Genomic DNA, 106,429 nt, shown 5'->3' with positions numbered 1-106,429 from the left:
ACACTGTCCTTGCTCTGTGGAGTTTACATGTTAATGGGAGAGGTTGGGTTTTAGTGAGCATCCATTGTATGCATGGCAAAGTCAAGAAGATGTTACTGCCTCTATCTGTGATTCCTCAATTGAAGGAAGTATTTCAGATCCTTGGCAATCTGCTTAATCTTACTGTATGATAGAGCAGGAACCTCTTTCCACAAAGGGTCACTAATCTGTAGAGAAAAGGGAATCTTGGGCTGCATACATCCAGCTATAATGCAGTAGGGGAAGTGGTATAGCAGTACAGGATGGAAAATGGTGGTAAATGGTCTCATGCTCCTGTTACTGCTGAGGTATAGTGACTGGACTTAATGCTCTCTTCCTTGGTTTAAGCTAAGCATTTTGTTTTTGTCTCTAATCCTATTTTTAATGTCTTTTTGCCAAAAAGAGTTCACTGATTGTATCTTCAGAGAACTCCTCGATCTCTTTCCTGATAGCCAGAATGCCAGGTATCTTCTATAACTAACCATTCGTATGTTCTTTAAAACCAGTCATAATTTATTTGTGTTAATTATACCACCATTGTTCAAGCCACCTCAAGTATCAGTAATAAGTGCTATTTACTATTAACATTTATAAACTAGTACTAACATTAGATAACCAGATAATAAGTGGTGTTAATTCAGAGTAGGATGAGATCACTGTGGCCTACATTGACCTCTAAAGAAGAAATAAAGCTTGAATTAGTCCTGAAAGATAAGTAGGATTTTGATTGATAATAAAGAGGGTGGATTAAGTAAGGAGGGTGGATTAATTTGGATTAATGGATTTGAGGAAGAAGAGATTAAGGACCAGCCCATACACCATTCATGGTATAACTCCCCTATCATCTAGCCATAGCAGATGTCATTAGTCCATCGTGGCACTCATTCTTACTGAGCCTGGACACAGCCCAGTAAGACTAGAAATAGATAATAGGAAAAAAAAATGTAGACATTAAATGGAGAGATATTTTGAAAGAGGTATCAGTGAAAATGTCTGACCCTGGAGGTTAAGATGTGGGGCATCTCCCATGTGCAACCGAGAAGTCCTCGGTACAGAGACTGTGAAGGGTTTCTGTTGCATCTGTGCTGAAAATACAAGCATCTGAGGGGTGTGATAAGCATCACAACCAGGCTCAGAAAGATAGTGCCAGGGGACTTCCCTGGTGGTCTGGTGGTTAAGAACCTGCCTTTCAATGCAGGGCACGTGGGTTCGATACCTGATCGGGGAACTAAAATTCCCACATGCCGTGGGGCAACTAAGCCCGTGCGCCGCAACTACTGAGCCTATGCGCTCTGGAGCTCGCGTGCCACAACTAGAGAGCTCACGCGCTGCAACTTCTGAGCCCACGCGCTCTGGAGCCCGAGCGCCACAAGTAGAGAGAAGCCCGCACGCTGCAATGAAAGATCCCACGTGCGGCAACTAAGACCCGACAGCCAAAAAATAAATAAATAAAATAAATAATAATCATAAGAAGAAAGATGGTGCCGGGGAAGACAGTGCAGTTTAGTTTGCTGGAGGGGGCCATTCAGGATGTTTCTAGGCTGGGAGAGACCCTAGAGTTATACCAGCCAGCAGAATAAGCAGCAAACAGGGGCAAAGGAACATTGCTCTGGAGATCTAGGAAGCCAGAGGACCACCAGTTCAAGGAGTTCAACTTTCTCCTGCTGCTACGAAGTCCCCTTCCCCTCGTACATCCAGATCCATCTCCAGCTAGAGAAGCAGGGGAGAGGTGGCTATGTGAGAGACTGAGCAATTTTTATTCAAGAGAGTCTAAGCAGTACCTTAAAGACTGTTTAAATGATCAGACCAGACTACATTAAACTGGTTCAGGGACTTCTGAAGGATGTGGTGTCAGCAACTGTGAAGATGTACAAAACCTTTATGTGAGTAGAAGGTGTCAGTCAGCTCATCTACCACCTTTGACGAGGTAAGGCAGGACTGAATGAGGAATGATGCAGGCCTGTGTACACGTTTCCAAGAGGGGCTAATTGGGCCCATCTGAGGTAGGTTAGGATGGATGCTTAGTGCACTCAGATTCAGGGGGACTGCTTACCCATGTGTACCGGCCTTAGCACCACCAATGTCCCAGCACTGGCTGGACCCATGGCCAAGGAAGAACCATGTGACTGGAACACATCCACTACACCTGGCCTGATCAAACCTGTGAGGACAGATTCCTGTGATCTGCTATTTCCATTGGCATCTACCTTTTATCTGACCTCACTCATCCTGAGGAGACCATTTTTTGGGGAGTCATCCAAATTTCTTGGATTTTGTCATTTACTCATTTTCTCATTTACTCTAATATCAGTTGAGTCTGTTATGCCATACACTGTGCTAGGCACTGAGGATACAGTATTTTGTAGTGGTAAGGAAATAAACACAAATAACTATAATGAAGTTTGAGCAATATTAAGTTTGAAAAATATTACTAAGAAAGTACAGAACATTATTGGAATACACATTTTGGGGAGACCTCGTCTACAAAGGAAGTAGTGATGTTTACGCTGTGACCTTTAGAATGATTTTGAGGTGATCAGGTGAAAGGTGGGAAGAATGTTTCAGGCAGAGGGAACAGTATGTGCAAAGGTGACAGATATGAAAGGAATGAAAGAAGTTCAGTGTATCTGGAGCCTAGAGGGGGAGGGGAGGGATGTGATGTGAGATGAGGCTGAAGAGATAGGCAGGGACCAAATCTTGGAGCACCGTGAAATCCATAATAAGGTGTTCATAGTTCATCCTACTATGGAGGCCATTCAAGTGTTTTTATGCAGAGGAATGACGTTGCCAGCACTGCATTATGGCTGTTCTATAGACAGAAGACTGGAGAGGATCAACACTAGATGCTGGGAGACCAGTTAAGGGGCTGTTACATTGGTCCAGGTGAAAGACGATGGTGGTTTGGACTCCATAGGGTAGAGGCAATGGAGAAGTGGATGGCCTTGAGGGCATATTTTGGAGGTATATCCAGCAAGACATGGATGTGGAGAGTAAGGGAGATGGAGAATTCAAGGATGACTCAGGTTTTGGCTTGAGCATGTGGGTGGATGGTGGGTCATTTACTGAGTAAGAGAACAATGGGGTGGGAAGATATTTGGGGGGAAAATCACGTGTCAGGTTTTGGATACAGGAGTTCGAAGTGCTTACAAGGCCATCAAGTGAAGAGATCCAGTAGGCAATTGGATAGATTAGTTTAGAGCTGACAGAAATGGACTGGTGATTCATTCTTGGCCTATAGAAATGGTCATTGGACTTATGGGTATAGATATAATTGTAGACAAGAGAGTTGGGTGGAGAAAATCTAGAGCCTCAAGGAACACCAGTCAACCCAAGGGACAGGTAGAGAAGGAAGAGTCGGTCAGAGACTGAGAGAGAACTGCCAGGTGGTTGGAAGGAACCGGCAGTGTGGTGTCACAGAAGGTGTGCCACTACAGTTTGCTCTAGAGATGTGTCAGAGCATTTGGGTGGACTCCTGATGGTGCTGAAGTTACCTGTAATGTTTGCTGGGGTGGGTGGGCTACAGAGGACCAGAGGAGCACACCTGGAGCTCCCCACCTACCTTAATAACCCGGCAGCCTTCTGCCTGTCGAATCTGAAGAAACCTGGACTCCAGGAGGTAGCAGGGGCTCAGAGGAAGGAAATGGTTCTCACACAGATGTATTACCATCAAGCCTCTGCCTTTAACCTGGTGAGGTTCGGAAGGATCAGAGTGAATCCCAGTCTATGGACCTGAGCCCTCCCACAGATTTTGTTGCATTCTTATCACTTCTTAGAAGTGTATCCTCATCTTTTTTTTTTTTTTTTCTGTCCTTGCCACTCTGATTCTGATGCCCAGTAGGTTCCCCTTGGTTCTTGATCTTTGATTTAGTTTGGCTTGCTCTCCCTTTCTGAGGAGTAGCTTTCATACATACATACTTCTTTTTTTTTAATTTTAATTTTATATTGGAGTATAGTTGATTAACAATGTGTTAGTTTCAGGTGTACAGCAAAGTGATTCAGTTATACATACACATGTATCTATTCCTTTTTTTAAAGTATTTAAAAAAATTTTTTTTTAAATTTATTTATTTTATTTTTGGCTGCACTGGGTCTTCGTTGCTGCGCACAGGCTTTCTCTAGTTGCGGGGTGAGCAGGGGCTACTCTTCGTTGTGGTGCGCAGGCTGCTCATTGCAGTAGCTTCTCTTGTTGCAGAGCACGGGCTCTAGGTGCACGGGCTTCAGTAGTTGTGGCACACGGGCTCAGTAGTTGTGGCTTGTGGGCTCAGTAGTTGTGGCTTGCAGGCTGTAGAGCACAGGCTTAGTAGCTGTGGCACATGGGCTTAGTTGCTCCACGGCATGTGGGATCTTCCCCAGACCAGGGCTCGAACCCGTGTCCCCTGCACTGGCAGGCGGACTCTTAACCACTGCGCCACCGGAGGCAGGGGAGCCCCCCATATATCTATTCTTTTTCAAGTTCTTTTCCCATTTAGGTTATTAAAGAATATTGAGCAGAGTTCCCTGGCTATACAGTATTGGTTATCTATTTTAAATGTAGCAGTGTGTACATATATACATACTTCTAATAACCCCTCTGCTTGACTGGCAAGCCCTGGAAGCTGCCTCCTTGTGCTTATCATAAGCAGTCACCACCGAGCACAGCCCAGTTTTATAGGCCTAAATAAGTGTAGATGCTTCCTTTACCCCCTCTAGAGGTGTCAGTTGCTCTGAGCCTTGGAAGTTCAGTTCTCAGTCATCTCCTTCTCTTCTGTTTTGCTTGGCTGAAGCATATTTATTAGCTAGATTTTAAGGTGGTTCTACCTTTCAGTGAAACTTGGCTTTTATCTCTATTATTCTGGGCTAGTATCTGGGCCCAGTCTTGTTCATGGCCTTAAGGCTTTTGATGGCTTTTCCTGTGGAGTAATATTCTGTGGAGCTTTCTACCATGGGCTTTCTTTCCTGCCAAGATTAGTAAAAAATTAGCCCCAAATTGCTACCCTCCTATTCCAAAAGTCTGTAACCTTTATGTTCCATGTATTGGGTCTGAGGGATGACTGTAGCCCTTAGCTTATTTCAGGACCCGTGATTAACATACCCTGGGTCTAAGTAATGAATTTGTAAGCCCAGTGGTGGCTTGTAATTTCTATGTAGAAGCTTAAGGGTAGAAATCTGATTGGAAGAGGAGGGAGGCGGTTAGAAGATTCATCTTGAAGCTGAGTCCATAAGAGTAATGTGATCAGCTGACTAGGACTGACCACCAGAAAAATAAAAAACAAAGATATGATTAATAAAAATATGTACTTTGTTCAATAAGTGAGTTTTATAAATATAAAATCTAGGGCCTTTAAAAAATATTTTGTAGGCCAATTATTTCATTTACTTAGTTTCTTCCTTCCCCAAACAAAGTATGATACCATTAACCTGAGAATTTTAAACACATGCTTTGCTGACTTTTTCTGTTTGTATTTTTAAAAAATATTTATTTATTTATTTATTTAGGCTGCACCAGGTCTTAGTTGCAGCATGCGGGCTTATAGTTGTGGCATGCATGAGGGATCTAGTTCCCCAACCAGGGCTTGAACCCGGGCTCCCTGCATTGGGAACGTGGAGTCTTACCCACTGAACCACCAGGGAAGTCCTTATTTGTGTATTTTTATTTGGTTTACTTTATGGGACGGGGGAAGGAGTTTACTGCCATTGATGCCAACAACTCTTCCTCAGTTCCTCCAAGCAGTCTTTTCCTTGGTAAGTTATACTGTAAAATTCTAATCATTACTGTTGTGCAATATCAAAATGCCTTATATATGTAGCAATGACAGCACACATGCCCACACCCAGGGAAACAAGGTCATGTTCCACCTGAAATTATCTCCATTGAGGTGATAGATCATGCCATGATCGTGGATGAACCCTCCGAGGAAATGACTATGGGAAGAAGAATGCCAAAAGCGGAGGACCAGAGCGTTGGTGGGGGATGGGGGTGGGGGTGGATGGCCACAGTTCAGAGGAGGAAGAGGATCTGCACCACAGTGAGCGATCAGTGGACACTGAAATGGAAGGATGACTAGGAGGATGAGCTGTGGTGGAAGCCATGGTAAGAGATTTAAGAGGAAGGTGCTGGCCGACAGTGTCAAATGTGTTCGAAGTACAGTGGAGGAACTTACTGTCCCCTGTAAAGTAGGAACTTCACTGGGTTCTTCCTCATCTCGATTATTTTATTGATTGATTGATTGATTGATTGATTGATTGGCTGTGTTGGGTCTTCGCCTCCGTGCGAGGGCCCTCTCCAGTTGCGGCAAGCGGGGGCCGCTCTTCCTCGCGGTGCGCGGGCCTCTCTTGTTGCGGAGCACAGGCTCCAGACGCGCAGGCTCAGTAATTGTGGCTCACGGGTCCAGTTGCTACGCGGCATGTGGGATCTTCCCAGACCAGGGCTCGAACCCGTGTCCCCTGCACTGGCAGGCAGATTCTCAACCACTGTGCCACCAGGGAAGCCCCTCATCTCGATTATTTATAAAAATTTTACACTAGACTATTCAATTCTCTTCAACAAGTATTTACTGAGCTGCATACTAACTGTGGTGGGGTTGTATAAAAGAGGTAGAAAGTGTTTTAAAGTAATATGTCTTTATAAATAAATATACTGGTTAATTGTACATAAAAGCTCCATCAGTTTGGAATGGTATATTTGTTAAATGGAAACTACAGACCTATTTCAGTGACATTTGAAAAAACATCTTTTGGTACCCTTTCATCCCTGGGATACCTTTTTTTTTTTTTTAATCCTCATCTAATTTTTTCTTATTATAAAAGTGATACATAATCATTGAAAATACAGTTATATATAAAATTCTGACTCATCCCCAAAAGATAGAGATTCTTAACATTTTGATTTATATCATCCCAGGTGTCTACTATGTATTTATATGTGTGTGTGTGTGTGTGTGTGTGTGTTTAATGAAACTGGGCTCATTCCATACATTTTTCAACTTTCTGTTTTCACTTAATGATATATCGTGAACAATCTTTGATATCACACATCTCTGAAACAATGTTTAGTGGGCTGCTTGGATTTTAATGTATGAGTGTAACAATTTAATTATACAATGTCCTATTATTAGAAACTTAAGATCTTTCCTAATTTTTCATTATTACAAACAGTGCTGTATTGAGTATCTTTGAAGCTAAATCTATGATTGTTTTCTTTAGCTAAAATTCTTGAAGTGGAATTGATGGGTTAATGGTAAAAATATTTTAAAGGCTTTTGATGGAAATCACCAAGTTGCTCTCTAAAGTTGATTGTACTCCCACTAGTAGTATGTGAGAGTACCATTTTCCTACACACTTGCTAGCGTCAGGTATTATTATTTCAAAAAACCTTCTTTATAGGTGAAAAAATAGTCCTTCATTGTTATTTCAGTTTTATAGCCATTTTATGTGTGTGTGTGTGTATGCACATATATATTTATTGGTGGCAAATACTTATTCTTCGAAGATAAATTTTATTAAAACAGAAGTGTTTTAACAAGGTGAATGATCCATCTTGGTAGTACAGTTTTTGACTGAATGTAGATGTGACCCTGAAGTGGCCATATCCCAGTTCTGTCACTTACTAACTGGATAGTCTTGGGCAATTGGTTAACGCCTCAGAGTCTTTACCAAATGAGCACTATAATAGTACCTGTCTTAGAGAGTTGTTAGGCAGATTAAATGAGACAACTAGATGCAAAACGCATGGCCCGGTAGTTGGCATACGGCACAGAATAAATATTAGCAGTAGTCATTGATGAGCCTGATTTTCTCGTGTGGTCTCAAACTGGCTGAAGGCAGCATCAAAAGTGAAGTTTCAGAAACAGTTTTTTAAAGGCATCATCTTGGGAGTGATCATCTAGACTCCGAAGGATACTGTTCTTTCCATCAACAAATACTGTAGGTGCTGAGAGGATCCAAAAACGAATAAAACACGTCTTCTGTTTTCAGGTAGCTTACTGCCTCACAGGAGGGATGAGATGCACCCTCATTACTCTAATATGAGGCAGAGAGCGAAAGCCTCGCAGAAGAGATCAGATAGAGCACCATGAGGATTCAGGTGAGAGACAGTTCTCTAAGAGATGGCAGCAATATTTGAACCAGACCTTGAAGAAGGGTTAGGATTTGAATTTGTGAAATATGGGATGGGAGTGGGGAGGGTTTTCTTGGCATAAGGAATCACCTGAGCATGAAGGCAAGTAAAGCTGGACATAGAAATCTAGGTGTTATCAACCTCTGGCACTAGCTAAAATCGTGGAAGTGGATAAATGTGTAATTGGTATAACTTGCACAAGTCACAGACTTGGAGGTGTAGGGATTTTAACTTTTGTTTTTAGAAATGGTATACCCCCTCTCCACTGAGAGAGGAAAGCTTACTCTTGTACATTTCAGGTATATGTCTCTGGGCATTCTACCAGTTTAGTTCTATCCTTCAGAATTTGAATTCAAGGATGCAAGCCAGGCACTTGCAGGGAGGCTTGTATCCTTGTTATGGGTCTCATCTTGGTCATTTCCTCCCTCTGCAACAGCTTGTCATGTTCTCCTCTCCCCATAGCTGGTCCTTTTTTAAATTTTTATTGGAGTCTAGTTGATTTACAATGTTGTATTAGTTTCAGGTGTACAGCAAAGTGGATCAGTTATACATATACATATATCCACTCTTTTTTAGATTCTTTTCCCATACAGGTCATTACAGAGTATTGAGAAGAGTTTCCTGTGCTATACAGTAGGTCCTTATTAGTTATCTATTTTGTATACAGTAGGGTGTGCATATGTCAATCCCAGTCTCCCAATTTATCCCCCTTCCCTTTTTCCCCCCGGTGACCATAAGTTTGTTTTCTACATCTGTGACTCTACTTCTGTTTTGTAAATAAGTTCATTTGTACCACTTTTTTAGAGTCCACATATAAGCGGTATCATATGGTATTTGTCTTGCTCTGTATGACTTCATTCACTCAGTATGAAAATCTCTAGGTCCATCCATGTTGCTGCAAAGGGCATTATTTCATTCTTTTTTATGGCTGAGTGCCCATAGCTGGTTCTAAGAAGATGATGGCCAGTGGTGGTTTTGATGGATGGTGCATAGATAACTCCTTGGAGACACATCCACTGTCTACCTCACCACCAGCAGGTGAACCCTGCACATCCTCTTGCTCTTTCAGAGACTCTTAGGGTTGGCACTCCAGCTCACTTTCCCTTCTAAAGCCTACAGTTCCCTCTGGGCCCATATGAATTTAAGAATCCTTTCTCTCCACTGCCAGGTCCTTAGGAGACTCAGCCTCCAGCATCCCGCACCCCCCCTAATAGTACATGCACCATCCCTGAGAGGCTGGCCACTGGAGCTCTGGACAAGGCAGGCTGCCCAGGTCCATCACTGGATGATCCAATGGGTAGACTAGATGTGTGCTTAGGGCACCAGCAAAGCAGGGCCACAAAATAGATTTGGAGGAAAAGATTTTGATATATTTTTTTAAATGTGAAAGTAGTTACTGTGGGAAAAAAATCAAATTTATTGTACTTCTTTATACTTACATTGTATTATATTGTAAGTGTAAAGGACTCATTTTATTTTTATTAATTTTTTTGGCAGGTGGAATACCGTAATCTTTCAGTGTTTTGGGTTTCTAAAGACCCTAATTTGGCCCTGTGCAGGTCTAGTCTCCTCTTTGACTCATCTGAATTTTAAGGGGGGGATTATCCTTGCCCTTGTCAGCGGCCCCTTCCCCAAATTATCCTGAGGACAGAGAAGTAGGAAGTCCATAATGCTCCTTTCTCTCTCTTTTCCCCAACTCTTTTTCTCTCCTGATTTCCTGTGTTCTTTTGGAAGAAGAGGAAAATCAATTCTTTCTCTTCATTCCTCTGTGTAACTCAGTCTGAACTCACACCAGTAGCAGTGAGCTTTGAGTTTAGCAATGTTGGAATCGGGGTCTTTGCTCTCAATAGCAGTCAGTTCATTTTTGGCTTAGCTACCACATTTCAAGTCCAGCCAGGAAAACAGAAATCACTCTAAGTATTTAAATCAGAGGGAATTTCATCCAGAACATTAGCTATAAAAGTGAAGAAAGAGCTGGGAAGTCATTCAAGGGAAGGCGAGGCAACCCAGAGATTAGCAACAGCAGGAATCGTCTATCATCCCTGGGCTGAAGGAACAAGGATGAGTTAGAAGCTGGAACTTGGGAGTGCCTGCCTGAGGGCGGCTGCAGCCACAGGGGACACACAGCTTCTGCGGGAGATGCTGGCCAAGGCAGAGGGAGAAGGGGAGGAAACACTGGCTCCGGCTTCCCTGTGACATTCTTCCGTCCGTGCCCCTCACTGACGGCATTCAGCAGGGATCCGGGAGCCAAGGGCTCAGTCTGTGAATGTCAGCCTCGCTGGAGAGGGAGTGGCGTCGATCTGATAAGAAACAGGCCAAGGACTGAATGGGTGGGTAGGGCCAGTGGGCGCAGGAAAGAGCACGTCACCACTTTGCCACATAAAATGGCTTTTGTCCCTTCCTAGTTAGTACACGTCTTCAGGGTGGGTGAGGCAGGGAACTATATTCTGACTTATTTTTGTGTCCTCTGAAGTCCTCTCAATAAATATTTGTTATATTGAACCGAATTTAACCGAATTTCTAAACTCTCTTTTGGTCATGTATCACTGACTGGCTCCTCTTCTTAGACTTTTCAGTGAGGAGATGAAAATTTTGAAGATCTTTGCATAGTTGCTGTGAAAACAAGCAGACTCATCTTCTTCAAACATTTCACCTTTCCAGACTGTGACCTCAAACTGCTGATGGTGGGGTCTAGTTCCTTTTTGGGTAGGAAATATCTGTAATAATTACCATAATAATTAACATTTATATAATGCCTTACAACTTACAAAGTACTTTTACATTTATTTTCATCATAAGTAGGTTTTAATCTGGGGATCCTGGAATCCGTTTATTTGTCCTCTGTCAGACTAGCATAAAGCTTAGATTTGAAAGAAAAACATCAGGGTTCTTTTCTTGTTCTCTTCTGAATCTCAGATAGTGGGCAACCTTCTTGGCCCTTTTTGTTAGACAGTTTAGTTACTTTCAGTAGCTGATGGACATGTTCTCAGCTGCCGTTTGTTGGGAGAGACTGGCATCACATTACTGCTCCGTTTTTCTCCCTCAGGGACCTAGCAGGTGTTTGAAGACAGTGACCATCTCATCTGCTCACACGGGGTCTTTGTAGTCATCTGTAGCACACCTGTTGTTTTTAGAGCCCTATTCTCATCCAAATATGTATATATGTACAGTTGACCCTTGAGTAATGTGGGGTTTAGGGGCACCAACCCTCCAGGCAGTCTAAACTTCATGTATAATTGTAGAGGTGGCCCTCCATACATGGTTCCTCATCTGCGGATTCAACCAACCATATAGTACTGTAGTACCTATTTAATTGAAAAAAAAAATCTGTGTATAAGTGGGTATCATGGCATGATATGGAAAAATAAGTTGAACAGTGTTAACCAATCAGAATAGTTTGGACTAAACATGTCATTTAGAAAACTGGCATCTGGTGTGGATTGCTTCTGGGTGTATGCACGTCCCTAAATGTCTGACCGTTCAGGATTTGCCTTATCCTCATAAATACCACTCCTTCCTCCTACATAGAGAACACTGGACTCTCACCTCCTGCTTGCTTTCTCTTAGCCTAAGAATTGTTAATCTGGGGTCCTTTGGCCTTCAAGGGTCTCAGAAGATCCTGGGTTCACGTGTCCCCAAAATGATATGCAAACTTTTGTGTGTAATATATATATGCGCCTTTTGGGGGTGGGGGGTAGGGAGAGAACGTGTCCATGGCTTTCATTCAGTGTTCTACCCCCAGCCTGTCTCTGTCTTCTTTCTTTATTCTGCCTGAACCTTCAACTCCTAGTTCTTTCCCTCACTCAGAAGATGCTTTTGCATCTTCATTTAGGCATGCAGTGGAGCCCCTTATTTCATAGAATTTTTCCTTCACTTCAGCATATTGTAGAAGATATTGAGTCGAATTTTTCCTGTTGCCCTGGAATTGGTGACTAGGATCTAAAAATGGGGACAAAGAAACACTAAGCACCACACATTCTGGAGAGAGCTGCTAATGGCTGGGGTCAGTCACCCTCTCGAGGGCTTACGAAGAGATAGCAGAACTGGCCCTGGTACCTCTAACCACTAACCCTACCCATCCCTCATCACCTCACCTTGTTCCCAGTCTGTGTGAGATGTAAGAGGACTCAAGGGAGGGAGTCATGAGCCTACCAGGGAGTACCTCCCCCTCCTTTTGCCCCCCAAACCAAGCAGGAGGGTATCAAAGAGAGTCTACATGAAAGAGAGACTGATTTCTCATTCCCTGGCTAGACTCTGTGTTTGGACAGTGGACTTGTTTAGCTCTGCATTTATCTGAGAAGAAGAAAGGCAATTAGGTGTGAAAGACAGGGGCTTAGCGGTAGAATAGCCTGTATTCCTTCTGTTTGGCTTAGCAAGGACATGTGAGTTTCTCGTGGTTCCGGGGATACTGAGGAAGATAGCTGGGTTTGAGCCATCTTGTTGGTAGTCCATGCAAGAGGCTGCCTGCTGGACAGAAGCTAGGAGGGTTAAAGGAGGTGACCTGGAGTGGGATTGTTTCCATTAGGGCACAGCTCAGTGGAGAGGCCTCACAGTGCCCTATAAGAGAGCTGGCATTTTGACATCTGTCAAACAACAGGCTCGGGTGGCCTGTCATCCACAGCCACCAGTGGTTTGTGATGACAACTACCTTATTAAGTGAGGAGACAGTTATCTCTTCCCTCTCTGCTCTCCTCCTGGTTCCCAACCCCTGTAGAGCTAGACCCCTTGTAGAGAACCTTCTAGAGAAGTAGAAGAGGAGGAGAAGCCACAGGAGGGAGCATGCTCTCCTCCCCACTTCAGGTTCCTTCAGCCATGGCTCAGGCTTGGGCTGGAAGAGGGGAGCAGATGAGTTCTGTGTTGGACCTGAGATTGGAGTTTAAACCAATTGGATTGGACTGAATTGTCACATAACTAAAAAGGAGCGGAGAGCTGTGGAATCTGTCTGTGCTATTGTGAGGAGTGGGAAGGAGACATGTCAAGGCACAGATGAAGACTGTGATGGGGTGGGTGGCAATGTTTATACCTAGCTGAGTTCAATGCTCAACCAATAGTTACATTTATCTATCACTAAATCCATCCCTGAATTCATTGTTCCATCTTCCCCTGCAGTCTAAGAGGCTATATTTCTTTTTCTGTAAAGTGAATCCCTTCATCTGTACTCTTGTTTATTCATTGAGAAAACATTTATTTGACATCTTAAATGTATTGCCCCTGTTGAGGTACAAAGATTAAACATGAAAGAATTTTTTCGCTTGTAGAATACACAAACTAGCCGGGTAGGGTAGAAAGTAACTACCTGCCTTAAAAACAACATCTTAAGGGTAATAAAAAGTGGCCTGGAGGGCTTCAAAGAAGAGTAGTAGTTGGAAGGCAAAAGAAGAGAAGACATTTCAGGTTGATGGAAAAGCAGTGGGCATGGACTAATGTGGCCCACTTAGGGTACTACAGATAGTTCTGTATGTTCGGAAGGCAGATGTGGCAGCCGAGGAAGCTGGAGAGAAAGGTAGGAGCCAGATCCTGATGGGCTAATGTGCTTGTTCTCTATTCTGTAGGCGAGTGGTTGTTCACAGCAGTGGTACTGCCCCTGGAGGGGCATTTTGGACATTTGTGGGGCATTTTTCATTGTGATAGTGATTGAAGGTGGGTGCTACTGGCATTTTAGTAGTTAGGGGCCACAGGTGCTAGACTCTGCAATGTGAGAACAGTTCCACATAATTAAGAATATATTGTTTTAGGGCTTCCCTGGTGGCACAGTGGTTAAGAATCCGCCTGCCGGGCTTCCCTGGTCACGCAGCGGTTGAGAATCTGCCTGCCAATGCAGGGGACACGGGTTCGAGCCCTGGTCTGGGAAGATCCCACGTGCCGTGGAGCAACTGGGCCCGTGAGCCACAATTACTGAGCCTGCGCGGCTGGAGCCTGTTCTCCGCAACAAGAGAGGCCGCGATAGTGAGAGGCCCGTGCACCGCGATGAAGAGTGACCCCTGCTTGCCGTAACTGGAGAAAGCCCTCGCACAGAAACGAAGACCCAACACAGCCAAAAATAAATAAATAAAAGTTAGCTTAAACTTATAAAAAAAAAAAAGAATCCGCCTGCCAATGCAGGGGACACAGGTTCGAGCCCTGGTCTGGGAAGATCCCACATGCCGCGGAGCAACTAAGCTCTAGAGCCCGCGAGCCACAACTACTGAGCCCATGCACCACAACTACGGAAGCCCACGCGCATAGAGCCCTGCTCTGCAACAAGAGAAGCCACCGCAATGAGACGCCCATGCACCGCAATGAAGAGTAGTCCCCGCTCGCTGCAACTAGAGAAAGCCCGTGCAGAAACGAAGACCCAACACAGCCAAAGATAAATAAGTAAAATAAATTAAAAAAAAAAAAGAATATACTGTCTTTAAGTAGATACCTGCCTACCCCACTAGGTCATGTATTTTATGAGAGAAGGACCTTTTTTTTTTTTTTTTGGCTGCACTGCACAACACGTGGGATCTTAGTTCCCTGACCAGAGATTGAACCCGTGCCCCCTGCAGTGGAAGTGCAGAGTCTTAACCCCTGGACCACGAAGGGAAGTCTGAGAAGGACTTTTTATCTTGTTAATCTTTGTACTTCAACACTGGCAATACATTTTGGATGTCAAATGACTTGAGTTCTGCATGATTTTTGAATGTTCCACCAAACATTTGTGTAGGGTGTCATATATAAATAAATCTGGTCTGTTGTTACTTATCCTAACACTGGTGTTTAATCTGGTTGTTTTTTTTTTTAATGGAACTGCTTCTGATGTTACGTCTCTTAAATCCTAACTTACTCATTCCTTACAATTAGGTGCAAGAATCTGAGTGCTTCAGTAAGTCTTCTATGATGGTCATGTCCAATCATTTATGTATTGAAATACCTATTATTTTATTATAAGTTATTGTTTTTTATTTCTCTTTTATATTAGATTTAGGACATTTTATTGGTGTTTTGAAATTATGTGTATAGATAGCTTGTATTATCTATGAATTTCGTTTTAGGTTAGTAAAGGTGCTGTTATTTAAAATATTTATTAGAAGAAGGAAGACTTAGGCCTGATAGGATCGAGAGCCACTATGTAGCCATTGGTTTCCAAAGTGTTGTTTAGAGCCACAGAGCTCAGATGTTTTGCTCATGAGCTCCCTAAAATAACAATAACCCCCTCACACAGTTTTAAGTTGAAACCTAACATTTATTATCCAAGTTTACATTTATATGTTGTTAACAGGAGATACAAAATATTAATCATTTTATAAGTTGAAATAAGCTGAGGATTGACTGTAATCATAAAAAATATTTCATGATGATTTGACAAATTAGACTTTGAACTATCTTACTGAATAGAGCACGCCAAATACAAAATAAGTTACTGAATTTTTTATCCATGGGTTTTTTCAGTGTATCTGAATTTTTTCATGGCCTGTAAGACTTTCCAATTACATTTTTTTTTAAGTCAGGTTATTGAGGTATAATTTATATATGGTAAAACTCAAATGTTTACCCCAGTTACTTTTAAAAGAAAGTATGTCACTAATGTATTTTCCTTTGGCTGTGCCAGTTGTAGAGAATTCCAGCATGGGCTAAACACCCCATTTCCAATGCCAAGTTTTACCCTTAACAGAAGTATGTATATGGTAAGGAAGGCAGGAAGCCCCATTAGTTTAAGGCCCCTTGATTAATCTTTAAACATTTCCCTAGACCAATATCTTCATTTATATATCCCTTTGTTGGGTGCCCCAGTATTTACACTCTAGAACAATTCATCATAGTAAGGTTTGGCGGCAAGGGACACGCTTTTCTTTTGTAAAGTGGGGGAAGGACTGTGTGAGCCCAAGTCCATTCTCCAGAAGATGAATTTTAGGAAAGAGTACACATGGAAGACTAGGGTCCGGAAATGGATTCCTTTGAAATGATCTGTATATACATAGCCCTTGGAAAATCTTTCTCTCCTCCCCTTGCTTGAAGGCTACTGCCCAGAAGTTCAGGGCTCAGAAGCTCTCTCTGAGAGGGCACGAAGGGCAGGGGATGTGGATTTCTGGGCTCACTTCTACTACTTCTCCTGGAGCACCTGGGCTTCTTTTCTGTTTCACATTTAAACTTTTGTTTGAAGGAAGGGTTTTGCTGCTAAAAATATCACTTTGAAAAGCACAGCTTCCATGGGGGACCATTGAAGAAGTTCAAGCAGAGAAGTGACATAATTAAGTTTTTGTTTCAAAAGGGTCATTCTGGCATCTGAACATGTCATCGCAGAGGATGAATTGGAGAGAGGTGAGACTGGAGGTCCAGAGACCTGTCACAGAGGCATTGAAACAGTCCAAAGGAAAAACTGTAAGAACTGGCGACTCTGGGCTCCATCCTAGAGTGGCAGCATCCACTTTAGAAGGAGCAGGGCCTTCATGGTTTGTAAATCCCCATCCAGCTGCCTCTCACATTTACACTTCCTGCGTGGCCCTGGAGGGCCTGTGCCTTTGTGACCCCAGCCTTAGAGGAATCTTTGACTCTTTCCTCTTCACCTGTGGATCCAGTCTGCCACCAAGTCCTGTTGTTTTTTCCTTCAAATCATCTTGTATTTGTTTCTCTCTCTCCATTACTATTCCATCATCTTAGACCAGGTGCTTAGCATTTCATGCTTAGATTTCTCCAGGAGCCTCTTAACTTACCTTCTTGCTTTCAGTCTGTCTGCCAACCAATCCTACATTGCCACTGTAGCTACTCTTTTTGTTTTCTATGACATAATTCAGCCACGTAAAAAGAATATAGTTTTGTCAAATCTTGCTTCAGGTTTCTCCTCCTGTCCCAGTCTTTGGCTTCTCTAGAAAATTCTAAGCAGAGCAGAAGATTAAAATAGGGATTAATACATTTCCATTCTCTAGAAGCTGTTGTTTAGATCGAGAAGATTATGTTTCCTTTGCTTCTTTTTATGAGATATTTGTAAATTGAGCAGGACTTAAAAGGTGAGGGAACACATGCCACTTTTTCTCAGTGAAAGATTTTGCAAAGAAAGTATAATTTTAAGTAGAGTAGAGAAGGAAATATAACCGAGAATATTATATTTAAGACTTTATGGCATCAGATGCTCCCAAGGGGTGGTAAGTCATTACTGGGTATGTTAACAATGGTGAAGGGTGGGAACAGGAACATAGGGAAGCAGTATATAAACCTGGGAGAACAGGTCAAGTGTGGAAGAGCAATGGGAACCACTGGGACCTTCTTGGACACTCACAGAGGTGCTGGTCCAGGCTTGGAGGGAGCAGATGGGTGAAAAAATGGGTTCACCTGGAGCTTGAATCATCATGGAGATAAATGTATATGGTGGCTTCTCTTGACAATTCTTAAATTGCTTCTTAGGAATCGTTGGCTCTCCATGAAGCATTTTCCATGGAAAAAAACGCTCTTCTGGACCTTCTTTTCACAAAACTGATATTTGTGGCCCTCACAGTATGTATCATTTCAACTTTTAGAATACATATCCAGACAGGTAAGTTAGAAGCTGGGATTTGATTTGAAAATATTTTAAATTTTAAAACTTTTTTAACTTATACAAGAAAACTGTGTGTGAATTCAAAGTAAAAACCCTTGACCCTGTAAACAATAATAGCAGCTCTTTGGGGATATTGAATATGATGAGAAGGTGAACCCAAGGTCTAGAACCATGCTGTGTGCTGCTGTGTGGAAGGTGAGGGGAGTCGGGAGGGGGAGGGGAGGGGGCCACATGAGCAATACTGGGGGTTTGACCTGTTTTCAGGAGTCTCTCTTTCCCTCACTAGGGCTAAAAGAAATCATGCAGAATTTTAGTAAGGTCTTTTTTTGCCTTTAATATGCTTCAGTATGTTTTGTTTTTAAAAATTTTTTGGCTGCAGCCGTGTGGCTTGTAGGATCTTAGTTTCCTCACCAGGGATTGAACCTGCGCCCTCCGCAGTGAAAGTGAGGAGTCCTAACCACTGGACTGCCAAGGAATTCCCACTGTGTTTCTTTTTTTATACTGCCTCCCCCTCTCCCTTACTGAAATGCTGCATTTGAAAATGTATCTTTTCTGCCTTATTTTATCTTCCTTTCAGCCCTCTGTTGGCAAGTTCTCTTGGACCTGTCTTGTGTGCAGGAGACAATCACATATAAGTCAAAGCCTTTTTCTGCAAGTCAGGTTGGTTAAGCAGAGAGAAGACTGGAAGGTGTTTTGTTTCTCTGGAATCCTATAGGCTTGGAGGCACAGTCTTGGTGTAGAGCAAACCAGAGGGTCCAGAGTTAGCTGTGAAATCAGGGAGGTTACAAGTTCAGTACTGAACTGGGAGTTTGTTTGGGGCATCAAGGCTTGACATGGAGATTGGCATGAGCCTGAATCCCATGTCAATCTCAGAACTCAGCAAGGGTCTTGAGGCTCCTTTGGCCTGAGTGTGACAGGCCTCAGGACTTCTTTGCACTAAGGAAGAGGGCAACTTGGAAACTACCATAGCTTCTAGCAGCTAGCTAATTGATGCTCCACAGTTTAGTTCTGGATCAGATATGAGGTGTTTGGGCTGGCCCTGTCCCAGAAGAAATTATAGATGGTGTCTGCGAAGTAGTGGGAGGCATTACCAACTCTACAGAGATAAAGTTGGCTCCTAGCTGGGTGCTGCTCAGGCCAGCAGGACCTTTAGGTTTCCCAGGCTTTGTATGGGTAGCAGTAGGGCCACCAAATACAGACAAAATCTTATTGTCCATATCAGTGAGGACATAATTAGATAGTTGGAATATATAGATAATCAATCTCATTTATCTAATATTTTCAGCCTCTCCCTACAAATAAAACAACAAAACAAAAAACTTTCATTGGATGTTAGTAAGAAACAGCACTGATTAACTTTTATTTCCCTGGCCTTTCCCACTTTCTAGTCAGTGGCCAGCTGGAATATTTTCAGCCTCTCCCTACAAATAAAACAAAAAAACAAAAAACTTTCATTGGATGTTAATAAGAAACAGTATTAAGTGATTAATTTTATTTCCCTGACCTTTCCCACTTTCTAGTCTTAGTGGCCAGTTGGAAGGAAGAGGGAAGGGGCAAGATGCTTGAAATGACATGTCATGCATTTAAACTTGTCTGGGGAGTCTGGGCAACAGTGGTGTCTGGTCCTCACTTGGGTCTGCAGGTGTTCCAGAGAGACTCTTCTGGGTCTTTAGTGGCCATTACCCTCTAAGCACAGCCTCACATGGTAAATTCGTTGAGTCAGAAGAATATCTGTACAGAGCCCCACCTTAGAGACCAGGAAACCTGGATTCTAGTCTCTGCTCTCCTATTAAAAAGCCATGTAGGATTGGGGGAGAGGGGCTGGGCAGGGAGCTATGGGACTTCCCTCTCTGGGACTCAGTTTTCAATTATCTTTAAATGAGGGGAGTGAACAATATTATTTATAAGATTCCTCCTAGCCCTGAAATTCTGTGATTCTGGCAGAGACTGTGTCGTTTGGATTTGCTTCTCTCTTTAAACTGTGTGTAGTTGCTTGAAAAGTATTATTTGGTGGATTGGGTCTGAAGTTAGAGCCATGTCTTTTTCAGGTTGTCCCATCACCCTTTTGACTGGTCTATATCCTTCTTTTCCTTGCTCAGATAGGACGAAATTTCTTTACACTAACAGTGTCAGGAGCTGGAACTGGAGTTAATCCATCTGTGTTAAAGAAAGAGCTGCCCTAAGATTTCCATTTCTACCAGGCTGAGGGAAAGAGACGTTGTTGGGGGGCTTGCCTTTGGCCTCTGTGCCCCAGGGATTCCAATTGTATGCTCCTCAAAGGTAAGTCTGTATCATTCAGCTTTTTGTATTCATCCCCATAGCTTGTGCAAGGCAGCCAGTGTTCAATAAAGAAATACCGTACCTAAGAATAAAATGGCATTGTCCTTAATTTCCCCCCAAACCACTAGGTGTCGCCTTCATCTCAGAGAAACTACGCCCCTCCACTCCCTCCCCGCCCACCCTCCTCCCTCTACTCCAGCTTTCTCAGCTTCTTGGCACTGATTTCTGGAGAAGTGGCTTGAAGCAGGAGACAAACTGTGGCTCTTGGCAGGGGGAGGAGAATGGGTTTATGTGCATCTCCTTTATGACAATTTGAGGAAAACTCCCTAAGGTCCCATTGCAGCCCCTCCCAGCAACCATGATATCATCCCTCACAAGCTGTTCCTCGGGATCAGATCAGCACTCCAAATATGGGGTGTCTGGGGTGAGCCTTCTAGGATGGAAGCTTGGGAGTGGGGTGGAACCCAAGGGGGGCACAATGGGCTTCCACTGCTGGGGAAGCGTTTTGCTTAGTCAGTCTCTGAGCCTTTATCAGGTGCAAGCCCAGGCTGTGCAGGAAGACAAAAGAGAGAAGAGGTTGCTCTGGGCTCCCACCCTGGAGCAGATGGGGTGGTGGGAGCCCAGTGGGCTATGGTGGCCTCTGAGGACACGGGAGGGCACAGAGGGGGCATGGGGACAGAAAGAGGGAGATTGGAGGGTTGAGTCCTAAGGAAGAAGGAGACTCATGGACTTCGTAAGGACTCAGGAAAAATCACTCACCGGAGCGCCTTGGTCCCGGAGGGGCTTATCTTCCAGGGAGCAGGCATGTCTTACTGGTGAAGGAGGGAGAGGTTCCCGTCAATGAGAGGGGTGCTATCGTTTACTAGGTGGAGGACAAGTGAGGATACCAAATTTGTGGGGATCCCTGACTGTTTCCTGGAGGCTGGAGTGTTTGAGGGACTCAGGGGAGTTAAGAAAGGAGACCCTTAGAAGAGCGGGATACGCGAGGGGTGGGTAGGGAGGCCCTGGGCTCGTGGGAGTGTGTGAGATGGAGAGCGCGCGGCGGGGTGGCCCAGGGGCCTGGGGGAGACGGGGTAGGCCTTAAAGTGAGGGGACGCCCGGAACCTCGCCGGCCTGAGAGGCCCTTGCGCGGAGCCCCCGGGCTATCGCCGGGTGGGTTGGAGACCTGGGACGTCCCCGGGCGCCCGGGTGGGAGTGGGGAGTCGGGGGCGGGGGAGACAGCAGGCGCCGGAGGGTGGGGCCGGGCGGGGGAGGAGGAGGAGGGGCCGCGGGGAGGGGGCGGGGAAGGGGCGGGGGCGGGGGCGGGGAAGGGGCGGGGGCGGGGGCGGGCGGCCTGCCCAGGGAGTCACACTCTGCAGCCGCCGGCGCAGCGAGCGGAGGCGGCCGGGCCGCGGCAACCTGACCTGGACGAGCGGCGCGCCCGGGGGCCCAGGCGGGGGGCGGGAGGAAGCGCAGGGCAGCGCCGGCCGCCCGGGCCCAGGAGAAGCGGAGCAGAGAGGAGCGGGGACACGGGCGGGGCCGCCGCAGCTCCGGATGGGACCAGCGCCCTGGGCCCGTTAGTCCAAGCAGGAGCTTCGGGAGAAGCCTTCACAGGGAGATTTACCTCTGCCTTTCCTTCTCCTCCGGCCCAGGCCTCGCTTCGCTGCCCGCCTGCCCATGGTCCCAGTCCTTCCGCCGCGCCGGCCCCCTCCCACCTTATCCCCTTGGTCCTTCTTTTCGCAGCTCTCTGCCCTCCTAGCCCTTTCAGCGGTGAGGTACCCCCAGGCCTTCTCTTTGTACCAGCCTCCCCCCCCGCTCCACCCCATCCCAGTCTCGGATCCCCTTTTCCTTCTCAGCTTTAGATTCATCAGACGGCTTCACCTCTCACTCTCCCCATCCCAGTCACAGGCCCCCTTGGTCCCTCCCTCCTCCTGCCACCCTACTCTTAGCCCTCCTCCGTCCCTGCCCTAGGCTGGTGGACCCACTCCTTACCCACTCCCTGGGGCTTGCTCCCACCTCCTCCTCCCCGATTCCTGCCACTTTCTGTATCCCAGCCTACCTAGCTTATCCTCACTTCTCTCCCTGGCGGCCTTCCCCAGGTTCCACGCTGGGCGGTGCTTGTGGCTCCCCCGTAGGCCAGAGTGGCCCCAGGTTCTGGGGGGGGTGGGGCCGCTGCTATCTCCCCATGGCACTGCCATCACTCCTGCTGTTGGTGGCGGCCCTGGCAGGTGGGGTGCGTCCTCCAGGGGCGCGGAACCTGACGCTGGCGGTGGTGCTGCCAGAACGCAACCTGAGCTATGCCTGGGCCTGGCCACGGGTGGGTCCCGCTGTGGCACTCGCTGTGGAGGCGCTGGGCCGGGCGCTGCCCGTGGACCTACGGTTCGTCAGCTCTGAACTAGATGGTGCCTGCTCTGAGTACCTGGCCCCGCTGCGCGCTGTGGACCTCAAGCTGTACCACGATCCCGACCTTCTGTTGGGCCCCGGTTGTGTGTACCCCGCTGCCTCTGTGGCCCGCTTTGCCTCACATTGGCGCCTTCCCCTGCTGACTGCGGGTGCTGTGGCCTCTGGTTTTGCGGCTAAGAATGAGCATTATCGTACCCTGGTGCGCACTGGTCCCTCTGCTCCCAAGCTGGGTGAGTTTGTAGTGACGCTACATGGGCACTTCAATTGGACTGCCCGTGCTGCCTTGCTGTATCTGGATGCTCGCACAGATGACCGGCCTCACTACTTCACCATCGAGGGCGTCTTTGAGGCCCTGCAGGGCAGCAACCTCAGTGTGCAGCACCAGGTGTATGCCCGTGAGCCGGGGGGCCCTGAGCAGGCCACCCACTTCATCCGGGCCAACGGGCGCAGTGAGTGTGGCCCGGGCTACTTAGGGTCAGGGGAGGAGGGTCACTGTGTCCCTGGAGCTGAGCACTGGGAAGCTGTAGATGGAGATAGCCGTGGAGGAGCCGAATGTGGTGGTTGGGATCAAGAAACACGTGTGGATGGAGCCCCTGGGAGGGGCTAAGGCATTATATTGGGGGGCTTGTGGATGTCACAGACAGATGTGAACAAGGAGTAAGATGGCCTGAGGGGAGAAGCTTGTGTCGGGGAGAGTGTGGGATTGGGGGAAGTTGAATTTGGGGGGCAGTGTGAGTTCCCTGGAGTAGTGAATGTGGTTGATGGTCACTCCAAAATGTGTGCCTGTCTGTGAGCAGAGACTTCTCAGACTGGGCCGCCAATACCCCTTGGTGGCATAAAAAGCGTGAAGACTCCATAAATGGGCTTTGGGGTGCAGCTGATTAGGTTGGGAAAGACAGGTAAAGCTCACACTGAGAGAAATTCTGAGCAGTCAGTGCCTTTGAGCCTAGGGAAAGACAGGGCAGAGTGGGGGAGTGAGGAGGGCTGGAGGGGAGCAGCAGGCAGGGCTCTGGGAAGAGGGGGGGCTTGAAGGATAGCTCCCTTCCTCTGGGGCCTGGAGTCAGGCTCTGACTTCTGCCAGATGGTCCATACGGTCCCAGGGTACTTATGACATAGACTCCAAGGGGGGAGGGATGGGGAACATCTGCTGGGTGGTTGATAGATTAGGGCCTCTCTTTCTTGCTAAAGATGGAAATGCAGATGGTCAGAGAGGGGGCTGTTTAGGGTCCTGGATGCTTTCTCAGAGTGCCCCTCTGTCATGTACCTGCTCCCAGTTGTGTATATCTGCGGCCCTCTGGAGATGCTGCATGAGATCCTGCTTCAGGCCCAGAGGGAGAACCTGACCAACGGAGATTATGTCTTCTTTTACCTGGATGTCTTTGGGGAGAGTCTCCGTGCAGGCCCCACGCGCTCCACAGGCCGGCCCTGGCAGGACAATCGCACCTGGGAACAGGCCCAGGCCCTCAGAGAAGCTTTTCAGGTATCATTTGAGCCAAACTTGAAGGGAGTGGGGAGAGGAGCTTTTTTTGGGATTCTCTGTCTCTCACAAGACCCCACAGAAACCCCAGCAAGAGGGCGAGAATTGTGAACCACAGGGGTGAAATGGACGGAGGCTTTCCAAGTCTAGTCTCACCTTTGTGGCTCTTTCTCAGTGTGTCTTCCAAGGCTACCTCCCAAGATCCTGGAACACTGACTTTCCTAAGTAGCAATGGTGGATATACCGTGGGGTTGGGGGGAAGTTCAGGGAAAGATCTAGGTCCCGCCCCTGGGAGGGCTTCCACCGTTTCTGGAGAGGCGAGGCATGATTGTGGTGCAGTTAGATGCAAGTACAAGAAAGGATGTGATGATGTGTCCTGGAACAGACACTAAGAACTTGAGTGGTTCAGAGGAGAGAGTCACTGTGGGCTGGGTTTAGGGAAGGCTTTTATAAAGGAAGCAAGACTCTATGGTGACTTTAAATATAGATGTCATATTCCTAGTCAGAGTGGGAGAGAGGATGCAGGCAGCCGGAGCAAGGAAAAAGAGATGGGAATGGACATGTTTGGGGATCCAAGAAGATGCTGACCTGACAAGAAAGAACGGTTCACTTGGAGCAGATTATAGGAAATAATGCTGCAGAGGTAGATTCAGATTAAGGAGAGCTCTGAACCTAAGACTGAGGCGCTTGGACTTGAATGGTAGGGTCTTTGAGGTTTTTTTGTGATGAGAAATATACTGACAGAATTCAGGTTGGATTAGAAGAGGAGGAGACAGTGAGGCCACCTGCAGTAGGTTGGAATGCAGTATGGAGGTGTGGGCTTGAACTATGGTGATGATAGCAGGAATGAAAAGAGATGGGTATGAGAAACAGTTTGTAGGGAAAATTGACATGACTGTCTTCACTTCACTTCTCTGCTCAAAACTTTCAATGACTTATTTCCTACAGAATAAAGTCCTGACTCCTTATCATGAAATTTAAGATTTTCTACAGTCCTCAACCCACTTTTAAAATCTCACCTCCCAGTACTGCTGAGTACTCCAGCCGGCTAGACCTCACTCAGACCTGCTACCTCGGGCCTCCCTGCCCCCCTGCCTTTGGGCTCTTTGCTGCTTTTGTCCACAGTGGTCTTCCTCCCCTTACCGCAAATCTCTCCCTCTCAAAATCATACCCATGAATTGCTCCCCAATTCTCCCACCAATTTTACACTTACTTATGTACATAAGTACTTTTTAAAACTTATTTATGCATACCCCCTTCTTAACCCAAAAAGGATTTGAGGTGGCGTATAGGATAACCTTAAGGTCCTTTCAACCCTGAGATTCTTTGACTCTAAGCAGATGTGTATAAGGGCTGGACTTGGGTGGCCACCTTCTCCAATGAGTAAGGTTTTATGTGGCTGTGATTATATATTTGGTAGTGTCTGACTGTGAATGACATATCTGTTTGCATGCCTGAGTATGAGTCTGTGACCGTCACACTTGAACACGGGCAGTGGCAGGACAGGTTTTGTTGCTGCTGAACTTTTGCCTAAAATGACCTTCTCACCTTTGTGTGTCTGGATAATGCTTGTGTATTCTATAATACTCAGATCAGTTATTTTCCCTTCTAGGAAACAATCCCTGAATCCTCAGGTTGGACTGAATTTCCCACTCTTGTGCCTAACTCTATCTCCTCTAGAACTTACAACATTATTCAGTCAATGTTTGATTCATCTGAAGACTGCCTCATTCTGTTAGTGTTTACTGAGCACCTGTTATGTCCTAGTCACTGTGCGAGGTGCTAGTATACAGCAGAGAACATAACAGATGTCCCTGCCTTTTGGAGCCTACATTCAGTAGAACAGACAGACATAAACAAGCAATAGATACAAACAGAGAACAAACTGTGATGTGTTACTTAAAAAAAAAAAAAAAAGGCATAGCGTGGTATGAGAAGAGAATATCAGGGGTACTGTGCTTTAGCTAGTGTGGTCAAGGAAGGTCTCTCTAACCCTCCCAGATGGGAAGACTCCACAGCCTTCTGGGCCATATTCTCTTTGTGGAGGGAACACCTCTCTTCTTGTGGGAGAATTCCTACCAGCCAAGGGGCCCCAGCACTTAGGGTAGTAGGAGGAGGAGGGATCTAGTCTGCTAAAAATTAGCTACATACAGTTGACTCTTGAACATTGTGAGGGTTAGGGACATCCACCCTCCGTGCAATCGAAAATCTGAGTATAACTTTACAGTCAGGCTTCCCTCTTGGAGGTTCCATCCACATATGTGGATTCAAGCAACCGTAGATCATGTAGTACCGTGGTCTGCGTTTATTGAAAAAAATCTGCGTATCAGTGGACCCGTGCAGTTCAAACCCAGGTTTTTCAAGGGCGAACTGTAAATTAATTCTCAGCTCTCCCACTCACTGTAGGCATTATTCAGACAGAAAAACAAAGAGGGAGATTTTGCTACAATACAAGAGAAGGGGCAGTCAAGAATATGCTGAGGGGAAAATCAAAGTGGTGGGGTGGGGTGAGGGGTGATGAGGTATCCTCTGACAAAGCTACTCTTATCCTTTTCCAATCTGGGAAGGATAAGAGTAGCTTATCCTTACCCCGGGCAGGGAGTGAGGGAAGTTGTGTGGTCAGCTCCAGACAAGGATAAAAGAGCAGAGAGCCCACACCCCAGAGATACCTGGCCCACTGGGGTCCCAGACCAGGCCAGCCTGGAAAAGGTGGTGGCAGAGGTGAGGAGTCCCTGATATAGATGCCCACAGCCTTTCCAGGAGGGTGTCATGCCCAAGGAAGGGGTCCCAGCTCATGCTGGATACTAGCTATTGGGGGAGAGGACTCTAAAATTAAGTATGTTGCTATGATTTTTCTCCCTCATTAAACCAGAGCCGCTTGAGGGCAGGGATCATGCTTGTCTTTGTATTCTGTGTGCCTAGCACGTTTGCTGAATGGAATCAAGGTGTGTTTTGGGAAGAGGGGGGACAGGGTTAGGAATTCATTTAGACAGGAGTAGAGCTGGCAGGTACTGTAAACCAAGATGATCAACCAGGAAACGGAAGAATAAGTAGATACGGTGGAACTAACCAAATGGGTAGGCTCTAAGGATCCAGAGGCTCTGTCTGGACATTTGTGGACCTTCTACAGGGTCAGAAACCCAGGCAGAAGCCACAACCTAGGTGACCAGCATGAGACTGGGTTACAGATGGGGGACACCAGCGGCTAGAATGGAAGTAAGCAGTAAACCAAGGGCCGTGTAAGGCAGCATCTCTTGTGGAGACCATTCTGTTAATTTAGGCCACTGTTGACAGCGCCTCCTGCGGCAGCCAGAGTGGGTCTGGGTATGGGTGGGCCCACAGGCGGAGCCAGGCATCTGCTGCCCTTGCACATTTCCCAGGTGCCCTCCTGGCTTCCACCCACCGCTGTACCCATTTTGGCAGCCTTTGCTTTTTTTTTTTTTTTTTTTCCGCCTGGGGTCCCCTGTGGAATGGGACACAGTTACCTACCTTTACCTTCTCTCTAGCCCCTGAGCAAGAACAGAAATTCTTTGGAAGTTCTTCTGCTTCTCTCTCTTTTTTTTAGTAGCTAGTAACCACAGCAAAACAGAGTCGAGCATAGCGGTTCTCAAAGTGTGGTCTTGGGATCCTGGGGGCCCCTGGAATCCTTGTAGGGGGACCATGAGGGCAAAACTATTTTAAAAATAATACTAAGGTGTTATTTGCCTCTGTCACTCTTCATTCTTCCATGATTGTACAGTGGAGTTTTCCAGAGGTTATGTGACGTGTGATGATGTCATCATTCTGGCAGCTATAGGAGGTGTGCTTGTGTATTCTTGTGTTTTAAAACTTTGTCAGTTTTAATTTCTAATATGGTAAATATTGATAGATGTAATCCAAACAAACAAAAGCTCCTTGGGGTCCTCAATAATTTCTAGTAGCGTGAAGGGGTCATGAGACCAAAAAGATTGAGAAATGCTAGTCTAGCAAAGAAACAAACCTAGGGAATTACTTTTTAAAAAGCATTGAAAACCTATTATCAACCTTTATAATGAAATAGAAATTGTGTGAAGCCTGATCTTTTCAAGTTTTTTAACTAACTTTTTACATTTTTTGTCAACCATATCCTACCCTTCTATTTTTCTTTTATTCTTTGAATAGGTGTTACTGAACGAACCCTTCCAGCCCCACCCTCAGTCTCCCTCTCCTTTTTAATTCTGCCTGACAGTAGGGGAGTATTAGCAGTGTGTGATCAAGCATCCGAACGCTCCAGTAAGAATAATTACATCATGAAGTAGACTCCAGGCTAGTATAATCAATGTGTATTAGAAACTGACTTCATTATTTCCTACCTGGAATGAATTGATCTATAATAGATCGTAAGTGATATATCTAGTATCTATATGGTACTTTCTATGACAGGAATTAACACAACTGGTAGAAATGGCTAGTTTTTTTTTTTTTAATTTTTAAAATTTTTAATTTTTTTAAAGAATGAATTTTATTTATTATATTTATTTTTTGGCTGCGTTGGGTCTTCGTTGCTGCGCGTGGGCTTTCTGTAGTTGTGGCGAGCAGGGGCTACTCTTCGTTGTGGTGCGCGGGCTTCTCATTGTGGTGGCTTCTCTTGTTGCGGAGCACGGGCTCTAGGCGCGCGGGCTTCAGTAGTTGTGGCACGTGGGCTCAGTAGTTGTGGCTCGCGGGATCTAGAGCACAGGCTCAGTAGTTGTGGCTCTCGGGCTTAGTTGCTCCACGGCATGTGGGATCTTCCCCGACCAGGGATCGAACCTGTGTCCCCTGCATTGGCAGGCGGATTCCTGACCACTGTGCCACCAGGGAAGTCCCAAAATGACTAGTTTTAATCTCTCATTTCACAAAGTCATGTTTCACAAAATATATTGATCTGAAGTCTTTCCCCAAAGTTGCAGTGCCAGTTTCCTGACGAAGGCAGAGGCTGGTCTCAATGATTGTGGAGGCCTGAGGTGGAGGCAGAGGCCAAGAAGCAGGAAGTGTGTGAGGCCAGTGGGAGCCAGGCAGGCATCCCAGTGAAAGACAGAGGCATGCTGACTGTGGCCAGTGAGAAGTGTGCATGACTGAGACCATGTGTGCCCCTGGCTTATCTATGAGATGTGTGTGGGCATGTGACTCTGTGTTTGCCTTGTGACTCATGATGTGTGGGACTATGCCAGTATGCAGGACAGTGCTGCATATGGTGGGTGTTCCATGCACATTAAAGGAGCCAGCTCATGGCTTTTTACAGATGGAATCACTCTCTCAAAGTATTTCCCCCAGTTGTCATAGAACCTGAAATCTCTAATTCACTGGGTGGAGGCACTGTGCTCAAGTGGCCCAAATGAAAATGTAAACATTTTACTGATGACATGAGCAGTAATTAACACCAGGGAGAGGAGCTGTTGCTCAGTGTTGTCCTTGCCAGTAAACAGGCACCCAGAAAGGGTGGGACAGAGGAGCTGTGTTACAGCAGCCCTGCTGGGAGGCCTGGGTGGTAGTAGGGGCTTCAGGACGATGAGGAACCCGGTTTGGGGGATGGAGTTGACTTCATCTATTTCCCAGTCTCCACCTTCCCAGAACCAGCCTATCTATCTATCTTGCATGGAGGAGTGCCACCTGCTCTCCCCAGAGTATTAAACATACACACACACACACACACACACACACACACACACACACACACACAGAGTTTAGTATCCTCTCGGCCTTCAGAGTCACCCATGTACATTTTATATCATGTATATTTCACCAAGTTTCCCTGTCCTGCTTCCTCTCTTCCCCTAATGCCCATCTTGAATCATTTCCACTCTCCCATGTGCTGTTGGTACAGATGGTATTGGTCATCACATACCGAGAACCCCCGAATCCTGAGTATCAGGAATTCCAGAATCGTCTTCTGATAAGAGCTCGGGAAGATTTTGGTGTGGAGCTGGCCCCTTCCCTCGTAAGTAGATCTCTCTTTCCCCGAGAATCAGGCCAGGCTTTGAGGAAAGCCTCTTCTCCCTAACTCAGAATCAAGCCTTGGCCATGGAGCCAGCCCTACTTTGGGGGCTGTCCACTTCCATTCAGGATTTTCTCTTCTGCCTTAGTGTTCAGTGAGGTAGGGATGGCACCTTAGGAATGAGAGGAGGGAAGAAAGCAAACCAGAAAGAGGAGAGGTAGAAGGAGACCCCAGAGATGGAAAAGGGGGCTGGGGAAGGGGCTTAGCAGGACCTTTGGAGAGCACTGCTGAAGTTACCACCCCCAGATGAACCTCATTGCTGGCTGCTTCTACGATGGGATCCTGCTATATGCTGAAGTCCTGAATGAGACAATACAGGAAGGAGGCACCCGGGAAGATGGACTTCGAATTGTCGAGAAGATGCAAGGAAGAAGATACCATGGTAATGGAGAGGGTCAGATGGAGGCCAGAGTGCTGCTGTCAGGCTCAGGAGTGGAGTGGGCAGAAGAAAACACAGACACCAGGGGCAGGAGGGAGAGTTAGTAGGGGTCAGAGAACATGGCAGAGGTGGACACATATTAAGAATGGGGGCAGGGACAGACTGTGAGGTGATTGGAGGGATTGGGAGGATAGGAGAGGGGCCTAGGGTAGATCGCAAAGTGAGGGGTACTCCTTTCTGTCTTAGGTGTGACTGGACTGGTCGTTATGGACAAGAACAATGACCGGGAGACTGATTTTGTCCTGTGGGCCATGGGGGACCTGGATTCTGGGGACTTTCAGGTGATGGGGGATGAGGCAGGGAGGAGAGTGGGGGGCCTGCCAACCCAGCTTTCAGGGGGTCCACGGGGGCAGAGTCAGAGGTTCTAGAGGCAGGGACTTATTTCCTCTGCTGGAGCTGCATGGTGGGTGGGCGGTAGGATGGGGAGAAAAGCAGCCAAATAGCTGGGTTTGGGGGGAGGAGGCTGGTGGGAGCAGGCCTATGGGCCCTGTTTTCTCCTTCCTCACAGCCTGCAGCCCACTACTCGGGAGCCGAAAAGCAGATTTGGTGGACAGGACGGCCCATCCCCTGGGTGAAGGGGGCCCCCCCCTTGGACAATCCCCCCTGTGCCTTTGACTTGGACGACCCATCCTGTGATAAAAGTGGGTGTGTGCAGGGACTGGGAGCAATCCTTCCTCCCTTGACTTTCCGTTCTTTTACCTCCTCCTCGCAGGCTCCCCCACGCTTAGCTCTATCTCACCTCTTCTCCTATGCCCCCTGCCTGCTTCTTTACCTCTAGAGATCTGTCTGCTCCCTGCACCTAAGAGCATCCCCCCTCCCCGTTCACAGCACCACACACAGTCTTTCTCAGGGCCCCCTCTCCCTTCAGCCCCACTTTCCACTCTGGCAATTGTGGCGCTGGGCACAGGAATCACCTTCATCATGTTTGGCGTTTCCAGCTTCCTCATTTTCCGGTGAGTTCTGGGCTTTCCGCTGACCTACTCCCTCCCTCCCATTTCCACACAGCCTTCTGGCTGAGGCCAGGAGGTCCCTAGAACACGGGGGAGGGAATGCATCCCTCTCTCTCAGTCCTGTGTCTGGGGTGTGACAACTGCAGCTTCAGGAGCTGCCGGGAAGTCCCTGCAACCCCGCTGTTGGCTTCTGGGGTGGTAGGATTGGGCTTGCCAGTCAACTGAGGTGTGCAGTCCTTACAGAAAACTGATGCTGGAGAAAGAGCTGGCTAGCATGTTGTGGCGCATTCGCTGGGAGGAGCTGCAATTTGGCAATTCAGAGCGATACCATAAAGGTGCAGGCAGTCGCCTCACACTGTCGCTGGTGAGCCCTCGTCTCAGCTGTCCCTCTGCTTCCCTCTGAGTGCCTGTCCTTTCGTACCCTGGACCTTTCCCAGCACATCAGCCTGTAATGATAGCACCTGCACTACCACCGCCATCTAATGTTCCTTTCATCCTTCCGCCTCCATGTTGCCCTTGGCCCCAGCGGGGATCCAGTTACGGCTCGCTCATGACAGCCCATGGGAAATACCAGATCTTTGCCAACACCGGTCACTTCAAGGTGAACAGTCGTCCACTTGTTCTGGTCCCCACCATTTCATCCTGTCTCATCTGCATCTGTCACCTCTTCCCGTGACCCGCTGCTCCTCATAACCCTCCTCTCTCTGTCCAGCTGAACTCCTGGATGCTCCCACAGTTCTCCAGTCTTTCCCAGCACCCAGAGACCCTTTCTGATATTAATTTTCCTCTTCCCCTTTCACTCCCACCATCAGGGAAATGTTGTTGCCATCAAACACGTGAATAAGAAGCGCATTGAGCTGACCCGGCAGGTTCTGTTTGAACTCAAACATGTAAGTCATGGTGTATGGGTTGAGGGCCAGGGGTAAATAAGAATGGGGAAGGGGAAGGGGAAGGGGAGGACTAGGGAATGGTAAAATTGGCTAGGAGGGCAATGGGTTTATTTATAAATGATTTCAAGTTGTAAGTATAATTAAGAGAAAGGTCCTCTCATGTAGTGGTAGATTTCTGTATCTAATTTTTAGCTCTTTCAATTCTCTTTTTTCTTCCTTTTTTTTTTTCTAGATGAGAGATGTTCAGTTCAACCATCTCACTCGCTTCATTGGCGCCTGCATAGACCCTCCCAACATTTGCATCGTCACCGAGTATTGTCCTCGTGGGAGTTTACAGGTGAGGGATATAGGTGGGGATTATAGGGGCAGGGGAGATAGGCCCAAAGTTACACTGACTGTGCAGGTAATAGTGGGGCTAGGATAGTCACATAATCTATTCCATGTCACTTACCAGGATATTCTGGAAAATGATAGCATCAACTTGGATTGGATGTTTCGTTATTCACTCATTAATGACCTTGTTAAGGTGAGTCTTCCCCACTCCTCCTTGAGTTCATCCACTTTAAAATGCCTCCCTCTTTCTATCTTTGCTTATGATTTCTCTTCCTAGTCTAAAAATTCCATCTCTCCATTTCCCCTTATTCCTAAGGTTGGGTAATAATGGGTAAACAATGGATTTGGGGCTTTTAATTGGGGGGAATGAGTTTTATCTGCCACAAAGAGTCCTGTACTTGTAGAGAATTTTTGTCTTCCTGCCCTATCTCAAATCTCAGGTCTCAAATACCTCAAATCTCTCTCCATCATCTTTTCTTTTTCCTCCAAGAGTTTATATTAAAATCTCTTAGCAGGGAAAAATTAATCGGGTCTCCAAACATATTTATCTTTTGTTTTTTTTCCTCATCATTTACTCTCTACCCAATATTTGGCATATCTGCTCTTTTGTTCAGAAAAACTGAAATTTGAAATGAACATTTATTAGTAAAACTAAGAGAAGCCAAGGAAAATTATACTAAATGTTTGGTATCTTCTAATATACTAGGTTTCAGCTATTTTCAAGTGACCCAGAGGTCCGTGGATTTGTGGAGGCATAAATTTGAATCCTGCACAGGTGGGACAGGTGTTTAGAAGCAAGTCCCCCAGCCAGTGAGCTAGCCTAGTGGACCACCTGTACCACACCTGGAGCTGGCTTTGGTTTTTCTGCATAGTTTTCAAGAGGTTATTTAAAAAATTTTGTGTGTGTGTGTTAAAGTTTGCCATCAAATGAGAGATAAAATATTAGGTAAAGTTGATGTGGTGCTCAGCTGGAGGTGTGATGATAAATATAAGAAAAACATGACTCTTGAGAGAACAATGATTTGATGGAAAGGTGATTTAGAACAAAGCCAGAAGCCTAATATCTGTATTCACGAGTTTGGAGATTCCCAAAGGTTTGTTGATATCAAGATGAAACGAATAAAAAGGAAGAGTTCACAAAGACTAGGGTTTTGAGTTGTTTAAGCCCAGAGCTAAACATTTAAAGGAGGTTAGCATACAGGACACTGTATCCTTTTTCTGTTCCACCTGAAGTGACTTCCCAGGGGAAGCATTACTCTGCCCTCTTAGGACCTGCCTTAGAGTCCCTCACAGGCAAACTTTCTCTCCTCTCTGGCCCCAGGGGGGCCAGAAGTTTCAGGCTTCTGCATTGGTTTGGTAGCTACCTCCTACCTTTGTCCATTTCCCAGGTTTTTCTAATTTACTATTTTCTCCACTTTCTCTCTGGCCCGACATCCCCTGTAGTAGATCGCTTTCCTCCTCCATCCCGACTTGCCTGCCTATACATGGTTGTATGTTAAAGTTTACAACTGGCTAGTCTTCCTTGGTGCATCCAGATACTCTTGATACCTGGACCTCAAGCCATGTCTTCCTGAGTAGTGGCCAAGCATTTGAGGCCACCATGGGTGTTGTATTCTTGGAGTTCACCCTCAGAGTTCCGATCCCTTCATTACTCAGAAGACAGACCGCCCTTTCCAGGGTAATAACTGATAGCTCCCCTTGTCCTTCCTCTTAAGCATGTCTCCTATCCCTGGTGCCTGGGTGCCGATATACTGCTTAAGTTACCAGGAAGAGACGACTCTCCTATTTTGCCTGCTTCCTGGGGTGGAAACTGTACAAGGGATGCATTCCAAAATTAGCTTATTGTTTTTATGGTCCCAAGATCTTTAGACAGCTAGCTAATGCCCATCTCACGGAGAGGGGATATCCCAAGCCAGATATGATCCAATCCCATGACTTGATCTGTATCCTGCAGGGCATGGCCTTTCTCCATAACAGCATTATTGCATCCCATGGGAGTCTCAAGTCCTCCAACTGTGTGGTGGATAGTCGTTTTGTGCTCAAAATCACAGACTATGGCCTGGCCAGCTTCCGATCAACTGCTGAACCTGATGACAACCACGCCCTCTATGCCAGTGAGGCCTTCCCCCACAACCTGCTTTTACATTGCCCCCCCTGGCCCTGATCATTTCCACTTACGGAGGGTGGGAGAGGGAGACGGAGTGACAGTAATACGGTGAGCATTATGGGAATGAGGCCAGGTGGGCTTGGGGATTTCCTTTTTGAGGACCTGGCCAGCCTGTTCCCTCTTTTCAGAGAAGCTGTGGACTGCCCCAGAACTGCTCAGTGGGAACCCCTTGCCAACCACAGGCATGCAGAAGGCCGATGTCTATAGCTTTGGGATCATCTTACAGGAGATAGCACTTCGCAGTGGTCCTTTCTACTTGGAGGGCCTGGACCTCAGCCCCAAAGGTGAGAGTCAATCTACTACCCAGAGCCTCCTCTACTTGGGGGACCTGTTCTTCATTCAAACCCTTTATCACCCTCAGAGATTGTCCAGAAGGTCCGAAATGGTCAGCGGCCTTATTTCCGGCCGAGCATTGACCGGACCCAACTGAACGAAGAGCTGGTTTTGCTGATGGAGCGGTGTTGGGCCCAGGACGCAGCTGAGCGACCAGACTTTGGACAGATCAAGGGCTTCATTCGCCGCTTTAACAAGTGAGAGGGCACCATGGTGCAGGGGCTCCCCAGGGCTAGAAGCCTCATCAGTCTTAGTGGATGAGGTGGGGTTGGCGGGGCTGAGAGGGTGGGTTGGGTAGAAAGCCCTGGGAGTCTTGAGCATCTTGGAGCAGGTACCCTATCCTGGCCTCCTTCCAGGGAGGGTGGCACCAGCATACTGGACAACCTCCTATTGCGCATGGAGCAGTATGCCAACAACCTGGAGAAGCTGGTGGAGGAACGCACACAGGCCTACCTGGAGGAGAAGCGCAAGGCTGAGGCTCTGCTCTACCAAATTCTACCCCAGTGAGACTTCTGTCCCCCTTCCTGAATTTTCCTTTGGTATTCTTCTGTTGGTTTCTGCCTAATCAAGCTCCTGAGAACTCACTTCCCAACCCTTAGAATGCTGCTTTGTTACATCTTGCTACCGTGAGCCCATTCTGGCTCTAGACCGTGTGTTTTCATTCTGTCTCCAAATGAGTTGTGCTGCCTTCTTCCTGGCTTCCCATCCCTTCTTCTTAGGACACTGCTCTACCAGACCCTTGCTCCAGCAAGTGTATGTAGAACAATCCCAACTTGAGACGTTTAGCCCGCATCCCCAGGGATCCCCTTCCAACCCCACACCACTTGTACACCTTACCTTGCCCTGGACTGTAATGTCTTCCCAGCCACCTTCCTTCTCCTCCACCAGGCTCAGCTTTCATGTTCGAACTCATCTCTGCTCCAGCCATACATTCCTTTCCTCTCTCTCGCCCTCCCACCCTCTTTCTCTGAGTTTGGCTCAAACTGTACTTTTGCTTCCTAGTTCAGTGGCAGAGCAGTTAAAACGGGGAGAGACCGTACAGGCCGAGGCCTTTGACAGCGTTACCATCTACTTCAGTGACATCGTTGGCTTCACAGCGTTGTCAGCAGAGAGCACCCCCATGCAGGTGAGAGCCAGGTGAGGGGCAGAGGGAGGGGCAGAGACCTGCGGGAGCTTCACTGGGGCATAGCGATCCTTGATAATAGGGAAGATTAGCTTGGTCTGTAGTTTCCATATCTTGTTATGGCTTGTGTGTTAAGAATTCTTAGAAAGTTAGACACAAGTCTTAAGGCCTCTACTTTCCCATCCCTGTTAGGTGGTGACACTTCTTAATGATCTGTATACCTGCTTTGATGCCATAATTGACAACTTTGACGTCTACAAGGTGAGAGCTGGGGCTGCCCTTACACTGACACTCTTTTAAAACCCAGTCTCCCCGAATCCCACATGCCATACCTGCTCCAGGGTCAGTTTTCCTGCCTGGGTCTCCAGCATCCTAGTGCTAGAGTACCCTTTGTAGACAAATGAGGCTCTGGCACTGTAACTGTACATTCCCGTCTAATTTCTTGTGAATCCTTAAGGCTTCCCTAATCGGAACCATCACAAGATCTAGCCCCTGTCTGCCACTTCTTGCCTGGGGGTATAGGCATAGCCTAGTCATCTTTTCTCTTCTCTTCATCCCCTCCAGACATGGAGGAATCATACAGGATGTGGGTATAGAATGATTTATTGGAGTGAGGGACAAGCTATTTAGTGAAAGCTTTTTGTTGAAGTCATTGAGTTGGCACAGGGTAGGCTTTATTGTGCTTAGGAGTAAAAATGATCGGGCTTTGTGACCAACCGTGTGGCCTTGGGCAAGTAACAGAAGCTCCCTGAGCCTCAGATGTTTTATCTATGTGAGAGGAATAATAAATTTATTGTGGAAAATGCCTAATATTGTGCAGATAATAATATTTATTACCCACTCCTGTCCCTTCCCTTTGGACTTACTCTGCCATCTCTGTTATTACTGTAAGAACTCCCATAAACCCTTTACTTGCATTCACCAATTGTTCATATTTTCCCCCATTTGCTTTATTTTAAAAAAATCTATGTATCCATATATTATTTTCTGAACCTTTTGCAAGTAAGTTTCAGACACAGTGCCCCCTTTTTAAAAAAAATAAATTTATTTATTTTATTTTTAGCTGCGTTGGGTCTTTGTTGCACGTGGGCTTTCTCTAGTTGTGGTGAGCGGGGGCTGCTCTTTGTTGCGGTGCACAGGCTTCTCATTGTGCTGGCTTCTCTTGTTGCGGAGCACGGGCTCTAGGCGCGCGGGCTTCAGTAGTTGTGGCTCACGGGCTCTAGAGCACAGGCTCAGTAGTTGTGGCGCACGGGCTTAGTTGCTTCCCGGCATGTGGGATCTTCCTGGATCAGGGCTCGAACCCATGTCCCCTGCATTGGCAGGCGGAGTCTTAACCACTAGGCCACCAGGGAAGCCCCACAGTGCCCCTTTATCCCTAAACAGGTCAGTGTGTAGTTCCTAAAAACAAGGACCTTCTCTTACACAGCTTCAGTACAATTAATGAAGCCAAGTGCCTGCTTTCTTACCTTTGACACTTCAGGCTGTCTGAGGCTCATTTCATTGGGACTCGTTGACGTCCCCACCAGCTTCTGTGCTCTTCAGGGCAGCCCTGTTGTCTTGCTTCCCATTTCCTGACAGCAGAGGCTATTTGACCGTGTCCTGTTGCAGACAGGGTGTCCATTCAGCAGACATTTGTAGAGTATTCACCAGGTGCTGGCGTGGGCAGGAGGATTTACAGATTCCCTTGACTTCCCCTTCTCCCAGATTCTCAGGACCATGGCACTTATTTTCTAGTCAATGTTCTGGCCTCCAGGCTGTCAGGATGACTCATAGTGGTACCCAGCTTGTCTCCTTCTGCTCTTCCCCATCCCCACTGATACAGATAGAGGTGACCTTTTCATCCCCCTCTCAATCAGGTAGAGACGATTGGAGATGCCTACATGGTGGTATCTGGTCTCCCAGGCAGAAACGGTCAGCGCCATGCCCCGGAAATTGCTCGTATGGCCCTGGCATTACTGGATGCAGTTTCTTCCTTCCGCATCCGCCACCGACCCCATGACCAGCTGAGGCTACGAATAGGGGTCCACACGGGTAAGGCTGACTCTCACTCCTGTCCTCATATCGACTTTTCCCAGGCTCTCCCAACCTATTTCTTCTCATAGGGCCCGTCTGTGCTGGGGTCGTTGGCCTGAAGATGCCCCGCTACTGTCTTTTTGGAGACACAGTGAACACTGCTTCCCGAATGGAGTCTAATGGTCAAGGTGAGACATTAGCCCTCAACCCCAGCTTCAGCCTCAACCTGTGTTGGCCTTTTCTTTTCAGAGTTCCTCCAAATCTCATTCTGAGAGACCACAGTTCCTGATTGCCCCATCCTTGGACATATTTTGGTTCTAGTGCACGTGCCCTGGGAATACTGAGACCCTCCTGAGGGATGGTGGTTGGGTAAAGCTCTCTCCGATACTGCCAGTTCTTCGGTTGCCTTTTCTGATTCTTCTTTCCATCATTTCCCCTATCCCACCCCAGCCCTTAAGATTCATGTCTCCTCTACCACCAAGGATGCCCTGGATGAGCTAGGATGCTTCCAGCTAGAGCTTCGAGGGGATGTGGAGATGAAGGTGATGGCAGGCCACAGGGAGGGAGTCATGGAAAGGGAGGATGAACACAATTACGGGGTTTGTGGGGGGAAGGGAGGGAGATATGAGGAATAACATAGAAGAATCTGAATTATCTCTACTTCTCCGCTTCCAGGGAAAAGGAAAGATGCGAACTTACTGGCTCCTAGGAGAGCAGAAAGGACCTGCTGGGCTCCTGTAAACCCCACTTCTTCCCAAGTCAGACAATCCCCTGCTGCTAGTACCTGGGTGGGCAGTGGCCATCATCTCTCCACATAGCAGAAGTGGACATTGTCACATGAGATGGAAACCAACATGCACAAAACCCCCACCTTATATGGAAGTTGCTGCCCTTTGCAGCCCAGCCTTGTACATATACCTGTCCCTCTCTGGCCTGGTTCCCTTCCTCCCTACCTTCTGTAAATATCTGTATCTAAACCAGAATATTTTGGCCAAATATAAAACAAACAAAAACAGTCATGGTGACATAGTCTGTGTTAGGGGCAACTCCAAGGAAAGGTTATGGGGTATGGACACGGTAACTCACAGAATCACTGAATGAGCAGTCTCAGGATGAGAGAGAACCCTTTTTATGTAAAGAGCCGCTTCACCAAGTACAGACCAAATTCACTTCCTCCCCATCTCTCCAGTACAGATGAAAGGAGATTCCATATTCCACATCTCCTTCCCTCCTTGACCCTTAGACAGGAGTAGTTCTACCCCTCCCTCCACCACCCTGCCCTCCTCCCTGACGGCCAAGGGAAGATATTTTTCCCAATTGGTGGGAATAATTCTCGGGTTCATAGGGCAAGGGCTGCCCTAGAGACAAAGGCACTGGTGTTGAGAAGCTGCAGTTCTTCCGGAATGGCGTGTCCAGAGTCCTGATGTTACTGACACCCTGGAGGAGTGCCGGAATGAGGACAGAGCCCGCTCTCCACCAAGCCGGGGCAGAACAGCCTCTTCCCATCCCTTTCCCCCACTCCCAACAGCTGGTCACCCTCACACACCTGTAGCTGTGGTGCCCTCTGTAGCCAGAAGGTTTCAGGCTGTTCCTTATGGTAGTCGTGAGGCTGTGAGGGAGATATACTGAATAACTCTTGGCCTGAAGCTCCCTCTCTCAACCTCTGGGCCTGCTGCTTTCCCACAGCCTGTCAGGGCCCAGCTGTACAAGTGGGGTGGGATGGGTTCTTACCTTTGTTGGGGCAGGAGGCCCTGATTGCACCAGCTCCTTTCCGTAGTCGTGGTGTGTCACAGACTCGACCTCAGAGTCCTTCCTTGTGGGTTCCTGCTCTGCCTGCACCTCTTTACTACATTGGCCTGGGGGGCATCAAGGCCATTCTCCCCTGATTTTTGTCCTCCCCCTCCCCTTTCCCCTTCACCCAGCCTCTCACCAGATCTGGTGGTGCAAGAGCATCTCCAGCATGGCTTCACGCTTCCCTGTGGGAGGTCAGGGAATGGACAGAGTGAGGGGAATCTGGTTAAGGAACAGGCCCAGAAGAAAAAAAATTGGGGAAAAGGAAGAACTGAGCTTTGCCCTTACACCCATCAGACATTCCTCTCTTTTTTTCTCTGCTAGACTCACTCTGGCCCATTCTCTCATGTTTCATACCTCGAATTGGCTGAGAGTGGTTTCCTGGGGGCTGGTATGAGTCTTTCTGGGTGGTGCTGGAGCACATGGGTGACTGTGGCTCCAGGGTCAGCAGTCCCCGGTGTCCGTGTCGGAAAAAGAAACTCTCAGAGCCATCCTGCATGCTTGGGACTTGATCCAGGTGGTTGGTGGCTCTCTGTGGGCCCCAAGTTGAGTGACCATGATATCCTTTCTGGTACCCACCCTCATCAACTGGGGGCAGCCTTCAAGAAAAGGGAGCAGGTTAAACCCTTAATACCTCCTCCTCCCAGTTGTAGAGAAGGCACTGGCCCCGTGGCAGTGTTTCACTGAGAACCTTACTTGTCCCTTCAACCTCAGGGGGCTTCCACAGCCCTCGGGCACCAGGTTCTGAGACTTGCAAAAATTTCCAGGGTTGTTTCTGAGGCTCCCAGTGGCTGTGGTGACTCCAGGAGGCATAATTAGGGAGCAGATCTGCCCTGGGTTTTCTGAAGCCTGAAGGAGCAGAGGAGCTGAAACCAGGGCCCTGGCCAGAGCCTGGCCTATGCCTAGAATCAGCGGCAGGAGCAGGACCAGTGCCTTGACCAGAGCTGTCGCCAGGACCTTGACCAGAGCCACTGCCAGGACCAGAACTGGAGCCAGGACCAGGGTCAGAGCTGAAGCCAAGACCAGGGCCAGAGCTGGAGCCAGGAACAGGGCCAGAGCTGGAGCCAGGAACAGGGCCAGAGCTGGAGCCAGGAACAGGGCCAGAGCTGGAGCCAGGAACAGGACCACGGCTAGAGCTAAGGTCATTTGCAGTATAGGGATTCCAAGCAATATGGGAAACAGAGACAGGCTCAAAGCCAAGTCTCCCGTGGCCTATCTTGTGGGTAAATCTGGGTCCAGTGTAGCGCTCCCCAAGAAGACTTTCAGAGGAGGGCTCCATGAGAAGGCTCCGTTCAGAGTAGGGCGCTGGGGTCTTTGTAGATAATGCAGCTGCTTTGGTAGCGGAGGCGGCTGCAGTGGCTGCAGCAGCTGCTGAAGTTTCTGCGGTTGCAGCTTCCAGGGCTGACCTATGACGGCCATCCCAAGAAGGAAAGGGATCCGAAATGGACCCTAGTCCTTCGGACCTGGGCTGTACGTCTAAAGATCTGAAAAAAAGTGAAAGCGGCAAAGTTGTCAGAAGCGCAGCAAAGCGAGTCTATTAACCTTCCTTGTCCCCTTAAGCCTGCAGCCAGAGCTGTGCCTCTCACCGCGACTGTGATCCCTCGGTAGGCTCAGTGGTCTCCATCTTCAGAAGCCAGCTACCGGGTTGCCATAGAGACGGCAAATCATTCCAGGAGACTGCGCGGAACCAGAGCTGGGCTGACGGGAAGGGTGAGGGTGGAGGCAAGGTCTCTGCGGGGCGGAAGTCTTGCACCTGGCGTAGTTTGGGAAGTCTGCCTTCCGTCCGGCCTCCCTTCCGCCTCAGCCCGGCTTTTAAGGTTCCGCTGGCCTAAGGCCTCGACCTCCATACCTAAGCAGGGCTTACTGAGGCTTTCTAAGGTGGTTCTTTGCGTTGAACAGGCACAGAGCTGTTATATCAGATGAAAGTCTACTTGGTATGTTTATGTTGGGGCAACAGTAGTTCATTCTTAAAAGTGGGGGCATCTTTTCAAAAATTTTAAGGATGAAAAGACATCAGACACAGCTTAAAAGCAAAATGGTGAGACATGGGAAATAGTCAAAGGGTAGCGACTTTTTTGGTGTGATTACTTCTCTTTCAATAAAAGGCCTTCACATTGACAATCCTCCTTCCAGACCCCCTTAGAAAATGGTTTGGCATCTGAATTAAGCAAGTCCTGGGACTCAGTCTCTTTCTACTCATTCAGGCTTATTCCTACTGCTACTTTTCTAGAGGCCTGACCCAGGTAGACCATGAGTCCTAAGCTCTCAGATATATAGGCAAATGCTCCTTTAACTACAGGATGGGCCTCCTTAGTGTCTCAGACCATAGTCAAGAGGGATCATAGTCTTGAATCAGTTTTCTTTCCTATTTGTGGTATAAATCCTTATATATTTAAGACAGGGATCCAGAATTGAGGGAGAGCAAGTTTATTAGCATTACAGGGTGCCGTTTTCCCCCACCCCCATCCAAGCATCCAAGTCTGAGATCCTTGGTCATTTGGCAGGTTCAACCTGGAGGCCACTGGAGCTGTCGGCCCCCAAGTACGTGAATGTGCAGGTGATACACAGATTGTGCACCCAGCTTCCCATCGTTGATCACTGAAATGGAGCTTGGGTTAGGGGGTCAGGATCATGGGAAAGGTCAAAGAATGAAGATCATACTGAGGGGTAGGTATGAGAATTCATAGGTGAGGGGCTCAAGGGCCAAACGTCACTCACCAAGTCGGTATCCATCTCCCAGCCCCTCAGCCTTTGCTGTCTTCTTGGCCACAAGGAGAAGGTGTCCTAGAAGCTACAGGGAAAGGGGAAGGAGACATGTGGCTTCCTTTACAGGGAGCAAAATTTCTAGCTGAGTACAGGGCTCCCCCAGCCAACCCTGGCCCTCTTCTTCCCACCTGCTGGTCTTCTTCTTCAGCCTGGCTAATGCGAGGAATGGGCTTCTTAGGAATGACCAGAAAGTGCACAGGAGCCTGAGGGGCCACATCACGGAATACGAGACACTGGGAGCAGTGACAGGACACAGGCCACCATGTTATTTCAACAGGCTGGATGGTATTTATGAAATTCCTAAGGGGATGGGTCCTAAGGGCGCCCCACCTGCTGGTCCTCATACAGAATGTCAGCTGGGAGGCTTCGATCCAGGATCCGGGAGAAGATGGTTGGGGCTGCCCCACCAGGAGCTGCCTGCTGGGCCTTGGCCACTTCATTCCCATCAGTCACAGCTGCAGCTCCTCGGACCTGAAGGTGGGTCAGACACACCCAAGGGAGGAAGCTGGTAATACCTGTCTCATGTACTTAGTTGGGGCTGGCAGAGGCTGGCCATTAACTTCACCCTTCTAAGAACCTGTTAGTGGTTCCCACTCAAAGGGAAAGTTCCTCACTTTCAGAGCATCAGCAGCAGAGAGTAGGGCCAGATAGTGCTGGGCCTGGTTAGGTAACAGGCAGATTTCACTGCAGGATTCAGCAGTGCAGTTGATTCCTGCTCCTAAAGGGCTGAGGAAATCTAGCAGTGTTCAGGGGAAAGGATCCAGAATGAGAACCTGGAGGCTTAGGTCCAAGTTCCTATTTCACTATTGAATTACCTTAGATAAATCCCTTCTCTCGGCTTCAAATATAAAGGGGGTGGTTTGCATCATCTCTTAAGACTACTTGGAGTTCTTTCCATTTGCTCTCACCTTGTTAATAAGTTTCCATTTACTTTCATTACTTGTTTTCTGATCTTTAAGCCATGTTAACTATCTTATCCAGCTTTTAATACAATTGTCCTGTTTGACACAAAGGTGTCTGGGTATCACATCTGACCTCTTAACTGTGAATTTTCACTCCAGTCCCCTGAATCGGTGGAGGGAGGAGTTCATTTGAGTGAACACAACCCCAGCCCCTGGGGATTGAGGGTAGGGAAGTCCCAGTTTCCCAGGGACTGAGAGAAGGCTGAAGTCAGAGATGTCACATTGTGGGGAAAAGGGACAGGATGAATCTGACCCCTTGAGTCGCTGTGGCAAAGAGGAAGAAGAAGGGGAGTTAGCATTAGTGCTCAGTAGAAAGCCAGGAGTCTGACGGGGCAGAAGACTGGCTCCCAGGAGAAAAAGCTCACGTCCCGCAGGGGGCACTGAGGAGCTGCCCAGAGTAGGCGTTCGGTCGGCTGGGAGATGGCAGCAGACGCTGCACTGACCCTGTGTCCACCTCGGTGCCCGGGCCTGTGCAGGGCGTCGTTCATCGCCGGTTCGTTTCTCTCGCGGCGAGGCTTTGAGAGAGGCTGCCGTGACCTCACCGCACAGCCCTGGAGCCTGCACCTCGGGAGGGGCAAGGTTCCCGGCCGGGCGCTCGGGCTCCGGCCCCGCGAGGCCGCAGGGCTGCGCAGGCCGGGGGGAGCCGGGGAGGAACGCGCCCCCCGGCCCTGGAGGGCGTCAGAGCCCGCGGGACCCCTTCCTCGCCCCACGGCCACCTCTCACCTGCGCCCCCCGCGGCCCCGCTACCGCCACCGCCCGGCGCGCCGCGCACAGCCCGGCGGCCAGCACCGTGGCTGCCGCCATCTTCCCCTCGGCCGCGGAAACCTCCCAACCCGGCCAGCGCTCGGGCTCTGTGGCCCCCCGAGGTGGGGAGGCGGGGAGCCGGCGAGCGGCGGCCATTGGCTCCGCCCGCGGCCGGGAGCGAACCCCATCATCCCATTGGGTCACGCTCCTGGGCCCGGCACGCCACTGGCTCCGCCGCCACGGTAGAGGCGGGATCTTTTCATCCCATTGGCTTCTTGTGCCAACTCGAGGGCGAATTTTCTACTCCTTTGGCTTCGTCCTCTAGTCAGAGTGAAAGTTCCTTTACGATTGGATCCCCTTGCTAGTTGCGCTGTGAGATAGTTTCTCACTCCATTGGAAGGATTGAGAGACCTGGAGGTGGGATTTTCTTCCAATTGGCTCACAACACAAGGCCGGCCCACCTTAGGTTGCGGCTCGGGGGGCGGGGGGTGTAGTGGGGCTTTTATCGTATTGGCTCCTCCTATTCGGGTCGGGCCCCTACTGGTGGGCTGGGAGGAAGGGGGCGGTGCTCCGTCACCTGCCGCGCAGAGGCTCAGAGGTTGTGGACCCTTTCATTGCCTTGGCCAGGAGGAGGGCGGGGTTCGGAGAGGGGCCGCTCCGCGCTTATTGGCCCCAGGAACCACCACTACCCCCTGGAATTCCAGGCGGTAGGAGTCCCGGAAGAAAGAAGAGGGTGGAGGTCGCCGGGCGGGTTAGCCTGAAGGTGAATGGGGCCGGTTTTTTTTTTTTTTTTTTTTTTTAACTGGTGGGATAGATACCCAGCATTATTCCCTACAAGGACAGTTTCAGCCCCTTGACCATTTCAAAGATGTTAACTTACTCATCTGAGGGCAGTTCCTCCTTAGTTTATGTGCTTGTTAAAATATTCCAAGACTAAACATTCTGCAGTTTGTTTTCCGGGCGGTTTTTGCATTTTTCTTTTCCTTTTTTTTTTTTAATGGGCGGGGACAGGAGTGTCCTGTCTTTGCTGCACGACTAATAAGCAAAGGAATATGTATCCAATGTTCTTTCCTAATCAGAAAAAGTATGGGATACGGTTAGCTCCGTGTCTGGCATTTTCAGTGAGCCGGGCGAGTTTGAAGGACAAGGGAAATGTATTACGGCTAGGTTAGAAGTATATTTCGTTCTGCTGGAATATATATTTTTTGACATCAGAAACATGGGGTCACAAAATGCTAATGTACTCACACCAGGAAAGTTTTAGTCTGAGGTTTAACACAGGAGAAAAGTCACCACCGTATCGTTAGTTTTTTTAGCACATGGCCTGACATATATAGGTGCTCAATAATTATTTGTGGAATGAATAACATTTGGTGTTTTCTTTCACTTCCTTTTCCATAATATATAATACGTATGTATTACATATTATATTCTTATTCTTCCATTTACAGTCAATTTCCCATATTATTACATAGTCTATGTAAATATACTTTGTAATGGCTGCATAATACTTTCTTGAATGAGTTTATCACAGTAACCATTCCTTTATTGTTGACTATTAGCTGAGTTGGTTTTACTGAGAGGTCACCATGGTGCTAATTGCATAATAACCAGTAATGGGAAATTCTACTTCTGGAGATAGTAATTATTTCTTTTGAATAGCCATATTATTGTTAGAGAGTCCTTTCTCCTCCAAAGGACAGACATTTGACCCTGTGATTTCCCCCAGGGGTTCTAGCAGTCAAATTTGCATACCTTTCCTTGGAATAATAGAGGGCCTCCCTAAACGTGAGGGTATGTACACTGGCCTTTTCTGTGCCCTGGAGGCTGCCGTTGTCGTCTGCCTCTGGGACAGCAGCAGCCCCTAGAGCTGCTCTGGAGAAGGGCAAGAGATAAAAGGTGCTGGGAAGAGGAAACCAGCCAGGAGCGGTAGGTGAGTACAGAACACTTTGAAACTGGTTATTTCTTTGGATTCTCATAGAGGCAGGTAGCACAGAGGCTATCCTTTTTTATAGATCCAGAAACAGAGGCCCCGAGAGGGAAAGTGACTTGTCTAAGATCACAGAGCTCATTAGTGTCAGAAACCCCTATTCCCCATAAGAATCACCAATGGGCTTCCTAGTCAATCCCCAACACTCACTGATTCTGGCCCCTAGCCCACAGTCTTCTCCACTCCAGGCTCTTGTGATCACTTGCAACTGCTCTCATCTGAAAGCTGCAGCGCTCTGCGGGTTCTGGCCACTGTCTCCTGTACTTTGATCCCTACCACTACATCTGCTACTGGACCTCATGAGACTTCTGTTCCTTTGACTGTTCCCTTTTTTAATCTGTCAATTGCTTCCTGGCTTCACTTTCCTTTCCTATTTGTATGGTCAGCTCCCTCCACATCCTCAAGCCTTCTTTTGCATTATTTTCCTGATCATCCTCCCTGATACCCTTCCCATCACCACCCATTAATCTAAATATTTTGCTTCTCTGCTTCTCTAACTAGGTTTCTGCTTCCAACTATACCTGAATCCCTAATTGCCCACCGATTAGGTTTTTCTCCAGTTTCCCTCATTAGCCTTCCCAAACCTTCACCTCTCTTCCTGTCTCCTACCCCCCACTCTTATCCCTCTCCTCCCCCACCAGCAACTGACCTTGTCTCCTACTTCACAGGGGAACTTCCACCAGATCCTACTCCCTGCAGCTCAGTGAAGGCCCCATCCTTTCTTCCATCCTCCTTCCTCCTCCTGGTCTCAAGAAGTGGTGTTTCTCCTGTCCAGAGTGAATCCCTTCACTTTCGCCTTGACCTCATCCTCTCCTTCCATCTTTGGGATCTGGCTTCACGAGGCATCTTTCTCTTCTGTACCCTTCAAGGTCTTTTTCTCTACTGGCCCCTCCCCTTTTCCTAAATAAAAAATGCTTCCTTGACCCCACATCCCCCTGTAGATATTGTCTGACTTCTTCCCTGCTCCTTTCGTCTAAGTTTCTTAAAGAAATTCCTTCACACTCACTGCTGTTTGGTCCACTGCACCACTGAAGCTGCACCCTCTGAAGTCACCAAAGACCTTCTGATTGCAAAATCTGATGGACACTCTTCAGTCTTTGTCTTACTGGAGCCCCTATCTGTGTCTAACATCACTGCTCCTTCTTGAAATCCCCTCCCTCCTTGGCTTCCTTGAAGCCACTCTCTCCTCCTGATGCCAGAGCTAGCGGTTTGAACGTGGGTGCAGTGGAGGCAGATGGCTGGATCCGGCCTCTCTCCTGCCTGGTGCTCTCTCTCACCCCCTGTAGGTGCCAACTCCAAGGTCCTAGGGTGTCTACCCCGGGCTGGGCTCTATCTGCCTCATACAGAGCCAGTCAGATTCCAGTGGCTTTCCCTTTATTGCTGATCTGGGCCAGGCTCACAGAGGCCTGTGCCAGGTGTCTGTCCCTGGAGGAGGGAAGAGCAGAGGTGAAAGGGTCAGGTACAGGGGTCAGATATGGGGCCAGGCTGGACACTGCATGGGCTAGGGAGCCCAGGGGGACTAGGGTGGGAGCTGGGACGGCCAGAGGGCCCCTTCTCCTGGAGGGCCTCGAAGTCAGAGTTGTTGATGATGGCTTCTCGGAGGGTAGGCATCTCCGCGAAAGGCACATAATCTACTCCTGGGGGTGGAAACCAGTGCGGGTATGGGATGCAGGAGGGAGGGGTGAAGTAGTCCTGAATGGGGTGGTTGAGGGCAGGAGTGCCTTCCTGCCTGGCCTTCTGATTACAGACCCTGGAGTGGGCCCCTACCCCAGGTTGCCCCCTCACCGTGAGGCCTCCCTCCTCGCTGCCGGGTCTCCTCAGTCTCAAAGAAAGTCTCATGTTCTTCCCAGCGCCAGTCACAGGCCGCACAGAGGAAATTAGACTCAAAGCAGTTGCACCAACAGCCTAGGGCAAGGGGGCAGCCAAGAAAAGTACAGGGTATTGGGGCTTCCCCAGGGGCTGACTACATTCTCATCTCTTCCTCACCAACCGCAAGCCCAGGTCTCTCCTCCCAGCTCCCCATCTGCATCCCCAAACTATTTGCAACCTATCCCGACCCATGCCCACCCCTGCACTCCCCTTGCTCTGGAAGGTACCTTTGACCTTGCAGGAATGGGACCTGGTAGCTGCGTGGTCTTCGTGGCTGTGTTTGCAGCGACATTGGGCTCTCCAAGCCCTGGGGTCAAAGGTGGCCCGTCTCTTGAGCCAGAACTCACCCACCTCCTCTGGGCGTGATGGGATAAAGCAGAACATGAGGCAGCGGCACTGGCCCACATTGCAGGGCACGGATATGTCTGTGAGGAGGGGGATGGATGGTAGGGTTAGACCAGCACCTGACAGGGTGTGGCTTTCCCATGTCAACCCCCTCCCGTAAACCAACACACACACACACACACACACACTTTGCTCTCATACATCCCAACACATGACAGAGGACAGTTATCACTCCACACCTGAGATGATCTGGTGCTCTCTCAACAAGTGTCCACAAAAGCACTTGGACTCATCCCCAATCCGGAAACAGTCCCATAGATAATGGGGGCAGCGCCAGCCAATGTAGAGACCTGGGTGTGGAGGGATTGAGTAATAAGGAAAAGTAAGAAGAAAAAATAGCCTAAGCTCCCCCCAAGGTGTTCTCATCTCTCCCCCCATGTGTATCTATCTCTACCCACGAGTCCTCATCCCTACCCCTTTAGACTTTACTCTTCAAGGTTTTCTCATCGCCCCACAAGTGTCTTCAGATCCCTCCCCACCCTAGGATCCATTCCATCTGTGTCAGCCTGTCAGAGGGAACTGAAGACGGTCTTCAATGCTGAGCAGGAAGATTATACGTGAAATTTTGTTTGACGATGAACATGTATCTCGCTGAATTCTCTGCGACTGTGGGATTCTCATCTCCTCCCCTCCCAACATTAGAGTCCACCTTTGCTCTGTTTCCTTGAAGTGTCTAAGGTGAGGGAAAGGGAAGATGATGGGCCAGGTGGAGAGTAGATGATGGGGACTGGCTCCTAAGGAGCGTAGTATTGAAGGGGCCTGAAGAGGAGGAGGAGGTGGGGCAGCCCTGGTGCCAGGAGGTAGGAGGAGGGCTTCTCTCACTTCTCCAGGTTGACTCCTTCGTACTTCCCTTCTGCGTTCCTGGTGTTACTGAACTAATACCCTCTATGAACTTGAGAAGGGCTGCCTGTGGCTCTCCAAGGGTCAGGAGAAAGGGGGAGGCCAGAAGTCATGAGTGGTGAAAAGCAAAAATATAAGCTTGTGAAGCTAAGAAAGGAGGCATGGAGAGGAAGTTGAGGCTAAGACGTATCCCTGAGAGCAGGCACCAGCAAGAGGCCACCACGCTTGAGATCTGAAGCTGTCTGGCTTCACGGTCGGTCTCACCACAAGGCAAGGGTGGTGCTGCGTAAATGTGGGAGGAGAACCAGAGCATTTCCCACTCACAGTTTCTCATCCTCTGTGAGAGCTGAGAGTACCCCAACTTTGAGCCAAGAATCCTGAGTCCCCAAGGAGTGGTGTCTTTAGCTCTAGGACTCTTATTCCCATTTAAAGTTTCCAGTGAACTGTCACCTCCACCAGAAAGTTGTCCCTGACTTCTCCTGTCTGTCTAGGGGCCCTTCCTCTTGCCTTCTGTGGCTCTCATGCTACTCCTATCACAGTACAATGCATTATAATGGACTGTTCACTTGTATTCTCGTTAGACCGTGAGTTCCTCCAAGGAAGGGTCAGTGTTTCCATCTATGTCCTAACACAGGACCTGGCACAAAATAGGTGCTCAGAGAATATAGATGCTTGACTGAATAAGTGAGTGAGCAAATTCCTTTAGGAGGGAAGAGAGACTCCATATTCCAGGCAAAGCCCTGAAATTCCATAAGGAGAATAAGAAAGAGTTAGTGTCCTCTGGTCTTTGACTCTGGCCAGGACCACAGTCCACAATTCCGTGCCTGTCAGACTAGATTTTCTTGTCTTTCCCATGGTCTCTTAGATCTTAAGCCTGTCCAGATGTGGCTTTTGGCTTTGATGCTTCTGACTTGATACTGCCAGCCTGTGGTATTAGTGCCCCATTGCAACAGGGAAGCTTGGTTGAAAGGGCAGATTTTAGGCGGAGTCACAATGCGGGTGGGCAGGGGCCAGGATTCCACTAGAGGAATTCTGAACTCTGTTCAGAGTAGCAGGATACAGTGCAGGAACAGGTGAGGTGCAGAGGTGAACAAGTGTTAGTGCCCATAGATCAAGGCCTAGCCTGAGGGCCTGGGAGAGTCAAATTCAAGCACTGATGTGGGAGTCACTGCCCACCTTTCAGATGAAGAAGACTGGAGTTTGAAGCAGGGGAATGGCAGTTATACCTCAGACTCTACTTGAGGGGCTGCAGCGATGACAGCCTTTTTTTTTTTTTAAACTTTTGGCCACACCATGCAGCATGCGGGATCTTAGTTCCCTGACCAGGAATTGAACCCGTGCCCCCTGCAGTGGAAGCGCGGAGTCTTAACCACTGGACCACCAGGGAATTCCCCATGACAGCCTTTTAATGGAGTTCCACCAAGGGGAATAAGGCCTTTTGCCATATCAGAGCAACAAGTCACCTGGAAACTGTCCAGGGTCCTGGGCCATCTCTGCCTTAGGATCTGTTTGGTGCAGGCTATCTGAGCCTTCGTTCAGCCACCTGTTCCTGCCTGTCTTTATATGAATATCCCCACTTTTTGTCTGCATCCACCCTCATCTACCTTGGCCTACCTGCCTGCTCCCCTCCCAGATTCCAGGCAGGTGGCATTGCCATTTCCACCAGGGCTGTCCATTGAACGGGCAGTTCCTAGATCCTGTTGGATGGGAGGATGGCCATGGGCCTGTCACCAGCCCCTGAAAGGCTGCCTGGGCTCACCTGTTTGGATGGCATTCAGGGCTGCCTCCTTCTCCCACTGGAAAAGATAATTCACCTGAGCATCAAACTTCCCTTTGTGCATTGCCTTAGTCACTTCCACCAGGTCTGCCTGCTCAGCAGGGACCACTGGGTGGATGGTGTAACCTGGGGAGGAAGGGGCTGAGTAATTAAGGGGAAGTGAGGAGGCCCTAAAACTAAGAGAAGGGGCCAGGTCAGAGAGTAACTCAATCTCCTCCTCCTGGGGCAGGTCGAAGACAGTGATGAGAAAGGGGGAAAGGGCAGGAGCAATTACGGCTGACTCCTTTCTTCCCCTTCTTCTTGTCCAGCTGGTGTTCAGGCTGAGCTGCGTGAGCAGTGCTGTCAGTGGCAGCCACCCCTTTCTCTCCCTCTTCTTCCTCTTCCCCATCTTTTGCAGATGTGTCCAGGTGGACCTGGGCTGGAAGGCCTGAAAGGGAGTGCTTTGGAACGCTCTCAGATTCAGAGGTCTGGATAGACCTCCTTGTCCATGAGCCCTCACTGGAGGAAGACTCAGAGAAGGCTTCCTTCAGATAATCAGAGGAAGACACAGAGACACAGCTTAGTGATGAGGTCTGGAAAGTAAGGTGTTTCTCTGGGTCCTTGGAGATGTGAGTCTCCAACTGGGTCTCAGGGGTAGGGGTCTCCAAAGGGACCTCAGAGGCAGAGTGTTCTAAAGGAATCTCAGAGATGGAAGGCTCCAAAGGGGTTTCAGAGGTGTGGGTCTCTAAAGGGATCTGGGAAATGGATGGCACCATATGAGATTCAGAGGCAAGGGGCTCTAAAGGGGTTTCAGAGAGGGCAGGCTCTAAGGGGATTTCAGGGATAGGGGGCTCCTGTGAGTCCTCAGCAGAGGGGTCCTTTGAAGAAAGGCTCTCTTCCGCATCCATGGTGGTATGAGGCTCTTCTGTTACCTTGTCTGCTTCCATCTAGTGGTAGAATAGGGTACACGTTTCATTAGGTTGGGATTGGAGGGTCTGCAAGTCAGGATTCACAGGGGCAATGGAATTAGGATAAAGTTTTCAGCGTACCTGAGATATAAGGGGGAAGCCAGATGAGCTCTGGGCCAGGGTATGGTGCTGGGAGCTTCACCCATGTGCCTAGACCCCATATCGCATACTGAAAGGCTGAAGCAGTCAGAATCCCATCAGTAGATGGTAGCAGAGGAGGGGGTCCTAACATAGCATCTTGGCTGGTCCAAGAGCAGGGTTCTGGGCATAACTTAGGACCATGGAGGTCAGGCTGTGGAGTTCTAGAGACTGGGAAGACCAAGCCAAAGTGGGGGTTTGCTCCCAAGAGTGCAGGAGGATGCCATGACCACAGTCTAGTTTTGTCTAGGGACCCCTCCCCCACCCCTTGGTGATGTCATTCATGTTCAAGGCTTCAGCTACTTCCAGCTGTATGCTGATAACACCTGATGACTCCTAAATCCATATGTCCAGCTCAGACCTCTTTAAACCCCTGTACTTCAGTCATACCCAACTGTCTGCTGGACATTGCTAAATGGATGTCCTACAGGGCATCAAAACTGAACTCTGAGAATTATCCTAGAATTCTCCTTTCCCCTCAGCCTACATCTTAAAATGGGCACCAAGGACTATATTTCCTATCTTCTAAATATCCCCTAAATCCATTCTCTTCTCTCCTTTCTCTCCAATTTTGTTCAAGTTCTCATCATTTTCTACCTGGATTATGTAATAACTTTGCCCCTCTGCTGCCTTCCCCAGCATATTAATCCACTTTCCCATTCTTTCATTGATTTAGGTAACTTTTACAAAGAGCCTAATCTTAACACTTTTACTCAGGTACTGGACTCAGTTGAAAGAATCTGGGAAGAAGACAGGTTAGCCAAAATGACAATACCAACGAGTTGGTGTTGTGCTGGGGTAAGCCCAGGATGCTGTGGGGAGTGGGGTGTGCCTAATTTATCTTGGAAGGATGTCCAAAAGGGGTCAGTCCACCTTAATGACCCAGGCGAGACCTTTCTAAAATGCAACCCAACAACGGCATTCCCTGGCTTAAAAATTAACACTCAGTGCCTCAGCCTAAGTATTAGGTCCAAATTTCTTGGCCCTGACATTCAAGGCCTGTCATCATTTGCAACACTGCCTAAGGATTCCAGCCTTACCTTCCCCCGGTCTCTACCTTTGTCCATGCTCCAGAAATACTATATTTATCATTTCTTAAACTCATCAGGGCCTTTCCAAAGGGGAAGTTTGTGTCAGAAAGCAGGGGGAGAGTAGGATGATGGGGAGGAAGATGGCCAGACATTCAGCAAGAGGATAAAGGGACCTGAGGGTGAAGAACCAGAGGATGGGAGGAGAGGAAAGGGAAAAGGGGAGGAGGAAACTGAGTGGAGGAACGGGGGAGGGAGAGGATAAGGATGAAAAGTAGAGAATGGGAGGGGGTTGGACTGAGGTGGGAAGGGACAGGAAGGTATTAGGAGGGAATGGAACGAGGATTTGGAAGAGGGGCCTTTTGAGAGACTACATACCTCTGGGCTTTGTCTCGGCTGTTACAAGTCCTTAGGTCAGGATCTTGTCTGAAGCCGGGAAGGGGAAGTACTGGCCCGGAGGGAGAGAAGGCGCTTGTGGTTGTGGACGAGCCCTGGCTGTAGGCGCTGTGTGCTGAGAGGACTTGCCTGCAAGTCACAACTTGAGGAGGGGACTTGGACACCTGCAGAAAATCGCCAAGGAGCTCTGGCCAGTTCTGAAGAAGGGTGGTAGGGGGAGGGACGAGAGGATCCAGGGCCGATGAGGAAGGGGCTTGACTGAAGCCTCTGGAACCCTGGCCGGGAGTGGAGGATCCGTCACCAGGGCAACCGGAACGCCTAGTAGTCTCCGTGGCAACAGCAGTCTGGTCACCTCCTCGGTGAGTGAGGTCTCCTGAGGGGTATGCATTTGACCCGGAGGGGACAAACCTAGAGGGTCACTTCTTTTAATGGGGTTTTGCCGGATCTCTGTGAGTGGTTTTGCGGGATCTTTGTAAGACTCTGTGAGGGTCTCTGGGTAGGGTCTGCAGATATCTGTGGGGACGTCCGTGAGTGTCTGGGTTTATGAAGGTCTCTGTAGGATTCCTATGAGATGTCTGTGGGGTGGTCAGTGGGGGCTGTGAGAATCTGATGGGGGCATCTGGGTTCCGCGGTTGGGGAGAGAAAAGCGGGGACTCTGGTAGCTGGAGCTGGGGCGGGGTCTGTCGTCGAGCCCAGCAGGGCCAAGTTAGAGACCAATAGAATAGGGCCGGGGGCGGGCTTTAGTGAGAAGGACCAATCGAACTAATAGGGGGCGGAGCGTCATACGACGTCAGGCTGAGGCTGCCGCCGCGGGGCCTGGTTATCGCCCGTCCAGCGCAGCCCGGAGTCGCCCAGACCTGAACTCCTACCCAGGTCCCCGGCCTGGCCCCAGCAGGCTCGACCCCGGCCCCGGGCCCGCGAGGACACCGGAGGTCACCCCCCGGGGGTGGGAGCGGAGCCGCGGGTCAGCTCTGCGAGCGCCCGCGCTGGCCTGTCCGGCCCCGCCCCTGCCCCGGGCCATGGCCCAGCCCTTGTCCCGGCCCCTTTTCCTATCCCGATTCGGGCCTAGGCCCCCGACCCCGCCCTCGCCCCGCTTCCCACATCGGTTCCAGCTCCGGTCTGGGTCCCAGCGAATGCCCAGATCCGGGTCCCAGCTCAGGCCCCCACTCCAGTCCCTGGCCTGGCCCCCATCCCAGCGCCTGCCCCTGTTTCACCTCCTTTCCCAAATCCCAGCCCAGCCCTTGTCCCAGACCCATTCTCAAAATTTGCTTAAGGCCGGGGCCCAACCCCTGCCCTTCCTCCAGTCCCCATCACAGCCCCTCCTTCCATCACATCCCCTACCCTTGCATAAGTCCCAATGCCCAGCCCAGCCCAACTCTTTATCCCAGTCTTTGCCCTCATCTCTGTGTTTACCCAGGTCTCTCCCACTACCCAGCCCTCTCTTTCATACCCTGCCCCTCTCCCAGCCTCGACTCAGGTCTGGGCTCCAGCTGCCGTCAGCCTTACTGCTGCTGTTGCTGTTGTCTGTCCTTGGCCCAGGGGCTGGTGAGTGCAGAAGCAGGAAAGACCGAGGCAGGGATGGGGTTCTGGCAGGGAGGGGTGGACTGGAGGGATTCAGGAGAGGTGGGACCTGGGCAGCTAGATCACTGGGGAAGAAGTGGAGAGAAACAAGAAGTCTTACATAATTGAGAGGAATTGGCAGGGTCAGAAGAGTGGTAGCTGTGGGCTTGAGGCTCAGCAGGTGGCTGACAGAGACTGCAAGGTTTTCTTTCTTGGGGTCCATCCGGACTCCATTCTGACTGTTGCTTTTCCAAGAAAGTCCTGAGTGCTTTGCACCTGCTCATGAAGTTTGGTGGGGGAGACATAGTGCCCCAGCAGAGAGCCTCTAGTCCAGTGTGGGAAGATCTGGCCTAAACCTTTGAGGAACTGGGCATGCCTTAAAACAGGGTTAAGAAAGCAGTTTTGAAAATAACATGTAGCAAATAACAAAGTAACATGGACATGGGTTAGTTGCCATTAAAATGAGTTTTCTTCTTGTAACGAGTTTCATTCCAAATAAGCTTGATTTGCTTAGGAATAATTCCTGACACTTTTAAAGCAGGGTTGAAACTCGGAGACTATTTTACAGATGGGGAAACTGAGGCTCAGCAAGAGATCAATTTGCCCAAGATCATACAGCTTGTCAGTGGCAGTGTGGGGCTAGAAAAAAATTTCCTAATTCCTACCCTATACTGGTGTTTTTTGTTTTTGTTTCTGTTTTTTTTTTCATTGCAATATATGCCCAATAGGAAAACAGATCCAAGTGCAGAAAGGCTCAAAGCACAACCTGTCGTCTCCCCTGTCTTCCCACAAGGGGGCTTCATCCACAAACTATCCTCACTTGTCAGTTGTCAGCCCAGGGCCACCATCCAGTGAGGAAGTGACTCGGACAGGAGAGGGAGATACCCAACTTCCTAATGGGTGGAATGTGGGAGGATGAGGGGGTCCTGGCCATAGGGTATGTGCTGTAAAGATGGCCCCATGATAAAGAGTCATCATGGTCCCAACCCCCAGCCATCTCTGGCGGGTGGCACTCTAGAGCTGATGGGGATGTGCCTGAGGAAGTCTTTGGCAATAACAAGTAGCAGAGCAGCTGAGGGTGGAGGGGCTGCGTTTCAGTGAGTTCTGGGGCCCTGGTTCAGTGTACAAGCTTGAGGAGATCAATGCACGCCAAAGGTCACTGCCCCTGCAGAGATGTGCAAGCTCTATGTGGATGCTCATTGGTATCTGGGCACTTATGTGTCTGTGTGTGTACCTGAGGGATCTGTGGGAATGCTGGGCATGTGCAGTGTGTGTATATGCTTGTGTGTTGCTAAGTAGGCGCATGTCTGTTGTGTGCATGTGAGCCTGTGTGTCCTTAGTGCCTTATGTTACTGTGTGAGGTGTAGGTACATGTTGTGGCCCATGCATGTTCCTCTTTAGCTCTTCTTGCCCCCCCTGCAGACAGATCACTGAAGCATCACCTCCAAGTGGATAGTTCCCGGTTGGAGGCAGTGTTGGGTGCCTCCCACAGCATACATGAGTAATCCCTCTGCCCCCAGCCAGATTCCTTGAGGGGCTCAGTGTTGGTTACTGCTCAGTGTTGATTACTGCTGCTGGCAGATCGGGCACTCAACAGAGGCAGAAGGCAGGTCAGTTTTTCAGTTTGGGTGAGGGGGAGTCCATTCTGTCAAGCCCAATTCATAGCTTCTGTCCCTGCCACCCCAGCTTCTTTGTTCATGAGCCCATTGGGCAGACACTGGGCTGACTAGGAGAGGAGGGTGATTGACAGCCACAGAGCTGTAGAAAGTTGAAAGATGTGGATTAAAACATGATTGCCCAGAAGCAGTTTCAAGTGCTTTGGGAGGACTGATTATAATGAGGTTGGAAATGAGCCCTGACTAGGTCCCACAGCAGGCAGGGCTGCCCTGAGTGCTGTTACTAGTCACTGGCCTGCAGGGGTGCTCTGTGACCTGGTGGTGATGAGAGGTTTCACCTGAGGAGAGACTAGCAGTGTCACAGGACCATGATGGCACAGTCGGTCTCAATAAATCCTTGGGTCTTTTCCTTGGGCTTGTCTGACTGCAGTTGCATAACCCAGGCATGCCTTGCCATTCCAGGAAATGACCTTTTGTTCTACTGAGTGCTGTCACTAGAAGGGCCAGCCTCAGCCCGTGTGTGTGCGTGCCTGCGTACGTGTGTGTGTGTGTGTGTTTCAGGTGGTGATGGAGAATCACTCTAGCCTCATCTGGAAGCACTGGCGCATCCAAGACAGGTTCGTCTGAGCTTGGTTAGGGCCTTACTTGTGCTTCCTCTGGGACACAGCTGTGTAGGTCCTGGTGAAACCCCAAACCAAAGCTTGGAGTGAATGGGGCTGTGGACACTTTCTCAAACATCTGCCCTCTAGGTTCCTCCCAGCATCCCCAGCTTCTTTTTACTCCCTTTTCCCACCAGGCTATTCTGTGACCTCTGTAGCCCCTAGCCACTTCAGGGTGGCTTAACTAGTCCCCCAGTTCTCCAGGCCATGCCATGTTCCTTCAATCACAGGGCTCTTTGTGCACGTCTGTCTATTGTTTCCTAAAGGTCATTAGCTGCCTTCACCACCAGCTCTCTGAGAATCTGCACGGGGGGCCTGGCCAGCATTTCTTCTAACAGTAGCAGTGACCCATCTGATGACCCATACCTGGTGCCAGCTGTGAGGAGGAGGAGGAGCCCTGCCCTAATCCCAGCAGGGAGTGCTCCAGTGCTCTGCTTTCCTGTAACAGGAGTATCCAGGCTCTTCAGCTCTTAGCTTTCTGCCTCCTAGTTGTCACAGCCAGGGCTCCTAGGAAACCTTTCTTCCCCATCCATTGGTTCATTTCCCTTCATCCCTCTCTGATACATCACCACTGCCCTGTGAGTGCTGCTCTGTGAGCCTCTCTGGTTCCTGAGCAGTGCTCAGCTTGCAAGGTGGCAGGTCTTCCTTGTTGACAGTTGAGAGTGACCATGTGGCCTGAACTGCACAGACTAGTCCTTGGGTATAAGCGTGGCTTTTGAAGAGCACAGGCCAGTCTAGGGCTAGTGACCTCCACCTATGTAGGACGGCTCTCTGCAGGGTGACTCAAGGTTGCTGAAGTTCAGTAGGGCCAACCTTGATCCATGTTCCCTCCTTCAGCAGCCTCCCTTTCCACATGCTTCTTTCTCTGTTATTTCAAATGCCTCATTTTTGGAGTTACATCTCCCATCTCCAGAGGGGGAAACTGTCAGAATAGGCAAGGCCTGTGGGTATTTCCTACTGGGCTGAAAACTCTGCTTCAAGTTCTCCCCTACCCACTGCCCCTACTCTTGTTCGGAAGCTGCTTGAGTTCCCAACCTTCTCATCTGTCCTGGGGGCATCCTTCTGGGCTTCGCTGGGGCTGGTCTTATGTCTCCAAAACAGTCAGATTCCCCAGAGCTTTGCCTGTCATTTGGGGCCCTCTTCTATCCAGCTGAGCCGCTGGGTTCTTTTCACTGTTACAGCAGTCCTGATCCCTATGTGTTTGCCTGGTAGCTGCTTACACCAGACTTTCCTGCTCACTGGGCTCTGCTCCTGACAGCCATGATCAGGTATCTTGGCATTTCGGCTACAGAGGGCCACTTTCTCCCCACCTCCCACCCCAGCCTCGTCTGGATATGAATATTCCCAAGTGGTTTGAGATTCCACTGGCTTACCAGTTGACTGCCTCACTGGGCCTCCCTCCAGGAAGCGCCCCCAGCCCCTCCTTCTGAATCCCAGAGGCCCTGCTGGCTCTCCTTTCCTCCTCTCCCTGGGGCTCTTGTGGTGGCCTGCCAGCTCCTGTCCTTGCCTCTGCCACCCAAGCAGGCCCCTTGCAGCCTCACCACATTTTCCCCTCCCCTCTGCCGCCCTGAGCCAGTATACAGACAGCTCTTGTGAAGCTTCTGAGAGTTTTTATTGCTTCTGACCACAGGGGAACAGAAAGGGGAAGAAAATAAACAAGGCAGTTTCACAGTTCCGTGCTGACTCCCAAGCCCACAGGTGGAGTTCCAGGCTGCTCAGTAGCCTAAGAGTCCATGCCAGCACACATACACACACACACACACGCACACAAACACACGCGCGTACACGCACGCACGCGTGTGCACCATCCACAGCTGTTTGGTTAGGCTTGGTAAGAGGAGAACAATGGCTCCTAAGTGAGGGGCAGCTGTGGGGTCCTCAAAAGGGTCCTGGTTTTGCATTTAGGCAAATCAAGGTTTGGATCCTCAATTTGGTCTAGCATTAAGCCTCAGTTTCCTTATCCGTAAAGAGAGGTCATTTTTCCCAAGGTCACTGTAAGGTTTAAGGCAAATGATGGCAAGGGCAGCGTGAGACCCAGTTCCCGGCCAGAGGAGAGCCTTTGTTGAGTCGGTGCTGTGGGTGAGGCAGCTTGGTGTGCCTGGGGCTTGCTGGAAATGGCCTGTCCTACTCTGCTCCTTTCTCTTCCGCCTGCTCCCCAGGAGGCCTCTTCCTGACTGACTACTCCACCTGCTCACCCCGCAAGCTGAGTCCCTTCCGCTCCTTTGCCAGCACCGAGCTCTTCCACTTCCATGTTCCCGAAGACACATTCCTGGCCGTGTGGAACCTCATCATCTTCAAAGAGCAGGGGGGAACCTTTGGGGACCACTGCCCAGACCAAAGTGTGACTGTGTGAGTGTCTGAGTTAACCTCCTCACCCCCGCGTCCAACCCCAGGCCACTTTCCAAACAAAAATGCGAGTTTATGAGTATCTAAGCTGACCTCCTGACCCTGACCCCTGACCCTTGTCCAGATTGAAGTGTGACTGGCTGAGGGCCAAGACCTCTGTCTCCTGACCATTCCTGGCTACTGTGTGACTGTGTGAGCGCCCGAGCTGATCTTTTGCCCCTTATGTTCTGACCCCTGACCTGGAACCACTTTGTTGTGTGGGTCAGTATAGCGAATCCACTTGTTTTACTGACGGTAAATGACAGTTCTCCTTTCTTTCCCCCGTTTTCCATGTCCCACCCCATTGCCTGCTTTCCTCTTCTCTTCATTCTGGTCCCCCAGGTATTTCCGTTCCGGGGCACCCCCTGTCATCAATCCGCTGCACACACACTTCCCAGGGGACACGGCTGTGCCTGGGGTTTTCTCACTGACTCTCAGCTGGACACTGCCCAACCGCACCTCTGGCATCTTTAACGTCAGCAGCCCCTTACCTGGGGACTGGTTCTTGGCTGCCCACCTGCCCCGGGCCCACGGCCACATCTCTGTCAAGGTGGGTTGATACTGTCCAGGGCAGGAGGGGCCAGAGCTGCTTCTCCATCTCTGGGCTACCTGGCACACCAGCCTTGTGCCAGGGTGGGCAACAGCATAAGGGTGGCTGGCGTGGGGCATAGCTAGAGGTCAGCAGGTCACCTGGTGGGTCAAGACTAGTCTTGTTCTGCGTCTTGGTTGGTGATAGCCCCGCAGACTCTTGTAGGCTTTAGCCCAGTCGTTAGTCCATTTGGGAGTATACGTTCCTCTTCTATCGGAATTTTAGCTCCTGACACCTTATGGAAGATGGTAAGAGAATACTCTGGGGCAGGGAAACCCTTTCCTGTTAAGAGGAGGCTTTGGGCAACTGGCGTCCAACCTGATTGTCGACGCTCTTTCCCCCAAACATCGGCAGTGATTTCATAGAGCAGAGTTTGTTAAAGTCTCCAGTGTTGAAGGGTTGAGGTCAGGCTGCTTCTCCATTCTGGTTTGGAGGGGAAGGAAATGCTGCAGAGTTTTCCTGCCACTCCCAGGTGCTGGGCAGGCTAGACCTCTTCATTACTGTGAGAGGACCTGAAGGTTTCTTGCTCCTGTCCATTGGTGGGAAGGGGGGTGGGATGAGGTGGCCATGTCAGAGTGGGATGGCCACGGGTGTGGGGTCAGTGGTCACGGCAAAGGGCCAAGCGTGAGCTGAGCAGGATTCAAAGAAGAACAAGAAAGCGAGTAGGGTTTGGCCACTGAGAATTGGGAGGGGCAGAAATTCCCAGTCAGGTGAGGATTTGACCTGGCCATCTCTCTCCAGGGTGAGTTCCTTGAGGGCAGAGGCCCTGGACTGTGTCAGGCTCCCCTCTCCTCCTCCTGCTGAGGCCCAGCGTTCAGAGGTGTTATAATGCTTTTGAATGAGCTGAGAATTACACAGGGACAAGTGTAAGGGCACTGCTGTTGTCGGAGATGGGAACTCAGGCTGAGGGAGCGTCTCGAGGCCTCAGTGATAGGCCAGTTTTTCCTGAGAGTGATGTACAGGAGAACCTCCTCTGCAGGCCTGGGAACCCTCTGGGTGAGAGCATGTTGCGAACTTGCCCGGAAGTGGCTCTGGGTTCTAGGTTCTTGACTCCCATCAGAACCAAGGGTTCTTCTATCAGGAGGAATGTCTTCTTAGGTCTTTGACCAAATCCCAAAGAGCCTGTTCCTGGTCCCAGCTCTGATTCTTGACTCTCTTTGTGAGAAGAGAAAATCTTTCTGAAGCCCTTCTGTAGTTATCCAACAACCTTTCTGATTGAGCAGGAGGAATCTGGCGCCTAGGCCTGGGCTGGGATTATGGGAGCTGAAGCCTGGTTAGGAGAGGTCAGAACCAGGCTTGACGTGCCCGTTTGCATCTAGATATAGCGAGTGGGGCCTGGGGAACTTGGTACTGCAAGCTAGAGTCCTATCCCGTAGAGATCCCTGGGGTGTGGTGAGATTAGAGAGAAGAGGGCGCAGTTACCCTTTGCCTGTGACTGGCAGCCGTGTGTGGACCCCATGAGAGACGGAGCTCTCCAGTCAGGCCTGTTCTAGAGGTTGGGGGGCAAGATCTTCTTTGTGTTTCCTCTGAGAATTTGATTATCTTCTGGAATCTTATATGGGCCTGTAAGGATTCTTAAGTTCTCTAGTTAATTCCCTAGAATCAAGCCTGTGGGTGGGTTGTCCAGAGCATTCCTCCAGGGCTCCGTCTTCTCTGCTCGCCTCCTCCTTGTCCCATCGTCCTGACTTCCCATAAGGCTTGGCCAACACAGGAAGTTATTGTGGGTTCAGGGATATCCTTGGGTGGGGACTGAACAATCCCAGCAGTAAGAAGGCAGCACTGTTCCTCAGCTTTGGGGATGAGTTCAGGCCTCCCTTTAGACCTTAGTCTTTGAGCACCTGCTTTGTCCCAGGCCTTGGGTTGGGTGCTAGGGACACAGATAAATAAGATGTATACTAGTGAGATACAGGAGGTGTTTTAAGAGGACAAAGGAGAGGTGGATAACTCAGCTTGGTAGTGTGGTGGAGAGTTGGTTTTAGGAAACTGTTAGGAAGTGAGACCTGATGTTGAGAAAGCAGGGAAGGGCATTCCAGGTGGTGGGAGTAGCATGGGCTAAAGCTTAGAAGGGAGAACTGAAGTGGTTCAGTGTGGGGCGGTCGTTGGGGTGAGTGAGGGAGCTGGAAGGGTGAACAGAGGCCAGATCAGGAAGGGCCTAGAAGTTTGAACTTTATCCCGAGAGTGATAGGGAGCCTTAAGAGGTTGTAAAAGGGTAGTGACTTATCTGGTCCAGGCCCCTCTCCTGGGCTGTGGTCCCACACTTCTGCTGGCCTCTGTGTGTGTTATTCACTACTGTATTCCTAGCACCCAGCACAGAGCCTGGCACGTACTGGGGGCTTGGCAAATTTTTGTTGCCCTTCTGCCATCTTCTCAAACTCATGTTTCCAAAACTGATCTCATTTCTCCTCCTTTCCTTTTCTCCTTCTTTCTGTCAGCCTCTTCTGTCTTGACCTGTGCCCTCTATCTCCTTGCCTTTCCTGTGTGGCGCATGTGTTCCTCCTGTGGTGTCCAGCTGCCAGTCTGCCCTGAAGGGCTGCCCTTTGGCTTGTGGGTAACATCTGGCACCCAAATGGCTTATTGGGGGAAGTTCTCCAAATGTCTGGGGCACAGTTCTCCTCGAATGCTTCCTCTTCCCAGCTCCAAGATTTGAAAGTAAATGAAAGCAGATAAAAGAATGAAAACAACAATAAGGAAAGAAAAGGAGCAGATTGTACAGAAGAAAGGATTCAGTTGAATCCACCCACTAGGACCAAGTGTGGCTCAGTATCTCAACTGAAGTGGTTCAAATCTGCTAACAGTCTTCCTTCTGTTCTTCTTCCTCCTTCTAAATTATTTTATTTGTATTTCAAATAGGTAATATATGCACCCGGTACAACATTCGAAAGGTACAAAAGGCATACAGTGAAAAGTAAGTCTTCCTCTTCCCTTTGTCCCCTTTCAGTCCCCACGTTTCCTCTCCAGAGTTAACTAGTAACTAGCCGTTACCTAGTTCCTTATATTACTCTTTCCTTCTTGAGACATTTTCTCCTCTTGCCCTTTGTGACTTTACCGAACTATCCGATTTTCCTCCTGCCCACCGCCCACTCCTCTGTCTCCTTTCCTGGCTTCTCCTCTGCTTGGTCTCTTCACATGTGGTACCCCAAAGTTGGTCCTAGGACAACTCCTTTTTATTTCTTCATTCTCTTGCTAGGTGTCTCCAGCACAACAGTTTTAAATACCACCTATAAGTTCATGTCTTCCAGGTGTATTAAGTGAGTCCTAATTTCTTTGAATCTCAGACTTTATATCCAGTGGCTTACTTGACATCTCTGATTGGATGTCTAAGACCAGTCTCAAACTTAGCAAGTACATATCCAAACAAAGCCTCAAGTCAAAATCTCTTTAATTCCTATTTCACTTCTCCCAGTCTAAGCCTCTTTGTTCTCTAATCTTCTTCTCAGTAAATGGCACTGCCATTCACCAGTTGCTCAAGCCCCAAATTTAGGTGTCATACTTGATTCTTCTTTTTTCCTTATTTCCCCACAACTAATCCATAAAGAAAAAGTCTTGTTGACTCTGCTTCTAAAGGATGCCCCGGATGCATCTACTTCTGTTTCCACTCTTAGCACACCTTCCCTTAGCCGCCTCCTGGGCCACCACAGTAACCTGCTAAGTGGTCTCCCTGCTTCCACTCTTGCCCCCTGCCGTCTCTCCAGTGCTCATCTACTTCCATGTTGATTGGTGCTAGCTAACTGTGGGCCGGGGCTGTGCCGAGTGCTGGAGTATTCCCACGGAGAAGGCCAAGATCTTTGGGCATCTTCAGTCTGCAGGCCTCACCCAGAGGCTCAGGCCTTACTAAAGAAACTCAGCCCACCTATGCTAGGACAGTCTAGGAATCAATCTAAGGCCTTCCACTCCAGCTTCTTTCAGATTGCTTCTCACTCCACTTCTCACTTTTGGCCCTCCTGGTCCCTCAAACTGCCTTGCTTTGGTTCTGTTCCTTCCAAGACCGCTGATGTTGACTGAGTTTGGATTTTCTCACTTGGCTTCTGCCTTGGCAGCTCTTGAGGACCTGACTTCTGGTGCCCTTTCTGTGGTTCCATTACAGGATGAAGGTCCCTGCTGCACCTTCCCTGGTCTCCACTGACTGAACGCTCCTGTCCACAATAAGGGAGGTGTTAGACATGCACATTATACAGTTTAAGGAAGGAGCACATCTTAACTAGAGAGGTTATGTCCACTGATCTTTTAGTTAGGGTAACAGCAAGCAAAACGTGGAAGAAAGTGTTTCTTCCCCCCTCTGGACTGTGTAGTAAGGACAGGGGCCATCTCCCGAGTGTGAGTCCCCACCCTTAGGGCTCATTCACCACAAGATTATTGTGGTGGTGATTCCTACGTTAGGAAGTGGGGTCGATGAAATAACTCGTGAGAGTATTTCTGGTCCTTAGGGCTTGACACGAAAGATGAGGGACATCTGCTTTGGATATCAGAGATGGAGGTCTCTGAGCAACGAGGTGGGTTCAGGAGATCTCTGAAGGGACCTCTTTTTGACACCTGTTCTTTAACTCAACAGATATTTTCTAGTACCTAGTATGTGCCAGGTGGTGTGCTAGGCATTGGGGGTGCAGTGATGCAAAAGGTACAGGAAAATTCCAGGCAGAGAGTAAGGAGATACTCCGGCCTGGCATCCATCAAGGCCCCCTTCCAACCTTGTGGAGCTTTGCTAGAAGTCAGCAAACAAACAAACAGACAAAACAAAACACAAAAAAGTCAGCAAACAAGCCTTGGCTGGCTTTTTCCATGGCATGGAACTCAGTGGGATGTCAAAGCCTGGAATTCTGGTCCCAGGTCAAGGCTAATGGTATGTCTTGGTCAGAATAACCACATAAGTGAACAGTGGCCTCTAGTTTATTGGACCAGCATAAGACCATTTGTCCAGAAGATGAGAGAAGCCTAATCAGGAGCCCCCCTCCCCTGAACTGCTAGGATCGAGGTCCCAGAGAGCTGCAAATGCCACAGAAGAGGAGCCAGAATTAATGGGCCCATCCTCACTGGAGATGCTGCAGGGCCAGAGTGGTGTCCCCCCGAGTAGAGAAGTGTTAGGGATTTTATCCAGAAGAGTAGCTCGGGGAGATGTGGTGGTTCTCCTCCAGTGGCAGAGGAAAGCCAGACTGAGGCAGAAGGAGCAGATGCATCTGTGGGCCCCTGAGGCAGAGCGGTGGTCGGGGGACAGAAGATAGGCTTTGGCTTCATACAGGTCAGAGCTACCCCCAGCTGGGTTGATTCGCTTATTCATTCATTTATTCAGCAAACATTCATCTGTGAGGCGTGCACTTTACTTTAGGCTCTGTGTCTGGGGGAACAAAATAAGACCAGGTTCTTGTTCTCAAGTTACCTGTAGTCTGGAGGTCCCTTGGGAGGCAGAGTGGCTCTTCCCTGGGGGTATTAAAGCAGAGGCTGGACAAGCACTTGGGAGGGGCAGGTGGAGAATAAAGGAAATTAAAGATTCAGATGGGGGAAGTGGGGAGCTTTGGACTGGGAGCCTTTAAGGGGCTTTCTAGTGCCCTTGGAGTGCTAGTGTTCTAAGTTCCTGAGGGCTTGGTGGGGGAATGAGGTGGTTTGAAATTACCTTGAGGGGCTGTCCAGGAATGCTCAGGAGGAGGGGTTATTGGAGGAGGGGCAGGGAAGGCCTGACTGTCAGGAGGGGCCCAGTTTTGAGTCCCTAAACCTCAGCCAATGCTGAGGATCCCAGCAGATCCTGCAGACCTAGGAGGGACCCAGAGCTTAGAGGACCGCGGTCACAGCCCCAGAAGCAGGAGGGCCAGAGGAGGTTTGTCCTCCGCCTCAGCAGGCTGTTCACCTTCCTTTAGTAGCACCTCGCTGTCTCCCCTCCTGCCACCCCTGCTTGTGTCTCAGGGTCTCCAGGATGAGTGTCAGTACCTCCTTCAGCCGCAGCTGATTGTCCGGCGTTTGTTGGACGTGGCTGTGCTGGTGCCTGGGCGACCCTCCGAGCAGACCCTCTCCCTCCACAATCGCTCAGCCCTGTACAAGTAAGTCAAATACTGCCCCACACCGGGCCCTTCCCATGTTCCTTCCCCGGCCTCAGCCTACCTGCTGATCCTGCTCTCCCTCTGGCCAGGCTGGACTGCTGAGCCACCCAGAGCCCCAGAGCGGCTCCCACCCCTGCCTCCCCTCTCCCAGCACAGAGGGGAAGACCCGAAAAGGCCTCTGGTTCTTCTGTCCCCTACCCCTCCTTTCTTCCCAGTGTCTCCCTCATCCTGTGTCCCTCTCACCTCTCTGTACCCTGTCTTTTCTCACCTCCAACCTCCCCTCTGCCCAGGGTCTTTGTGCCCAGCTTCACTTACAGGGTTTCAGCGCAGCTGGTGTGCGTGGGGGGCCGCGGGGCATCTGCCTGCCCCCTGACGCTGCGCCTACGTCCCAAGGCCCCACCCCTGCACAACTCAAGCTCTGTGGCCTGTGGAGGTGCCTCGGTATGCCAGCTGGAGCTGGCACTGCCCCCATGGGGGCACTGGGTCTACGTGCGTGTGGAGACACCATCCCGGGGCCCTGGCAGGACCGTCTGCTTCCAGCTGTGCGTGCGGTTGCAAGGTCAGAAGCCCCCCACCTGCGCCAGCCACCCAGCTTGTGCCGACCTCTGTGGCTGGGAGGAGGCAGGCACAGTGGCTGTGTTCACTGGTCCTCGGCCACGTCCCTACGACCTCCCCGGCCCAGCCCAGGCTCCTTTACTCGCCAAAGCCCTCCCACTTGGAGCTTCAAGTCATTGGAAGACCTTCAGATCTTTTCTTGGTACCTGACTTGGGGCTCACTAAGGGACCTCATTACTCTTCTTGATTTAATCTTTTGGTGTCCTGGAGTAGGCAGGGGACAGCTAGGACTTCTGGGACATGGTCCTTGCCAAAGCCCTTGCAAGTCAGTGAGAGGGTCCATCACCTGTTTCAGCAGTGTCCTCACTGCCCTTGGGGCGGGAGAGATGACCTTGAGTCCCTCCAACATGACATTCCGTTAGCTGTGACCACTAGGAAGCCCCTGGACCCTGTCCTGTGACCTTAGATGCCAGACGCCAAAGGGACGTTGGATTCCAGTTCTTAGCCTCCCCACCCTTTGTTATACCCTGTGGGGCTTAGATCCGGTGTGTGGTGGGGCTGCAGGGCTGTGAGGGTGGCAGGCCTCAGCTCTGATTTCCTCTGCCCCACAGAGTGCCCACAGCCCAGCCTGTCCCGTGCCCTGGTCCCCGGAGCTGCCATGAACATGCCCCAGTCACTGGGCAACCAGCCACTGCCCCTAGAGCCGTCATCCCTCGGGGCCCCTGCCGAGGGGCCCGGGGCCACATCCCCACCAGAGCACTGCTGGCCAGTGCGCCCGACGCTGCGCAATGAGCTGGACACCTTCTCCGTCCACTTCTACGTCTTCTTTGGCCCCAGCGTGGCCCTCCCCCCTGAACGCCCAGCCGTGTTTGCCCTGAGGCTTCTGCCAGTGCTGGACAGCGGAGGTGTCCTCAGCCTGGAGCTCCAGCTCAACGTGGTACTATTTGTGGAGAGTGGGGAGGTCGCCCTTTGGGGGAACCCGAAGGGGAAGGTGTCGGGGTGAAGGGGCCCTCACCTCCTCCAGGAAGCCTGTCTAGGTTGCTTTCACCTTTCATGGTTAGAGACCATGCCTCAGCCCAATTCTGGTCAACAAACATGCCCTGAGTATTTACTACACATGGGCTGGGTCAGCCAGGGCAGCTGAGCGGTCTGGATTTTCCCAGTTTTATAGGCTTACCTGCCACTCACTAAGGGCCTCTCTCTATGGCAGGTGTTTACTTTTTCTCGCATATCTCCTGTGATGGGGAGCTCACCACCTATTGAGGCCACTCTGATTGCTAGAGGCATTCTTTTTTTTTTTTTTTAAACTTTGGGTTTATTTATTTATTTATTTTATTTTTGGCTGTGTTGGGTCTTCGTTTCTGTGCGAGGGCTTTCTCTAGTTGTGGCAAGCGGGGGCCACTCTTAATCGTGGTGCGCGGGCCTCTCACTATCGTGGCCTCTCTTGTTGCAGAGCACAGGCTCCAGACGCACAGGCTCAGTAATTGTGGCTCACGGGCCTAGTTGCTCCGCGGCATGTGGGATCTTCCCAGATCAGGGCTCGAACCCGTGTCCCCTGCATTGGCAGGCAGATTCTCAACCACTGTGCCACCAGGGAAGCCCTGTTTTTTATTAATAGACATTTTTCAGAGCAGTTTTAGGCTTACAGAAAACTGAGGGAAGTACAGAGAGTTCCCCTCTTTCCCCACACAGTGTCCCCTATTACTCACGTCTTGCATTAGTGTGGTACATTTGTTGCATCCCTATCCAATTTTAACAGCCCTTCGGATGCCTCTCAGCCTCGCCAAAGCTGAACAGCCTCAGCATCTTAGACTTCTCATCCTCTGCTGTCTCCTCTGGTCATACTTCTGGTCATCATGCCTCTGAAATAAGTGATCTAAGGTGGTCTGACCTGGGTGGCAGGCAGCATTTGTGCAACCTGAGATCAAGTTACCTCTTTCAGCTGCTGCCTCACACTGTGGGATCACCTGAGGCTTGTGGTGGACTAAGACCTCTGGATCTTTTTCCTTTTCTTCCTTTTTTTGCTTCAAAACAATTGTATACATTTTTATTATAAAAATAATAGGATCACATATAAAGGCTTTGGAAAATAGAGGAAGACACCTCCATAACACAACTGCTTAGCTTTTTGGTATATGTCCTCCTAGTCCTTATCCAAATTAACTGATGTGTTTATCTAGTTGTAACCAAGGACCATGCACATTTTCATGCCCTGAGCTTGGTTCATGTGAACCGCTGCCAATTCCTATCTCATATTTTTGCAGCACACTTTTTAACCTGAGTGGAAGAATTTATGTCCATCTTTGAGGCATTGCCTAACACTGGTTTGGACCTTGCATCTTCACTGCTTTGTGTAATTCACACACTTGAAAAGCTGGCCTTCTAAACCTCTTAGTCATTATTTTCAGCACTGAACAAGACTGGGCTGAGGGCAGAGCCCTGTGTCAGGCCATTGGCAACTGTCTTGGATTGGCGTTGATCTAATTATTTATCTACTGTTCCCTCAGCCAAAAATCCTTTTAACTTTACTATCCCTCAGCTCTGGGGCAGGGATCATTTTCCTATCACCCACCTGAGACCTGGTCTGTGTCTTGAGGTGGTGTTTTATGGGACATGGCTCAGAACTTTCTAGTGATCCTGCTGGTCAGGACAGAGCTGACTCTTCAACCCCAAGATGTTCCTTATTTTCATACTCAAATTCTCTGTGCTCTGGCTAAGACTGTATATGTTCTGTGTTTGCTTATTGCCATGCCTTTGGGCAATGACAGTGAAGTCTTGATTTGACCTTGAAACTACAGAGCCTATGTCAGAGACCAGCCCCACCCATACTGACTCTTCCTCAGTATCCTGAGAGGAGAGGCCCACCTCCCCTGCTGCTTTGCCCTGTCTCTCTCTGCATTCTTGTCTATTTTCTCTAAAAGGCATCTGCTTACATTCCAGCCATCTGCATGCTATGACACTGCTGCACACCTCAGACAGCCTGTTCTATTTATTCTGAAAGGTATATTGGCACACCTACTCTGATCTTTTCCTCAAGTATTTTGATGTTTTCCCTTGGATCAAAAACTGGACATTTGGCTCAGAGAACTGCATACCTAGAGGACATTTCTTCTTTGGCTCCCACCAGAATGGCTTTTGCTGAAAAATACTTTGGCATATAGCCCTGGGCTTGCATCGAGGGAAGTTATGAACAAGTTGTATGAACTTCACTCTCGCAGCTAAGGATAGGAGGCGGGGCAGCACACAGTGCTTCTTTGATGTGAATTTAACTGAGAACCACCCCTTTGGGTGCAGTGCTTCTCCTGAGACTCTAACTTTTATCTTGTGGACTCACAAATGTGGTAACTCACGTTTTCTTCTTTGCTTTGGTTGCTTGGAAGTCAGCAAATATATGGCCCACATCTAGGGACAGATTTGTAAATTTCCCTCATGTATTTATTTTATCCTGTTATAGGTATTTAATAAGCTGCCTCAAATCCTTCTTGAATGAGGTGAGCTTATGGCATCCTGTTACCTTTATTCTTGTAGACAACCCTTTCCGTTTACTCCTGTGGATATCCAGTTTCTTTTAATCCCAGCCAGTTTGCTACATTTAATCCCTTAGGCGTCCTATTACCACTGCTCAGTACCTAGAATCATTTCACCTGAGGAAGAGTGCATTTCTTTACATGCCTCCCGCCTTCAATGCCCAGGTGAAGATGTGAAGATGACTGACGAACCTTACAATCACCTTTGTTTACAACTAGTGTCTACATCCAGCAACAGTGCTCTTCCCCTTCCCCCCATCAAGCTAGATAGGACTGAAAAAGTGGGTGTTGTCTCTTGCCTGGACAGAATTTAAACAATTCTTCCCAAAGAAAGGATTCAGAAGTGGCCTTGCCTTCTCATCAGTCTTTGAAAGATCTCTGCTGTGGAAGATCTGGTGTTTCCCAGTTTTTCTGTCGTAAGAACGAGGAGGTGAGGGGTGGGGAGGGTGCTTCTGTGTGGAGAGCACCTGCAGGAACGGGGTGTCCAGTGAGGGCCTGGAGGGGTTTCTGGGGAGGGGTTAAGAGGTGGAGGAGTCTGGCGGGGGGGCTGGTGGGAGGACCTGGATGGTGTGGCCGCCTCATCTTTATACCCGCCCTGCCCAGAGCTCCCTGCGCCAGGAAAATGTGACAGTGTTCGGATGCCTGACTCACGAGGTGCCCTTGAGCCTGGGGGATGCAGCAATGACTTGTTCCAAAGGTGGAGTGAGGAACCGGGGAAGGAGGGGGGGGCTGGAAGTCGGGGGTACGGGGGTGGGTATGGAGGAAGGATGGGCTAGGGCGTCTGGGAACTAGGGGCAGGCGGGTGAGGGTTCTTTAGGTCCTGACCCCACACTGACTCCTCCCTTCTCTCCTCAGAGTCCCTGGCTGGCTTCCTCCTCACGGTCAGTGCCACCTCCCGAGTGGCCAGGCTGCGAATCCCATTCCCACAGACAGGGACCTGGTTCCTGACCCTGCGCTCCCTATGCGGGGTGGGCCCTCGGTGAGCGCGGCGAGGCGCGGCGGGGCGCGGCGCGGCGGGGCGGGGCGCGGCTGCGCCTGGGCCCGGTTGATTGGTAGTTTGTGCGCAGGTTCGTGCGGTGCCGGAACGCGACGGCCGAGGTGCGGCTGCGCACTTTCCTGTCCCCGTGCGTGGACGACTGCGGGCCCTACGGCCAGTGCAAGCTGCTGCGCACGCACAACTACCTGTACGCGGCCTGCGAGTGCAAGGCCGGTGAGCCGGCTGGGCTGGCGAGGGAGCCCACCTGGGGCGGTCGGGAGGGAGGTGGCAGCCTGAGTAGCCGGGTTTGAGGCGGGGCGGAGTCAGGGTGGGACCACCCTCCTCTGGCAGTGGCGTCGGGCTTGAGCAGAGGCCGCCAGCGGAAGTGTCCGCTGAAGCCTGGGCTGCCTTCTCACCTCTTCCACCCTGTGCCTCTCTCATCCGCAGGATGGCGGGGCTGGGGCTGCACCGACAGTGCGGATGCGCTCACCTACGGATTCCAGCTTCTGTCCACACTCCTGCTCTGCCTGAGCAACCTCATGTTTTTGCCCCCCGTGGTCCTGGCCATTCGGAGTCGATATGTGCTGGAAGCGGTTGTCTACACCTTCACCATGTTCTTCTCCACGGTATGCGGTGGCATCTGTGTCTTCACCGAGTCCTTACCCATGGTGGGGGGTGAGAGTCTACATTTCCACCACGGGGTTTGGGGATGTCTACACCTTCATGGTATGAGAATGTCTCCTCTTCACTGTACAGCAGTGCTTCCTGACCGCTTCGTATCATGGCATGCGAACATGATAATTTTTATAAGGCACATTGGGATATATGAACAAGGTTCTTTGCGATTTAAGATAACAAATAGTCACTGGAGACAGTGTGGGGTCTCCAGCGACCCGCACCCTGCCTGTCCACTCTAAGGGCTGAGGAGACCTTTACCTCAACACACTGGCTGAGAAACTCTGACCTACAGTTTGGAATTGTGTCCACACAATTCCCCTGAGTTGCTACATCTAGGAATCTTTTCATCTCATCCCTGGGCTCTTGGTATCTTGTGATGTACAGTGCCTGCCTATGAGCACTGCAAACATCTTAGATGGATTCAGACTTTTCCACATGTCTTAGCAACAAGGATATCACAAAAACCAATACATGCCTCCCTGTTGTCCAGTATTAATAGATCAGACATATCCAAATTACAAAAATCCTACTTGTCATCTAGGAGAAAGTGGGGGGCAAATGTCCTGAAACTGAGTCATGTTCTAGGGTCCCGGTTGTTTCTCCACAGGTGAGGAACAGTGGGCTGTAACCGAGCCATGTAGCAAGACCTTGGCCACTTAAGCTGCATGAGAACAGCACACCCCAGTTTTGTTTGACTGGTCCTCTTTTTAGGCCTGCTCTGATAATGCCCCACTCTGTTTTTATATTCAACATTGTTTCTCTCTCTCTCTCTTTTTTTTAGTTTCCAGATCCTTTTTATATTGTTGCTCACTAAATCCTCTAGCAACAGCTCTTTCACCAGCGCACTCTTGGTTATGTGCAGATCTAATGTGGTTCGCAATTAGTAAGAACACCTAAGTGTGTCAGGAGCCTGGAGTGTGTGAGGAGAGCGTATCCATTCTCCTGCACTTCACAAAGCATCCTGGGCATTGGCTCCAGGGTATTCAGTATCAGATGACTTCTTATCTTCTGGATTTGATGGCATATCATCCTGAAAAGAAAAGACCTTCCCCTAGTAGGAACGCTGGGGGAGTCGAAAGTGCCTGGCATCACATACAGTGCTTCCACTTTCTTAAATAAGGCAGTAAGCAAATGATCAAGGAGAAGGTACTGGCTCTGAGGTGTTGCGTAAAGTCCTGCTCTGACTCCTGTTCTTTTTCCACACGTGCCAAAGTGTAGAGCTACTTGTGATTCATTTTTCCCAGGCAGATTTCCTCTTGTCCCTCTTTCCTGTTCTTTATTTAGTTTAGACTTATTTCATTCCTCAGCAGTCTCCATTTAAGGACCCATCGGTCATATTGCAGGTATCAGCACCAGCATAGTAGGCGACAGTCTTCTTCCTTGTCTTCAAATCCAGGACAGTCTACACCTGGAAGTAGTGTGTCACTTCCTACCCAGGGCCTGGGAGCAGACAGTAGCTTTGTTCTTCAGGAGTTTAAAATTCAAAATGTAAATAAGTAAAAAAAGCAAAACAAAGCAAGCCACAAACCCAGCACTTGATTTTGTATATAGCCGACAGTTCAGATAACTATAACAGAAAAACAATATCTACTGAATACATGCTGTGTGTGAGACACTGCTCGTCGAATCCTCCCCATAGCACTGTAATAATAGAGAGGTATTGCTATTATTATTATCCCTTTTTTGCAGATGAGGAAAGTTTAAATACTTTGCCTAAGGCCTGAGGTGAGTGGTAGAACCAAACTTCTCACTCAGCCTGCCTCCTGATCCCTCTCATGTAATCATTGAGATGTAGTGTTCCCCTTGCATAGGGCAGTGAGCGTGCATTGATACATTTCTAACCTGACTTCAGTTTCTCAGAAGTCCTGGAGTATGTAGAAATACTAACGACCTCACTTTAGTAGTTCTCAAATTCTTAAAAGATAAAAAGAGCCAATCAAAAGGTCAGGAAATATAACCAAACCAAATACAAGAAATCACAGGGAAAATATATCAGACATTGCGGTTGTGCACCTCTAACTCATACAGTTAAAGCCACGTGTCCTTCACAGTGCTAGAGGAGTCTTCATAATTGGATCCCAAAAGACCCAGACAGAGCTGACATCCTGGGGCCCCTGCAGCCTTCCTGGCTGATTGCTGAGACCCTGGCTGCAAGCCCACCTCCTCATTACCTCTTCTGTTCCTCACACCAGCACAAGTAATTCTCAGTGGCCCTTGGCAAAATCCCGTGACTGTTTCCAAGAGGAAACGGAAGCAGAAAATAAGAGAACAGCAGGAAGTTTCATTCTATCCCGAGTACAAATATTCTAATCTTTGTATGGATTGAATATATTTGCGTCTCCAATTTTAAATTCTGTGGTGCCAGGATACTCTGTTTTGGAGCGTTAGACAAACTGTATAGTTATGTTATAGAAGTATAAAATTCCACAGAAAAAAACAATTTAGGATAATTTTCCAAAATTATCTTGTAAGTAAAGAAATGTTCAAAGCTGAGGAAGGTGTCAAATTAGATTATACTAATAGAAGCCAGTTAGTAGTCTGAATTTCTTTCCTTAAATCCCCCAATCTTTCTGTGTTATTTCTACCACTTCTTTTTATTGCTGATGATAAAAGGAATACTAATCTAAAAATTAGTCCACAATTTTCAGTGAGACAACAATAGTGCAATATATATATATATGTAATATATATAATTTTTTTTTGCATAAGGGAAAGTTTATTAGTGTGGGGATATTCTCCCATGAATATACATGGCATAAAGTATAAGATGACTATAAGGTGACTAAAATTTACTGGGCACATACTGTGTGCCAAACATATAGGAGAGTATTCCAGACGTTCAAGGTAGAGTTTCCCAGGTGCCACTATAACTCAGCCTTCAGTAGCCCACTCCAACTTTCGGTTGAGCCAGTTGCTTCTAGGTGATGGGTAAATGGTTACACCAGTGAAATCTGTGGTGGTGAGCAATTTGCTTTACCTCATTTACTATAAATTGTGCCTCCTGGTTAGAGATGGTGCTGAGTGGGTGCCATGGCAATCGATAATGGATCCTGCACCATGAATAGTAAAGCAGGCTGAAGCACTGCAGGCAGAAGAGACAAACATATGCCTAGAATATATGATAACAAGATGCTCTGTCCTCTGGGTTGAGGAGTTTCAGTGAAGCAAGCTGCCACAGGTTGTTGGCGGGTTTCCCTAGCAAAGTGTGCCCCGGGAGGGAGTCAGTGATGGACTTTACTGATGGCATTTTTGGACATTCAGCAGTGACAGTAGCCAGATCAGGATTGGTGAAATGTAGATCATGTTGTTCACCTCACACTGCAGTTTTATTTATTTTTATTTTTTTAATATTTATTTATTTATTTTGGCTGCACCGGGCCTTGGTTGCAGCACGCGGGATCTTCGTTGCGGCATGTGGACTTCTTAGTTGCGGCATGTATGTGGGATCTAGTTTCCTGACCAGGGGTCGAACCCAGGCCCCCTGCACTGGGAGCACGGAGTCTTACCCACTGGACCACCAGGAAAGTCCCCACACTGCAGTTTTAATTTAACTCTACCCCTAAGGGTTTTCTACAACCTTAAACAATCTCTTTGACTTTCTAGTATACTTGTAGAATAATCAGTCATAGAAGATTAGAGAGATGATATCCCCCAAAACCTCTCCACTCCAGAGATGATCTCTCCATTATTCCCCACTCTTTTTTTTCAATGTAGAAATTCCTAGGAGGAAATCAGCCTTCGATTAATTATTTTCTTAGATGTGTCTTCAATGTTACGTGATTCAGCTTTGCTTTTTTTCTGCTGATATATATATATTTTTTAATCTTTTTAAAATTTATTTATTTATTTATTTTTATTTTTGGCTGTGTTGGGTCTTCGTTTCTGTGCGAGGGCTTTCTCTAGTTGCGGCGAGCGGGGGCCACTCTTCATCACGGTGCGCGGGCCTCTCACTATCGTGGCCTCTCTTGTTGCGGAGCACAGGCTCCAGACGCGCAGGCTCAGTAGTTGTGGCTCACGGGCCTAGTTGCTCCGCGGCATGTGAGATCTTCCCAGACCAGGGCTCGAACCCGTGTCCCCTGCATTGGCAGGCAGACTCTCAACCACTGCGCCACCAGGGAAGCCCTCTGCTGATATTTATCCTCTCTTATCTGAGATTGAAAGATTTATTACAAGTCCCTCTCCCAGAAGTGTTTGGGCATTTCCTTCTGTATACCTGAAAGTCAGGCATATGAAACAAGTGCTTGGTAAAGTGTGAAAGGTGAAATTAATGCTTTAAAATAAAATCCAAATCATAAAACAGTATTGGGTAATTTAGTGAGCAGTAGTACGTATATCCGGTCTTGGAGGTAGAGAAATAGAAAAAGGCCAAAATATTGATTTGTTTAGGAACCAAATTAGTTCCCAATTAATCACATATAAGAGAAAGAATTAAAAAATAAACCTTTGAGGCATATTCAAACATTAATTCTAATACTGATATGGGCCCACATGAAAGTCTCTCCAAGTTTCCCAGTAAGAACTCATTTTCTCTATTTAATAATGTAAAAGAGGGATTTATGTCCCCAAACTTATAAACCCTTTGAAAAGCCTGGGATACTCACTTAAAACATGATAATTCCAGAGCAGTCTCTTCCTGAAGGGACAACATTCTTTACCTCCAAAGTGAAGGGAAAGAAAGAGGATAGGTACACAAGTTTAAGACTTGCAGTTTAAAATGCGAAGGAATCGAACCCAAGTTTTCCCAATGTCAATTAATATCCCTGAGTTTTCTTTTTCATTTATTTTTCTTTTTCTAAACTCCTAGCTTCTCCCTGCCCTTATGTTATTCACCCTTTCCCCTCTGTTGGTTGAAGTTACACATTTTGCAATTTGAATGACTGGATGAAATCTTCAACAGGTTCAAAAGAAACATTAGCAATTTCTTTCGCATCCTTTGTCTCTCAAGACTAAACTTTTGAGTCTGTTTTCCCATCCTGTTGGTGGCAACTCTGCATCTGGGCTGGCTTCTGTCAGCTTTCACAACAGACCTGCTTCAGTTTCCCACCTGCTTTCCCTAAGGTTGCTGCTGTTTCAGTGAGGTTGCGGTGTCATGGTTTGTGCTATGAGTTCGGGATATAATGCTCCTTTTCCCTGAACTCTTCTTCCTGACCTCACCTCCACCTTCTCATTCTCAGCTCTGACTCATTCAAACAGGAGACTAGGTTCTCCCATTTTCATTTTCCCCAGGAGTTACTGAGACCCCACTGCTGCCAGTGAGTGAAATTGTGATATTGCTCCGCTATCTCTCTCCTCAGCTGTGGGCTGGATATCCCTGCCCCCTCCCTACCCACACCCAGAGCCATGCCTCTGGAGGCCTGGATACCTGTCTCACTGAGGTCTGTAAGGCTGTCTCTCTTTTGGGCTCAGAGCCCTTGTGACTTAGGGTTGCTTTTTGATAGAATGATGAAGAAACTGATGTGGGCTGAAAGTAGTGCCTAAAGGGTCCATCCAGTCAGTGATCAAGCCACTTCAAAGGCTGCCTTTTGATGGTACAACACAGCCTTCCTGCCCCAGCTTCGGTTCAGCCTGATGCATTTCAGCCCAATCCTGGCAACTACACTGAGTTGTTTCTCCTATCAAGAGGTGCTCTCAGTAGCCATGGCTCCCTGAGGACCTGGGGTAAAGTGCAGGGGACAGAGGTCAAACAGATTGATTCGCAGAATCTTAAGAGACTTTTTTGATCCCCTAAAATCTGCTGGCGTGTCTCAAACTCAGCTCCAATGAGTAGATTTTGGTCAGGTTTACATAGGTCAAAACCTTTTTCTTTCCCATTATAGCTTTGTAATTTTTCTTAACCCTGCTTCCATTACCATAATAACCCAATCTTCCTGACACGGAGCAGGGGCGATGTTGGGAGATGGGAGAAGTGAGCATGCCACTGTGATGGTTGTTCTCGGTCAGAGCTGTTTGTCTTCAGAGACCTTGCCCAGTCTCTTTTCTTTGGGTGGGCTCGTAAAGCACATGATATAGAAGGACGCGTGTTCCTGCATCTCTGCACCAGATATTCTTGAAACCATCCATGGCCTTAGTGTTTAGCATCAATAAGTACTCAAATTACCTAAATTCTACACAGAAGTTCAAAGAAAGGTGACAGCAAATGTTCCAAGACAAAATAAACTTGAACTCAGGTTATCCCTGGGTCACTGTTTTTGCAATAAGGGAATGCAGGCTGCCGGAGGTCCTGATAGCATTATCCAGCGGGGCACAGGGGTTGCGACCACAGACCCAAGGGCTGATGGCAGAGCTTGGTTCCTTAATTGGGGTGCCCAGTATAGCTTGTTCCAGTTCCACTTGTGTCCCCTGCACCCCACCTTTAAGCTCCTCAATACCCTATTCTTTACTGTGTTCCCCACCGTGTAGGGTAGGTGAGCACTGTCCCTTCCCTGTGTTCTTCCCGTGGTGTGAAGTGCCATGCTCTTTTCCATGGCTTTAGGGACTGCCTTTTTTCTTACTGTCCCCCCACCTCTTCCCCCATGGCATTGGGCGGAAGAGGATGCAGAGGACCAATTAGTGCAAGGTCTGAAGGTGAAGCATAACTCAGAGTCTGAGCTAACAGACAGGGCTTGGGGTTTGGATTGGCCAAGAGGCCAGATTCCAGCCTCAGAGCTTGGGCCAGGATTACAGGTGGGACCCACGTGAGCACAAGGGGATACAGGCAAGGACTGGCCTCAGCTTGAGAGACCTGATCCCCTGGCTTGGTGCTCTCACAGCACATTCCAGAAGCAGGAAGATTAGGAAGGTGAGGACGAGGCTTAGGGCTGCCAGATACGTACAGCCTAAGACACAGACCGGGCCTCCCTACCACATTCTTCTCAGGGGTGGGGAGTTGGGAATTTCCCAGTTCTGCTCAGTCTGTGCCCTCTGACCTCCGCTTTTCTGACAGCAGCACGCCACCGCATGGCCTCTTTCTCTGGTTTTGTAGACCTGGACCTTTGCCGCAAGTTCTCTCAATGCCTGTCCTCTCTTCCTCCAGTTCTACCATGCCTGTGACCAGCCAGGCATTGTGGTTTTCTGCATCATGGACTACGACGTGCTGCAGTTCTGTGACTTCCTGGGCTCTTTAATGTCCGTGTGGGTCACTGTCATTGCCATGGCTCGCTTACAGCCTGTGATCAAGCAGGTCAGTCCAGAGTGGGCCCTGGGGGACAACCATAGCCAAAGTCTACTTGAAATCCACTTCCCCATCTCTCCTGGGGGCATTGCCGAGTGCCCCTCGCCATCCCGGCCCAGCCCCTGGAGACCTCTTTCTCTAGGTGCTGTACTTGCTGGGGGCTATGCTGCTGTCCATGGCTCTGCAGCTTGACCGGCATGGACTCTGGAACCTGCTTGGACCCAGTCTCTTTGCCCTGGGGATCTTGGCCACAGCCTGGGTAAGGTTGGGAGGGCTGGGGGCGGGGAGGTCCCAGCAGGACTTGGGTGCAGGGACTTGGGTATCTGGTTCCCAGTTTAAGGTGGGCTTGGACCCTGTCGTCATCACTGTGCTGCTCACAGCGCTGCACTCCAGTCTTGGCAGATGCCTTCAGGTCACCACCAGGGCTCAGGGGAAGCCTGAGAGTGACCAGCAGTGGCTTGGGTTCCAAGGCCTCGCGTTCCTGAGCCCCACTTCTCTGCCTCCCCCAGACAGTACGCAGCGTCCGCCGCCGGCACTGCTACCCGCCCACGTGGCGCCGCTGGCTTTTCTACCTGTGCCCAGGCAGCCTTATCGCGGGCAGTGCCATCCTGCTCTATGCTTTTGTGGAGACCCGAGACAACTACTTCTACATTCACAGCATTTGGCATATGCTCATCGCTGGCAGTGTGGGCTTCTTGCTGCCCCCTCGTGCCAAGACTGACCGCCAGGTCCCGTCTGGAGCCCGGGCCCGGGGCTGCGGTTACCAGCTGTGCATCAATGAGCAGGAGGAGCTGGGCCTTGTGGGCCCGGGAGGGGCCACTGTCAGCAGCATCTGCGCCAGCTGAGAGGGGCTTTGGGCTGCCCTTGGGGAACGTGAACTCTTCCTCGGGGCAGAGAGCCCTTCCTTGGGTTCTTCCTGGGAGCATGGAGTCCTCCCAGGGATAAGAGACAAGTTGCATTTCTTGAGGACATGGAGTCTTTCTTAAGGACACGGAACTCTTTCAGGGACCTGGCACACTTCCCGAGGGCCTGGAGTCCTCCTGCATCTTAAGGACTGGAGCCCGTGCAGGGCCACAGAGCCCCCTCAGGACCAAGGAGTCCCTCCCAGGGGTGTGGAGCCCTTCGCAGGGTATGGAACCCTCCCGAGGATATGGATTCCTTCCCCGGGAGACCAAGCCCTCTCAGGACATGGCATCGTTCCTAAGGAAACGGAGTCCATCCTGGGGAAGCTGAGTCTCCAGATCTTCCCAGCAGCTCAGCAACTATGGGCTCAGGCTTCCTTCCCAGAGGCAGCATCTGGGCTGTGCTGCGCTGGGAGGGGGATGCAGGACAGATGGGGCTGGGACTGGGGCTGGGGTGGCTGGTATCCGGAGTTGATGCAGGTGGAGTCTGGTGTGTCTCCAATGAAGTATTTGCTGGTTCTGTGCTGCCTTTTTTTTCCTGGGGGAAAGGGTGTGGGGAGGGGAGGGAAAGAGGGACCCTGAGACAATCAACAGGGGTGACGGAGCCCAGCTGGCATGAGCTGCTGGAGCTATTGTCTGAGACTTTTGCCCCATTGTGTCAGGCTGCAGCAACCGGGAGTAGGGAGTTGTGTGAGTCTGTGTGTGTGTACTTGCTGAGATGATTTCAATCAGTGAGACAGACCTCCCTTGTGGTGCCCGCACCCAATAGGGAAGGAGGCTAAGGGCTCAGGAAATTGGACTAGTGGGTACAAATCTCAGATGTGCAAGAAATACCACAAGAATGTAACTTCTGTTTTGAGTCTCCATTTTGCCCGAGTGCCAGAAACATAATCTTTTGTCATTTGGGGATTTCTTCTGTTTCCACAAAGGTCACAGCTGAGTCCCAAGGGTCTTACATAATGCCGAGATATTGCAAGGGTGTTCTCCCTGGTCACCAGGGTCCATGTGGCGCCCCTGAGATTTCCATCATCCCACCTGGTCCCCAGTCAGTGGTACAAGCAGGCCATCCTGGAGTGGTTTCTTGTCCCCATCTGTGTAACCCTTTCAGTCCTGAGGCTCTCCACCACTTCTGTGCCACATGCAAAGACTTGTGAGACCTTGGTTACCCAGAAACACCTTGAAGCCATTTCTACCCTGGGTTCCTGCTCTGCATTTTACTTGACCAACAATGCATGAGTTGCTCCAGCTTTCACACCCTGCAAACCTGTCCAGGGGCTTGGTCTGGGGAGTGGGGCTCAGGGCCCCTCCCTTTTGGGGCCCTCCTATGCCAGTACTCTCACTACCTCCCCATCTCCTTGCTTTTTCCTCTCCCTAGCTTAGAGAATCTTTTTTTAATCTGGAGATGGGGACACCTACTTTTTCTTACATTTTTCTCCCAAATCTTTTGTTTATGCCTTAAGTCTTTTATGTTCCCTTTAGAGCCTAAGCTTTTGAAACTCAGATGCCAGGAAAACATCTCTTTGTTCTCTGCTTTCTGCAATCACATCTCTTCCTTGGGGCACTGAGCAGAGTGTGATGTAAGAAGGTCACATCTCACATCACATTCACCAATTGAATGGTAAGAAGGAAGGAGAGGTGTGGGCTAGGTGTCTGTTCCTGTATCAGAAATATTATTCCACACAGATCACTAGGACACATGAGCCCAAATAGCTGGGATTCAGGACACAGTCAGCAGAGTACAGAAGGCACTGAAGAGGGAGACACAGCTGAGACAGACCCCACCCAGCTAGGAGGGATCAGAAGGGGTTTTCTGGAAGCCGGATGGGGTGGAGGGCATTGAGTGAGGATTGAATGAGTTTCCATAATGCCAAGATGTTGGAAGAGTTTTCTCTCTGGTCACCAGGGTCCGTATCACATTCCTCCCCTGAGATTTCCATCATCCCATCTGGTCCCCAAGCAGGAAAGCACTTAGAACACTTAGTATAGTGCCTAGCCTGGTATGTGGTTAAGTCTCCAATGTATGTTAGCTAAAGGTCAGGTGTTTGGACATGGGAGTCAACGGCAAGGGGGAGACACAGGGGCAGGAAAGACTGATCTTTACTGGGGAACTGGGACTAGTTCAGGGCATCTGGACCTGCAGGGTGTGTGTGTGTGTGGAGTTAGGGTGGAGGCAAGCAGCCGGTGATGAGGCTGGGCAGGTACATGGGGTCTGGCTTTTATTCTAGGGAAATGAGCAATGGCCTCATTGGAGGGATTTAAGCAGGAGAGTAGCAGATCAGATTGGTTTGCTTTTTTTGCGTTATTTTGTCTTTTCAGATAGGTGTTTTGATGGCTGGTGCAGAGGATTTTGGAGAGGATTTGGAGGCTGAAAGTGCAGCAACACAGCTGTTGCACTATTTGAGAGAGAGTTGGTGAAGGCAGTGTCAGTGGAAAGGAGGGGACTGATCCGAGAGCTGTTATGAGGTGGATTCTCTAGGACATGGTGACTGATTGGATGTGTGGGGTGGTGAGGGATGAAAGAAAGCCGATGGTGACTGCCATGTTTCTGGCTTGGTGACTTGGGGGGGTGTTGGTGCCATTCCCTGAGATGGTGACACACCTTTGTGGGGCAGAATGATGAGTTCAGTTGTGGATAGTTTGAGTTTGAGGTGCCTGTGGGATTCCTGGAGGGAGAGGGCCAGCAAGAAGACCGTGCCAGGCAGAGCAGCTGAACCAGGTCTGGAACCCTGGCCTCCTGGGTCCCAAAGCAGGGGTCCTTTGTTGTCTCTTGACTTGTTCAAGTGACTTCCTGGAATACAGGGCTGTGGCCACCAGATACTGCTGCTCCCTGCTCATGTCTGTCCACACGTTTGGACTAAGACCCCGGACTGCCCACAGCTGCCTGGAGCACGCCCAGCAGCACAGGATCCAGTCCCCAGATGTGACATTGTGAGGGCTTCTGAGGGACAGTTCAGTTCAGTAACCCTCTATCGGGAAAGCTCTGTGGGAGCTGCAGAGACAAGCCAGACCTGGTTGAATCCCGCCATCAAGGAGCCCACATTGTGGTGAAATAGCATGGATGCAAAGCAGAATGGGATAGGTACCGAGTGAAAGATACCAACAAAGTGCTGTGGGACGTAAAGGAAAGAGAGACTATTCAAAGTGCACCAGGAAAGGCTGTGTGAGAGAGCTGGTGTCTAAGGTGGCTTGGAAAAATAGTCCCAGGTCTCGCCAGAGATCAGCATGAGCAAGACACCAAGGTGTAGGCAGTACAGACACTGTAGCAAGGGGGTCACCGTGTGAAGGGGGTCAGTGGAACATCGGGCTGGAGAAGTGGGGGGCTGGGTTCTGGAGGGCTTGAACTCAACTGAAGAATTAGGGCTTCATTCTGTGGTTAAGGGGAGCCATCGTAGGTTCTTGAGTAAGGCATCAGCCAGGGTCTGGCCAAAGTAGCAGGACAAGCGTGAGTGATATAAGGGGTCTGTTGTAGAGAACAGAGCTGTCGATTGTGGGAGCAGTTGGAGAAGCCTGTGCAAAGCTGGGCCTCTGCACCTGGGGTCGGGCCTGAAGCTGCTCTCAGGGGGCGTGAAGGGGGAGGTGAGGACAGACCAGCACCCAGGAGGACAAACTGGAGCCCGTGTCTGGGCCTCACTGCCTTCAGGCTCAGTGACACTGGTGACCTGCAGGAGGACTGGCACTCTCTGGCGTGGCGCTGCACTTGGCACGGGCCTCCAAGCAGCTGCAGGCGGTGTGGCAGGGGCTGGAGGAGCTGCGCTGACAGCAAGGTGAGCCCCAGGCCGGTGACAGCAAGTGAGGGCTCCCACCACGACGGTGCTGCTTCGCCTTCGCCTCCCATCTCATGCGGATTTCTCTCGTGGTCCACCCGATCCCAGGACCTTACAGGGAAGGAAACTCTGGGAGGCCCGGTTCCATCCTAGTTAGCTCGACCCAGTCCAAAGCCACCACAACAGAGTTAACCAGCACTCTCCTGGGATGATTAACCTGGCAGCAGCCGGTGAAGGACAGTTGGTCCGAGAAAAGGAAGCTCTAGAAATCTCCAGTAGCCCCTGGGATGACTGTAGGGTGGGTGGTTGTCACTAGGCTCTTCACGAATTCTTCAGTCCTCCCCCTCCTTCCAGATGCGTGGTAGGTGGGTGTCCCCTCCCCCTCGGTGTCAGCCCTGGTGTGTGCCTTGCCTTGGCCAGTGAGGTGGAAGTGGAAGTAACAGGTCACTTCTGAGCGGAAGCTTTAAGAATCAGTGCAGGCTTTGTCATTTTCTCTTTGCCTTTTGCCACTTGGACCAGCAGTGTGCCAGATGGTAGCTGCTTTATCATCCTGAGTCCCACAGGGATGAAGGCGATGGTGCAGAGCAGATCCCCCAGCCAACCTCTGATGGACCTGCAGCATGAGTGAGAAAAAGAACCTTTGTGGTTTCAAGCCACTGAAATTCTGAAGTCATGACCACAGTGTACCCTAGCCTGTCCTGCCTGATAGAGTTAGAGAGCAACAGGAAAAACGGGACATTTCCCTGGAGAGCAGGTCTCCCCTCAGCAGAGCTATGGCGGCAGCTTTCACCTCTGTGTTCCTCAGGCTGTAGATGATGGGGTTCAGCGAGGGTGTCACAACCCCATAGAACAATGCGATAATCTTAGCCAAGTTGGGGTCCTTGGCCTTGGGCTTGAAGTACTTGAAGGAGATGGTCCCATAGAAAACCACCACCACTGTGAGGTGGGCAGAGCAGGTGGAGAAGGCTTTGTGCCAGCCAGCAGCAGAGGGCACCCTCAGGATGGCAGCAAGGATGAAAACGTAGGACAGGCAGATGAGCAGCAGCGGGGCCAGCGTCACGACAGTAGTGGCCACCATTGTTAGCAGCGCGTTTAGAGAGATGTCCCCACAGGCTAGTTTCAGCACTGCCAAGATCTCACAGAAGAAGTGGTTGATGACATTGTGGCCACAGAAGGGGAGGCTCCAGGTGAGAGTGGATTGCAGCGGGGAGTTGGCAAAGCCTGTCCCCCAGCTCAGTGCCGCCATCCACACGCACGTCTGCCTGCTCATGAGCTCTGAGTACCGAAGCGGCTGGCAGATGGCCACGTGACGGTCACACACCATCACGGCCAGGATCGGGCACTCCGTGGAGTCCAGCGCCAGGGTCAGGAACATCTGCAGGGCGCAACCAGGGAAGGAGATGGTGCTTTGGGTTTCCAGGAAATTGACCAGCATGAGAGGCACAAAGGAGGATGTGCCACAGATATCCATGAGGGAGAGGTTGCTGAGGAAGAAGTACATGGGGCTGTGCAGGCGGGGTCCAGCATGTTCAGCCTGATGAGGAGGGCGTTCCCCAGCACTATCATGGAGGAGATGCCCAGGCAGAGTACAAACAGCACCATCTCTAGGTTGTGGTGCTCGTGTAGCCCCAGCAGGACCTACTCTGTCACAGCTGTCTGGTTGGCCCCATCCATCTCATTCTCCCTCCTTTCCCGTCTGGACCACACAGGTGTTGGAAAAAGCACCAGCTGGCCTGGGAGCCAAGCAACGTGGATGTGTGACCTGGGGCGGGTCAGCCCTGCCTCTGGAATTTAGTCTCACCATCTGTATAATAAGAGAGTGGACTTCAGGTCTGCAAGCCGGCCCTCTCAGCTCTGCAGTTCTGGTGTAACTTAGGGGAGGCAGGGCCCATTCTCATCCCCTAGGCTCTTCTCTCTTCTCCCCTGGGTGGACTCAGGGAAGACAGTAGAGTAGGGTTCATGTTTCAGGTGCTCCTTTGGAATCTAAAGCGTTCTTGCCTGTGAAGAGGAAGCATCTTTTCTGGGTTATGACTTCATACGGCTGAATTATGCCCATAGTATTTCGGATTCATTCACTCACTGAATATTTGTTGAATGCCTACTCTGTGCTAGGTACTGTTTAGGTGTTGGGGCTATAGTTGTACGAAAAATAAGTGGATAAAAAGATGCCACACCTGTCACAAGTGCTGCCCCTGTTTCTTAAGTGAGATGAGCTCGGGAAGGGAGGTGGATGATGAGTGATGCTCGCTTAGCGTTCCTTTGGGCATAAAGGTTGAACATTTCCACTCCATAGGATGTGTAAGCCTTATTCTGGCCATTCCTCCTTAAGGAATCACAGACCATCCATTGATTTTTAAAAGAACATACAAGAACATACATATCCCAATAGAGCCGCTGGTCACAGCATTTAACCCTGGTCATGAAAGCCAAGTGACTCTCTTCTTGGCCTCCATATTACTTTTTAGGATAAATAATATCAGCAGTAATCTCACACAAAGAGGGAAACCAGGTCTCACGTGGTAGAGGCGTCGTCAGTCATTGACTAGCTTTATACAGGGAGGGTGGGAAAGGTTGCGGTCTTCGCCCAGGTAGCTTCGGTTGCTCTTCTGAGCTTGTCTCAGCCTCTTTGGGAAACACCGGTGTCACGAGGGAGCGAAGTGTCAAGTGTTAGATGGGAAAGCTGTCTTGTAGCCCCAGTGATCCCTGGTGTAAGGGAGAAATAGGAGCTGAGGGTGAACTTTAACCTTTCAGAAGGTATATACCTACCCCTCCCTCACTCCTTTCGCACCTAGCTTTACTGTGAGGCCTCTGTCCTGTGACAGCATTGGAACCCTGTCCGTCCTCCAGGGCTGGATCTGCCCCCTCATTCCTCCTGCCTAATTGCACCTATCATTTGTAGGGGCCGATGGGCTCACCCTCTCCCAAATAAACCATGTCTTTTCCCAGCACTACATCTTTGCCCAAGAAGTTCCCTTTTGTAGGCAGTCCTCCCTCTCTTCCCCAGTGGGGGCGTTCCTGCTCCTTCTTCAGAGTCCAGCTCATCTCTCCTCCTCTCCCTCCTGCACCCTGCAGAGTCACCTGCCCCCTTCTTGTGCTCCCACAGCCCCTGGCCATCCTCTGTGCTCTTGTGTTGCGCACCTGTCTCCTCTACCACCCTTGAGAGCGGGACTGTCTCCTTCCTCTCGGCACCTCGTACAGCAAGTGCTGCCAAGGGCAGTCACTCAACAGATATTCAGCGCAGGATTCTGAAAACCCAGCGTTGCATCCCAGCTCCAGCTCTAACTAGCTGTGTGATGTTGACCAAGTCACTTGGCCTTTGAGACTCAGTTGCCTTCTGAAAAATGGGGATTCTGTGTAGCCAGATGAGACACACACAGAAAAGTGCTGGTGAGCCGCCCAGCAGCGAGGCTCCAGATCAAAGACTGCGTCTTCAGCCACAGGCACCTGCTGGATCTGTGCTCGCCACCTCCCCGCACAAGAGCTCCAGCTTCTGTCATGACCCCCTCTCTCCCCAAAGCCTGTGTTGGTTTTCCCTCCTCCAGCCTAAATCAAGGTGATTGTTAGGGGTGTTTCTGGAACATACAGGGGTAGTTGATAAATCTGGGTCAGCCAAGGACCGTAAATCTTATCCACGTAAACATTTAAAAGTAGTGATTCTCTTGCTGAAGTTTGACAAAAAGTTAAAGAATTGCCTGAGTGTGATGGTTCGTTCGTTCCCTCATTCATCAAATTGTTATTGAGCACCTACTATGTGCTGGGTGCTGGGAATACAGCAGAGGCAGATGCGGCTTCTGGCCTAATAGAGGTTACACTCATTTCGTTGCTCTCTGGTGACCTTGGTCACATCCCTTCCTCTCTCAGCTTTAGAAACCTCTGAGATTCTCTTTGAGTCTGGGATGTAAAGTAAAACCTGAGGTCTGGAAAGAAGAAGTTAAAAGGAAGCATCTTTCCTGGGTTGTGACTTCATGTGGCTGGATTAAGCCCAAAGCTTAATTTCAGATTCAATTATAAGGCCTCAGTCTTTGTTGGGTGTGTTGCCCAAAAAAGACCTTTTAACCTCAAATTTTTACACTGGACATCGGTGTGGAGGGTGTTTTCAGGCAGGTAAAAGGTGGGAAATAGCCTGACTCTGCATTTCTCTTCCCCACCCTTGTCTCCAACAAAAAAACCAAGTGGGAATGGCACAGGCATTTGAGGGCTTTTGTCATCAGGCTGTGGTCTGCCCTCCTGCCTCACCTCCTGTACCTTCATGCACCCCTGCTCAGCCTCAGACCACTCCCCATTGATGGACAAATCCCGCACGCTCCTGTCTCGTCCCTTCTCATCCTTTCCTCAGCTGGAGTGGCCTTTCTCTTCCACTCATCCTCCAAGGCTCAGCTCACACACACCTTCTCTGTGGGGCCTGCCTTCCCAGTCCACAGAACTGACCATCCCGAAAACATGACGCTCACACAGCCGCTAGCACAGTTAGTTTGTTGTGTGTGTCGTTCTCTCTCACACAACAGACTGTGAGCTGTGGAAATCAAAGGGCTGTGTCCAGTTCATCCCTAATACCCTGCAGTGCCTGCACACAGGAGGTGCCATTTGAGATCCAGTGCTTTTCTTCTGCCAAAATCCTGATCCCAGATTTCTTACCTCGAGATCACCCTCTCTCGCCTTCCCCCAGAGCACACACCAGCAGAACAACGATGCAGCCGTGTGATTGCTGGGAGGAGAACTTTAGTGGGGCCGGTCTCCTCCCTGCAGGGATAGCTGCTCTCTCTGGAGAGCTAAATCAGGAGAGTGATAGGTTTCCTTACAATTTAAGAGTCTGATCATAACACATTCATGGAAATTAGGAACAGCCCACTAGGCCATAGGCTTATGACCCCAAAGAAATAAGGCTGTGTCTAGAAAATACCATGCTGCCAGGTTACCGACAGCTTTGACTGCAACGTGGGCCCAGGCTGGGACATCAGGGAGCAGCTGTGGTTCCCTTGGTCCATCAGTTAAGATAAGCTGGGTTTGCTGCAATAACATACAACCTCATAATTTTAGTGGCTTACCACGACAGAGGTTTAGTTCTCATGCTGCATGTCCATTGCAGGTTTTCAGGGGGCTCTGTTCCAGGTCATCATCCTCAGAGACCCTGGCTCCACCACCTGGGACATCACCAGTTGTTACGGCTGGGGAAGAACACACCAGAGCCTCTCACACCAGAAGTTAAGTGCTCCGACCCAGAAGTGACTTGTATTGCAAATGCCCACAACGCACTGGCCTATGTAGTCCTACGACATGCTCAGGAGGAAGAGGACCAGAAACATTGCAGAGCACTTGGGTACGATGGTGTTTCGCAATACACTCAGGAAATCACTCTAGCATCTGTCTGCCAGGCCTCTCACCCTGTCATGTCCTGGAAAGTCAGGTATCCAGAGTGATAGGAAATTGAGTGTCTCTGAGAATCATTGCCTAATCCACTCCCCAGTTTTACCCCTCCTGAGAGGCAGGGAGATGCCATGGAAGGAGCCCTGGACTGGGAGTGAGGGGCCCAGATTGGATTCTTGCCTTTGTTCCGATTTCTCCTTGTGTGAAATGGAGCCATTCAGTTAGCTTGTCCCTGGTACTCTGTGCAACCTTCAAAACATTCCCTCCTCACATCTTTCTAGCAACTTCCAACCCTGAGGTCTGACAGACCGAGGGTCACTTTGCATGGTAAATATCATGTCAATTTCATTGGCTGGTAAATCTAGTTTGAACCATTTAATACTTATTTTAGGCTTTACATATTATTTTAAAAGGAAGGTGAGGGGCATAACAAGAAGAAGCTCCTGCTACAATTTCCCGGAAATGCCTGGATCTGGGATTCCCGCTTCACGTTCCTCGCTGTGTTAGCAAAGCAGGTGAGTGTGGGCTTTGAGGTGAGTCAGAGCAACCAGGGCCCATGTCCCAGACCTGCCACTTGCTAAGTGTTTTCTCAGCCTCAGCTTCCTTACCTGTGGAGATAAGAATAGTATTTCCTCATGGGGTGATTTTGAGGATCCAGTGAAAGCTCTTAGCACAGAGCTTGGCACATGGTAAGTATTCAGTCAGTGGCAGCTGATATTATTACTATCATTATGTTCCCTTCCCCAAGCAGATATTCTGGTTCTTTGCATGTTTAAAAAAAAGTTCATGAGAAGAGTCAACATGCTAGATGGATTCTCCTTACCTCCTACCTATTGGCCCAGTGGCATTAGTGCAGGCAGGTGGCTGAAGCAGCTGCCCCATGAGGTGACGACCTGAGGCTTGGGAGAGCAGAGCAAGGGAATACTGAGTTCATTACCAGCAGACACACTGTGCTGGGATGGGCCGGTGAGAGGCCCTGAGGCCCAGCCTCCTGGTCCCTTGCCATGTAGACAGGTCACGTGCTCCTTGCCTTTGGGGACCTCTCAGTCCCTGCCCAATTTAAAGTTCAAACTCTGCAACTACACAAGTTTGCACATTTGGCAGCTATGGGGCTTCAGAGACCTCAGATTCCCTGTGCTTCTCCAGGAGGGCCTGGCTGGGTGAGGAGGGCACAGGAGAGACACTGGACAGAGAATCTGAAGACCAGGTCTCATTCCAGCCCTGCCCCTTGGACCTGAGGCTCGGGCGCTGTGACCCCTGCCCTTGGCCTGGGCGTCCTGGGCTGGGAAATGGGGTGTCTCCTTCCAGGAGTGCTGTGGGGACCTGCACTCATGAAAGGTTAAGGAAAGTGAATTGCTGTGCAGGGTGAGACCCCGAGCCCTTGTGAGGGACCATGAAGTCAGGGGTTGAGCCAGGTGCATGAGTTTCTGCAGGTTCCCCTTTCCATTTCCCTTCCCATGTCCTTCTCTTTCCTTCACAATAAAGAATGGCAACTTGACACAGTTTAGGGACTAAAAAACAGCCTTAGATAATGCAGCAGCAGTTGCAGATTTTCCCATTATACTATGATTTGTCTCTTGGAATTTTCTTTTTTGTCAAGGACACAGGTCAAAATATATATTGGAAGATTGTCCCCACTTATTTTCCAGCTGCTTGGGAACGGGGCTGTCTTGCCACCCGTGGTTGCCCGCAAATGCGTCCTAACAAGCTCATCGCCGCCCTCCCACCCCTCCAGCCTGATTCTTTCATCTTCCCCGTAACTCAGGGTTTCTTTCAGGGTGGAGCGCGATCCACCCAAATAAGCCAGAAGCCCGGGGAACCAACCCACAGTCACCCCTCCCTCAGCCACCTCTGCAATCAGCTGAATGTCCCCAAGGTTTCTCAGCTCCGCCCTCTCTGCCTGACTGCCCACCTGGGTCAGGCCCCAGGCACCCATGGGTGCCTGGGTTATGGCACCAGCTTCCACGCTTCCTGCCCTCAGCCCGGGGCCCTTCTCGTCTGTGCTCTACTCTGGAGCCACATGATCTTCCATTTCTCAAAAACAATATTATTTTTAAGTTCAAAGTGATGTTCATTTTAGAAGTATTGGACAATATTGGAAAGAATAATTAAGAAAACAATATTTATCTGTAACCCCATCAGCCAAAGGAAACGACTATTAGTTCACATTTTGTCTTAATTTTCCAGAATTTTCTACATACATACTTATTCATATATCCATAAGAAAAATACCTTTAAAGAATTAGGATTATAATATGTTCTGGCTTTTTCTGTTAATTACAGTGTGAGAATTTCCCATCATCAAATATCCTTCAGAAAATAGGATTTCTAATGGCTGTGTCACAGTCTGTCATTGGGCTCCACCAGGATTTATTTAAACATTCTGCTATGCTTGGACATTAAGATACTTACAATTTTTTTGTTACCATAAATAACTCTGTGATTAATATCCATATATATATATATATATACTTATACATAAATCTTTGCACCTCTAATAATTTTCTCAGACTAATTCCTAGAAGTAGAGGTGTTGTGTCAGAAGGTCTGACGTTTTTAAGTCTCTTGATTCATACCCACAGCTTACTTGGCAGGAAGGTCATATTAATTTCTTCCCGCCCCCACCAGCAGTGTATGACATTACCTACTTCATTGCACCGTAGTTAACAATAGACGTTAAAAACAATTCTTCGACAATTTCATGGGTGAAGAAAGGTATCTAATCAGTGACCTTTCTAAAGGTATCGATAAGTATGATTTTAAACCCAAATGCCCACAGGATAAAGTCCTAACCCCTGTCATGGCATCGAAGGCCTAGCAGAAGGTCTTAGTGGCAGCGGTCACTCTGGCTTGGTCAGGCTGTGAGCTGCGGGGCTGTGCTTCCCTCCTCTGTGCCTCTGTTCTGACCAACCAAGGAAACAGGAAGAGGGACTGGAGGGGAACTGAGGGCTCAAGCAAGGAATGTGCTTACCTGCAGCCAGGGGGCAGGAGAGCTGGCCTGCTGCTTGAGACCAAGCTCAGCTCTCCCATCACATGGACGGTGACACTGAGGCCAGAGGGGGCAGGGAATGGAGATGTTCTCTGAATGTGAGTCCATTTCCTCTGTGTGTTCACTGAGCTCTCAGAGAGGAAAGCTGGGAAAAGGCTGAGCACCAGGAAGAGGTAGCTATGGCAGGGTCTTAGTGGGTGGGCTGAAGACAGTTAGAACAGAGTCTCCCCAAGGCCAGGTGAGGCCTGGATGCCGGGCAGGGAGGCCCCGGAAGCTACTGCTGCTAAAAGAGAGACAGGGGACTCCAGGCCCTAAGCTGCTTGGAGTGATTGGTATCCCGGTGGCTGGGCAGGTCTGGAAACCTTGGATGCTGGGACTCATCCAAGTGACTGCCTCTACTGTCACTTCCCAAGGCACTAGGTCATGCCTGTCATCTGTGAGCTCCATCTCAGCTCTGCTCAGATTTGGGAAGGACCCCAGGCTCTGCCATTGTCACCCCTACATCGATGTGTTTTCTATTTATCTAAGAGGTCTATTTATTTATTTAAGGGCCTGGGGTTGGGCCGGGCTGGACCTTGGGACAGAGTGGAGTCCGATACTACCTGCTCTTACAGTAACACTGAAAATAAAGCAGGAGGAGCACAGTGAGAGGTGCAGAGTGGGGAGGCTTCCTGGCAGAGGTGGCATTCAAGATGGGCCTTGAGATGGGGGCAGGGATAAGTTAGGAGTGTGGAATTAACAGATACACATTACTATTATATATAAAGCAGAAAAACAAGAACCTCCTGTATATCACATGCGACTATATTTAAAAAATAAAAAGATGGGCCTTGAGGGTCAGGCAGTCCTTTTACGCGTGGAGCTGCGTGCTGGATGGAGGCTGCCTTGTGGAAAGAACCAGCAAGGGCACAGAGCTGGGCAGTGCTGGGCAACACTGAGGCTCACGCCCGGCTGGTGTGTGCGGCTGACAGGAGGAGGCTGTGGGGCACAGGACGGGGAGGGGGTTTAGTCAGGGCCAGCTTGTGGGGTCCTCGAATGCCCCACTGAAGACCTCACAGTTCATCCTGAGAGCTCTGGGGAGCCATCCAGGGGTTTCAGTCAGGAGAGTGACAGGATCACATGTACTTTTCAAAAAGATCCCTCTGGATGCCCCTTGGAGGAGAGATTGGGAGGAACAAGACTGAAATCCTAAGGCCAGACAGGAGGCTGGTGTAAAGATGCAGGCAGTGATGCTGAGAGCGCCCCATGGCTCTGCCGTGGGGAGGAGCTGAGGGGTGATTGTGAGCTCCTCTGTGGCAGGATCAGTGGGACTTGGTGCTACGTTTCTGGGCTGGAGATTCCAGACCTGCAGCCCTCACTGTAGGCTAATGAAGGCCTGGCCTGCTAGCCTGCAGAGCCCCGGCCTCCCTCACCTGGAGGTCCATCTCCTGCCCCACACCTTCCTGGCGGCCTCCTTCACTTCCTTGTTCCTCAGGCTGTAGATGACGGGGTTCAGCATGGGCGGGACCACAGCATAGAGGACCGTGGAGACCTCATCAGAGATGCGGGCCTCCTTGCTCCTGGGTTTCATGTACATGAAGATGACGGTGCCATAGAAAAGCAGCACCACAGCCAGGTGCGCCGAGCAGGTGGAGAAGGCTTTGTGGCGTCCAGCGGTTGAGGGCACCCTCAGGATGGTGGCCAGGATAAGCATGTAGGACAGGCAGATGAACGCCAGGGGCACGGGCAGCAGCAGGATGGCACCCACCCACAGGAAGACCTCGTTGACTGACGCATCACCGCACGCCAGCTTCAGGACTGCCAGGATTTCGCAGATGAAGTGATTGACCACACGGTGGCCACAGAAGGGCAGCCTCATGGCGATGACTGTCTCAGTCACTGACTTGAAGAAACAGAGTACCCAGGCCGCTCCCGCCAGCAGCAAGCAGAGCCGGTGGGTCATCAGCACAGGGTACCTGAGTGGCCAGCAGATGGCCAGGTAGCGATCATAGGCCATGATGGCGAGCAGCAGACACTCTGTGGAGCCCGTGGACAGGCTCAGACACATCTGCATCGCACAGCCAAGAAAGGAGATGGTCTTCTGGGCTGACAGGAGGTGGACCAGCATCAGGGGCACAAAGGTGGACGTGTAGCAGATATCCAGGATGGAGAGGTTGCCCAGGAAGAAGTACATGGGCGTGTGCAGGTGGACGTCCAGCACGCTCACTGCCACGATGGCTGTATTCCCCAGCAGGGTCACCAGGTACATGGCTGAGCACAGAGGGAAGAGCAGGTGCTCCAAGGCAGGGTAGCCCGAAAATCCTTTCAGAAAGAACTCAGAGACCTCTGTCCTGTTGACCAGCTCCATACTGCAGGGCCCTGGGGGGCACAGCTGGGAGGCAGGAAAGAGGGTGCAGGGTGGCGGGGAGCCCACAGAGTCTCTTTAGGGATGAGGTGTATTGCTAGGGTCTTTTCCAGCTCTGACACACTCTCTCTCTGCGACTTTGGGCAGTCCCCATTCTTCTAGGCTGCGATTTATCCATGTGAAAAATGAGGATTGATGTGGATCAGAATTTCCCTAAGAGTCTTAATGGAAATGTTAGTAGGCAATCTGAAAAATCAATTTGAAACAAGATTGGGTGAATCAAAAGTAAATAATATACTGCAGGACTTCTCAGAGCCTTTAATGCCCCACTGTGATTTGTGACTTTCTGAAAGCAGTGTAGAGTATGTAATTCCCAAACTTATTTGACCATAGATCCTCCTTTTACAGAACACCCATTAACCTCCTGCAAATAAGTATTCTACCAACATAGTCTGGGAAGCAATGGGCTGGATCAAAGGTCCTCAGATCTTAGAATCACTTGGAAAGTTTGTTAAAACACAGATTTCTGGGCTCTATCCCCAGAGTTTCTAACTCATTAGGTCTGAGTGATGCTGCTGCTGTTGGCCAAGGGACCACACTTTGAGAATCACTGGGCTAGGTGGTCTCTGAGGGTCCTCCTGGCTTTCAGGAAGCCTCTGAGCTACTTTACACTGTTCCCACTGTTGGGGATGCCCTTCTTTCTCCCTCAGCCTGCAGAAATCTGACTTGTCTCTGCAGGTCAGCTCTGGTCTCCATGCATGAAGCACACCTTGTGCCTCGCACTGGAGGGGCTCCTGGGCCCTGAGCCTACCAGAGCGCTTGTCCACCTGTCCCCCCATAGGGCCTGCTTCATCAGCTACTGTGTGTGGACTGACCTCCAGAATCTGCCTCCATCGTGTGTTTTTGAGCGAAAATTTGATAGATCTTTTGGCCCTGCCTCAAACCTCCTATTTTCTCTGAACCTGAGCCAGGGCTGCTTTGACTTCATGCACTCCTAGGCATCAGCGTGGAATATTCCCTGAGAGGTCAACTCGTTGGAGCTCCCATTGTGCAGGTAGGGAAACTGAGGCCACACAGCAGATCCCTGGCAAGGCGAGTCTAGAATCCAATCCTCCCAACAGCATGACAGCTGCACCATGCTCAGAGCAGATATTTGCCTCTGTTAAACCCCAAATCTTGGTTGGTCTTTTACCACACTGGATGGACGTCTTTCTCCCAAGTCCCCACCCTGCCCCTAATCTTCTCACCAGCTAAGGAGCATGACTTAACCTTTCCTTGGTGTTTTCGGGCACTTGGCACTATGTCACTAAACCCTGGGATGCACCGCCCAAGCCTGGGTCTGGGTTAAGCTCCAATTCCTGTCAACGCCTCCCTTGTAGCAGACGATTTCCTTCTCTTAGTCCTCCCATTTTTCAGAATCAAGAAGTGATTGGGTTCCTACCATATGCCAGGCATTGTGCTAGGCATTAGGGGAACGAATGAGAACACGTGTGCCCCCAGGCCACTGGATCCCAAACATTCCCAGGCAGAACTCCTCTCCAGTTCCCACCCGAGCCTCATCCTGCTTCTGTTTGCGCGCCTCTAGTGACAGGAAGCGCATTACTCCCTTAGACATAACTTCTCTTCTTTTCTTTGTGCCTTCAGGCCACTTGAAGGGTCACAAAATCCTTCCTGATATTGAGTCTCTCTGGGTAACCCTGGGCCTCCACCACCCCGCGAGGCCCAGGCTGGGGGGCCCCTGTGGACGCTCCTCTCACACATACGAATGCAGGGTCCCGAGCTTTGGTCCCTACCTCAGGGGCTGAGGGGCCTTTTCTGCAGCAAGGAGAGCTCCGACCTTGCCCCAGGTCCACAGATAGGAGGTCTTGCCTCACTTTGACTGTGTCTAGAGACGTCGTGGGTTCGGGGAGTGTGAGCTGTGAGCTCCCTTCAAGTTTCGGCCAGGAAACTCTGAGGCTGGCTTCCTGGAGAGGCACCCTCCCTGGACAGAGTATCAGTAGCAGCAGGCGCTGTGCCAGGGCTGGGGCAGGCCAGAGCCGCCTCTTTGCACGGTTCCATGTACCACATAATTTGTCCCCTACAGTCACTGGCAAACATCTGCAGTGATCGTCTACCTGTCCGAGTATATATACACCCACGCAGGTCCCCACAAACGCACCCACCTGTCTGTGCGTACACACGCCTGCGTGGCAGCCAGGCACACACATTCTCCTGTGAGTATATACGCCACACCAGGCTCGTGTGTGTATGTGTACGGTCATTGGCTTGAGCGTATGTACCTGTGCAGCAGACACTCACTCTTGCTCTCTCTTTCTCACACACACACACACATGCACACACCCCGTTAGTGCAGACCCTCGGACCTGTGGCCAGGGCTTCAGAGGACCAGGCAGGACGACTTCCCCCGGGAGGAGGTGTGTGGAGACCAGGCAGGGGCCGTGGAGGTATCACTAGAGAAGCAGCAGCCCGGAGGGTGGGAGCAAACTCTGCCTGGGGATGAACCAGGAGGACAAAGAAAGCTCAGAGCAGGGACATGGTCACCAGACCTGCTCAGTGCCTTGTCTGCCTTCTGGCCTGAGTGCTGAAAATCTGAGAATCTGAGCCTCCTGCTGTGCCTTCTCTCCTCTGGCTGGGGCTTGCGGGGGGGTAGGGGGGTGGGGCAGTGGGGATGGGGGAGTGCGGGTGTGGGGGGTGGGGAGTTGCAGGAAGCGGGGAGGAGGAGGGATGTGGCTGCAGGCTGTGGGACAGACTCTGGTTCCCAAAGCAGGGCCAGGAAGCTTCGTCTGCAGAGCCCACGGTGTCCTTCCTGCCTTCAGATCTCTTCTGGCCAAATGCCATCTGAAAACTAGTTCAAATGCTACCTCTCCCGGGGAGCCTTCCTTTATCCTCTCCCAGGCCACCTGAGCCCTCTGTCCTTTGTGGATCAGGGCCCTGTGTTTGCACCTCCAGAATGGTGCTCACCTCTCTCACCCACTTCCTGCCTGTTGCCTACCCCAGCCAGCCCACAGGGATGCCACCCCTCTCCCCTCCTCACCCAGATTCTGAAGGCCAAGTTGAAGGCCCCAGCCTGGCCACAGACAACTTCTTCCTGACTTGCTGCCACTTCCTGGGGCTAAGACAAATTGGGAGTGAGCAACTGGCTGCCAGATACGAGCTGTTCCTAGCCTGGATGACACATGGCCGAGCTGGGAGGGGTCTTGCAGGTCAGCAAGGCCACTCCCTTGTTATATATGGGGGAAGTGAAGCTCAGAGAGGGAAAGAGGCTTGCCCAGCACTGCACAGTGAATTAGAGGGGGAAGCCAAGGCTCCAGGAATTCCCCTGGGGCTCCTGACTCCCAGCCCCTTCCTCTGCCCCCATTTCCCCATTTTTTCACTTACCTTCAGGCTCTTCCAGATCCATGTCCCTTGTTCCCTGGAAAAAGTTGCAGAGACCAGGAACCTTCTCTGGCTGAAACTAGGAGAAAACAGGTCAAAGAAGCAGGTCTGAGCCTCCTCTATCCAGGGAACCCCGGTGGGCAGGACCCGGAGTTTCACACTGACTCAGCTTTCCAAACTAAGAAGACATGCCTAGGCTTTTGTAGAACTCAGCGAAGTGTTTGCAACTTGATAGACTAACGTGGAGCTTTTAGAATTTGGTGGAGGTAGACAAAGTACTTAGAATTCAGCGGAGTTCTTTGAAATGTGTCAGGTTTGGTAGAATTAGGAAATTCTGGTGGGCTCAAGGCTGAACAGGGTGCCCGATAGTTTACTATGGGCAGCCAGGGACTGCCCGGCCTGGGCAGCTCCCAGCTCCATGCCAGCTGACAGCCTCCCAGGAAGCAGGCACCTTTCAAAGCTCCCTGTGCCAAGGGACTACACCATCCCCAAGGCAATTTAGAGGGAGAAGAGGAAATGCGCCCAGCTTAGAAACTTTGGGGTGCTTCAGGGATGATGTCCCAAAGACCCAATTACACAGAGTCTACTTAGAAATCTTAATTGGTGTGGAAAAGTTGGAGAAGGTGGCTCAGGGCCAGGGATCCACCCTCACAGGTCAGTCCCCAGCCAGTGCGGGCCGAGAATGTTTACAGGATCAATACATGAATGAATGGATGGATGCACAATTAAATCAATGCATAAGCAATTCTCGGTGAATACATTTAAAGAGAAAGGAATGAGTGAGTGAACAAATGATAGGCAGGGTTGCTTTCCAGGAGGGTTAGAGGTTTTGGTTCAACTCTCATAGGGATCTTAAGAAAATGCAAAATCTGGAAAGAGTGTAACAGGGGAGGGAACTGGAGGGAGAGACAAAGAGAATTACAGAAGAGCAGAGCAGGGGCATCCTCACAGGCCATCCTGACCAACCCTCAGTGTATGGACAGGAAAACTGCCCTAGAGAGTGAGGCAGCTGCCTCAGGTCATCTAATGAGGCAGAGGCATGGCCCTGGATTTGTCTGCACTTGAATTGTTTGTCCCTCAGTCAATGCAAAGCAGGTCACCCCAGGTCAGTTAGTGATTGGGTGCCTCTCACCTCCACCCACCCCTTTTCCCAGCCCTCAAAACAGTCATCGTGGTGGTTTCTGCTTGAGGTTCCTTCTAGTTTTCTGACTCCACGCCTCTGAGGGCTTAAGGACATCTTTATCAAATAGGATAATTTTTATTTTGAAACTGGGTATTGTCGTTGCTGTTGGAATTTTAACTATTTTAAAATTAAAAGTAATTTTATTAGCTTTTTATTTATTTGTACAAATTGTACATATAGAACATTCTCGTAAAAAATAGAAAGAATGCAGAAGTATATAGTGTTAAAGTGACACTCCGTTTTCATGTCCCCTCCTCCCCACTCCCCAAAGGTGACCAGTGTTATTAGTTTTATGTATGTCTATCAGGTACTTTTCTGGTCTTTTATATCTGCATATCTACACATAGAAATAGATTTTGTGATCATGTGTAAGGTTGGCTTTTTAGCAGGCTCTTTTGTTGCAGTCTTACTGAAGATAAGTGATATCCAACTGCACACATTTAAATCATATAATTTGATAAATTTTAACATATGTATACAGTCATGAAACCATCACCACAATCAAGATTGTGAGTTTATCTGTCATCCCCAAAGTTTCCTCACGCCCCTTGGTAATCCATTCCTCCCTCCCCCAAAAAGGCCATCATTGACCTGCTTTCTGTAAATATAGATCACTTGAATTTTCTAGCATTTTACATACATGGGATTATACAGAATGTACTCTCTTAAAATATGGCTTCCTTTAAAAAAAAATGGCTTCCTTTACTCAGTGTAATTATTTTGAGGGTCATTCATGTTGTGTGTATCAATAGCTCTTTTCCAAAATAACATCTTTATTGAGCTATAATTCAAATGTCATACCGTTTCCCCATTTAAAGTGTACAATTCAATAGTTTTTATTATGTTTACAGAGTTGTGCAACCATCATCACAATCAGTTTTAGCACATTTTTATCACTTCCAAGAGAAACTCTGTACCCGTTAACAGTGACTCTCCGTTTCCCCTCAAGCTTCCTCTGGCCCTAGGCAACCACTAATCTACTTTCTCTCTCTATAATTCTATTCTGGTCATTTTATATAAATGGAATCATATGATATGTGTCCCTTCGTGACTGGTTTCTTTCACATAGCATAATGTTTTTAAGGTTGACCTATATTGTAGCATGTATCAGTACTGAATTTCTCTTAATTCCTAGATAAAATTCCACGTTATGTATGTCTTTTTCCATTTGGGCTGCTGTAACAGAATACCATAGACTGGGAAGCTTAATAAAGAACAGAAATTAATTTTTCATAGTTTTAGAGGCTGGGAAGTTTAAAATCAAGGCTCAGGTAGATTTGGTGTCTGGTGAGAGCCCACTTCCTGGTTCTTGGACTACCGTGTTCTAGCTGTGTCCTCACATGGCAGAAGGGGTGAGGGAGCTCTCTGGGGTCTATTTAATTTAATTTAATTTAATTTAAATTAAATGTTATTTTTTGGCATTCTCTTATTTTCTTGGCGTTCTTGTTTTAAAAATTTATTTGATTGAAGTATAGTTGATTTACAATGTTGTGTTAATTTCTACCGTATAGCAAAGTTGTGTTAGTGTCTGGTGTACAGCAAAGTGATTCAGTTATACATATATATAATAGTTTGCATCTGCTAATCCCAAGCTCCCACTCCATCCCTACCGCTCCCTCTCTTTGCAACCACAAGTCTGTTCTCTATGTCTGTGAGTCTGTTTCTGTTTTGAAGATAAGTTCATTTGTGTCATATTTTAGATTCCACGTGTAAGTGATATTATATGGTGTTTGTCTTTCTGGCTTACTTCTCTTAGTATGATAATCTCTAGGTCCATCCATGTTGCTGCAAATGGCATTATTTCATTCTTTTTTATGGCTGAGTAGTATTCCATTACATATATGTACCATATCTTCTTTATCCAATCATCTGTCAGTGGACATTTGGGTTATTTCCATATCTTGGCTATTGTAAATTGTGCTACAATGAACATTGGAATCTTTTTGAATTATAGTTTTTTCCAGATACGTGCCCAGGAGTGGGATTGCAGGATCATATGGCAGCTCTGTTTTTAGTTTTTTGAGGACCCTCCATACTGTTTTCCATAGTGGCTGCACCAGTTTACATTTCTGGGGTCTATTTTATAAGGGCACTAATCCCATTCATGAGGGCTCAACCCTTATGACTTAATCATCTCCCAAATGCCCCACCTCCTAATATCACATTAGGGATTAGGATTTCAACATATGAATATTTGGGGGACACAAACATTGTCTATGGCAATGGATATTTTAATTTATGCATTCATCATTTGATGGACATTTGAGTTTCCACTTTTTGACTGTTACGGATAATACTGCTATGAACGTTCATGTACAAGTTTTTGTGTGGACATATGTTTTCATTTCCCTTGGGTACATACCTAAGAGTGGAATTGCTGGGTCATATGATAACTCTATGCTTAACCTTTTGAGGAATTACCAGACTGTTTTCCAAAATGGCTGCACCATTTCACATTCCATCAGCAATGTATGAGGGTTCCAATTTCTCCGAAACCTCACCAACATTTGTTATTATCTGCCTTTTTGGTTATAGCCATCCTAGTGGATGTGATCTCATGGTGGTTTGCATTTTCTTGATGACAAGTGATGCTGAGCATTTTTTGTGAGCTTATTGGCCATTTATATATCTTTTTTGGAGAAATGGTTATTCAGATCCTTTGCTCATTTTAAAATTGGGTTATTTGTCTTTGCATTATTGTCCACTGTTTTCAAGAGCACGTTTAGGATTAACTTCTCCTCACTGTTTCAAATAGCGTCAGTTCCTTTGAGGGAGAGCTTTGGAATATTCTCTTCTTATAGACTGCCTCTTCCCCTGAACTAAGTCTCTGAGCCACTGCTGGGTGAGGGGTAGTAGCCTCTGGTCTTCTCAACTTGTCTCTCCCAGTGCCCTGAAAGCTGGGGTGGGTGAGATAGGAGCAAGTATTCTCTGGCTGCTGCATCTGGGGTAGAGCCTCCACCCTATGAGTGGAGACTCAGGGGAGGAAGGGAGCCCCCAATTTCTCAGCTGCACTAACCATAAATTTAGCCTCTGTGACTCAGAGTTGGAGGGGATGAGACCTACTGGTGGCCTGCCTGCCCCATGATAAATGTTTTCTGTGCATTTTGAAAAAATGTGTATCCTGCTGTTATCGGGTAAAGTGTTCTATAAATATCAGTTATGTCAATTTGGTTGAGAGTGTTGTTCAAATCTTCTGTATTTTTACTCATTTTCTCTCTACTTGTTTTTTCAATTATTGACGGAGAGGTGATGAAATCTATGGCTGCAGTCAGAGATTTGTCTATTTCTTCTTCTCTTTGTCAGTTTTTGCTTCATGTAGTTTGAAGCTCTGTCATTAGATACAGGAACTTTTACTATTGTTACATCTTCTTGATGAATTGACCCCTTTGTCATTTTCAAATGATCCTCTTTATCACTGTTAATATTCTTTAAAATCTACTTCATATGCTATTACTATAGATTTGGGTCTTTAAAAATTTAATCTGACAACCTCTGCCTTTTAATTGGGTTGTTTACACCATTTACATTTAAAATGACTATGGAAGATGCAGAGAACAAACGCATGGATACCAAGGGGGAAAAGAGGGGTTGGGATGAATTGGGAGATTGGGATTGACGTACATACACTAATATGTATAAAATAGATAACTAATGAGAACCTGCTGTATAGCACAGGGAACTCCACTGTACAGTAGAAACTAACACAACATTGCAAAACAACTATACTCCAGTTAAAAAAAAATAAAATGACTATGGATATGGTTGGGTTTAAATCTTCCATCTTGCTGTTTATTTTCTATTGCCCCACCTGTTATTTTTTTCCATTTTTAATTTTGTTCTGTATTCTTTTGGATTAATTGAGTATTCGTTATGATTTCATTTTATCACCTGTATTGGTATACTAGTTATTTATTTTTAGTGGTTGCTTTAAGTATAACCTATCAGTTTACCTTTAATTAATATTGTACCTCTTCACCAACAGAGTGTAAACCTTTTAACAGTACACTTTTATTTCCCCCCTCTTGGGCTTTGAGCTATTGTTGTCCTATATTTTCATTCCACTTATGTTATATATCCTGTAATACCTTATTGCTTTTGCTTCAAATAGTCAACTATTTTTAAAAGAAGTTTAAAATTTAGAGAAGAAAGTCTTTTATATTTATTCACATATTTTACACTTCCAGGACTCTTAATTGCTTTGTGTAGATCTAGACTTCTTTCTGGTATCACTTTTCTTTTACCTGAAGGAATTCTTTTAACATTCTTGTAGATGTGGTCTACTGGTAAAGTCTCTCAGCTTTTGTATGTCTGAAAACATTTTTATTTTGCCTTCATTTTTGAGAGGTAGTCTCGCTTAGTATATGATCTGACAGTATTCCCCCCACCCTACTCCATATTTTAAAGATGTTGCACTACTGTCCAGCTTGCATTATTTCTAACAAGAAATCTACCTCCATTCTTATGTTTGTTCCTCTGCATAATGTGTCTTTTTCTTTGGCTGCTTTTAATATTTTTCTTTATCGTTGGTTTTAAGCAATTTGATTATGATATGCCTTGGTGTAGTTGTTTTCATGTTTCTTCTGCTTGAAGCTTGTTGAGATTTTTGGATCTGTGGATTTGTAGTTTTCATCATATTTGAAAATTTTTCAACCATTGTTTTCTCATGTTATTTTTTCTGTCCACCATTCCTTTTCTTGGGATTCCAATTGTACTTATATTAGGGCACTTGAAGTTTTCCCAAAGCTCACTGATGCTCTGCTCTTTCTTTTCTTTTTCTTTTTCTTTTTTTTCAGTTGCACCACACAGCTTGTGGGATCTTAGTCCCCCAACCAGGGATTGAACCCTGGCCTTCGGCAGTGAGATCATGGAGTCCTAACCACTGGACCGCCAGGGAATTCCCAGTTCTTTCTTTTCTTTTTCAGTTTTTTCCCCTCTATGTTTCATTCTAGATAGTTTCTATTGCTGTGTCATCAAGTTTACCAATATTTTCTTCTGTAAGCTCTGGTCTGCCATTAATCCCATCCAATGTATTTTTGTTTTAGAAAAAAAACCTTTAAAATGTTTTAGGTTGGCAGGAGAATTCCAAGATAGTACATAGATTTCCTGTATACCCTTCACCAAGCTTTCTCTAATGTAAACACCTTATATAAATGTAGTGCATCTATGAAAACTAAGAAATTAGTATTTTTGCAACACTATTAATTAAACTAAGGCTTTATTCAAATTTCACCAATTTTTCCACTAATGTCATTTTTCTCTTTCTGGGGCCAATCAAAGGTCCCTGTTGCACTTAGTCATCCAATGTATTTTTTAATCTCAGAAATTGTATTTTTCATCTTTAAAAGTTCTATTTGGGTCTTTTAAAAAAAATTCTGTCTTTCCTTAATGTGTGAAGCTTGCTTTTAAATAAATTACAATATAGACATTTACAGTGTAGACATTTCAATATACTTATTTGTTTCTTTTAAGATGGTACTTAATAGTCTACTGTATAAATATACTAAAGCTTATTTGACCGTTTCCTGTTTTAAACATTTAGGTTATATCCTGTGTTTTTCTTTTGCCATGCAAACAATCTGCAAAGAATATGATTTTATGCAGCTCTTTGACACACATACAGATATTTCTCTAGGATAGCTGTCTTGATAGGGAATTATTGGCTCAAAAGTGTAATTACTTAAATTTTTGAAAGATGCAACCAAATTGCCCTCAGAAATGCTGTCTTTTTTTTTTTTTAACATCTTTATTGGAGTATAATTGCTTTACAATGGTGTGTTAGTTTCTGCTTTATAACAAAGTGAATCAGTTATACATATACATATGTTCCCATATCTCTTCCCTCTTGCATCTCCCTCCCTCTCACCCTCCCCATTCCACCCCTCCAGGTGGTCACAAAGCACCGAGCTGATCTCCCTGTGCTATGTGGTTGCTTCCCACTAGCTATCTATTTTACGTTTGGTGGTGTATATATGTCCATGCCACTCTCTCACTTTGTCCCAGCTTACCCTTCCCCCTCCCTGTATCCTCAAGTCCATTCTCTAGTAGGTCTGCGTCTTTATTCCTGTCTTGCCCCTAGGTTCTTCATGACCTTTTTTTTTGTTTTAGATTCCATATATATGTGTTTGTTAGCATACGGTATTTCTTTTTCTCTTTCTGACTTACTTCACCCTGTATGACAGACTCTAGGTCCATCCACCTCACTACAAATAACTCGATTTCGTTTCTTTTTATGGCTGAGTAATATTCCATTGTATATACGTGTCACATCTTGTTTATCCATTCATCTGTTGATGGACACTTAGGTTGCTTCCATGTCCTGGCTATTGTAAATATAGCTGCAATGAACATTGTGGTACATGTCTCTTTTTGAAATATGGTTTTCTCAGGGTATATGCCCAGTAGAGGGATTGCTGGGTCATATGGTAGTTCTTTTTTTTTTTTTTTAATTAGTTAATTTATTTATTTTTATTTTTGGCTGCATTGGGTCTTCGTTGCTGCACACGGGCTTTCTCTAGTTGCGGCGAGCGGGGGCTACTCTTCATTGCAGTGTGCGGGCTTCTCATTGTCATGCCTTCTCTTGTTGTGGAGCACGGGCTCTAGGGGCGCAGGCTTCAGTAGTGGTAGCACTCGGGCTCAGTACTTGTGGCTCGCGGGCTCTAGAGCGCAGGCTCAGTAGTTGTGGCGCACAGGCTTAGTTGCTCTGCGACATGTGGGATCTTCCTGGGCCAGGGATCGAACACGTGTCCCCTTCATCGGCAGGTGGATTCTTAACCACTGTGCCACCAGGGAAGCCCCATATGGTAGTTCTAATTTTAGTTTTTTAAGGAACCTCCATACTGTTCTCCATAGTGGCTGTATCAATTTACATTCCCACCAACAGTGCAAGAGGGTTTCCTTTTCTCCGCACCCTCTCCAGCATTTATTGTTTGTAGATTTTTTGATGATGGCCATTCTGACTGGTGTGAGATGATATCTCATTGTAGTTTTGATTTGCATTTCTCTAATGATTAATGATGTTGAGCATTCTTCCGTGTGTTTGTTGGCAATCTGTATATCTTCTTTGGAGAAATGTCTGTTTAGGTCTTCTGCCCATTTTTGGAAGAAATGCTGTCTTAATTTAAATCTCCAAGTGTGCAACAGTACTAA

General features: G+C 48.9%; 6 protein-coding genes and 1 pseudogene across 30 annotated transcripts; 2 read left to right on the top strand and 5 right to left on the bottom strand.

The window, feature by feature from the left end:
* Positions 1-21,222: 21,222 nt before the first annotated feature.
* NPR2 (natriuretic peptide receptor 2) lies at positions 21,223-39,003 on the top strand. 3 transcript variants are annotated; one of them, XM_082468573.1, is made up of 22 exons: positions 21,223-22,720; positions 23,546-23,751; positions 29,570-29,683; positions 29,987-30,122; positions 30,366-30,460; positions 30,688-30,820; positions 31,048-31,132; positions 31,373-31,493; positions 31,656-31,730; positions 31,942-32,019; positions 32,252-32,356; positions 32,474-32,545; positions 34,307-34,466; positions 34,648-34,803; positions 34,881-35,049; positions 35,209-35,355; positions 35,855-35,978; positions 36,168-36,236; positions 37,832-38,006; positions 38,078-38,176; positions 38,439-38,530; positions 38,664-39,003. In XM_082468573.1, the coding sequence occupies exons 1-22, from the start codon at positions 22,054-22,056 to the stop codon at positions 38,727-38,729; spliced, it is 3,144 nt and encodes a 1,047-aa protein (XP_082324699.1). In that variant the 5' UTR covers positions 21,223-22,053; the 3' UTR covers positions 38,730-39,003. The 3 variants fall into 3 exon arrangements, with proteins under 3 accessions (XP_082324699.1, XP_082324698.1, XP_082324700.1); XM_082468572.1 differs by having other exon boundaries at positions 31,364-31,493; XM_082468574.1 differs by lacking the exon at positions 31,656-31,730.
* Positions 36,998-42,050, bottom strand: SPAG8 (sperm associated antigen 8). 3 transcript variants are annotated; one of them, XR_014265518.1, is made up of 7 exons: positions 41,366-42,050; positions 40,414-41,263; positions 40,137-40,311; positions 39,919-39,964; positions 39,535-39,597; positions 37,442-37,607; positions 36,998-37,285 (listed from the first exon to the last, which is right to left on the bottom strand). XR_014265518.1 is itself a non-coding variant. In XM_082468705.1 (7 exons), the coding sequence occupies exons 1-7, from the start codon at positions 41,401-41,403 to the stop codon at positions 39,228-39,230; spliced, it is 1,485 nt and encodes a 494-aa protein (XP_082324831.1). In that variant the 5' UTR covers positions 41,404-42,050; the 3' UTR covers positions 39,102-39,227. The 3 variants fall into 3 exon arrangements, 2 of the variants coding, with proteins under 2 accessions (XP_082324831.1, XP_082324830.1); XM_082468705.1 differs by lacking the exons at positions 36,998-37,285; positions 37,442-37,607 and adding exons at positions 39,102-39,425; positions 39,720-39,834; XM_082468704.1 differs by lacking the exons at positions 36,998-37,285; positions 37,442-37,607 and adding an exon at positions 39,245-39,425.
* A 140-nt stretch (positions 42,051-42,190) lies between these two features.
* On the bottom strand, positions 42,191-44,562 carry HINT2 (histidine triad nucleotide binding protein 2). 7 transcript variants are annotated; one of them, XM_082468789.1, is made up of 6 exons: positions 44,231-44,514; positions 43,873-44,022; positions 42,876-43,016; positions 42,674-42,778; positions 42,498-42,570; positions 42,191-42,388 (listed from the first exon to the last, which is right to left on the bottom strand). In XM_082468789.1, exons 1-6 carry the CDS (start codon positions 44,405-44,407, stop codon positions 42,375-42,377), a joined length of 660 nt encoding a protein of 219 aa, XP_082324915.1. In that variant the 5' UTR covers positions 44,408-44,514; the 3' UTR covers positions 42,191-42,374. The 7 variants fall into 7 exon arrangements, with proteins under 7 accessions (XP_082324915.1, XP_082324913.1, XP_082324914.1 ...); XM_082468787.1 differs by having other exon boundaries at positions 42,191-42,377; positions 44,231-44,371; XM_082468788.1 differs by having other exon boundaries at positions 42,191-42,377; positions 43,951-44,022; positions 44,231-44,369.
* A 3,036-nt stretch (positions 44,563-47,598) lies between these two features.
* FAM221B (family with sequence similarity 221 member B) lies at positions 47,599-53,890 on the bottom strand. The gene is made up of 7 exons (XM_082468702.1): positions 53,624-53,890; positions 51,407-52,058; positions 51,115-51,258; positions 48,695-48,805; positions 48,338-48,535; positions 48,027-48,146; positions 47,599-47,878 (listed from the first exon to the last, which is right to left on the bottom strand). The coding sequence occupies exons 2-7, from the start codon at positions 52,056-52,058 to the stop codon at positions 47,697-47,699; spliced, it is 1,407 nt and encodes a 468-aa protein (XP_082324828.1). The 5' UTR covers positions 53,624-53,890; the 3' UTR covers positions 47,599-47,696.
* An 11-nt stretch (positions 53,891-53,901) lies between these two features.
* Positions 53,902-89,567, top strand: TMEM8B (transmembrane protein 8B). 14 transcript variants are annotated; one of them, XM_082468611.1, is made up of 14 exons: positions 54,426-54,605; positions 55,059-55,186; positions 59,636-59,825; positions 60,204-60,411; positions 66,343-66,476; positions 66,767-67,035; positions 67,643-67,968; positions 71,162-71,255; positions 71,414-71,537; positions 71,626-71,768; positions 71,982-72,160; positions 79,225-79,371; positions 79,505-79,621; positions 79,876-80,784. In XM_082468611.1, the coding sequence occupies exons 7-14, from the start codon at positions 67,690-67,692 to the stop codon at positions 80,305-80,307; spliced, it is 1,515 nt and encodes a 504-aa protein (XP_082324737.1). In that variant the 5' UTR covers positions 54,426-54,605; positions 55,059-55,186; positions 59,636-59,825; positions 60,204-60,411; positions 66,343-66,476; positions 66,767-67,035; positions 67,643-67,689; the 3' UTR covers positions 80,308-80,784. The 14 variants fall into 14 exon arrangements, with proteins under 14 accessions (XP_082324733.1, XP_082324730.1, XP_082324737.1 ...); XM_082468612.1 differs by having other exon boundaries at positions 54,442-54,605; positions 55,108-55,186; XM_082468613.1 differs by lacking the exon at positions 59,636-59,825 and having other exon boundaries at positions 54,442-54,605.
* Positions 82,948-89,096, bottom strand: LOC309663944 (olfactory receptor 13C7-like; annotated as a pseudogene). Its single transcript has one exon. The product of its transcript is annotated as an olfactory receptor 13C7-like (transcript).
* A 333-nt stretch (positions 89,568-89,900) lies between the features above and the next one.
* LOC309663950 (olfactory receptor 13J1-like) lies at positions 89,901-105,361 on the bottom strand. Its single transcript, XM_082468770.1, has 2 exons — positions 98,104-105,361; positions 89,901-94,971 (listed from the first exon to the last, which is right to left on the bottom strand). The coding sequence occupies exon 2, from the start codon at positions 94,726-94,728 to the stop codon at positions 93,790-93,792; it is 939 nt and encodes a 312-aa protein (XP_082324896.1). The 5' UTR covers positions 94,729-94,971; positions 98,104-105,361; the 3' UTR covers positions 89,901-93,789.
* Positions 105,362-106,429: the final 1,068 nt, after the last annotated feature.

Source organism: Balaenoptera physalus (genome assembly GCF_965194825.1).
Source record: "Balaenoptera physalus genome assembly, chromosome: 7".
NCBI lineage: Eukaryota > Metazoa > Chordata > Mammalia > Artiodactyla > Balaenopteridae > Balaenoptera > Balaenoptera physalus.
Note: the sequence above shows the minus strand (reverse complement) of the source record. Positions and strands in the feature narration are given on the sequence as shown.

Bases quoted from the DNA above. Each gene is read 5' to 3' on its own strand.
- NPR2 (XM_082468572.1), top strand. From the start codon at position 22,054: ATGGCACTGCCATCACTCCTGCTGTTGGTGGCGGCCCTGGCAGGTGGG. The intron at 22,721-23,545 runs GTGAGTGTGGCC...ACCTGCTCCCAG, and splicing joins CATCCGGGCCAACGGGCGCA to TTGTGTATATCTGCGGCCCT. The intron at 34,467-34,647 runs GTGAGGCCTTCC...CCCTCTTTTCAG, and splicing joins CAACCACGCCCTCTATGCCA to AGAAGCTGTGGACTGCCCCA.
- SPAG8 (XM_082468705.1), bottom strand. From the start codon at position 41,403: ATGGAGACCACTGAGCCTACCGAGGGATCACAGTCGCG. The intron at 41,264-41,365 runs GTGAGAGGCACA...ACTTTTTTTCAG, and splicing joins ACCGAGGGATCACAGTCGCG to ATCTTTAGACGTACAGCCCA. The intron at 39,835-39,918 runs GTGAGAGGCTGG...AGGCCAATGTAG, and splicing joins CTCTTGCACCACCAGATCTG to TAAAGAGGTGCAGGCAGAGC.
- HINT2 (XM_082468789.1), bottom strand. From the start codon at position 44,407: ATGGCCGCCGCTCGCCGGCTCCCCGCCTCCCCACCTCGGGGGGCCACA. The intron at 44,023-44,230 runs GTGAGAGGTGGC...CCTCTCTCAAAG, and splicing joins CGGGGCCGCGGGGGGCGCAG to CCTCGCCGCGAGAGAAACGA. The intron at 42,571-42,673 runs GTGGGAAGAAGA...CTTTCCCTGTAG, and splicing joins CTGAAGAAGAAGACCAGCAG to CTTCTAGGACACCTTCTCCT.
- FAM221B (XM_082468702.1), bottom strand. From the start codon at position 52,058: ATGGAAGCAGACAAGGTAACAGAAGAGCCTCATACCACCATGGATGCG. The intron at 51,259-51,406 runs GTAATTGCTCCT...CTTCCTCCCCAG, and splicing joins GGGGAAGAAAGGAGTCAGCC to GTTACACCATCCACCCAGTG. The intron at 48,536-48,694 runs GTGTGGAGTGAT...CCCTCCTCACAG, and splicing joins AGAGCACCAGATCATCTCAG to ACATATCCGTGCCCTGCAAT.
- TMEM8B (XM_082468602.1), top strand. From the start codon at position 54,661: ATGGCCCAGCCCTTGTCCCGGCCCCTTTTCCTATCCCGATTCGGGCCT. The intron at 59,826-60,203 runs GTGAGTGTCTGA...CTGGTCCCCCAG, and splicing joins CCAGACCAAAGTGTGACTGT to GTATTTCCGTTCCGGGGCAC. The intron at 79,372-79,504 runs GTCAGTCCAGAG...CTCTTTCTCTAG, and splicing joins TACAGCCTGTGATCAAGCAG to GTGCTGTACTTGCTGGGGGC.
- LOC309663950 (XM_082468770.1), bottom strand. From the start codon at position 94,728: ATGGAGCTGGTCAACAGGACAGAGGTCTCTGAGTTCTTTCTGAAAGGA.